Here is a 144179-nt window from a genome sequence, read left to right as displayed (position 1 = left end):
GGCTTGGATACAAGCATGATAGAGTCCTGAATAGGTAACAGTCTTTTGGCGTAGGGCCCGCCTCGATCCGTCCCAGCGATGAGCGGATCTTGTCTCCCTGCCGATGGATGAAGGCAGGGCGGGAGCCTACCCCCACGACAGGCAGACGGGATCAACTGGTGGCGGTGGCTGAAGGAAGATGATGTGGTAGGCAGACCATGCCCGATGGACGTGGACTGCTGGCAGAGGTGGCTGGAGGGGAGGTGGAGGGGACGTCAAAGTCGGCGTACTGAGAAGCAAAAGCAGTGTTAGGTGGAACATATTTAAAGAGCCCACTGAATTCCTATAGGCTAGCGCTGATTGAATGAGTGAATGATCAGATTGCAGGGCTTTCCCGAAAAGTAGGCAAAGCTAAGATTGGCTCCATGTAAGCATGGGAGGAGTAAAGGCTACACTACGAGTCTTCCTAGTAGAACTTTCGCTGAAGCTATCATACACTCTTTTGATCCCGTGAGGGAAATTTGGTCTCTGCATTTATCCCAATCCATCCTAACCAGTAGGCCACGGCTGCCCAAAATGAGCACCCTGTCCCTATTGTACACTTACTTGATTGTTGAGTAGTTTTCCATCTGACTGGAAGTGGAGTACCAGTAGGCTGGGTTTCGCCCTGAAGCTCAGGCTGGAAAACCTGCACATTTATCTCTCCTGCTTCTTGTCCACGTTTGCTGGAACCAATCACAAACTGGCTTATCCACCAGGCACACCCGGATTGTTGGTCTGATTGGTTGAAGGACTATCCAAATGTGTACAGAGTCATTTTGAACTACGCCCATTGATCATGCCTCTTGTGGAGTAGATATACAGCGCAGACTCACCAGACTAAAGTTCAATCTCAAAAGATTGAGCTTAGTGTGGTGATAGCCAGGCCAGAGTACCAGACAAATACACAAACTATATTGACAAAGATTGCTAACAAGCATTTATCAGCCACAACTGAGCCAATGTTGGGAAGGCTTTTGGTGAGCTTGTATTGTAAGAAAATAAGTTTTACCACAGTTTTGTGTTTTTTATAAAAAAGTTTCATTTAAAATGGCTAGAAGAGCAACAATCTCAGGGTGGTCTCTCTGGGGTTCCATAGTGAAGGCCAAGTGTATTGTGGGGAGAAGGTGTGAAATCCAAAGGCAGGATATGGGGAGCAGATTTGTTGGAATCAGCAGGAAGACCAACAAACAGTTACAAACACTGATATACATCAACTGCTGCTAGGAGATTACACATTTCACATAGAACAGCAAGAATCAACAGATGCTCACTGAACATCGAGATCTATTTCCTGTATCCTGAGGCGATATGCAGTCTCAGCACAGAAAGACATTAATGAAGGATGGATGTCAAGGATGGATGTAAGAAACCAACTGAATGTTTATCTTGTTTAGTCATATTTTTTAGTGATTTCGGTGGAGATATTAACAGGGATCCCACTGGTCATGGAATATCATGGAAAGTCAGGGAATTGTATAATATTTGAGGCAAAGTAATGGAATATCAGGTAAATTGTATGTACAAGTTCAAAATATGCTTACCAAAATAAATTAATTTAAACATATTTCCACACAGAAATTGTGTATATGGCTATCAGCTTTACTGTTTGCTTGAGTGGTTGTGATTAGCCTAACTTTGTTTAAGCCTAGTCAATGCCCTTTTATTCATCCATTTACTTAAAAAAAAAATCTTGAATGCTGCATCCAGCTTATATTTGAATAGATGGCTACAATATATTTAATAGATTTAGAGTAGAATAATGTATATGCACTGTATATGTGGAACCCAACATATATTTGGATATCTTGCATGGAAGTTTATGCTGAATATATTTAATTATATGCAGAAAATATAAGAAAGTGGCCAATATTGAATATTTACTCAAATTTTGAAATATATTGATAAATACATGGAAATATATTTATTTAACATACATGTGCTTATACTGGAATATGTTCAAGCTGCATACAGTATATGTGGAAATGTTATTTTTCTGCATGGCTTACGCGGCTGCTCAGCAATCTTTGGTTAGTATATTGTACCATTCATTATAAAGAAGATTTGACTAGGGGCTATCCCAGGGGCTGTGTTCTATATGACAGTAGCATGGTGTGTGTGTGTGTGTGCCTCAAGGCAATATCACATCCATGGACGGATTATGAACTTGCTGGCCCCTGGGCCCAGATGTATTAAGGGCCTTCCACTAATTGTTGCATATAGGGGGGGGGGTCACGCCTTCATCAAAGGCCAGGAGGAGTTTAAACATCAGTCCCTGTCCTACCACAACAGGACCAGGTGCCAGATGTTAAAGGTGCTCTAAGCGATGCCACACATTTTTTAGGCTAAAACATTTTATGTCACTTACTGCAAACATCACCTAACCAACCGCTAGCTGTCTGTGTCCTGAATACACTGAAAAAAATGTGATGTCTTTGGACAGCCCAGGCTCCAAAAATACACTGAAAAAATGTGGCAACAAAACAACCCTGGGCAAACCTAGCCCATAAAAACATAACAAACTGTTCCAGCAAATCACAGACGAGATGCACGTTTAGGAGAGTTTCAATTGCACGGGAGGGAGGGGGAGGAAGTAGCGAGCTAGCTCTCTGTTTTGTTTGAAAGTCAACAGAAGTGACGTTACCCAGCATAAACTTATAGCACCTTAAAGGCTTCTGTGAAAGACAGGAGAGCGGAGTGGCCACTTTTGAAGCCGCCCTTCCTATAGCGGACTGGGAGTGAGACCGGGCATTACCTGCAGCATGGGGAGCAGAGGCACGGCTAACCCCTAACAGACAAAGACTCTGTGTGCGTCATTTGGTTTTTACCTTCAAATTATTCACAAGGATACTTCCTGAAACCTTCCTGACGGTCGTGGAGTAATCCTTACATTTGCCTGTTGAGTTTTACTTCCTTTTAGAGTTCCATCAAAACTCATGCTAAAGTCTTCACCAGTGCTGTGTGATTGAGTGTGTGTGTGTGTGTGTGTGTGAAGGGACAGACCTTTATATGACTTGTTTTGTTTTATATTAGTTTCAAGATGTTTCGTAAGTGGAAGGCTGTGCTGCTGGTCACTATGCGAATGCTCTTGATGACCACACGCTGAGTCTCTTGATTTTCCGTCGGATTCTCAAATGGGTCACCATGGCAGCGTGTGACTGTGTGTGCACTTGGTGTGTGAAAGACGTGTAGGAGAGTGTTTATATTTGTGTTTGTTTGTTTGTATTTGTTTGAAATGTGTGTATATTATTTTTTGAGTGACATGCAGCATGCAACACTGGATGAGCTGTGATGTGTGTGCCTGTGTGTCTGTGTGCGTGCATGCAAATGTGAGTGCCTTTGTGTCTGTGTGTGCACATGCGAGTGTGAGTGTGTAAGTTTGTATTTGTTTTGGGTAGTGGAGGTTCAGAAAATTGCATGTGTTGTTTACAAAAAGTCCTTGAGCCAGTACCATCTGAGGAGAAGTCTCATAGTGATTTTTGGCATGGTATACCACCCTGAAGTTTGGGAATAAGTGATACTATTGCATTCGTTGCACTATTACTGTATGTCTATGCAGGGATATATTAGGCTACAGGTAAACAGTCGAAAAATCTTAATATTATCATGCAAAACTTGCCACAGCTGACACAAACAGCTTGATAAAACACAAAAAGCTACCTTCAAGGCAATGCTGTCACATAATCTATTTATAAGGTGTACATGACTATAATGAATACATTGCATTTGGCTGACACTTCTTAACCAAAGTGACTTCCAACAAGGGAAACCATTAATGTAAACCATCAACAAATTAGTGCAGCAGTGCTGCTTCCATACAAGTTTAGTCAGGTGGTATCATGTGCTACAAGTTTTATAGATAGCTCAAGGATGCAAAGGTCATGCCCTGCACTGGTAGGAACTGGTGTTCCACAACAGGGAACAAAAGATGAGAAGGAGGGGTGGCATGGTTCATTTGAGGAGCGCATTTGTTTGGGAGGTATGCAGTGCGTTAAAATGCCCATCAGACCCATGGTTCACCAACATAAAATGTTAATTTGAGCTCAGGATGCAAATCAGAGGTGGAGTCACCCATCAGACCCTGAGCACCAGCCTGCACCAGCCTGCAGCCAACGCTTCCACTGCCCTCCCAGCAGACCAGCCATCAGACAAGCCAGCCAACGGCTCCACTACCCTCCCAGACCAGCCATCAGACAAGCCAGGGGCGCCCCCTAGTGATAGCAGGCCGTGGTACATCACTGTCCTAATAGTCGTAGGCCTTCTGGTGCTACTGACGCTGGTCGTCACTGTTGTCCGTAAGGGTTTCTGGGTTGTTTTGCTGCTCTGCTTGAGTGATGAGGACGATTGACGTTTTATATGGCTGTACTTTAAGTAAAAAGAATTTCCCCTCTACCAAATGTACAAGAACGCTCATTTGACATTCATTACATACATATATATCAAATTCAAGTCTCTAACACTTGCCTACAAAGTAGTTTCTGGTTCTGCTCCCACCTACTAGAATGCCCTCATGCAGGCATATGCTACCTCCAGACCATTGCGCTCCTTAGACGAACGACATATATTAGAGCTGTCAAACAGGCTTGTGCAAAAATCAGAATTGAATTGAGAATGACTCCTTAATTCCAATTCAATTCTTGAATTTGATTCAAATTGAATTGAGGTCAAAAACAGGATCTAGAATTACAATTCAAATTTTAATTAAGGAAGTAGAATTTAAATTCAATGGAATTCGAAGAAATTCATGCACATAATTTAAGAGTAGTGTTTAACAATGAAGTCTCATAGTATATATCAGATTGCTCCAAACACACAACTTATAACTATAACAGTAACCAATTGCATTGCCAAAGTAACCTTCCCAACACTTAATGCACACTGATAAAAAGAATAGCTTGATTTACATGATTTTATTATGTACATCAGTTGCACATTCATGAAATGTCTAGGTTTATGTCTAAATTGATTTAAGCTGTGCTAACCCAATTTGTTGGTTGCATGGAAAATGTTAAAGAACTTAACTTTGATTTAAGACTTCAAGATGAGATCTGAAAATGAAACATGTTGAGCCACAGAATTCAGACAGAGATTTTGTTCCATAGTGAAGGCCCAGTGCATTGTCTGGTACTGTGGGTTATCAGTTAAACTTAAAAACCGACTGCAGGTGATGCACAATAATGTTATCCGCTACCTATAAATGCACCCCCCGGACCCACATTGGTAGAGATGCTTCCAAAAGGGTAGGACTGCTGCAGTACATGTTAGAGTTGAGCAGTTAAGTCTACTACATACTCACAGAGCCCGTCTACGGAGAGCCTCCCCACTCTCTGTTAATCCCATACAAACCCAATTTGGCTGCAGTTCACCAGAGTTCACCTAGATGGCGATCGCGGGCGAGTCCAAAATACATGGGGTCCTATGGCGCTACATAGATAAATTTATTGTTTTCACCTATTTAACAACTGAAACCCTCAGATTTTATTTTATTTTTCGCAAAATGGATATGGATTATCAATCAAAAGTGAAATAATCCGGGAGTCATGTCCTTTCGTTTTCTTACAGGTTGGGTCGTTGTTGGGTCGTTGTTGCTTTTATCCCGAGAAAAGTGGATTTTGAGGGGGCTCGCCTGCGACCTCGACAGAAGGAACTGCAACCAGTTCAGAAACCGGAAGTTTTCCGAGAGTGGAAGTTCTCCCCTTATTAGACATTCTCTGATATTCATATCCAGTAGGGGTTAAGTCATTGAGAGACCTCAGACCCATACAGACCAGCCTCAGACGAGTCCAGGAAGTGACGTCAATTCCGGAAATAAGTACATAATTTACTTTACTCTTTATGGAGAATACAGCGGGAAAAAACATGTTTTCTTTTACAGTTCATGGAAAAAATAGTCACATTAGGTAGAAGCTTTTAATTATTATTCGTAATTCACATTTATTTATTAAATAATTGATCGCGACTGACTGTCCACGTGATCTGCCAGAGTCAGCTGGGAGGAGCTCATGACTCATGCATAGGGACTCACGGCAGATATTGCATGAAATTTTGGTTTATGGCTATCTTTAGATGTCCTTCCTATTCATTAACATGAACATGATGACTGACTAAATAAATGACTATGATGTTTAATAAACAATTGTAGGCATACAAGTTATCATTATATCACATCAACAATAGGCTATCAACAAATTTGCAGTATCACTGTTGCAGAAATCACATACAAGAAGGCATCCTCTTGATTGTTTGTACATTTTTGCACATTCGACGCGGTCATTCGTCTCTAAATGACTTAACTCCCTCTCCGGTCGGGAGAGGCAAAGAGGGAGTTACAGTAAGTCATTTAGAGACGAATGACCACGTCGCAGGAAGCGCATCATAACAAAGGGACGCCAGACCCTCTTGTAACAGCTGTACTCAGTGATACTGCAGACTCGTAAAAGTAGTTAGAAAATAAGGCAGAAAAACGACAAGTTTCCTACTTGCTGCTTCCTTATGTTGGAATGTGGAAAAATGTACAAGCCTTTCTCTGCATCAACTGAATCAATGTTGGCAAGGCTTTTGGTGAGCTTGTGTTGTAGGTAAATATTTGGTTTACAATGATTTGATTTGAACAGCCAGAAAAGCACAAAGTTCAGAGTGGTCTCTCTGGGGTTCCATAGTGAAGGCCCAGTGCATTGTGGGGAAAAGGTGGGAAATCCAAAGACATCTGCAGGACGACCAACATACGGCTACAAACACTGAGGATAGGCATCCACTACTACACATCACACAGATACCACAGTTGGTTGTATTAAGAAAAGTGGAGTAGAAAGTGCTGCAAAGCCTAAATGTTATGTCCTCATAATGAGGTCTTTGGAGGTTAATTTTAAAGAATAGCCACCACAAAGTCAGATTTAATCTTGTTTTACTGTGCAATCAGTCACGTATAGATTTAAAATCATATCACAAATATGTCCGTAGTTAAGACTGCTTTTAAATCAGATTTTGACATTTAACATTCTACAGCAATCAATGGCATGTAAAAATGTATACACATTCCTTGATATAAAATAAAACTATTATTGAATAAGCAGGGGTTCTAGTCATGTAGGATCAAGCTCTCTGGGTTTGTTTACATGTGCATGTGTGTGTGTATGTGTGTGTTTGTGTGTGTAAACTATCTCTGTTTGGCAATAAGCAAACTTGAAATAGAACAATAGCATGCCCTCCTTTTGTTATATTTGCTCTATGTTCTATGATTTAACTTTAACTAATATGTTCTGCTTCATCATTCATTCTTGCATATGTCCTCCAGCAGATCGCTTGTGTTCTTGAAACTACTGACTGCCTTCTTTAACACATCTATGTCCTTGTTCATCTTCCCTGTGACCTGTTTGAGACGTTCATTCTGTGTTAAACTTTCTTCTCGTCTCTGCTTCAGTCTCATCCTCTCCATCTCTCTATTCTTCTCTTCCAGCATCTGTCTCAGTCTCTCCATCTCTCTGTCCTTGTCTCGGTGCTCTTGTGTGAGTCTCTCTACCTCCATACTTTTCTCTCCAGCACCTTTCCTCTGTTTTAGTCTCTCTACTGCCTTTTCTTTCTCTCTTAGCTCTTGAAGTATGATTTCAATCTTTCTGTTCTTCTCCTCCATCTGCCTGTTGAACTCTGCCTCCATCTTCTCCTTGCTGATGCTGATGTTTCTCTGTAGTTGAGGCAGGATGATCTTCATGAGGTTTCTCTCTGCTTCAGCCCTGGCATCTCTCTCATAGCTCTCTCTCATCTCCTCCATCTCCTCTCTGTGTCTCTCCTCCATCTCTCTCTCCTCCCTTTCTCTCTTTTCTCTCACTCTGTTCAGCTTTCTCTCCATCTCCTCTCTCTGTGTAATCTCTCTCTTTAACTCACTTTCTATCTCTCTCTTCTTCTCCTCATCTCTCTCTTCTTTCATCGTTCTCTCCAGTTCTGTTGTTTTCTCATTCAATGTCCTGATTTCTGTTTCATGCTGCTGAATCTCTCCCTCCATCTTCTTCAGAGACTCCTGCACATTTTTATCATGTTCCTCTCTTCTCTCTCTCTCCTCCCTCAGTTTCCTCTCCTCCACCTCTCGTTCTTTCCGCATCCTTCTCTCTATCTCTCTGAGCTGTCTCTCTGCCTCCTGGTAGGTCTCACTGCTGTAGAATCTCTCTCTGTTTTCTGACACCATCTCTTCTATCTTCTCTAGCAGCTGTGTGATCTTAGTGTCATCAGGCCTGTCCCCTGTCTGGGTAACTCCTCCAACATTGGGTGAGAAGGTGTGTCCCCCAGCCCTCCCATATCCTGTTCCCATCCTCCTCCCTCCCCCCTTCAGATCGCTCCATTTCTTAGCGCCCCCGTCCTGTCTCATGTCCTTCTCAGAGAGTCCACTACAGTCCAGTGTGAATGGTGTTTCCTAATGTAGAACTGAAGATGACCTCAACCAGATTCAGTACTGTTGTAACAAATGCTATCTAATAACTCCCAAAGAGAGGGCTACAAGATGCATGAAAAGGTCCGGGGCAACTATTTTGTTTACACTATGCAATCAAAGTAGTATAACAAAAATTAAACATGGTTCGTTTGCACAATAAACCCAGGAAATTATGTATCAACTAAAAGCACGATTATCCAAACAGTTTTGTTAAACCTCTGTACTTTATATAATTGTTGTACTGCGGGTTAAGAATCTAGGCCTGCTCCATTCATACAGTAAACAAAACAAAGTGCGCGCATCGCACCTTTAACCCCAAAATGGAACGAAAATGTGAGCCGGACTTTCACAACTCTGAATATAACTCAAATAATCACAAAGACGTGGTAAAATAGAACAAACAACTCTTTTTTTGTCATTTCATCTTGCAAACTTGTAAAATTCAGTTGACTCAAGTCTTTCCTTAAGTTACTTCAACTTATAAAAATCTGTAATACAATTTCTACTAAGTTTCAGGAGTTAGCACAACATAAAAATAAATCGTCTGATTTTACTAAGAAAGAACGTCAACATATTTCCCTGTTTTTTTTAGTAATTTCAACTTGACAGTGTTGAACTAAAGTCAACTCAATAACTTGTGGGCTGAACTTAAAATTGTAAGTTATGGTCCTAACTACAGCAGTTAGGGATTATGGGTAAATGTTACTGTCTTGTTAATAATATATTTTTTTCTCATTACTCTTTATTGTGGCTTTTTGGGATGTGTATGACATAGAACAACTGATGACGTTTTACTACTACTTTACTACTTTTCTATCCACTCTGTGAGTTGCAAAGTTTTGAAAATGAACGTTAAGGGTTGTTTTAAGGACATGTTTGTGCATGCCCATAGCCAGCCACTCTGAAACATTCAAAGGCGATTCAAAACGAGTCAGAAAGTCGAGACAGGACCTATCGTCAAAATGTTGGTGTCCACCACTCCGAGTCCCTTTTCTGGTTTGTTTTGGATGAACTAAAGTGCTAAGTACTGGCATTATCCTTTAAGTTACTTTAACTTATACAAAATAAGTAATGCAATTGAAGTAGTAAAGTCAATCTATTTCACTTTTTTTGTTATTTCAACTTGATAGTATTTCAACTTTGGTTTTGAAGTCAACTCAATAACATGTGGGCTGAACGTAAAATGGTAAATTATGGTCCTAACTACAGCAGTTAGGGATTATGAGTAAATGTTAATAATGTTTATTTTTTTTCCTCATTACTCTTTTGTGGGGATCTACACAAACAGGCACACATAGCTGCAACACATCCACACAACACCTAGGATCACATGATGTCTTGAAGTCACATGACTAATTAGGAAGTGATAAGTGTTTGCTGGCTGCAAGTCAGATTCTCTTTGTGTTGGTGCTGGACACTTGTGCGAGTTGGGCTCCCTTTTCATGCAGGGTAATTTCTAGAAGGTTGTGTCTACTCTTCACGGAGGACACAGGCTTCTGCATGGAGTTTTAACATTTGTGATCACCTCATTGTGACCTGAGCTGCTGGGCTGCATTGCAACGGAACATTCACCTTTTTGCCCTCATGTGTCAATGAGCTGTGGACAGTTGAGCATATTGAAAAGGACCAGGCCAGCCACTGTTTTCCTCTAATTAGTATGCATTTCTTTATTGTGTTTGTTTGTTTGTTTGGTTAGCTGACTTTGCCTCTGGGCCTACTACCCATGTGCCCCGATCATAGTAGCATTGTACATTAACAAGTGGTGCTATTGATGCTGGTGGTTCTCCTCCCTAACTATGTCCTCTGCTTAGGCTATCGCTGTACAAGGCCGGATCCACACTGATGCTTTGCCCCTTCTTGCCAAGGGACCACATTGGGAGACACTGTCTTGGTGTGTACTATAACTACGACACGGTGTGATATTTTGTAGTGGTATCGAAATACCTTAAGTGTGTAGTGCTTGCTGCAACAGGACACGTGTGACATTTTGTAGTGGTATCTGAAGATCTTGAGTGTAGTGCTTGCTGTGTTGCATGCTTTGTCTGGTGTTGGGTTGCTGTCTCCTGTTTTTCTGTCTCACCAGGGTCCTCCTGAGCAGGGGTTTTGCATTGGCTGATCCGACCTTCCTAGACTGAGGAAAATCCACCAGTTTATAGCAGTATTTTAAGATTTAGAACTTTTCTACTCCTTTTGTACTAAATTGTAATAAATTTGAAATACATTTACATATCTGCCTCTTGTCTACTGTCCCTTTGCGGGGAACATATAGAATTAGCCACACTACATTCAGGGAAAGATCTGTGGGTCCTCCTGCCCATCATCAGGGGGTGGCGTAGTCAGACTGTAAAGAAGGTATACCACTTGACGGGTACCACACTTTATTGTGGCTTTTTTGGATGTGTATGACATAGAACAACTGATGAGCAAAATTACTTGTGTTGTGGGCCTAGTTTAACGAAACATCGGTGAATTAGGGTGCCCAGTTGATAACCCCAATGACATGAGTGCCCAGAAGTTTGCATCATGCTGAACAAACTTCTGGGCCAAAACCTTCACAACCGGAAAACGGCTACTTTCAGAGACGCTCACTGATCTCACTTCCTTTGTGTTCATGGGCAAAAGTACCTACTGAAACCAGTACGAAATTACTTCTGATACAAATGTTATTGAAGCATGTTTAGCTGGTTTCACCCATCACCATCAGCGCAGCGATCCCCACAAAATTTCACCATTGGCAGCAGGTTGCACAGTGCATGCAACGAAAGGTGTCAACTGTCTGTACAACGAAGTAGTTAGTTTGACCAAAGTCGAAAAAGTCCATAATCAGTTAACCTGGCAACAACGTCACTGTTAGTCTACGTTATTATGACCGCCGCGCTGTGAAGCGGGCGAGTGCAGCGAGGTTTAGTCAGATTTTTTTTTTCTTTTTCGCATGGCCAAATTTCCGTCAAGGATTCCAGGGACACTGAAAGACCGGGGTGCAGAAAACTTGGTGGGCATGTAGCCCCACATGGATAGCATGGAACCATTATTTTTCATTTTGATCTGTAGCCCCCCGCTGGACTGGACCCCCCGAAAGGAGGGTAGGGCAGACACAGTTTTCTGTGAATATCTTGAGAAACGTAGGGTTTTTTTGTATGTTGATCTTAAGGGGCCATGTCAACCCATTCCATAACCACTCATTTAATTTATAGCGCCACCTAGTTAAAAATGAAGAAGGGGGGTCCAGTCCAGTAGGGGGCTACAGATCACATTTCATGGAATTCCGTTCATGGGGGGCCATACAATAAATTAATTTATGTTACTGTACACCACCTGGCCTGTAGGTGGCCGGACACAGTTTTCTGTGAATATCTCGAGAACCGTAGGGCCTAGGAGGACCACCTTTTTTTTGTATGTTGGTCTTAAAGGTGCCCTGCCAAACAAAACCATTTTTACTTGCATTTTTTTTTAACATGTTAGGTCTATGTGTTTGTGCTACTGTAGGTCCATATGTGTTTGTGCTACTGTATGTCATGAATGTGAAAATAAACCGCTACCTCCTCCGTGCAGCTCTAGCCACTGAAAAGAAATAAGCAGAGAAATTAGGCCAATTGCAAAAGCTCTTCAGATTGACGTGGAATTGATGAGCTCATTACTATTCATGAGCTCGCCCAGTTGAGACCGTGCCCACAAAATTCGTTTAGCTCTCTGACCGTTTTAGTAGGCCTATGCAAGGATGGCTGAATGCCAACAGACTTGTGCGCTATGCACAAATAGAACTTCAACAATGCATTTTGCCCAAGAACCCAGACTTGAGGATCAAAAGGCTTCAGTTTAATTTTTGGAACAATGCTACAGGCTTTGCAAAAAGGTTGCTGTTGAAGCCTGGAGCAGTAGGCTACCATCGCAGCAGTCTACGACCAGTGCCCGTAAGTAAAACGTTATTGTCAACTCAAGGAAGTGCTATGTTATACAGGTTTAATGAACTCGCTAGCCTAGCAGGTTTTATTTATGCACATTTGGACAATGCTAGCACTCGTTAGCCAAGCAAAGGTCATGCCATGAAGCTAAAATTAGTTGATAACAGCTACCATCGCGGCAGTCTACGACCAGTGCAGTCCGTAACTAAAACTGTCAACTCAAGATAGTCTTATGTTATACAGGTTTAATGCACTCGCTAGCCTAGCAGGTTTTATTTATGCACATTTGGACAATGCTAGCCAAGGTTCTAAATTAACTTTTTTGATCACCAGCCAATGTGGCTGGTAACTTTCTAAAGTTACTAGCCAATCGGAATTTCTATTAGCCAATTTTTTTCTCGTGAAAATAAGAGAATTATGAGTTTATGAGATGAGTGTCACTGAATGCATTTGATCATTGTTTGTTGAATGAATCACTCCACAAAATATACACAGAAAGTGCACTTCACTTCATTTCATGTTTGGGATCTCTATCTATCTATTTCTCTCTCAATATCCTCATCCCCTGCTTCATTCCTATTCTCGCCCCCATAAGTCTGTCCCAACCACTGCCGCATTTAGTTTAATCTTAACTTAATAAAAAGGAGATATCAATTATCATCAACAATGACAAGCCAGCTAGAACCTGCCACTCATTTTCTCTCCCTCTCCTGCACACTCAGACACGTTCTCAATTAAATGGAGTAGCATAGGGCCTATGTTCAAGTTGGATCTTTATAGAGAGGACCCGAAAAGTATCATCTTTATGTAACATGCTGTTGGTGCATGTTGACATTGTATACTTTCTCTAACAAGAGTGATAAACAGTTTGCAGTACAGCTACTATTTATTGGCTAAATGTTGGTCCCTCGATCCTCTGTCTCTTGGTGCCCTACGCACAGTGCGTGATGCGTGTGGTGGTGGTGATAACTGATCAGGCTACCTTTTTAAAACTGAAAATTTTCCCCTACAAGCTCCTCACGTTCCATATTCAGCTAACTCCATAGACAATAAAATAAACGATCTTGCTGCTTCAGCTTTTGCGGCCTCCGTTACATGACATCAGCCCCCCACAAAGGAAATAGGTCAACACAATGTGTTAATTGCGTTATATATTTTGTAATGCATTATGCATTTGTGTTATGTAAATGTGTTTTTACTTTACTTTACTGGCTAACAACCTCCTCTTTCAGTCTATGCTCCCTGCTCTGGCTCCGTTCGTTATTCTAATTCCTTGTGTTTTCTGGTAGACGCTCCGTTCGTTTCCATGGTCTCTCGTGTTGGTTTCACTGCAAACTGCGCGCAGCCGACGTAGCATTACGGCACAGTGGTCATGGGAAATGTAGGAAGTACTGCCGGGGGATATATGACCGAAAACAGAGCCTCATGCATCACTGGCCAAACTGGCTAGTAAGTTTGTATTAACACCCGCCAAAATGAATTTTAACCCGCAATTGGCGGGTTGGCGGGTGTTAATTTAGAACCCTGATGCTAGCACTCGCTAGCCAAACTAAGATTAGTTGATAATGGCTGTCATGTTATGGAAGAAACCTACTAGCTGTTAGCCAATCAAGTCAAGCAGCTTAGCTCATTGAATATTAATGAGAACTGGCGCAAATCGAGCTGAGTCTTCATGCAGGCTTTCAATACCACTCTAGAATGGCTTGAAACAAGGTAACCAAGGCATGTTTTCAACAAAAAAATGTTCCATGGTAGAACTTCAGACATTACCACAAAGTAATGAAATACGTGTGGCAGGGCATCTTTAAGGGGCCATGTCAACCCATCCCATTACGACTCATTTCATGTATAGCGCCATCTAGTTAAAAATTAAAAAGCAAAAAAGTAGGTGTTGTAATCACAATATCTCTGGCTGACATGGTCAAAACTGCACAAAATTGAAAGTGTATGATCATTATGACACCCTCCGAATGCATGCCAAGTTTCGTGGACTTTCATTCATGTGGGGCCATACAATAAATTAACTTATGTGTACATTTAGTGACCGTACACCAAAAGAGTTTTCTGTGAATATCTTCACTCTGCACACACTCAATTACAAACACACAAAAAATGAACACAATTTGACAAGCGTGACTTATTTTTCTGGAAAAAATGTGCTAGACTGGGCGGTGGTCATATTTTGTACTGCTCTGCGGTGCATCTAGTTTATGCACACATACATAAAGACACACACACACACACACACACACACAAAAAACACACACACATACAAAGACACGTAAACACACACACACTACACATGCACACACACAACACACACAAACACGCACATGCACACAAACACATAAACACACACACCCTCACACACATGCACCCACACATACATACACAAACACACACACACAAATACATATACACAAAAACAACCACACACTCTGCACACACTCAATTACAAACAAACAAAAAAGGAACAAAGTAGGAAATGAACACAATTTGACAAGCGTTATTTTTGTGGAAAAAATGTGCTGGACTGGGCGGCAGTCATATTTTGTACCGCTCTTCAGAGGCGTAAAAGTCCGGCTCACATTTTTGTTCCAACCATTCACTTGATTAGCTGATTCTTATTAGCACAACCTTTAAAGGAGAATTCCGGTGATATTGACCTAAAGTGTATTGAAACATGATACCGAGTGTGAACGTATGTCTCATAGCCCATCTCGGCTTGTCCCCTGCACTCCAAAATCTGGCGCTAGTTAGCCGATGCTACCAACAGCTTTTTCAATAGTGCTTCGGCATGGGCTAGCCATGCAAATAAATCACTGTTTTACACCCATTTACGAGGCTCAATGTATCTCCACACTTCATTGGTAGACTTCCGAGGGCCCTGACATTTAAAACGAGACATTGAGAACTTTGAAAAAGCACTGGTAGTTTACTTACAAGATGATTTATACAGACAGTATCTTCACAAAGTTTAGCGTTTGCAGCCATCTTGAATTTAGTCCGATAAGTCGAAAGCAACGAGTAAGAATGAACAGGTATGATAAGGGATCAGATTCCAAAAATAATTCAGTGGAAATGCATGGATTCCAGTTGCTGCTACTGGAAGAAACTGGAATCCATGCATTTCCACTAAGCTATTTATGGTTACTGATATACTCCGAGTCTCTGACCCTCTCTTAGAGCCAGGCATAGTGAGCTGGCCCTCGGAAGAAAAAGTTTGGGGACCACTGATCTAGTACGTAAAATGTTCCCTTGTGGTTCTGAAATTGACCTGCATGATGTATTTTGACAACTCAGACACATTTTGATTTCACACTTTTAGGAGGTTTCAGAAATGGTGCCTGAAGATACTTGATAGTGAAGACCTGCATTTCCATTTTCTTGAAATTTGACCCTCTAGCCGAGTGTTTCTCAAACTTTTTCAGACCAAGGACCACTTAACCAATAAAAAAAAAAATCATGGACCACCTAGCTAAAAAAAAAAAAACAGTATACTTACTTCAACAGTATATTACACAATAGACCTACTCACTGAACCACCTTGCTTATTGTCTTTGAATCCACCTTGCTTATTGTGTTAGAGGATTCATAGTTAAACTGGTGTAGCTTACAAAGGCAGTGTTGCAGAACTGTTTGGATTTACATACAAGTTGGTTCAATATTGCGAACAACTCATCTATATTATATTTTACCACGTCTGCTCGCGGACCACTTGGGATAGCTTGCGGACCACCAGTGGTCCCCGGACCACACTTTGAGAAACACTGCTCTGGCCCCCTGACACTTTGAAAGTCTCTGAAATGTATTTTTAAATGGTTCTGATGATGACGGAAAGGCTTTTGCCCTTGCCCTGTCTATTCTTAAAACATTATTTAACTCTAAATCATACACAAACATAGATGCTTTGAATTCATAAGTTACAAGTGAAGAATCAGGGAAACCAGAAAGTGGCTCTTAATAAACATGACCAAGAGGCAATGATGACACTTATAAGCAGATTCAGGTAAGGGGCGGAGACAGAGAGACAAGGAGCCAAAACACATGGCTATATAAACAAGACAGCACATGGTAAAAGTAAACAAATGTCCATAAGAAGCCAGGAAATATGCAGTTGTATTTTAAACCTACAACCAAGTTTGTAAGAAAATAGAAGTTGAAGACATAACTGTGTAGAATACAGTTGAATCGTTCAAAAGTATTGAGCCCAAGAAATTGATTATTTTAAAAAAGAACTGCATTTTATCAGACTCATTACCCTGAAAAATAAAGTAGATACAAGCTTAAACTTTTGCACAGTAGTTGGTGGGTAAAGTAACATTATTGACATAAAGTATGAGGCAAATCTAAGATGGTCGGGTGGGAACATTTTCTAAAACTAAGTCATATGCTAGCCCTTTCAAAAGAGTCAAGATACTTACAAGAGCCACTTGCCATCAGAGAACCTTTCTCTAGTGAAAACAAAAGCAGAGATCATGAAGTCAAGTGGAGAAATGCTTCACTTTCATTTGTCTCATGTAACAATCAAGAGAGCCTATGTAGTCATTGGACAAAAGGAGATTTTTATTGTGATTTATATTTAGTACTGAACCTGCATTTAGGCATATTTTTAAGTAAGTTCCCAGCATGTCCCACCACCACCACCACCACCAAAGACACAACAGATCATCTACTTTCGGTTACTTACCCGTCTCCTCCAGTTTTGCTATAAAAAGCAGAAGTACACATTAGACAATCATGCACTTCCTTGCTACAGTTCACATGTCATGAGCGTCTGCACTTCTGTGTACTTCTTATTCCATCTTATCTCATCCATTTCACACAGAGCATCAGATCACTGTCTTTTTATGCCTTTTATGACAACTTTTATGCCTGTTTGCCTTTTAACATCTTACTTTCACTTTTGTATGCCACATTACTTCCATTTGCCTGCTAGACTATTAAATCTGTCAATTTAATCTCATTAGTGCAACTTCCCCCTGAGTTCATTAGAGACAGTACACTTACGGCAGAACCACCGAACTTTTCTGGCTGCTTTGTTTTCTTCACTGATGACCTCACAAGTATATACCCCAATATCTCTCTCTTTTGCCTCTTTCAATCTCAGAGACACGTCTCCTTTCTTCAGCTCCAAGGTGTTCACACTCACTCTGCCCTCATAGCCACTTCCCTCGATCACTCGCCCATTCTCATACAGGTAGATACAGTCTGTCCCCTTAAACCACCTGATCTCCATGTATACAGCATTGACTTTAGGAGAGAGGTGACAGGAAAGTGTGACATCATCACCAACAGATAATGTTATAAGGTCTTCAGTGGTAACCAGGTTCAAATCTGTGGGGCAGAATGGAGTGTCCTTAGGCCCAAAAATACCCACGTACATATGCACACACACGCGCACGCACGCACACACACACACTCTCTCTCTTTCTCTCTCTCTCTCTCTCTCCACGGCACAAGAGCAGACATGTAAGAGGTCTCTTACCATCTCTTTTGTATCCAGCTGCCATTTTGGAATCCTGAAACAAACAGTGAAGATTACATGAATCCAGTTATCTATCTGTCTCATTGTGCAATTCAATATTTCTGCTGTACAGCATGGTACAGTATATTGTATTTAGACAGGAATAGATATCTGAAAATGAGTTTATACTGACCTAAATATGTATATATGCATTATCTGTCCTGTTTTGATCATTTGCATCCATAACTTCGTAGTCCTGGGTCATGAAGTATTCTTACCTTAAATTTGTGCTGCAACTGCCTTGAGGATGAAGTTGGGATTCCTCTCCTTAGTCTTAGCTTACCACAGGCCTGCAGACTAGACTCTCCTGTGAACAACCGCCCTTTGATGATACCAAATGTCAAAACAAGACATTTGTCAAAACAACAATAGTCTGTGCTTTTAAGGATTTTGGGGTGAAGCTTTGTTTTGGAATAACAAATCTAATTGGTCAAGACCTGCTGTGACAGCAAAAATAAGAGCTCCCTTTGCCACAAGGCTTCACTTCTTCATTTCTCACCTCAGGGCATCATATAAGGCCGTTTTGTCCCGTCCTTCTGCGTTTTCTATCCACGCATATAGAACCATTTTGTGTGTAGATGACACGCGCATGGCTTTCAACCAACTTCAGCATAAAACCACCTGCGATGATATTAGACGCTCTGGGCTTTACGCCTGTGATCCACTAGCATGCGATGCAAACTCCCCAAATCGCAACGCAACCCTCCATGAAGACGCTTTGATGGGCGCTCCCTTTTGTAGAGGTGTGGAAACGGGAGGGCAAGAGCAGGTAGCCTAGTAAACAACCAAACAAAATGTTTCCCTCCACCATTTTGAAATTACAGAGGGAAAGTCACATCTATAAATTAGTTTGCAAGTTGTGCGGTCATTTCATCATGAAGTTGTCCCTGTAGGATTCTAGCCACACATCATACAAACACGGGAATGTAGACACTGCTATGATTATTTTTTCTCACCTGACATGTTTCTGTACGTTGGTGGTAACCACACTACCGGAAAATTAGGTTTTGTTTAGGCTACGTGATGATGGACCTCCCCTGCGTATTGCTCTACTATTGGATACTCGCCTTGCGATGGACGGATTCATTTGCATAAAGTTGGGGATTGCTGAACTTTTTGACGCGCCGCAGCCACAGCATCGTCGCACCGCATACCCAGAAACCTATGCGGGTGCGGAATTCGCTTCTCATAGAAATGAATAGGGATACTGCGTCGCGTTGTTCGCATCGCATGCTAGTGGATCCCCGGCATCACTCGTCATTAATTCACCCCAATGTTGAACGACTGCACAGACGTAGGTTTTGAGCAACAACAAGTTATGTTTCCTCCATGATGATGGGCTAACCTGCACTAAAAACAGGAAGTCATTAATCGATATAGGAGATTATTGGCCATTTTAACACCTTTATTGTGTGAGAGAGATGCTCATGGCTTTCTCCAATGCAACCCTCAGGCGTTTCATATGACGCATTTAGATATGGCCTTTCCATGGCGACATATCAGACGCTTTCAGTAACAGTGCGCAATTTGCTTTTGTTTTAAATTATCCAGTAATGACGGAGTCATGTGGGACCTGCAAGCGCAATGGTCAGAGAATTCTAAGCTCTTCACAAAACCCCTAATTTCAATATTTTTACGGGCTCTTTATATTCGGAATTACTCAATTTTCGACATAGGCCGTCTTTAAGATGTCAAACAAGAAGAAATTGTTTTCGTCTCCAACTGCTTCTCCTACTGGAAAGCGTTTGAAATCAAATGTTAGTGCTGAAGCTTAGCCTGGCGGGCCATCCTATATCATTGACATGTATAGTCTGGCATCGAACCATTCACCTCGCTTTAATCCAAGGGCGGGCAGAGAATTGTCTTTCAAACTGCCTAGGCATGCAATAGGCCAGCTAACACGACCATATCCGTATCCGGGTCGGCAAACGGCAAATACATCCTTCTTCGAAAGGAATGACTTAAGTGCATTGTGTTGCTCAACTTTCAAATAAAGCACAAGTCCAACTTCTCCAAAGTTGACGCCAACGCCGATTCAAACAACCGCTCTTAGCTTCGCCATAGCCACCTTCCTTGTTGTTCACCGTCGCAGGGACTGTCGTTATCCTGTTAAGCCCGCCTTAAGACTCTCTAACAAAATAGAGCGCTGTGATTGGATGAGGTCCACGGCGTCAGCCAATCGAAATTCTATGGTTCGATACTAGACGTACAGGCTGAGCAAATTAATTTGCTGCCGCTAGGGTGCGTCTAGATTTCTAGGCTAGCTGAAGCTAACATGCCTGATGCTATCCTGCAAGCACCTGAACTACAGCAAGAACGATTTGAGGCGATGGTTGTGAAGGTGGTTAGCACAGCTTTGACTAGTGTAAAAAAAATCAGTAGAAGCCTTACAAAAAGACTTGGTGGAACATGGCTGCAGTCAAAGGCCTTGGTGATAAGTGGACCGTATTCAATCAGAAGCAAGGGGGCTAAAAAGAGATGTTGGAGTCGTGAGATCTGATGTGGAAATGCTACAGGAGAAACTAGCGGAATTAGATGACCATGGACAAGCTAACAAGCTACAGGTTGGTTAAGGTTAGAGTTGAAGTTGTCAACCAAAGACTGTAAAATAGCTTGTTTACAGTCTATGTTGTCAACATGATGAATAAGTGTTACGATATTTAAGGGGGTTTGGGGGGTTTCCCCCCAACTTATTTTTATAAATTCCCTACTGATAGGTAGCGCTAGCTACTAGCTAGTGGATCCTTTGTGCAGTGGTGGAGGAAGTACTGAAACTCAGTACTTAAGTAAAAGTACAAATACACAGAGAAATATTCACTTTAGTAAAAGTAAAAGTACCACAATGACAACCCTACTTAAGTAAAAAGTAAAAGTACCTGCTTTTAAATGTACTTTTTAAGTATTAAAAGTAAAAGTATTTGCATAATGATTTATTCTCTTAATATCTATATTCTAAAAGGAAAAATCAGTATGGGCTGTGGCATTTTAATTAAGCTAGTTTTAGGTTATACTCAACTAGATAGTTTTAAGCTAATGCAATTGTGCTTGCCATCTGTGGCCCAGTTTACATTCTGATCTACAAGACTAATTCTGGTTACTAGGGTGATCTGCTGAGTAATATCATTCAACAAAACACGAGAGCCTGAAGTTTAACGGGGTAGACAAGGGAAACATCGGGTGGATCGTAATGCCAATTATGCTGATTGAACAGAAAAGTTGCTGAGAAAGGTGTCTTTATGATTAGGTTCAGTTTCACTTGCGCAGACGCATAGACATTGAATGAGCACTCACATTACTACCCCCCAATTGTAGGCTATGCATCTTTATTTGATCACACACAGTTAAGGAATATTTCCTAATCTGGAATTTTTTTTTTACGTCTTTTCCGGCCACCGGTTCATTAATAGGCTACCATTAATTTGTGCCGCAAATGATCAGACGTGTGACAGAAGCATGGGCATAGACTGTAACTTCGCTGATCCGCGGATAGCAATCTCATCGGAGAGGAGGCCCTAACGCTGCAGATAACAGACAGAGAAAGGCACAGAACACAGTTGCATGTACAGTGTAGCCATGGGTCTGGTGAATATAGCCTACTGAATGCCGATGGCTACAAGCTCACGCTTTACCTGGTCTAGACTAAAAGCTTATGTTTCTAAGAATGCACGTAGCGCTCCAGAATCTTTGGTAGCAACCCCGCCCCCTGGTAAAACAAACGTGTTTGTCAGAGAGGAAAAAAAACTGATCATAAAATGTATCGTAAAAAGGAACGATGGTGTTGTAGAAATGTAGCGGAGTAAAAGTACAGATAATTGCTGTAAAATGTAACGAAGTAAAAGTCAAAAGTATGCACTATACATTTTACTTAAGTAAAGTACAAATACATGGAAAATTTACTTAAGTACAGTAACGAAGTATTTGTACTTCGTTACATTCCACCACTGCCTTTGTGAGCCAGAACAACTAGCATAGCAACCATATCATTAAGGTAACTAGGTTATCAGGGTAATATAAAATTGAACTGACATAATTTATTAATAGGAGTTTAGGACTGTATATTTGCTGCAGGCTTAAAACATGTCATAGTCAGACATTTAGGTATTTACATATTAGATATTTTATAATTTGGTGGACCGTATCATGCTGATAGTGATAGAAGCCCATCAGTTTTGTCTTTTGATTTTTTAACGTTCTCGTCCAAATTAGCCAGAGAGGCAGCAACTGTCAATCATGCCTAACCCCAGCCAATCACAGAAAGAGTAGGGCGTATTCTCATGCATATCCCAGCCAATCACAGACAGAGTAGGGCGGTATTGGCCAATCACAGACAGTCTTCTGCTACCATCCTACAAAAAAAAAATTTGCGGCCAGGCCTGATTTGAATATCCTTACTCAGTATTGGATGAAACCACTACTTTCAATCAAGAAAAATCACTCTTGATTGGCAGCGAAACCACACCTGGCCAGGCCAGGCTTGAATTTCCTTACCAGTATTGGATGAAACCACAATTTTCAAATAAGAAAAAACTACTCGCGATTGGTTGGCAGATCTGTCAGATCTGATCTGGCTCATAATAAATGTAAACCCCATATATATATATATACACATATATACATTTATCATTTATTCATTTATTCATATTATATGTTATTATGCTGTATATTCATGTCATTGTTATCCAGGGTCGGACTGAGAACAAAATTCGGCCCTGGCAATTTTCTCCTGGACCGGCCCACTGGACCGACAATGACCCCCAAAAAAAAAACACACACACACAAGCCCACACACCAAAATCACCCCGATTCCCCCCAAAATAAAAACACACAGTATTATGGTGTAGCAACACTTCATAAACTGAACCAAAACATTTAAATTTGGACCTATAGATTGTATTAAATTCAACTATTGTAATTTAGCAGAGTACAGGTACAGAGCCAATGACATGCAGTTGACATCCAACCAGAAGTACAAAGAAGCATTAAATACCAAGTGCAGGTAGAGTAGGCCTATGGTTGTATACAATAGCCTAATCACAATAACACGGGGGTCCTTTATTTGGTGCAAATCATCTACTTTGCTTTCTTTAGTTATAGTCCGCGATTCACATTAACTGTAGGCTATCACCACAAGTGTATAGGGCCTACTAATCGATTTTGCCCAAGTTTTTATGCTGTCGCCACATTTGCAAAATTACCTTCGTTACTACTACCAGTTGATAGCTTACTTTTTACCTGCATTGAATCGCGATTGATTGTGCACAACACACGTCAGACCCTTCAACACTTATATTGTTGTTAACATGCTCCCATGGGACCATCATTAGAGAGGCCAAAATCTCATGAATATGACACTAGCAAAATTGTATACAGTATGAACGAGGTGGCACTGTATCATTGTGATATGAACAAAAAAACCCTCATTATTATATTATATATCATATATAGATAGATAGATACTTTATTGATCCCCAAGGGGAAATATATATTCTATATATAAAAACTCATTATAAAGACATTATTATTCCGCTTAATTCCAGAGGATAACCTTTTCACAACCAAGGTTAAGAAAAACAACAGCAGTCCTATCTGTCCCAACTTTACTGTGCCATTGTATTGCCAAGCATGGAGGATCACCAATCCCCTCAATCTCCGGATTTAGGGGGTAGCAATAAGCATTTATTCATTTATTTAGGGGCAGCCGTGGCCTACTGGTTAGCACTTCGGACCTGTAACCGGAGGGTTGTCGGTTCGAACCCCGACCAGTAGGCACGGCTGAAGTGCCCTTGAGCAAGGCATCTAACCCCTCACTGCTCCCTGAGCGCCGCTGTTGTAGCAGGCAGCTCACTGTGCCAGGATTAGTGTGTGCTTCACCTCACTGTGTGTACACTGTGTGCTGTATGTGTTTCACTAATTCACGGATTGGGATAAATGCAGAGACCAAATTTCCCTCACAGGATCAAAAGAGTATATATACTTATACTTATTTATTTTTGGTCTAGGCCCTGGGAATAGTTCATGATATGAAATTAGCTACTGTCATCTGATTTCAATCTCGGAAACAACCAAGGGCGTCAGTTTGTTTTTAGAAGTGGTGGGGATAAGCTTGAGTGTGTTTTGAAAAGTGCGGGGTAGGCTACCCTTATGTAAGCTATTCATCCATTCAACGCTGCATTACAATATGCTCAATAGTAGTGTTGCGCTGGGTAAGATATTTTTTACCATCCGCATCCACCCGACCCGTCAAGAGAGTCAATCTGCACCCACTCGACCCTCAATATGCACTGATTAACTACCCGAACCTGACCCGACATAAAAAAACAATGAGACGTCTTTTTGCTGCAACGTGTGTCTGAAAACGAGGTGAAAATTTGCAGGCCTGCTGATCTGTTCACATGATGCAGAATTTTGGGGAGGCAGCATCAGCTATTAATGTGACGTGCAACAGGGACGTGCCTTGGCGTAGGGCCTTATTATGTGGGCCTTCAGATGCAGCAGGTGTGTGATTTCCAAAACCATGGCGGGAGAACCGACTGCACTTTGGTTAGCTTGCATTTGCTTTGCTGTTGCTTAGAATGTTAGATTCTTGCGATAGATGTCTTAAGACAATAAAAAGTAATTTGGAAGGGAAATTTAAGAGAAGAGTTGCCCCTGCTGGCCATTGATTCCCTTTTGAAAATCAGAGGTTCACAGGCTACTGTGGCCTTGGTCAGTGGCGCCGCCAGCCCTAATCCTGTAGCCTACGCACTGTGCGTAGGCCTACAATTCATTCATGAAATCATTCAACAATGCTTCACGCACAAATGATAGCCTAGGGCAAAGAGAATTGACATCTCAACATAAGGATAGGCCTACATTAGAAGATGATGGTTGGTGTAAACTTTGTAACACGACGTGATAAGCAGTTCTGGCTTTAAAAACTAAACGCTCCATTCAGTCATAAATCATTCAAATGCAGGCCTAGTGCTTTCGTCATGAAAAGAAAAACAGCAGCTTAATATTTTTCAGGTGTTTAACAGTAGGCCTAGGGCGACTGTATCAGTTATGCCGTAGGCAGTGAGATTATTAGGCATTGCATCCTGTCACTCTGTTTGGAACATCTCAGTTCGGGTTGATAAGATTCAGTTAATGCGAGTATGGGTCGTCTCAAAGTTTGGGACAATCAAACAGCAGAGTAGGCAAAGCAAGCATACTTGTTAGGTTACCAATAGCTGTCTTTTCTCCAGGCCTGGGCCTATCGGAAATCGCGACATGAGCTCATTGGTTTCTTTTTTTCTTTTCTTTCTTGTTCGCGTGTTGGGTAGTGAAGCGATGCATTTAAATCAATGTACATCAGAGCCGATATGGCCAGCCCTGATCTGCTGCTCTGTAAGGTAGCCTATTTCAGTCCCACCCAAATTTGCTGAACTACTTGCGAAGTAGCCTATTCATCACAGACATCACATGTATCTCGCACCCACCAATCAGTGACCTGTGTGGGAATGGGGTCACTGGAAACACCTCTCTCTCTCTGTGTGTGTGTGTGTGTGAGAGAGAGAGCATATACGCATATACACTCACACACTGTGTCCCTCCCTGATTAAAAAATGTTCCATGTGTTTGTGTTGATTCACGTTTGGTAAAGTTTTAAATCTTTGATGTGCACAGCTTTCTGTTGGTGTTGGTAGTTTAGCGGTTTGGCAGTTGTGTATTGTTTGGGTTTGCTGCAATTTAACACAACTTTCCTCATCACAATGTTAGCATAAACTGTCATTTATCCATTAGCAACATTAACATATAATCGCCCACAGTGTAATTCTTTTCCATTCATCATTTGTATCTCTGTAGACATTCATTATAGATTTCCATCCAGAGTGAACCATGGGGAGTAAATATCCATTCAAGGACACTGCATGGCATTTCTGCATAGAAGCAGAGGTAGCTTTATGCAGGCTGCTAAAGTTAAGATCTGGAATCATTGACTTTATTCTATGTCAAATATGTCAGTTGATCAGTCCAGTTCAAGTAATACGGTTGTTGTTATTGAACAGTACAATGTTCAAGATCAATTAATATAAAACATGTATTGCTATATATCAATCAGGCACAATACAAGAAACCAATCATGCATTATTGCAGGCCAAAGGGAAACCTTAACATGTGTGTGCAGCATGAAATTTAATTTAATTTATTAATCTAGCAACATGTATTTGTTTTTTTGATTAATGAATTAATTGATTGATTGATTAATTGATTGCTTGTTTGTTTGTGTGTTTGTTTTGTTTGGCAGTCAACCTCTGACCTGAGACAATGCCACATATGTAAACTAAAAGCGAAGAGAACAGAGACGTAGAGGAGGAGGCGTGAACAGCAGCTGAGGCGTGGAGCAAGAGTGGAGAACAACATAGAGGACAAGGATCGTCAGCGGAGACAAGAGGAACGACCAGAAATGCAAAGGAGAGGACAGTGGATGGTAGAGTATCACAGCACCACCCAACCTACACAGACACACTCCAAGTTAGCATCACAGCACCACCCGGTCTGCACAGAACACTCCAAGGTGGGAGTATCAGAGCACCACCTAATCTACAGACTCACTCCAAGGTGAGTATCAGAGCACCACCCAATCTACACAGACTCACTCCAAGGTGGAGTACCCCCGACCCAACTTGTAATGAGCTATATTCAACGTGCTTGTGTTTGTGTGTCCCTTCCCAGTTGTCTTAGATACTGATTGTTATCCGTCTCTTTTTATGACATAGCATTATATTTATATTGCTTTGACAACAGTGCATATGACGGTAGAGCTAATAAATGTATTTCTATTTGACCAGCAGAGAGTGAGAGCAAGAGTGTCAAGAACAGTTGAGACTGGACAAGAACTAAAACAAGGCTCTGTAAGGTAGCCTATTTCGTCCCACCCAAATTTGCTGAACTACTTGCGAAGTAGCCTATTCATCACAGACATCACATGTATCTCGCGACGCACCAATCAGTGACCTGTGTGGAAATGGGGGCTGCGCTGCGGATCGGTGATCAGAGAGAGACTCCAGCCACTGAGATCCAGGTTTAGATTTACACCCCAGATTCCCTTTCCTCTAACCATGTGACTTCTCAGCAGTCACTGCAGTTCAGGGAAACGCTTTATGTACTTCAGGGGCCTACTGTCACTGGAAACACCTCTCTCTCTCTCTCTGTGTGTGTGTGTGTGTGAGAGAGAGAGAGAGCATACACGCATATACACCTCTCACACACTGTGTCCCTCCCCTGATTAAAAAATGTTCCATGTGGTTTGTGTTGATTCACGCTTTGGTAAAAAGTTTTAAATCTTTGATGTGCACAGCTTGTTGGTGTTGGTAGTTTAGCCGGGTTTGGCAGTTGTAGATTGTTTGGTTTGCTGCACTTACCACAACTTTCACTCATCACAATGTTAGCATAAACTGTCATTTATCCATTAGCAACATTAACATATAATCGCCACAGTGTAATTTTCCATTCATCATTTGTATTCTCTGTATGACATTCATTATAGATTTCCCATCCAGAGGAACCATGGGGGAGTAAATATCCATTCAAGGACACTGTAGATGGCATTTCTGCATAGAAGCAGAGTGTAAGCGCTTATGCAGGCTACAGTTAAGATCTGGAATCATTGACTTATTCTCCTATGTCAAATATGTCAGTTGATCAGTCCAGTTCAAGTACACAGTTAAGTTGTGTGTGAAACAGTGTACAATGTTCAAGATCAATAATATAAAACATGTATTGCTATATCAATCAGGCACAATACAAGAAAACCAATCATGCATTATTGCAGGCCAAAGGGAACCTTAACATGTGTGCAGCATGAAATTTAATTTAATTTATTAATCTAGCAACATGTATTTGTTTTTTGATTAATGAATTAATTGATTGATTGATTAATTGATTGTTTGTTTGTTTGTGTGTTTGTTTGTTTGGCAGTCAACCTCTGACCTGAGACAATGCCACATATGTAAACTAAAACGAAGAGAACAGAGACGAGAGGAGGAGCGTGAACAGCAGCTGAGGCGTGAGCAAGAGTGGAGAGAACAACATAGAGGACAAGGGCGTCAGCGGAGACAAGAGGAACGACCAGAAATGCAAAGGAGAGGACAGTGATGGTAGAGTATCACAGCACCACCCAACCTACATGGACACACTCCAAGTTGGAGCATCACAGCACCACCCAAGTCTACACAGAGACACTCCAAGGTGGAGTATCAGAGCACCACCCAATCTACACAGACTCACTCCAAGGTGGAGTATCAGAGCACCACCCAATCTACACAGACTCACTCCAAGGTGGAGTACACCCGACCCAACTTGTAATGAGCTATATTCAACGTGCTTGTGTTTGTGTGTCCCTTCCCAGTTGTCTTAGATACTGATTGTTATCCGTCTCTTTTATATGACATAGCATTATATTTATATTGCTTTGACAACAGTGCATATGACGAGATATGCTAATAAATGTATTTCTATTTGACCAGCAGAGACGAGAGCAAGAGTGTCAAGAACAGTTGAGACATGGACAAGAACTAAGAAAACAAGGCTCTGTAAGGTAGCCTATTTCGGTCCCACCCAAATTTGCTGAACTACTTGCGAAGTAGCCTATTCATCACAGACATCACATGTATCACACGAACGAGCTTTTTCTCAGCTTTTAAACAATGTTGGTGGTTAGTTGTTGTGGTAAACAGTTCGCCAAGAGAAAAGTAGCCTAACTTTTATTTTAATCATAGCCTATTTTCTGCACCCGCCTCCCTAACCATTCATCTTGGCTTCCTAACTTTCCTCAACACATGACAAACCATATATCAGAATAAACAGCAGACCTTACCGAACACAAAGGTGTAATTAAAGTTTTAATGAAAGTTTAAAGCACTCCCCTGTACAGTTAGCCATTCCAGAGTAATCCGGGTTTTAAATTTGCAGCAATGTCTATATGCATGTCTCCAACTTTGGGGTTCACAATGTTTTAAATTGTTCAATAGGCCTATATGATTTTATAACAGGCCAAATACAAAATAAATGTTACAAATATCGCCTAGATAGCCTATCTGTAAACATTACAATCAGAGGATATACATATAGGCTAGGGCAGACCGACGCTCATGAGTTCATGCTTTGTTTTATCGCTGGATTTTGGGATAGCCTACTATGGCAACCGATTGCATTCCGAGCTACAGTCAACTCTAGCAGGCATTAGGCTACATGACTGGAGGGTCGGGTGGGTGCGGATGTTAAAAAACCTTAACTGCGCAACACTCGATCCATACATATCTAGGCAGGTGTGCATGCTGTGAGGATGTCATTGTGTGCGCCTATCGCATGGTTTAGACTCGATGATTTCAGTATGTGGGGATTTTTTCGGCAATTGGTTTGCACATTTTTAGAAGTGGTGGGGACAAAATTCAAATGATAAATAGTGGTGGGGACATATCCCACCCGTCCCCCCCATAATCTATGCGTATGGAAACAACTCTAGGTTCTTCTACATTTCAAAACACAGAACCCCTTTGTGCAAAAGGACATGCCCTAATCCTTCACTGAGGCAAGTTAGAGTTGGAGAGAATTAGAGTAACATGGATCAAGGGTTAGAGACACGCACACACACACACACTGAAGAGCACTCATACTCTACTCTCTCTCACACACACTGAAGAACACCCACACTCTCACACTCTTTCACACAGACACACACACACACAGAGACACACTCGCACACACACACATACTGAAGAACTCTCACACAGACACAGACACACGGAATAACACTCATACTCTACTTTCTCACGCACACTCACACACACTCAAGAACACCCACACTCTCACACTTTTTCACACAGACACACACATACACACACACTCACACACACTCAAGAACACTCATGCTCTACTTTCTCATGCACACTCATACACACACTGAAGAACACACTCTCACACTCTTTCACACACACAGACAGACACACACATACACATATATACACACACACACACACAAACTCATTCAAGAACACACTCTCTCTCTCTCACACACACACACAAAGAACACTCATACTCTACTCTCTCACACACACTCACACACATACTCTTTCTCTCTCTCTCTCTCTCTCTCACACACACACACACTCACACTCTACACACACACACACACACACAGAGAGAGAGAGGTGTTTCCAGTGACAGTAGGCCTAGTACATAAGCGTTTCCTGAACTGCAGTGACTGCTGAGAAGTCACATGGTTGGGAAAGGAATCTGGGGTGTAAATCTAAACACAGGATCTCCAGTGGCTGGAGTCTCTCTGAGTCACCCGTCCACGCGCAGCCCCCATTCCCACACAGGTCACTGATTGGTCGTGCACCTTCTTTTTTTCATCTGGAAAACACCGCCGGAAATGCATTAATGTCCTGTGTGATTCACTGCCTTGTTGGTGTTCTGGGCATGGCTAGGGCATGGTACAGCACAGCACAGTACAGCACCAGCGCCTCCAAGGACCCAGTGCTTCAGTTTAAACCCAAGAAACTACACTTGTGAGTATACTTCTATTTAAAAACACACAAAGACACAATATCAAAATACAAACACACTGCCGTCTCTATATTTTTTGGCTCAATGTTATAATGAGCAGTGCAGTATCCACAAAATACAGAAAATGCAGTTTTGTTCTGGTTCCAATCCCAGATAACTACTGGAATAGTTATTTGAACAGTGTTATAATGATCAACCTTGTGGGGAATAGTTATTTGAACAGTGTTATAATGATCAACCTTGTGGGAATAGTTATTTTAACAGTGTTATAATGATCAACCTTGTGGGGAATAGTTATTTTAACAGTGTTATAATGATCAACCTTGTGGGAATAGTTATTTGAACAGTGTTATAATGATCAACCTTGTGGGAATAGTTATTTGAACAGTGTTATAATGATCAACCTTGTGGGGAATAATTGTTTTAACAGTGTTATAATGATCAACCTTGTGGGAATAGTTATTTTAACAGTGTTATAATGATCAACCTTGTGGGGAATAGTTATTTTAACAGTGTTATAATGATCAACCTTGTGGGAATAGTTATTTGAACAGTGTTATAATGATCAACCTTGTGGGAATAGTTATTTGAACAGTGTTATAATGATCAACCTTGTGGGAATAGTTATTTTAACAGTGTTATAATGATCAACCTTGTGGGGAAGCTGTGATGAACCATTTCCCTTTTGCTATATTTAGGATAGGACTCACTACAGTAATTTCCTGTGTATTAGCCACATTGTGTAAAAGCCGCAGGACAGTGTTTCATGCCAGGTTAAAGAAACAAAAACATATTAACTGCCCCTGTGTATTAACCTCAAAGCTGAGGAAATTTTTCAAAATCAATGTACAGTATAAGCCATGGCTAATAGTTGGGAAATGACGGTACTCACTATATTACTAATGTTAAGGACTACTCTGTGCTGCAGGGTGAGAGACTTCACACACACAAACACAGATGCACCCATACGCATATACACTCACACACTGTGTCCCTCCCTGATTAAAAAATGTTCCATGTGTTTGTGTTGATTCACGTTTGGTAAAGTTTTAAATCTTTGATGTGCACAGCTTTCTGTTGGTGTTGGTAGTTTAGCCGGTTTGGCAGTTGTGTATTGTTTGGTTTGCTGCAATTTAACACAACTTTCACTCATCACAATGTTAGCATAAACTGTCATTTATCCCCGCAACATTAACATATAAGGCCACTAGGTAACCACAGTGTAATTTTCCATTCATCATTTGTATTATCTGTATGACATTCATTATAGATTTCCCATCCAGAGTGAACCATGGGGAGTAAATATCCATTCAAGGACACTGCATGGCATTTCTGCATAGAAGCAGAGGTAAGCGCTTATGCAGGCTACAGTTAAGATCTGGAATCATTGGACTTTATTCTATGTCAAATATGTCAGTTGATCAGTCCAGTTCAAGTACACAGTTCTTGTGTGTGAACAGTACAATGTTCAAGATCAATTAATATAAAACATGTATTGCTATATCAATCAGGCACACACAAGAAACCAATCATGCATTATTGCAGGCCAAAGGGAAACCTTAACATGTGTGCAGCATGAAATTTAATTTAATTTATTAATCTAGCAACATGTATTTGTTTTTTTTGATTAATTAATTAATTAATTGATTGATTGATTGATTAATTGATTGTTTGTTTGTTTGTGTGTTTGTTTGTTTGGCAGTCGACCTCTGACCTGAGACAATGCCACATATGTAAACTAAAACGAAGAGAACAGAGACGAGAGGAGGAGCGTGAACAGCAGCTGAGGCGTGAGCAAGAGTGGAGAGAACAACATGGAGGACAAGGACGTCAGCGGAGACAAGAGGAACGACCAGAAATGCAAAGGAGAGGACAGTGGATGGTAGAGTATCACAGCACCACCCAACCTACACAGACACACTCCAAGGTGGAGCATCACAGCACCACCCGGTCTACACAGAGACACTCCAAGGTGGAGTATCAGAGCACCACCCAATCTACACAGACTCACTCCAAGGTGGAGTATCAGAGCACCACCCAACCTACACAGACTCACTCCAAGGTGGAGTATACCCGACCCAACTTGTAATGAGCTATATTCAACGTGCTTGTGTTTGTGTGTCCCTTCCCAGTTGTCTTAGATACTGATTGTTATCCGTCTCTTTTATATGACATAGCATTATATTTATATTGCTTTGACAACAGTGCATATGACGAGATATGCTAATAAATGTATTTCTATTTGACCAGCAGAGACGAGAGCAAGAGTGTCAAGAACAGTTGAGCCATGGGCAAGAACTAAGAAAACAACAGAAACCAGAACACAAACTAAGAGAATCTCAAAGATTTGAACAAGAGCTAAGAGAATGCCAGAGACATGGACAAAAACCAAGAGAACGCCAGAGATGGGAGCAAGAACTGCATCGACAATCAAATGAACTAAGAGAACAACTAGAACACCTGAGACTGCATAGAAGAGCACAAGTACAACAGCTGCAACAAGAGCAACATGAACAACTGAGACATCAACATCACAGAGAACAGCAAAGAGAACAGCTGAGACGTCAACAGGAGTGGCCCACACAGGGAGCAGAACAGCTGAGACATCAACAGGAGTGGCCCACACAGGGAGCAGAACAGCTGAGAGATCAACATCACAGAGAACAGCAAAGAGAACAGCTGAGACGTCAACAGGAGTGGCCCACACAGGGAGCAGAACAGCAGAGACATCAACAGGAGTGGCCCACACAGGGAGCAGAACAGCTGAGACATCAACATCACAGAGAACAGCAAAGAGAACAGCTGAGACGTCAACAGGAGTGGCCCACACAGGGAGCAGAACAACAGCAGAGACTAACGCAAGAGCATCATGAGCAGCGTACAGGATCGGGAAAACAAAAAAAATCACTAAGACAAATGAAAGTACTAAGACATCCGATGAATCAAGACCAAGAGCATCAAGAACAGCTGAGATATGAGTCAGAACAACTGCATATAGGAGCACAAGGATTAAGCGAAGAGCTTAGACAAAGAGAAGAACTAATAGAACAGCAGAAATGTGAGCAAGACCTAAATGAGCGACAGAGAGGAGTGCAAGAATGGGAAGAACAGCTGATACGAGGACAAGATTGGGAAGAACAGCTGCTATTAGGGCAAGAGTGGGAAGAACAGCTGATGCAAGAGCAAACATGGGAACAACATTTAAGACAACACCAAGAGTGGGAAAAACATGTGAGACAACAAGAGTTGGATGAACAGCTAAGACGAGGGCAAGACTGGGAAGAACAGCTAAGACGAGTGCAAAAGTGGGATGAACAACAGGAACAACAGGTGTGTTCATTCACTTAATAGAAAGTAATAGTCCTATTACATCCTACATAAACAGACTGCTCGCTAGAGGCCATAGGAACAAAAATACATTGCAACTCATTACATTACACCAGTGGTCCCCAAACTTTTTCTTCCGAGGGCCAGCTCACTATGCCTGGCTCTAAGAGAGGGCCAGAGACTCGGAGTATATCAGTAACCATAAATAGCTTAGCGCTGTGAACAAAGGCAGTCTACCTTAGTTGAATATTCCATTACATTTAATCTATAGGCTATTGCAATTTAATACCATTGTTATCTGTGTTTATATTGCCATCATGCCATATCAGTGTAAAATGTAGCTCAAATGAAATAATACTAATAATAGCATTCTCAAAACTATAAGCAGGGAGTCCCAAAAGTATATTTTGAACTCTGAACTTTGCATACACAGCTCAAGTTGTGAACAAGCAATATCCTACAAATAATTTAAAGTCTCAAACTATGAGTTTTATGAAGTGGTGGCAGAAACATCTGAAATGACCACCATTCTAACTTTCACTCATCTGATGAGAACTTTGTGAACTCTGTATGAACATTTGAACGAGTGAATAAAAAATATAAATAATTATACCAGAAAGTTCCAGAATTATGACTTGAATAGAAGTTAGTTAGTTATTAACAATTAATTGATACATTTTTAGAATACTTTGAGCACTGATTCAGTCAGCAGGTAGGCCTACTATACATTTCATTCCGTTTTCGATGGCAAATGCGAAACAGCGCCAAAACAACCACCAGTGGACAAAAAGAGTATTACATGTGTACTGTTAAGACTCGCCATAGAGAATGAATGGGGGAAATTGCGGAGGTTATAGTTAGAAGATGTTGTACTCCCGTGCGGGCCGGATCCTATATACCACAGACATGTTTTGGGGGGCCACCTAAAATGAGGTGGCGGGCCGTAGTTTGGGGACCACTGCATTACACTGTTTATGTCTCCACATAATTCATACAGTTCATTTCATAATTTGAAATATTTTGAATGGGATTTTTATGTAAAGGAATACTTATTTTAAACATGATTGTATGACCAAATGATGTTAATTAGTATGTTTTCAATGTTATACAGCTTCTGGTGGGACAGATGTTTGATGTCCTCCTGTCAGAATTTGATGTCATTGAAAGTGAAGATGTTAAAGTTCAGAATCTGGAGAAGAGGATGAAGGTTCTTCAGAATGAGCTAATGATTCAGTATTTTGGAGGGGATCATCTCCCCTATTCCTCTCTGTTGGCAATAGACCAGACTATAGGCTCTGAAGACCTGACCCTTATTGAGCAACTGAATGTGGTCAAGGCCATGCTGCAGCTGACAGTGGATTCTGATGATGATGATGATGATGGCTTCTCCCAACTCTCATTAGGTAGGGAATGTGACTTTCTTCTCAGTTTACTGACATATTTATTAAAGGAAAACTCTGACCTGGCTGAGAAGATTTTCTACAGATTCACTGCATCTGAATCACCGCTTACATCAGAAAGCAGTGTTATTCTTGGCCACATCCTATTCAATAACATCTGGACACCAACTGAGATAATCACTTTTCTGCAAAATACTACAAAGAGCCCAAGGGACCAAGTCACAGCCATTTTGGAAACTGTGCTAACGTACAGACTGAGCTATGATTCTGCTGTAAGTGCTATCAATGAAGCAAAGCCAGTGTACTACCTACACCGGCAGGCGGGGAAAGAAATGGATAAAGACATTGAGACACTGATTAGTGAAATGAGAGAAGCAAAGTACCCAAAGGATGTGCTAACCATTATAGAGAATGTGCTTAGATATGTTAAAAGCGAGCTGCTCAAAGTGTCTGATAAAACAAGATTAAGTAAAGACCAAATTTGTGAAGTGAAAAGCATGATATGCTCAATGGATTTTCATAATCCTGACATTGCGTGTCTCTGGAAAATGTGTGTATCAATGTCCCTTGCTGTAAGGGAGTGCAGGACTAGAAGACATTGGTGGAATACAGGAGGACTCTGGCATCCTGATGCTGAGGTCCAAGGCTACGTCCCTAGACTTACTCAGCTGGCATCCGTCCTTCTACTGCTGTTGCCACGGGCGAGAGGAGAAAAGGGCTGTCTCTTAGAAATAGCCACAGGAGAAGGAAAGACATGCATTTTAGCCATGTTTGCTGCAATACAAGCCATCCGCGGACTTAAACCAGACATTGTGACAAGCTCTCCTGTCCTGGCTGTCCGTGACCACAAGGAATGGTGTGCCTTTTATTCAATGTTTGGTTTGACATCAGCTGTGTTGCGAAATCATGAGCATGCATACGAAAAGGACATAGTTTACGGAACAGTTGTTGACTTTGCTGCGGACATATTGAGACAAGAGTTTGATGATAAAAAAACCAGGAGAACTAGAAAGTTTGACATGGTAATTGTAGATGAAGTTGACCATATGACACTGGACAATGGAGATTCAACAACATATTTGTCTGATGACGATAGTGGTCTGATGCACATAGAGCAGGTGCTTGCGGGCATTTGGGCCATGGTGTCCGCATGTCGACAAATAGAAATGCAAGAGACTGGTGAGATCCATTGGATCACTGCACCCCAGCTCTTCTACAAGACTGCAATGTCTGCTTTGGGTGTCTCTGAATCTGAGGACTTTTCCACCCTGGATATACTCCAACTTGGAGTGAAACTTGGGTTCTACTCACAGAATGAGATTGATGAGTTGGTGCAGGCTGAGCATAATATGGGAGATGAGGATGCAAACCAGGACTTTAGGGATGCTAAGTGGAAAGCACTGGAGAACATCATGATCAAAATCGGACCAGACCAACAGTATGAAGTACTGAGGGAGTTTGCAAATGAAGTGGGCAAAGGTGACTCGATTGAATATTTCTCAGTAGTTGACAATAAAGCTGCTGTTTATGAAGACATTGTATGTCCAAACTTTTCAAAGGATGAAGTCAGACTGCTTCTCCTTGATAAGGGCTGCGCATGTCAAATAATACCTGAAAATGATTTAATTTCCTGGACTGTTGACAATGTGAAGTCAAAAATAAAGTATTCAGACCAATGTGATCCAAAGAACATTGATAAATTCAGAGATTTCATTGTGATTCCAGCTTTTCTGAAGGAATACACAGAGCAGCATTTGCGACTATTTATCCAAAAGGCGCTTACGGCCATTGTGATGGTGGAGGGCAGGGAGTACATGATCGAGAAATCCTGTGAGGGTGACAAAAAACAGGAGGGTGACCGTGACATTCATCAGTATGATGCCATCATACCTGTGGACATGTCTAATGGGGTGCTGGAGAAGAGCAGATCATGGCTGGAAGGCCTCCAGCAGTTTTTGGAGATGAAGCACCAACTGGCCATCTCACCTCTGACCACTATGACTAACTACATGTCAAACATCCACTACTTTCAAAGGTACCTAACAGGTGAAGGTGTATTTGGGGTCACAGGAACATTAGGAGGTGATGCTGAGAAAGGTTTTCTATACCGGCATTATGAGACGAAGAGCTATGTGATGCCAACCCACCGCCGAAAGAAGGTGGTTGAGATCCCAGCAGTCCAGGTGCCAGGAGGAAAGGAACTGTGGATTCAGAAAATCTGTGAAACTGCATGGAAAGTTGCAGACAGAGGACAGGTTGTTCTTGTTGTATGTGAGGATATCAATACAGCCAATGAACTACACAGTGCAATGAAAACCCAGGAGAAACATCCAATCATCATGTACACAATCAGCGGGAAGCATAAAATTGAGCAACAAGCATTCAGCGAAGGAGATATCATTATTGCTACAAACCTTGCTGGACGTGGGACAGACATACAAGTCCAACCAGAGGTCAACAGATGTGGGGGTCTCTTTGTGCTTCTGACATATTTTCCAAACAGCCAACGTGTAGAGAAGCAGGTCTTTGGACGCACTGCCCGCAAAGGAAACCCAGGCATGGTACATATGATCCTCAACCAAGAGCAGCTTCAGCCTGCGTACCAAGGCCAGTCTGTTGATGTCATGAGGCAGCTCAGAGAAGAGCGGGAGCTGCACCACATACACTATATGGAAGAAGATGAGCTCCGTGTCATTCACTTTAAAAGAGAACTGTTCTCAACATTTTGTGGATTTTTAGAGGATTTCCGCAAGAAGTACACACACACAGAGAGGCTGAGTTGTCATGACATGAACATAGATGATGTTCCTGAGTGTTTCAAGAGCTATCGTAATAAATTTGATTATCACCCTGCAGTCAGTGCACTGAAGCAATCATGGGCTTTATGGCTCAATCAACATAAAAAGAGCATCCGCAGGGCCAAAGTGGACGAAGACATTTATGAGTTAATGCAAGATCTTAGAGGACAGTTAGAACACAGGAGTAACTCACTTCTTCGGGGGAAAAGCACTAACCTCCATGATTATATCAAGCAGGCAGCAAGCAGAACTGACCTGCACCTCTTGAATAAGAGAGTAAGTTATGGAGCAAAGGCATACTGGCAGTGCACTGCTGAATGTGATCAATTTTACAGTGCTATAGCTCTTTATAACAAGGCATATGTTGCCATCAACCTCCGTGAAGACGGCTACAAAGCCGAGGCAGAACAGCTACTTAAGGAAGCACAGGGTTTAGTTGATGTGTTTCTGATGGAAACAACAAACACTATGATTTTCTGCAATCTCTCTAGACAAAATAGTTTTAGATCCCACCATGAAAATGCTAACTTCTTAACACAAATGCAAGTAAGGATGAATATCTTTCAATTTTGGAAAAATTACATTGAGAATGCGCTGGGCATGCTAACACAAGTTCTGGCCAAAGGAGAAGATGCCATCACAGAAGAATCCTCCGTATCCCGTCTCCTGGCAGAAACCGATTTTATCACAGAAAATGAGCTTGAGAAAATGCACCAATATGGTTTAAAAATTGTATTTACCATAGAAGAGAAGCCACAATTTTCCTATCAGGCTCTCATCTGTGTATTCATCGGTGTCCTGCAAGTGGTAGCTGGTGCACTGGTCCTAGCCTTTACATCTGGTGCGGCTACAAATTTCGGTTTGGGTTTAATCAGTGAGGGGGTGTCGGACATGATCAGCGGCATTATCGGAATGGTTACAGGGAATTTTAGTTGGTCCGAGTGGGCCGTCTCCAAGAGTATCAGCATTGGAATATCTCTGGTCTGTGGTGGAATTAATGTTCTGTCCTCAGCTCGCATTGGGGCCAAGGCCATAGCAAGTGGTGCCAAGTCAGCAACATCTATTGTAGTGAAGCAGGCAGCCAAGCAAGCAGCAAAGTATGCCATTCAGGAACTAGGGAAGCAAGGAGTACTTGCTGCTGTGAACTATGCTATGGATAAAGGGTTCAAGGCTGCCTTTAAAAAGATATTTAGGACGGCGTTCAAAAATAAAGTCTCCTCATTACTAAGAGCTAACAGAGGCCTGGATGAGGCTCTCGCTCATTTAATTTGCCAGGAGATTCCAAAGGAAGTGATCCAAACAAGGCCAGATGAATTTACAATTGACCCCCAATGTGAGAAGAGGCTTGAGGAATCAGTCACACATATGTCAACTCAGGTCATCCCAGAACTAGTGACCGATCTCACAAATGTACGTACAGTAATCAGTGTCCTCTCCCAAGTGAGCCATTCTGCCTTGCGTGTTCTGGAGAGACAAAAGGCATCAGGGGTATTGTTAACCGTCAGTAGAGTTTTGCTTGCAGCCGAGTACACCACATCAGTTATTGAGATGGTCAAAGCAATTCCAACAGAAGGCATCATAAACGACCAACTTGTTCCTCAATTACTGACACAGATGGACAATCAAAAGCACGAGCAGTATGTTCCAGATGGAAGACAGGAGTTAGAAGATGTGAAGCGTCTTAAACAAAAATTCATCCACACAATTGCCAACAGTGTGTCTGAAGCATTAGTTGATGCTTTTGTGGCACACATAACTTCCATTGCTTCTCGAACTACTGGTTCAATGGTGAACCACAAAATTGGTAGATGTGTTGAGAATGTCCTTGGTAGACATACAACAAAGCCATTTTTTGATGAACAGAAGAAAAATCACAAAATGAGAATGGCCTGCCAGGCACCAGCTAAGTCCTTATCCACCAATGAGAAAAGTGAATTGTCACACTATGCAAAGGGTCTGAGCAGCTCGGAGAAACCTGCCACTGGGCTTGATCTTCACATTCTCACAAAGAGTGACATGCTCGATGGCAAAGGCATCCGCATCATTATTACCGATGAACACGGAAAACCACTCTCTGAGGAGCGCTACCAAGGGAAAGATAAATCAGCTGGAGATGTGACACTTCGACTAGTTAAGGAAAAGGACACATCACAACAGTAAGCCCTTTTAACACCTTTTTGTTATCAGAAAATGTATGATCATAAGATATGCAGTATGAATGTATTTGATTATTTATGATCCCTGTTACAACATGTTGATGTTTTCCTACATTTTTACGCTCAAAAAATAAATACATGTTTTTGTATTTAATCCATCCCTAAACAAAATAAAATCTTTCCACAGGAGAAAGGGTGTTCTGCAATCTTTAAGTCGAAGGATCCGTGGTGAACATCAACCATATAGTGGCCATTTTGAGGTTCTGAATGCAGATGGCACATTTAGCCAAGTTCTTTCAGATGGACAGAACTGTTTATTCCATGCTGTTGCTCAGGCAACCAGTCATGGCCGAAAAGATGTCAATGATCTACGAAGAGACGCATCAAAGCTTCGTAGTGAGGTACACCAGGAGGTAAGATAGTGGGAGGTTGATGCCTGCCTCGTGAACAACTTGATATCAATACTGTTCAGGATTCTTGATGTTCATTTATACAATTTCATGTTCCCTTTTTGTGTTTGGTAAGAATTCCATGAGTAGTATATTACCTAAAAAGCACTGGCCAATTGTAGAAAGCTGTGGATTATGGAAAATGTTCTGTTCCAAAAATTTCTGTTCTACGGAGCCCAGGAGGTGTCATTGCAAGATATTCTTGTGTATCGATATAATGTGCGCTCATTTTAGGCCATTGTACACTCGTATTACTACATTGTGCTCTCAATTTAGTAAATCGTGCACACATTTTACTAAATTGTGCCAAATTGTGAGAGCACAATTTAGTAAAATGAGTACACTATTTAGTAAAACAAGCACACGATTTAGTAAAATGTGCATACAATTTAGTAAAATGTGCGCACATTTTCAGGATATATACCAAAAAATATCTTGCAATGACACCTCTAGGGTTCCGTGCTGTTCCAATAGTCCTATTCTGGTTTGTTCATGATATGGTATATGAGATACAATATGATTTTCATCCACTGGTGACAGGTGGAATGACATTGATACGACGGAGTATTAGGGCCACACATGAAGAAAAAAATATTTTTGCCATGACGAGATTAAACTCGACATGTCGACATTAAACTCAACATTTCGAGAATAAAGTTGAAATATCATGTCGACTTTAATCTCGACGTGTCGACATTAAACTCAACATTTTGAGACTAAAGTTAGAGAGAACGACCGCTCGGGACGATTGAAAGGGAGGACGAATGAAACATTCCAGTTTTCTTCAAGTGCAACAATGATTAGACATAGGCCTATATCATGTGGACAAAACATAGAACATACCCAGATAGCAAAGGGGCGTTGAATCCACGTTGAATCAACCTCCGCCGCTTCAAACAAACGTGGATTCAACACCCCTTTGCTATCTGGGTATTAACCTCCATTGCTCAGCCAAATACTTTCCTGTTAGGTCCTTATCACGGAGTTACAGGCGATAAATGCGATGGTCAAAAGTAAACGTCATTAGCGGTTTATTTATTGTAGGCTATTATTAGAGTGTTTTTCATCTAAAGGTTCAACTTCATGCTTGCACTAGACTAGGCATACTAAGTGCTCTCCCCAATCCTAGACTTTCACATTGCTTGTTTGTTTGTAATGGATGCAAAACAGCCTATTGCTGGAGGGACGAAGCTATCCTCCCGACCAGGCAACCCCATGTAGCCTATTCTACATGCACACGCACACATAGTGCATACATAAAGTACATGCACACATATTCCCTCACGGGATCAAAAGAGTATATATACTTAGGCCTATACATATCTGTGTTAGCCTATATTTATTGCAGGTGAGACATGGAAAAGCAGTTTTAGAAAAATTAGTTTTGCCATGTTAACCTGTGGAGAGTGATGGCTTGTGGGTCATGAAGGGAAGTTATTTGGATGTGCGGTGGCCTTACGTAAAACAGACTGAAATATCATTTTGTATAGAAACATTATATCATTGGATGTATTATTCTATATAAATGGCATAGTGCATGGTATTCCATAACAGCGAGATACAGCGCTTCACGATGACGGCAATGAGTACCTAGTTAACAGACAAATCTATCTGAATATCTGCAAGCTATCTGAAATAACACCTATTTGAAGCATATTATTCATGTCATATATTGTGTGTTAGTGTAGGCTACATAGCTTAAACTGTAGGCTATGTTTAAACTGTATTTCGAGTTTAATGTTGGCATGTTAAAGTAGATATGATATTTCAACTTTATTCTCGAAATGTCGAGTTTGATGTCGACATGGCGACTTTAAAGTCGACACATCGAGATTAAAATCGACATGACATTTAAACTTTATTCTCGAAATGTCGAGTTTAATGTCGACATGTCGACTTTAAAGTCAACATGTCGAGTTTAATCTCGCCATGGCAAAAATATTTTTTTTCTTCATGTGTGGCCCTAATACTCCGTCGTACATTGAGGCTGTGTGCACACAATGTAGTTTGTTTTGTATATAATTTGTTATGGTGTTTTATAGAAGTGTTCCAACATCATTTGTTCCTCCACTCAGATCCAACAGAACATGTCAAACTATGCTCCTCTTCTGAAGCTGCAAAGAGGATATGAGGAATCCTGCAGGAACCCAGGACTTTTCACCATCAGTGGAGGAACAAGGCAGACAAGAAGGGAAGGCAGACGCAACTTCATGGAGGCCATTAACTCTAGCCCCTTATCAAATGAACAACGAGAGGAGTGCAAAAACCTCCATCTCGGCCTGGTTGGAGAACACGGAGAGTAAGGCCTTTTTTTATCAATCAAACCGCTTTCTAGCCAGCAAAAAAAAAAAAAAAAAAAAAAAACTGGAACTGCTTACAAAAACAGGAATCGTTTATTACCAGAAATTTCACTCGTGTATCTCATCTTGGTAAAGTTTCTTTATCAATTATTAATCAAATCACATCAAATTAAATAATGATGGACAATCAACACATTTGCATATGTCATAATGCATATTTATTATAAGAAATATATTCAAACAAATTGAAGAATAAACTTTAAGTTCTTAACACCTCAAACAATAAACATTTACATTTAGCAAACACTTTTATCCAAAGTGACTTACGTAAATTATTACAAGGGCCATTGTCCCCAGAGCAACAAAGGCTTGCTAAAAGGGTTACAACGGTGTAAGCTGGGAAAAGAACCCATAAGTTTTCAGGCTACTGCATGCTAGCCCAGCTCCTTAGCCACTATGCTACTGCATGCTAGCCCAGCTCCTTAGCCACTATGCTACTGTATGCTAGCCCACCTCCTTAGCCACTATGCTACTGTATGCTAGCCCAGTGCCTTAGCCTTAGCTACCACCACCCAAATGGCCTCAACTTTAAGTTGCAACATGATTTGTGTTTAATGTGAAAAAGGCAGCAGTTTTATTACACAAAGAACCACTGTTACTACCTCTACTACTGCTACCAGGATTAGTATTGGTAATAGTAATAGTAGTAGTATTATTGGTAATAGTAATAGTATTAGTTGTAGTATTATTGGTAATAGTATTGACAATAATAATAGTATTAGTTGTAGTATTATTGGTGATAGTAATAGTATTAATTGTAGTATTATTGGTAATAGTAATAGTTGTAGTATTATCAGTTGCAGTAGCAAGAGTCATGTAAGAATTAGTATGGGTAGTAGTAGTAGTAGTAAAAGCAAATGTACGCATATGCTAACAAATACATGTGTGTTTAGTCTTACAGGACGTAATCAACAGCCTGGAGATAACCAACGCAAAAGGGAGGCAGACCACATACCACCCAAAGACTGCTACAAGAAAGTCTCAGAGATTTTGGCCAGAAACCCACAGTTATCGGAAGAATTGCAGAAAAACAACCCAAAACTTTTTGAAGAATTGAATAAGTCCCCATACTTTTTACTCTGCATGAAGGTCCGTAAAGAACATCATAGACAAGCCCTCACTACTGGCAATAGCACGGAGTCTCAGATATGCAGGTATGTAATGTGTGTGTGTATGTGTGTGTGTGAGAGAGAGAGTGTGTGTAAAATGCACCGCTCTTTCCTAGCTGAAAGAGTCTCTCCGAAATGTTATGTTTTTTGAGGAAACCTTGGAATTACTTTTACACTGTTAGATTTTACAGTACAGTTTAATGTTTTCACTAATTAAATGCTATATGAATATGGTAGTGTGTACATGGATGGTGTGACTATGACATGACAGGTTGCATCAGGCTGATATTCTGATAGCTTGGTTCAGGGAATACGAGGAACCATTTTCAAACATTAATTGGCCACCCATGACTTTCATCCCATTTATAACCTTTCAGATGTGCTTGAAAAGACATTGACATCGACTCTCCAATTATGAATGCAGGATCTCTGCAAAAAATAATACAATTAATGAGTGAATGAATTAATTAATTAATGGAGACATTTTTCAATAGATCTCTGTTTCTCGAGGTCACTGAGTACTGTTGGTACGGAAAAAAAGAAAAATGAAAACAGTCAGATTTCAAAAGGATTTCTCCTTTAATACAAAAATATTGTGAAGGGAACAATGCCATGTTAACTGCATGTTTTAATGTGAATCTAAATGCATGTCCAACAGCATGTTGTGTGTGGATAAGTATGTGATTGTCTTACTCCCTTCTCACCAGGGATTGTATGTATTGTAAATGAGTGTATATGTGTGTGCAGGAATGAGATGTCCCAGGCCCTCAGTAAAGGAGACGTGGAGACAACCCTGAAGATGTCATTCATAACGGCCCATCCAGAGACTTCACAGTGGCTCAGACAGGATGCAGGTAATGTAGATATATTTGCTCTCTGTTATAATATACGTATCTGATTCAAAATGTAATGACAAAATAACTGTGAAGGTTAAGGTGACTCATGTACAGAATTTTTCATGTACAGGGTTCGATTTGTGTTCCACACACCATTACACAATGGCACTCTCCGTTTACTTGTATCATGTTAATAGTAATTCAATGCCACGTGTCACATGAGAGACATCTAGAATCTGGCTACTTTGCGTCCTAACTTCAATGGCCAAAACACATTATGTTGCTATGTATAAGTGTTTTTTTTTTTTTCAAATAATAATAATAAAAAAATTAAATAATGTTAGGCATCCTTTACATAACTCCATTTTGAGATTATGTCATTCTAAACCGAAGTGGACCAAGATGCTGTGTGTATCATGATATTGGCTCATCACAAATGAAATGTGAAAGGTCAACTCTAATTTACTTATTTTGTCTCTTCAGGAATACAGCGGCAAACCCCTCACAACACCCAGCCCAGGGTTCACAGCGCAGACTACTATCAAGTGGGCTACAGGCTGATGATAGATAAATACTATGACAAAGGCCTCATTGACGGCACTGTAAAGGACAGACTTAACTCCTGGGTAAACAGTGGGGCATATAGGAGTCGAAACACACAGGAGTACAAGTCTTTAAAGACGGCCATTTCCAGGCCATGAATCCCACTGAAAATGTGAAAATTTTTTGAAATTAAATAGCACATGCTTGTACAGTATGAAATAGTGCAAATTTCCTCAGTGCTAATACTAATATATTACACAATGTGTGTTTTAACACGTTTTTGTTTTGTTTTGTTTTTTGCCTCAATGATGACTGAACTCAATGAATTTGATTGAAATGTCCCTTAAGTATTCTGCATTACTGAGTGTGGATTATATTTGATCTGCACGTTGTATGTGGGGGTTGTAGTGAAGTAGTTAAACAAGCTAAGCTTCCAAAATTAAAGCTTCAATTTGTTCAGTCACTAATAAATGATATAGAACTGGCCTGGAAATATTCCATTTGTATGATGCTTTAATCACAATACAAAATAAACATACTCGACTTTGTGAAGGGACAAAATAATCTTTGATTTCCCCCAGGAACCTAATAATGAGCACTAAAGAGGTGTGGGATGCTGCCCTCCTGTTTGGAAATGTTGAAGATCACGAAATGAAGAGAATATAAGAAGCTTGAAGATAAGAATGTTGTTTTGTTAGTTTACTTCAGGGTGTAATACAAAAAGGTGCAATTATAACTTGAACATTACAGTGTCAGCATAAGTCATACTGTGAGGTATAAAAAAAAAGAAAAGTTAAAGATGACACAATTTTCATTCAACTGGCTCTCTATGGTCCAGCAGTAAGCGTATCAGGCAGATGGCAAAAGCAGTGGGAAAAGCGATGTGGCACAGTAACGGGCTGCGACTTCTCACAGATCTGGCACACTATTGACTGATCATTGATCTGTGAGATCTGGCGCACTATTGACTGATCGTTGATCTGTGAGATCTGGCGCACTATTGACTGATCGTTGTTGACCTCCGGGTTGCAGAGCAGTGAACTTTAGCAATTGACAACCAACAGTCAACAGTCAAAAATGGCAAGAGAACAAAGTGCTTCCAAATTCACTCATATCTCATTTTTTATAGACATGCAGTATATCACCAGGTGATATGAATTTATGACTTGTGGCTTGATTTCTTCTCAGTAAGTCCATTGTCATGTTGATGCTCTGACTCTGAGGATTAACATCTTCATCCTGTACTCACCTCCTCATCCTCAGTCCCTCTCACACTCTTCTCTCAGCAGAGACTGGGTGTGGCTCAGATTGCTGACATCCTGCCTCAGCTTCTCCATCTCTCTGTTCAGCTTTACAGTAATCTGTTTCAGTCGCTCCTTCTCTGTCAGACTTCCCTCTCTTCTAGGTTTGAGAGTCATTCTCTCAATTTCTCTGTCCTTCTCCTCCAACATCTGTTTCATTCTCTCTATCTCTCTCTTTTGCTCTTGCAAAAGTATGTCAACCTCATTCATTCCTTTCTGCTCATCTTTTGCATGTGACAGTTTCTCCAACATTGCAACCCTCTCTCTGAGCTCCCAAAGCACAATCACATCATTCTTCTGCTCGTTTTGTCTGTTGAACTCTGCTTCCATCTTCAGCTGAGTGATGCTATTATGTCTTTGCCAGGCAGTTAGGATGATCTTCATGAGGTTTCTCTCTGCTTCAGCCCTGGCCTCTCTCTCATAGCTCTCTCTCATCTCCTCCATTTCCTCTCTGTGTCTCTCTTCCATCTCTCTCCTCTTTTCTGCCAAACTATTTAGTTTTCTCTCCATCTCCTCTCTCAGGGAAATCTCATGCTTTAATTTCCTCTCCACCTCTCCTTTCTTCTCCTCATCCCTCTCCTCTATCATTTTTCTCTCCAGTTCTGTTGCCCTTAGATTAATCGTTTTAATTTCTACTTCATGCTGCTGAATCTCTCCCTCCATCTTCCTCAGAGACTCCTGTATGCGTTTGTCAAGTTCCTCTCTCTTCTTTCTTTCCTCCCTCAGTTTCCTCTCCTCCACCTCTTGTTTGCTCTGCATCCTTAACTCTCTGAGTTGTCTCTCTGCCTCTTGGTAGGTCTCACTGCTATAGAATTGCTCTCTGTTTCTTGACACCATCTCTTCTATCTTCTCTAGCAGCTGTGTGATCTTAGTGTCATCAGGCCTGTCCTTAACGTTGAGAAGGTGACACCTGTTGCCACATTTCTCTACCAGCTGCTGGAGCTCCTGGCTCCCTGTCTGGAGCAACTCCTCCACACTCCTCTCTTTCAGCCCCTCAGCATGGGTGAAGAGGATCAGTGTGTGTCCCCAACAGCCCTCCCCAAAAATATCCTCCATTTTCTCCAGCATCCTCCTCTCCTCCCCTTCAGACGGCTCCACTGGAATCAGCAGGAGGAAGGCGTGAGGTCCTGGGGCAGACAGACGGACACAAAGCCCCACGTCCTGCCTCATGTCCTTCTCAGAGAGTCCACTGCAGAACCAGTCTGGAGTGTCCACCATGGTCACCCGTCTCCCAGCCACCTCCCCCTGTCTGCTCTCACTGTGCTGGGTCTCTGTGGATGTGTGTGTGAGTGTGTGTGTGCCCAGGATGGTGTTTCCTGCTGCCCTCTTCCCAGCGGTGCTCCCCCCCAGCAGCACCAGCCTCAGCTCAGACACAGCAGGAGACACTGGAGGGACTGGACTTTCTCGTCTAACTGAAACCACAGACAAATCTTAATAAGTCATATTTTCAGATAATTGTTAGTTATTTTGAGTTATTTGTTCTATGATTACCTAATTCATATGAAAACAAACCACAAACACACACACACACACACACATAAACTGATATTTTTTTGCCTTTTTAGCCTATAATTAGACAGCTGAGAGCACCAAGAGGTCAGTGTGTTTGAGATGGCGTGTGGGGGATGAGTAGGGTGACCTGCTAATATGCCCAAGGGGGGACAAGGGGTATGTTTCTGGAGGACAATGTGGGACACTGCCTGGCGCGGCGGTGCCCCCACCTCACAGGCAAACTCACTAGTGGTTTACCCATTTATAGCACATACCACCTTACATGGTAGGCCTATATTAATAATGCCCTATTCCCCTAAACATGTGTGATTGCTGATGTAGGCTATGCTCATGAATAGGCCAACCAATGTGTATTTTTTTCTAAATAAAGATTCATAATACTTTGAACATTCAATGATTTACTTTAGCTATTTAATTTATATTTATTTTTCATTACAATTTATTCACTTTAAATAAATTATAATGTAAAATTGTAGGATTAACAGGAGTCGTAGTTGCTCAACACCACAGGAACAGTTAAAAAAAAAAGTCTTAACTCACGACTCCAGAGGTTCACGAACGAGAAGGGGGAGGAAGGATGGTGAACTTGCATGTTAGTAAAGGCATGCGCGGGGAAAAAAAACTGTTCAGTTTTCTGGGTAACGTTAAAGGAGAATTCCGGTGTGATATTGACCTAAAGTGTATTGAAACATGATACCGAGTGTGAACGTATGTCTCATAGCCCATCTCGGCTTGTCCCCTGCACTCCAAAATCTGGCGCTAGTTAGCCGATGCTACCAACAGCTTTTTCAATAGTGGTGCTTCGGCATCGGGCTAGCCATGCAAATAAATCACTGTTTTACACCCATTTACGAGGCTCAATGTATCCCCACACTTCATTGGTAGACTTCCGAGGGCCCTGACATTTAAAACGAGACATTGAGAACTTAGAAAAAGCACTGGTAGTTTACTTACAAGATGATTTATACAGACAGTATCTTCACAAAGTTTAGCGTTTGCAGCCATCTTGAATTTAGTCACGATAAGTCGGCAAACGAGTAAGAATGAACAGGTATGATAAGGGATCAGATTCCAAAAATAATTCAGTGGAAATGCATGGATTCCAGTTGCTGCTACTGGAAGAAACTGGAATCCATGCATTTCCACTGAATTATTTTTGGAATGATGTCTGATGCCAGCAGTACCACTAATCTAAGTAAGTTTAAAAATTTCAACAAAAAAATACGTACAGATTAGAGGTTCAGCCATGCTCCACCTTTTCCAGATATGATCTTGATCATGGATCCCAGCACAAAGAGAGACTGGTTCGGAGCGCCATCCAGTTACTGCAGTAAATACACAGCACAGAGTGAGTCACTGTAGGATGAATAGCTGATGTGAACTAGAATAGTTTCCAAGGAACTGCAAAGTGTGCTTGCTCAGGAGCGGTTCACTAACGTGAGCAGACAGCGGAATATACAGCATTGAACTTGGCTTGATCCAAAGATTCTGACAGTGCCTTTCAGTGTTGGCACAGTGGCAATATCTCAAAAGCTCTGGGAGAGGGCTATTCACCTAGTGGCCTGCGGGGCGAATGCAGCCTGTTGGATTTTACCTGCGGCCTGCCTGCAAACTGCTTTCAAATCTAGCTTCCATTGCTAAGATACAATCAATAAAATAAAATGAAAGCAGTGATTGGCTGCAAAAATAAATAATGTTGCGCAGCTTGCGCCTCAGATAATCTAAAGAGGAATTGACCAATGGCAGCAGTTAACGTTTCACTGTGGTTTACAAATATGAAATATGACAGTAGTTTGATGTTAATGTTAGTTAGCCTATCATTCAGGGGCATAGATTTGCGTGAGGACGTGTCCACACCAATGTCAAATTACGACTGTCCCCACCAATATTCAGGTTGAAATGGGGGGAAAAAGCGCTCACATGCGCTGCACAAAGAGTTAAATCATTTCTCACTTCAGTGCTGCAGATCATGTCGTACAGATCTTGTAATGTGCAGTAGCCTATAAGGGTAAATCGCGCTGATTTGAAGTTACCTATAATAACTACCAGTGAGCTGCAGTCTCCTGTGCAGCATGGCGCAGCGCTTCAGCTTCACTTCACTACAAGGCATATGAAGTGCGTCCAAATTCACCCATTCCTCTCTGTTGAACTCCTCGAGAAGTAGGCTACTCATCACACGTGTCAAATGAAAGAGCCTTTTCTCAGCTTTTAAACGGTGCTAGTTAGCCACTATTTGCTGTGATAAACAGTTCGCGAGAAAAATAACTTCAAGAGATTTAATAATTATTCTCTGCGCCCATCTCCACATCCATTCGCTTTCTGAATATCGAGGCCTACACTCTTTCACGCAAACAAATGACAAACCATATATCAGAATAAACAGCAGACCTTACCGAACACAAAGGTGTAATGCATTCCCGTGTATAATTAGCTGTTCCAGAGTAATCCGGTTTTGAAATAAATTGTAGCAAAATTCAACATGGTCTTTCGGCATTTCTTAAAACTGAGCTGTGCTTACATCCAGAGCTAGTGAGCGGAGCGCGAGCGAGGAGTGGAGCGGATGGAATTTTGTTGGAGTGCGGAGCGCTTTTTAATTCAGAGCTCTGTTCCGCTCCAATTTCGCTCCGGCGCTGCTCACACCACGAGTCTGAGGCCCAAATTCACCCAGAACTCACGTCTTCATAATGAAACTAAGACCGTTACATTTCAAAATGAAGGCACTTGCCATAGTGATGTAACGGATTCGTTGCTGCATATAGGTGCAGAGGCCGCGGTCAGTGCCAAGTATTCAGAAACAGTAGCAGGGCCGCAGGCCACGAAAAGCGCACACTCTAGGCAGGTCAAACGCACACACACACTACAAATACAGGGGTGGACGCAGCCACCAACACAAAAAGGATCACACATGAGGAAGACCTAAAAGGGTAACACGCTACACTAAAACACGGACATTAAAACAGTAAATAAAGGCATTAACACACACAAACAACCCCCAGAGTTCTTCCCCGTATCCCAGAATGCATTGTCCCAGAGTCCGTAGCACATAGTCAAGTTTGCCGACGTTACAGTGAGTTGGTTGGGGATGAAGTCGCTAAATATTTTAGAAAGGAAACTGAAAGTCATAGGGCTTACAAGTGTACTATGTACAATGTAGAGCAAGAACAACTAGCCTATGCCATGACACTGTTCCAGTGAGATTTATTTTGGAATTTAAGAAGACACATCTTAAACATGAGTGTGCTGCGGAGAGCAAAGAAAAATGTGAAGAATTTGAATGGCCTGTGCTTTAAGTAAGGCTGAAGTAAAACTTGGATGCTAAACCTGTATTATTTAGGCAATTAATCCCACTGATCCCTTTAGTTTGAGGCTTATGTGTACATTGCCAAGCTTGTTCGTTGTTGCACGGTCGGTGTTGCATTAGGATACATGTTCTATGAGTGACATTGCCGTTTCTCTTAGTTCTTTGGGATTTAAGTTTTCTAAGGTGACAATTCGGCTTGTAGATTATTTCTCCCTCTTTTAAATTGGAGCGAGTGTGGAGCGATTTCACTGGAGCGGGAGGATTTTGAAGTGGAGCGGGGAGCGAAATTGAGCGGAGCGGCCTGACGTGAATTTGAACGGAGGAGCGGCTGAGTGAACAGCCACCTGAGCGGGGAGCGGGATATTCACACCACTCAGCTCCGCTCACTTAACCTGACTCTTGCCAGATGAATTTCGTTCCGCCTAGCTCCACTTATCCATCTGGGATCGCTCCATTGGAGAGGTGTTTCAGAAGGCTGAAGGCAAAACAGTCTCACAGTCGCTTCTACGCTACGTCTATGAAACTCCCGCCCTGCGTCCTGATTGGCTCTACCATAAAATCTGGTGCCGAAATCACTCCCAATGGAAGCGATCCCAGATGGATGTGAGTGGAGCTAGGCGGAACGAAATTCATCTGGCGAGAGTCAGGTTACCGCTCACTAGCTCTGCTTACATTGCCTAGATATCTGTAAATATTATAATCAGAGAATATACAGGCAGCTCACGGTTAAGTGTTTGTCAATGTAGCCTTAATGATTTCTTTTCACAAAATGCTAAGCATGCATGTATTTAAGTTTCTTAAAACTGAGCTGTGCTTAAATGGGTCAATGCATGATTTCATAACAGACCAAATAGAACATAAATATTAAATGTTAAATATAGCATATTAAAACCAGATCATGTAGGCTACACAGTATAGTTAGATCAAGTTGGACAGTAGCACACTTTAATCATGGATAGTAGTTGGACAGTAGCACATAATTTTAATCATTTTATATATCTATAGTGGCTATTGTGGCTTTTTCTTTTTTTTTTTTTTTTTTTGAGTGTTAGTGGGTGTCCCCACCAAAGCTCAGACCAAACCTACGCCCTTGCCCTTGCTATCATTTGATTGAGGCATTAAAATGCTGCTTATTTTTTTGTCAGGATACTGTTTCACTGATTTCTGATAAAAAAAAAAGCTGATTAAAAAGCTATGACAGAAATTGGGTGTGAATGTTATACATTCCATCCCCTAATGCTGGTTTTACTGGTTTATTTGACAAATAATCTATATGGACCTGGGGCCGGATTCACAAAGCATTTTATCTTACCGCTAGTAGTACTCCTAAATCGCACTAAAACATTTTAGCTAGGAGTTTTCTCTTAAAACCTATTTACAAAGCCGTAGAAAGCAATTGTTCCTCCGCGCTACTGTGATTAACTATCTGGAAGAAACAAGGTTCAATTCCTCATTGAGGCCATCAGGTCCCAGTGTGTTACTAAGAGTACATATCCAAAACGCCTCCCTACATAAGAGTTTTTCAAGAATGTCTCCGTCTCTGGAGGGTGTGGTGATTCTTTCTATCCCCCAAAATTTGAATGAAGCTGGAGATCCATGATTGGCCTGCATATAATGTCGTATGTAGTATTTTTAGTGCGTATTGCTGTTTTGTGTTCTGAAATTCTCATTTTTAATTGATGTTTTGTCTGTCCAATGTATACCAGCCCATATGGGCATTTTAATAAATAAACAACATGTGTGCAACATGCAATTAATAAAGGAATCAATAGAATTCTGTCTGGGGATGCGAGAAATCTTGCATTATATATATGAGTTGGTAGAATTGGAACACTGGGCACAGTTGCTGCATTTATAGAACCCTAATGGTGGATTAGAAAGCCAGGTGGTAGGGGGCAATATTTTTATGTCAGAATGGACCAAACGGTCTCGAATGTTGCGGGCACGTTTAAAACATGAATCGAGGTGGCTCCGCACTGATATCTTTCAAGGCCGGATCACTCCAGAGAATATGACAATGTCTTTTGACGATGTGTTTAATTCTCCCCACTGTTGGCGGATATCGAGTGGAGAAGCAAATTCTTGGATTTGATTTACTTTTTTTTTCTATTTAGAAGGGAAGAATGGTCAACACTCAACGCACTTTCAATGTTTTCTTGCGCTTATCCCAGTTGCGAAAAGCGCTGCGCCAGTTAAGACGCTTTGGACATAAAGTTTTGGGGGGACATGCAATTTCTTCTCACTCACTGAGAAATTGGCCCGTAGGGATATTGTGAATTAAATGCGTATGTTGGTTGCTGTCTGCTTGTATTTCTGTTCAGCGGTTTACAATAGATTGTCGTTTGCAGTGTATTGTTCACATCTTTCAAAATTGTCAGGTCTAAAAAGTCACTAGAGTGAGTCATGCTCCAGAGTAAAAGAAAGATAGTCTGTGATAGAGTTAGCATGAACCATTTTTTTTTTAATTCATCAATTGTGTCTGTCCATATAAAAAAAACATCATCAATATACCTGCGCCACAGCGTGATGTTTGAATGGAAAGGGTTAAGGCTATTAGAAGGTCTAGGGGCAGGAGCTGGCCAAAAATTAGCGTCCCGGGAATAATAATAAAAGGAAAACTTAAGAAGAACAATAGTGTGCTGCTTTCAGCAAGCAAACTAATAATATGGTGTATAATTTATGACTTGATGTCACATACTCACCAGCAGGGGGCAGTAGGTGGTTTCCTCTGACTGCCACCATTCACCAGATATGAGAACAAGACAGAGAAAGGGCAAAAAGCAGGAGTGGAGGCTACCCTGTCATCTCAAATTAATTATACTGGGTACTGTAATACCGTGGTAAGTATTTTAACAGACATGTTACATGTATGGAACACAATCACTGAAACAATGAATGTTCATTGAAAAAACTTGCAAATGGGCATACTGTTGTATATTTTCAAACTAACCTGAATGTTAATTTTAATAGTTTTTCATTCACAAAAAATCCCCAAAAGAAGTCATCATTATAAGTCTGGACTTACATTCTATTAATTGGTCTTTGCTCCGTGCTCTCCTGAGACCTGGATCAAAACACAAAGATAAACTGGATAAGGTCACAACCAGCTTCTGTAGTACATTTTGAGGAGTATTTAACACTCTGAACTGTACTACGTGTGATATAATGAACTAGAGATGATACAGGTCCCTAATTTGTTTTTAACACAATAAGCACTATAAATGGGTACCCAGTTTGCACTAAAGTATATATTATGGCATGCCGTTTAGGAAATTAATATTCAGAATCGGAATATTTAGATCAAAAACCTGAATATATATATATATATATATATATATATATATATATATATATATATATATATATATATATATATATATATCAAAACCTGTGAATATATGTCAAAATCTGAATATATATATATATCAAAACCTGAGAATATATATCAAAATCTGAATATATAAATCAAAACCCTGAATATATACTGTAGGTCAAAACCTGAGAATATATATCAAAATCATATCAAAGTCTGAATACATATATCAAAATCTGAATATATATATCAAAACCCTGAATATATAAGTCAAAACCTGAGAATATATATCAAAATCTGAGAATTTAAATCAAAGTCTGAATACATATATCAAAACCCTGAATATATAATACATAGGTCAAAACCTATATTGAACTTTAATTTAATTTGAATTTAACGGTTATTGCTACATTGTGTCAAAGCGTTATAGAATCTTCGCATTGTATTGCGGAGAGATTTATTATTAGCTGTGCAAAGTCTGAGTTGAAATGTCCAGGGATATTCCAACTCATATCGGCCAATCAGACACAAATAAATAGACCCCAATTGTTGTATAAGTATATATATTGCCCAGCACAAACTGCAAGCTATCCAGCTAATCTACCAAGGCCAACAGTACTGCTGGATCATTAGGGTTTACATGAGCAGGGAGTACATGTTAGGCAAAGAATCTACCCAGCATGCTTTAATATGTTGCCTACCTGATGCAAAGTCTGTAAATTATGGAATAATATGATCATTTGGTCTCATACTCACATGTCACATCCAGCATTTCTTCCCACTCCTCCAGCTGTTTATCTCTCTCCTCTAGCTGTTTATTTCTCTCCTCCAGCTGTTTGTTTCTCTCCTCCAATTGTTTGTTTCTCTCCTCCAGCTCCCTCTCCTGTTCCTGCAGTTGGGTTCTAAGGTCCTGTAGTTGCCTGTTCTTGTCCTCCAGCTCCCTCTCCTGTTCCTGCAGTTGGGTTCTAAGGTCCTGTAGTTCCCTCTCCATGTCCTCAGTTTCTTTCTCCCTCTCTTGTTTAGTCATGTGTTCTTTTGATTGTTGTTTGATTGTGTTCTTCCTCTTCTTCCTCTTCTTACTCCCAGAGTCCGCTCTTTTTTTGTCCCTCCCCTCTGGTTGTTCATTGCCCTCCATTTTTTTGCTGCTCAATCGTCTTCCCATTTCCTTCGCTGTCTGATTGACTTCAAAACAAAGATGTGTCAGTATAGCCATTTTCAGCACTCTGACCTTTGAGTTTTTGAAACATGTTATGAAAGCCAATTCATCACTTTCAATTAACTTGTGCCCCCTAGTGGTCAGTAATAAACCCGCATATACTTACAGATTGACTGGCCTTGCTTTCAAGCTGTGCATGAATTGGGATGTAAGTAGGTCTACAAGGCAATTCCATGGAAAATTACGTTTTTTGTAACATCGTTAACGCCAATAAAATGTGATGGTATGGTATGATGTGAATGATTACATGAAATGTGAGCATTTGCTATTTTTGGCTGAAGAATGTACATGAGAAAAAATGCACAAAAAAATGAATGTTATCATTCACATTCACTGGCGTTATGAATGTGACAAAAAGTCAATTTTCTGTGGAATTGCCCTACATATTTGCCTTCATGCTTTTCAGTATAAAAAGTAGCCTACTATAGATCTGCACAATCCTCTGTACTTACCAAGAGTTCTCACAGATTCTTCCATTTTCAACCTGACCAAATCAGTTGAGGTGCAATGCACTGCAACAATCACACACAGAGACACACAGACAGAGAGGCACACACACACACACATACACACACATTTTTGGTATTAAAATATGTTTTGATAACATTTCTTGCAAGAATGTATTTTATTTTCATAACCTTCACTCACTTAATGTATGCAGTCTTTATTTTGTTAGTTATTTAAAATAGCAAAATCACAAAACATAAAGTTGAGTCTGTGGTTGCTTAGCAATGGTAACAACAAAATGCAACAAACTGCTTTTGTTTCATTAGTCATCTTCAACAACAAAACAAGAGGGCTCTATCTTGCATGTGGCACAATTGACTTTATGCACTGGCACTTGTATCATTCCTATTTTGAATTGAACGCACAGCGCAATTTTCCCTCCACAGATGCAGGTCGTTAAATTAAGAAATGAACTTGCGCTCCTGGGGCCGATTCAGCGAAAAGAGGAGGCGTGTTCCGGCGCAAACCTTTGATAGGTAAATCGGCCCACAAAGCTACTTGCGTTTTGCACATTTCAGATCATTAAAATAGAGCCCAGATGTGTCTTAAGGGTTCTCGGGCACCACATCAGCCAGATAACACACCCATCTGGGGCCCGTGTGGGTTGGTTGTGGGCTGACAAATGGGCCCCATCTGGGCTACCTAGCTGGTCTGGCTAATTTTGCCCTCAGGTTCCATGGTGGCCCTACTTGGGTTAGCCCAGATGGGGTGATGATGGGAGCTTTAAAGGTGCCATGTAGGGCCCACATGGGTAACTCAGGTTTCACCTATTTAGGACCTACAGTAATCTGCCCAGGTGGAGAGTAGGTATGTAGGCCTACTTAGTAATGCAGCATAATATTAATATCAAGATAATTTTGAGATTAAAGACTTCAAGCAAAGTCCTTTTAGGCAAGTCCCTCCACTCAGCGGCCGTAATGCAATGCTTTTTGGGTACTCATTGGGCATCCTATTCGGCAGAAATGCGCACGTGCAAGGCTTTGCGACACCAACCGTGCTCCAGCGGCGAGTTCGCAACACATGATTGGCACGATGTCTGCACAACACAGCACATGATTGGCTCAATGTATACACGTGTCAACGTTTTGGCGAGGAAGGGGTGGGATGTTTGTAGACAACTAACCCCATGCATTTCTATGGCGGATTTTTTGAGTGCTGTGTCTCCTCATTAGAAAGTCTCTGCTTCAAGATGCAGTCTTGACATAAACATTTCTGAATATGTCGTTCCACAGTATTCAGAAGCATTCATTAGTTGGGGTCATCCCTATGTTCCCCGGGTCCAAAATGGGCAAAATGCACCATTGAGATCAATAGGTCTTGTATAGAGTTACCACAGGTTACTCTATACAACCACAGGTGGCACTGTGGTGACTCCACAGTATATAAAACATATTGATCTCATTGGTGCATTTTGCCCATGTTCAGGGTGGAAAATAAAAAAGAAAGATTTGCATAAGACAAGTCAAATTGGTGTCTTTAAAAAGAAGGGATCATGGAGAATAAAGAAACTAATATAAAAAAAAATATTTGTATATTCCCACAAGGTGTGAAAATGAGAACCAAAATGATTTTTCAAACTAGTGAGGTCTGCTGTTCAGACCCTGAAGGAATTTATTTTCTGTTCATTGCTTTTTGTGAGAGTGTTTCTACTTATCTCAGTAAGGAAAATAAATCAAGAGCCTATGTTGTACAAATATGTCTTCTGAAGGCCTAAACAGAGCCCAGCCAAAAACACCAATACAATTTTGATCAACTTTGAGGGACAGCTATGAACACACAGGATCATCCAGACCAAATGTGATGATTTTGCTACATACTATTGCTATTTATGTACCAGCATGCAAAATTTGAGCCTCCTACATGGTTTAGTTCTTGCGCTATGAGCTTGTGAAATTTGACAAAAAAAGAGGCCGAACAAAATTGACACACCCCTCCCCCCGTAAAACTGGCTGTATCTTGGAAAATATTGATATTACATAAAAGTAATTTTACAGTGTGTCTCCAGGGTAACATAGGTACACCTGGTAATTTTTTCAGAATTTTTTGAGACCTAAGTGCGTGGGCCCTGGTTGAATTGACGTGGAATGACCCTAATGTGGAATGACCATACTGTAGCTGTACATACTGTCCATATTTATTATTTTTATGTATTTTTTATGTTTTTCTCATATATTCTGTAATACACTGCATATTATTCATTGCACATATGTGTACATGTTGTGCATAAATTATTCATATTACATAGCCATATTATTATTATTCTGCATGCTCTTATAAGGTAACTGCTAATACACTGCACATATATAACTTATATTACTCTAAATCACAGACACAAAGACACAAACTGCATTTTGTTGTCTTCATATACAGTATGACAATAAAGTTGAATCTAATCTAATCTAATCTAAACACATTTACTTTGTAGATGATCTGTCATAAAATATGCCACTGTTTTGATTATGTTAAAAATATTTGTTCACTTCCATGTTTTGACTTCCATGTTTTGACCACATATACCTTGTGATTGACTTGTGTAAGAGAACCTGTCTAGACCTATGTGGTTTTGCTTATTCAAGTCTTTTTTTCTTATGGGAAGAGAAACTTCCTACATAAGAAAGCTCAGTGTAATTTTGAACTTGGTTTGTCATTGTTTATATCTCTAATTTTATTGCACATCACTAGCCTAACAATAACAGGTTGCAAAATGTACATAGCTACTCTGACAGCTTGTCCTCATCTTGTCCTCATCTCGGGCTCCTGCTTTGCTCGATTGTGTCGTCTTTTCTAATGGAACTTTTGTCATTTTCATTTCTTCTTTGCTCTTCTTCTTGTTCTTCTTTCGTTATGGTTGCATGCATTACAAGCCAAAAGCCACATCTCAGAATGCATGAAATGTTTTTCAAATTATTACCTGAAATATGTTAATTTTTACTGTAAGTTATACCTGTTGCATTGAAGAATGATGAGCTTTTGCGACCACATGCAATGCAATACATTGAAGTATATACAGCTGCTATACTGTACATTGTAGTTCAATCCTGGAACCAGTTATTGGATGGCATCAAAAAGGCCCTTCTAGAGTTACGACTAAACTGTTCTCAGATGATTGCAGATCAAATGCAACTCCTGTTAAAGGTGCAGTCTCCAATTGTACAAGATTTCAAACCCATAACATTTTCTTTTTCACATTACACAATCATAGCCTCATGATCTGCTAGCTGCCCATTCCGTGAGTACTCTGTAAACAAACTGGTTTCTGTAGGCAGCCCAGGCTCCGAAAACTGGAAAGAATCAAATTGGGGGCAGTCTGTGTGGAGATTCTCTGGGAATACTGAAGGGAGAGGTGAGCTATCTCTGGTGTGCTTTGTTTGGTTAAAAAATAAAGTATGTTCTTTTGGACAAAAGGGTCTGCTAATAATTTTAGGTATAAACATGCTACTTTTTTTAACGATTGCCCTTTTATGCTGTTATTGTCTAGCATTCTATTGTTTTTGCTAATAGAAAGCACATTGAAATACTCCTGTGTATAAAATGTGCTATATTAATACACTTCCCTTGTCTTAACTATAATAGCTACTACGAAGGCCAGATACATTTCAAAGTAGTACAATGTTTTAAACTGAGTTTTCTATCACATGCCTTTTTCATAAAAAAAAAAAACGAAGTCAATAAAATGGAATATAGTGCCCAAATGTCCTGTATTAGAGTCCCTGCACTTGTAGGAACATAAAAAGGCCTTTGATTTGTTAATGAAGACCTCTTTGAGAGTATGCTATTTAACACCTCAAATTTAAGTGGGCAAAAGTAAGGAAACTGTAAGGAAACTGACAGAGGGACAGGGATAAGTAGTAATGATATCACATTTCCTTTCAAAGTTACATATTGTATGTCTTAATGGCTATAGTGGCAATTTGCCACTGCTGATATTCTGTCAAAATTATTTAGTTTGTTTCAATCCTATATTATTATTAGTATTGTTTATGTTGTCTGACTATTCTGAACAGTTAATTAGTGATGATAATGTTTATTAGTATTTTGTGTGCCACTTTGGAAAAGAGAACCACATCCATAACCATAACCGTAATGTTATGTCTTTACTTACTTCTGTAGATTACCCCTCTTCCTCCTTAAAGAGACAAAAAGAGAAAGCCGAGAGAAATCATTAAACAGGCAACATTTCAATGAGCTTTATTGTTGCATCAAATGTACACATATAATTCTGCAAAAACAATTTTAATGAACAGTGTATGAAGGGGGGCAGCATTGAAAGAGGCCATCTCATTCACATGGATGACAGCACTAATCTCATAGCTCAGAGATAAATGAAAAACACTCACCATCATAGCGCAGTCCTATTCGTGTCCCCACCACGTGTTCACCACTGATGACCTGACACTGATATCGTCCAGTATCGGACTCTCTGCTCTCCCTCAGTCTGAGAGACACGTCTCCTCTCTGCAGTCTCTGAGTGTTCAGACTCACTCTGCCCTCATAGTCCTCACTCACTGTAACTTGGCCATTCTTATACAGGTAGATACAGTCTGTCCCCCTAAACCACCTGATCTCCATGGAAACAGCACTGGTTTCAGGAGAGAGGTGACAGGGCAGTGTGATGTCATCACCAGTGGAAAACTCCTTATTATCAACTGTGGCCAATTCCATCTCTGAGGGAAACACAAAGCAGCATTACTGTATTTAACCCTTTCCCTGCCTTTAGACACACATAAATGCATTCCAATACAAACCTCAATACACTTATCCACACATACATACAAACACACACACACACACACACACACACACACACACACACACACACACACACACACACACACACACAGATTAACCAATACTACAACAAACAAATCATATGTATGCCATAAAAGAAATGCATCAAACATTATGGTTAATTTATGTGATTCAGACAAGGCCTTGCTCCATTTCTAAGCAACAGCAACAGTTCACAGATCAAAAGCAGAACATGTAAAATGAAAGCAAAATAATTCATGGGTGTTTTAACTGCTATATGCTAAGGCTGTATTTCCTACATCACATAATTCTGGTAAAAGCCTCTTTTAAATCTGTTAAATAAACATTTCAGTTTACTTTACTGTTTTTCCTTACAGTACATACCTATAGTGTTGTCCATAGACTGTATGTAAAAGTGTTGTCACATCCCTGCACGGACTCCTCACTGCTGCAAACACAACCGTATGGTGCCTGCTGCCAAACACTATTCTCTGAACACCTCTCTACTCCAAGTGGAGATAATCTCACTATGAACACTCCAACAGGAGATAATCTCACTATGAACACTCCAACAGGAGATAATCTCACTATGAACGCTCCTCTACTGGACTTCCTCATCTAGTCAGCCTCCTATGGGGTGGATCTAAACAAAGTCGTTCAATTCCACTGGGCCCCAATGCATATTCAGATTATTCAGACTAATACCCACTGAGTTCTGCTGTAGGGACTAACCCTTATTCAGACTAATACTGAGTTCTGCTGTAGGGACTAACCCTTATTCAGACTAATACTGAGTTCTGCTGTGGGACTAACCCTTATTCAGACTAATACACACTGAGTTCTGCTGTAGGGACTAACCCTTATTCAGACTAATACTGAGTTCTGCTGTAGGGACTAACCCTTATTCAGACTAATACTGAGTTCTGCTGTGGGACTAACCCTTATTCAGACTAATACACACTGAGTTCTGCTGACTAACCCTTATTCAGGCTAATACCAACTGAGTTCTGCTGTAGAGACTAACCCTTATTCAGACTAATACACACTGAGTTCTGCTCTTATGCATCAACAGGCATGTCAAAACTCCATGTCCAAAACTCCTCTACATGTGCATTGTCAGACGAGGGCAGTCTTGCACTATGACACTCTCACTGCATAAAAAGTTGTCTCTGAATATTCCATAGATTTCATGCTTTTCTGTTGAAATGACTGAGCAGCTCTCAAGATTAATGCAATAGGGCCACCTGATCTTTATTTGCCGAGTAACTGTGTGTTCTGTTCCTTTACTCGGTTGGCCATTTCCTCTTGGCATCTTGCCACTGCTCTCTCACGTGCTCTCACAGCAACATTACTCCAGGGCGCCCCCTTCTGATCGCCACCGGTACTTACTTAGATGATCAACGTCATGATAACAGTCACACACAGTGGAGTCGCACAAGTATTTAACCCCTTGAAATCACCATTTTCACATTTAAAAAAGTAAGCACACAAGCGTAAACATATTTGCCCAATTAGTATCATTATTGTGATCAATAATATTTGTTTACATAGAGGACAAAAATATATTTTTAATAACAGAAACAAATTAAGACTAAAGAGACAGAGTGATTCAAAGTATAGTGGCATTATTATATGGGACATCAAGCCTGATGGATAATGTGGCATTATTATATGGGACATCAAGCCTGATGGATAATGTGGCATTATTATATGGGACATCAAGCCTGATGGATAATGTGGCATTATTATATGGGACATCAAGCCTGATGGACAGTGTGGCATTATTATATGGGACATCAAGCCTGATGGACAATGTGGCATTATTATATGGGACATCAAGCCTGATGGATAATGACTCCCTAAAAGGGAGCAATAGGCTAACTGGAACCCACCACCAAGAAATTCTGCTAAACTTGACTAACAGTGTCAGACTGGGTTATTGCACACACATGCAAGAGAAGACACTCTGCAGAGAACGGTATGTATCCTCTTATATAACACTTTTGGTAGCAAGTAACCTAATTTACCAAAGTATTTGCATGTTCCTTTAAGGTTTTGACAGCAGTTCACTGACACCATTCTCATCTTCACCTCTTAGTATATTGTCTGTATATACGTAATGTACATTTTTGTCATATGCATTTCATACACAGGGGAATTTCAATGTGATTTACATAAACAAAAGCAAAAGTAATGGAAAATAAATTGCTAAAATGGCAATAGTTTAAAATAGTTTAAACTGTAAAGTACATACAATAGAATAATTTCAGAAAAAAACATAAAAGATTTGAGGTAGAATAATTAAAAGCCAGATTCAAAATGTGGAACTCAGTGGTAACAGGAAGTGCAATTGATCAGTTAACAGAAAGCCTCTAAGTCTAGATTTAAAATGTGGGCCTTTTAGGGCCTTTTTGTTGTCATCTGAAAGTTGGCTCTAGAGCTGAACCGTATACAGTAGCAACCAAAAGCTGCCTCACCATGTTTAGTTGTAACATGCACAGCTTAATCCAACTGGATTTATTATGACCGCCGCGCAGCGAAGCGGCAGTCATATAGGTTTAGTCAGATTTTTTTCTTTTTCTTTTTCGTATGGCCAATTTTCCGTCAAGGATTCCTGTGACACTGAAAGACCGGGGTACACAAAACTTGGTGGGCATGTAGCCCCACATGGATAGCATGGAACTATCGTTTTTCGTTTTGATCTGTAGCCCCCCCGCTGGACTGGACCCCCCGAAAGGAGGGTAGGGCAGACACAGTTTTCTGTGAATATCTCGAGAACCGTAGGGTTTAGGAGGACCACCTTTTTTCTGTATGTTGATCTCAAGGGGCCATGTCAACCCATTCCATAACCACTCATTTCATGTATAGCGCCACCTAGTTAAACACAAAAAAGTAAAAATGACGCGCACACACATACATTCACAGTAATCATACGTATGACACATACTCACACAGTAGGCATATGTACGCATGCATGCACATGCACACACACAGGCACATACGCAGGCACACACACAAGCACGCACACACACACACACACCCACACACATAAACATAAACATGTACACGCACACATGCACACAATTCAAGAATTTCTCAGAATTATGAACAGGCAAGATGGTGGACAGGCATACAGACTGTGAATGTATGTGTGTGTGTGTGTATCTGTTTATGCACATGTGTGCATATGGAATGGGTTAACATGACCCCTGGAGGCAAACATACGCATACCCTTTCGGGGGGTCCAGTCCAGTGGGGGGACTACAGATCAAAACGAAAAACAATGGTTCCATGCTATCCATGTGGGGTTACATGCCCACCAAGTTTCGTGGACCCCGGTCTTTCAGTGTCCCGGGAATCCTTGACGGAAATTTGGCCATGTGAAAAAGAAAAGAAAAAATAAATAAATAAATAAATAAATCTGACTTTATTTAAATCTGGCTTTGCCGCGCGGCGGTCATAATAAAACACCAGCAATACATTGCACATGTATCTTAAAATATATGCTGAAACATCAATTCCAGTTATCCAATATTACAGCAAGAAATGAACAGACTATAATCCTATCTAACGTGGGATCCATTTTTCACTAAAACAAAATGTAAAAAAAGGAAAATATGAATATCAAAAGAAACCTTGCCTTGCATATATACAGGCACAATACATACTGTACGTTATATGCAGACAGAGGTGCTGACACTGTCAAGGGAAAATAAACAAGCTTTCATCACTGCATGTCTGAAATATGTTATGATTTCAGTTTGAACAAAAGAATAATCTACCCATACAATTCTCTCATCTTCTGCTTTATCGTTCATTATTGTACATGTCTTTCAGCAGAGAGTGTGTGTGTCACTATTGTACATGTCCCTCCAGCAGAGAGTGTGTGTGTCACTATTGTACATGTCCCTCCAGCAGAGAGTGTGTGTCACTATTGTACATGTCTTTCATTGTACATGTCTTTCAGCTTTCAGCACAGTGTGTCACTATTGTACATGTCCCTCCAGCAGAGAGTGTGTGTGTGTGTCACTATTGTACATGTCCCTCCAGCAGAGAGTGTGTGTCACTATTGTACATGTCTTTCAGCAGAGAGTGTGTGTGTCACTATTGTACATGTCCCTCCAGCAGAGAGTGTGTGTCACTATTGTACATGTCCCTCAGCAGAGTGTGTGTGTCACTATTGTACATGTCCCTCAGCAGAGAGTGTGTGTCACTATTGTACATGTCCCTCCAGCAGAGAGTGTGTGTGTGTCACTATTGTACATGTCTTTCAGCAGAGAGTGTGTGTGTCACTATTGTACATGTACTCCAGCAGAGAGTGTGTGTGTCACTATTGTCCATGTACTCCAGCAGAGAGTGTGTGTGTCACTATTGTACATGTCCCTCCAGCAGAGAGTGTGTGTGTCACTATTGTACATGTCCCTCCAGCAGAGAGTGTGTGTGTGTCACTATTGTACATGTCTTTCCAGCAGAGAGTGTGTGTGTCACTATTGTACATGTCCCTCCAGCAAAGTGTGTGTGTCACTATTGTCCATGTACTCCAGCAGAGAGTGTGTGTGTCACTATTGTCCATGTACTCCAGCAGAGAGTGTGTGTCATTGAAACTACTGACCGCTGCCCTCAACGCATCTGTCTCCCTGTTCATCTTCACTGTGACCTGTTTCAGATGGTCATGAAAGGAGGTCAAATCAACACACAAAGCACGCTCCTCACAAAGGAGGAGTTGCGTTGGCCGCTCACCTTTTCATGTGTATGAACAATGGACAAATAGGGTGAAGAGTTAATTGGTAATGTTATTACGAGAAAAAAACACGTTTTTAATCTGACTCCATTATTAGGGCCCGAGCACCGATGGTGCCGGCCTCGCGCACCGAGAGGTGCGAAGCCCTATTGTTTTTGAAAGGATTATTATTATTATTATTATTTGTTCACCTTTTTGCATATTTTCAGGTGATTAGCATGGATGAAAAGTCTTGGAATTTGGCACACACATCTGGTATCACAATGGCTACACAGGCATAAAGGCTTGGCCCCGGGCGTGGCCCAGGGACTCAGTAGCGCCCCCTTAGGTGATTGATCCAGTGGTTGGCATATACTTTCAGCTAGACACACCAAATTTCGTACTTCTCCTAGACGGTTCATCCGATTCATGTCAAAGTTGGTATACATGATGCCAATATGCTTCTGATTCTAAATTGTGAAGCTTTTTTTGATATGTTGTAAGTTGACGAAATGGCGAATCTATGAATTTTAATACCCTTCCACACAAACAGTAAATGTGTCATAATTCATCGTGCATGGCTTGAAATGTTTAAAATTTCAGAGGTCATTGAATACCATGTTAATGATAATATTCACATGCCCATAATGCATGTTTGGCATAGCGCCACCAACTGGCAACAGAAAGAATGGCAATTATGCTGATTTCACATGATCAATTTGAACATACTCCTCCTAGACGGTTTGTCAGATTCATGTGAAATTTGGCAAACATTATGCCAAGATGTCGCTGATGTTAAATTGTGAAGGGATTTTTGAAATGTTATATATTTGATATGATTTTAATATCTCACCACATAAAGAGGAACTGTGTCATAAATCACAGTGCATTGAATGAATGGTCTGAATCCAGCCACCCAATGGGCCTGCCTGGCATAGCGCCACCACCTGGCCAAGCAGGAAATGTGCCAGAAATGGACAATGCCTTAAGTGATTGATCTGAAACTTCATAAAATATTGGATATCATTATTGTGATGATATTCACATGCATAATTCACAGGCCTAGCATAGCGCCACCATCTGGCCAAGCAGGAAATGTGCCAGCAATGCTCTATGCTTTGAATAAATGGTCTGAAACTTCTCAGGTTAATAGATATTATGATTATGATGATATTCAGACACCCAATGGGCCTGTCTGGCATAGCGCCACCACCTGGTCAAGCAGGAAATGTGCCAGAAATGGACAATGCCTTAAGTGATTTATCTGAAAGTGTACAAACATTTTGGATATCATTATTGTGATGATATTCACATGTGTAATTTCAATGCCTAACATAGCGCCACCATCTGGCCAACCAAAAGTGTATCAGAAATGTTCTTTGCTTAAAATGAATGGTCTGAAATTTCTCAAAATGAATGATGACACCCAATGGGCCTGCTGAAATGGCCAAGCGAGTAAATGTGGCAGAAAATAAAATACAAAAAGCAAATAGCCCACGTTAAATATATATTTCATGATTCCGACATGTCTTGCGCCCGCAGGTGCTCGGGCCCGCCATTGCCGCTTGCGGCTATATTTATTATTATTATTATTTGTTCACCTTTTTGCTATGTTTGAGGTGGTTAGCATGGATGAAAAGTCTTGGAATTTGGCACACACATCTGGTATCACAATGGCTATACAGGCATAAAGGCTTGGCCCCGGGCGTGGCCCAGGGACTCAGTAGCGCCCCCTTAGGTGATTGATCCAGTGGTTGGCACATACTTTCAGCTAGACACACCAAATTTGGTAGGTGTGTGTATCTCCCCAAGATGAACAACTTTCGTATTTACAATGCATTAGCCACGCCCAACAGGAAGTGAAGTATTTGGGATTTTGTGTGGACTAAAATGTGATGAATTGTGATGACAAAAGAGGTGCTTCCCATCGGTGAAAACGCATGAAATTTGGCACACAGGTCAAGAGGTACCGTGAATATACAGGGGAAAAGCCTTGGCACCGGCGTTGCCAGGAACTCCATAAGCTCCTTTATGTCACTGTGACTTGTGGTTGGCATATAGTTTTAGATACACACACCAAATTTGGTGGGTGTATGTAAAACCCAAAAACAAACAACTTTTGTATTAACATGCCATTAGCCACGCCCACAGGAAGTGAGGTAATTGAGATTTTGTGTGTTGTGGACATGATCAATTTTAACATACTCCTCCTAGACGGTTGATCCGATTCATGTCAAAGTTGGTATACATGATGCCGAATGGCGAAATTATTAATTTTAATACCCTTCCACATAAACAATAAATGTGTCATAATTCACCATGCATGGCTTGAAATGTTTTATATTTCACAGGTCATTGAAGACCATAATGCATAATGCATAATGAAGTTAATAATGATATTCACATGCCCATAATGCATGTTTGGCATAGCGCCACCAACTGGAAACAGAAAGAATGACAATTACACTGATGTCACATGATCAATTTTAACATACTGCTCCTAGACGGTTTGTCAGATTCATGTGAAATTTGGCAAACATTATGCCAAGATGTCGCTGATGTTAAATTGTGAAGGGATTTTTGATATGTTGTAATATGTCATGATTTTAATATCTCACCATATAAACAGGAAATGTGTCATAAACTCACAGTGCATTAAATGAATGGTCTGAAACTTCTCAGGTTAATAGATATTATGATTATGATGATATTCAGAAACCCAATTGGCCTGCCTGGCATAGCGCCACCACCTGGCCAAGCAGGAAATGTGCCAGAAATGGACAATGCCTTAAGTGATTGATCTGAAACTTCATAAAATATTGGATATCATTATGGTGATGATATTCACACATATAATTCACATGCCTAGCATAGCGCCACCATCTGGCCAAACAGGAAACATGCCAGAAATGCTCTATGCTTTGAATGAATGGTCTGAAACTTCTCAGGTTAATAGATATTCTAATTATGATGATATCCAGAGACCCTATGGGCCTACCTGGCATAGCGCCACCACCTGGCCAAGCAGGAAAATGTGCCAGAAATTGGTAATGCCTATATTGGTTGATCTGAAACTTTGCAAAATATTGGATATCATTAGTGTGATCATGTTCACATGTGTAATTCAAATGCTTAATATACCGCCCCCATATGGCCAAAAAGTGTTTCAGAAATGTTCTTTGCTTAAAATGAATAATCTGAAATTTCTCAGGTTAATTTATATTATGATTATGATGACACACAATGGGTCTGCCTTGCATTGCGCCCCCACCTGGCCAAGCAAGTAAATGTGCCAGAAAATAACATGCAAAAACAAATAGCACACACATCAAATATGTACATTTTACAAATGCACCACGTCGGTGCTTTGTTGGATTCTGAAATGTCACGGGTTGCGGCCCGCAGGTGCTCGGGCCCGCCATTGCCGCTTGCGGCTATATTATTAACAACTTGTATATCGAATCAATTACCAAGTAAGTTTATCAGCTATGGCAGAACATGGCATGGCATACAAGGAGTTAGAGATGTACGACTGGTGGTTAAATGAACAATTTATTTGGCATTGGGCCTTAACGGTACAGTAAGTGTAACCAATATCACTTCAATTCAATGTAAAAGTAACTCAGGTAGGTAAAACATAACAACAATGTCACAAAAAGAAGCTTAACAAATACCACAAACTTAAACTTAATGAATTAACAAGTTCTCAGATCTCAGATACACCAGATAAAACAGTATATCAAATCATAAGATTGACACAATCCCAAAATAAAGGATAGAAAGAGAGAGGGAAAGAGAGGGAGAGAGAAAACAGACAGAGAGAGAAAGAAGAGCCAGCGAGGCTGAGGGCCAGAGAAAGGAAAAGAGTCAAGAGAGCCCGAGCTGAGAAGCATCTCCTCTTTTATCATTCATCCAAGCAAACCCCGAATCAACAGGACTTTTGTTATCTGAGAGCTGTGGGTGTGGTGTAGGTGTGATGCCTGCGAATCTCCCTCCCAAAGACTATAGCGTAGTTCTCAGTCCACAACTATGCACAGATATTGTACATTGCATTGTAATGAAACCATGATCAGACTATTACCCATATTACAAGTATTAATTTAAGACCAAACATGAATGTGTTATATTCACAACATACTGTACATTTACAGAGATTTCAGAGGTGATCATCACTGTATGATAATTAGTTCGGCCTGGCACCCTGGGCAGTTAAGAATGCCCTTTGTTTGCAATGGGGGTAGCCATGTGGCAGGCTTCTGCTCAAATATTGGTCTTGCAGTCATTCTGTCCTACATTTAGTTCAAGTCTCTTCCTGTCTCTCTCTCTCATTCAGTATCTGTCTCATCCTCTCCATCTCTCTGTCTTTCCCTTTCAGCACTTCTTTCATTCTCTCTATCTCTCTGTCCTTGTCTATTCGGTCTTGCAGGAGTATCGCTACCTCCATACGTTTGTCTCCATCACACTGCCTGAGTGTCAGTTCATCAATGGCCTTCCCTTTGTCTCTTAGTTCCTGAAGAATTATTCCAAACTCTCGACTCTTCTCCTCCATCTGTTGTTTTGTCTCCTCTAGCTCTCTCTTCTTCTCCGTAATCCCTCTATTCTTCTCCTCCATCTGTCTGTTGAGCTCTCCCTCCATCATCTCCTTGTTGAAGCTGATGTTTCTCTGTAGTTCAGAGAAGATGATCTTCATGAGCTTTCTCTCTGCTTCAGCCCTGGCCTCTCTCTCATAGCTCTCTCTCATCTCCTCCATCTCTCTCAACTCCTTTTCCTTTTTTTCCTTCATTTGATTCAGATTTGTCTCCATCTCCTCCTTCTGTACAATCTCTTTCTGCAATTCACGCTGCATCATTGCTCTTTGCTTCTCATCATTTGCTTCATTTATTTTTTTCTCTAGTTCAGTTGTTTTATCATGTACCGTTCTAATTTGTCTTTTATGCTTCTGAATCTCCCTGTCCATCTTCTTCAGATACTTCTGAACAATTTTATCAAGTTCAACTTTTCTCTCTCTCTCCTCCCTCTGTTTCCTCTCCTCCACCTCTCGTTCTTTCTGCATCCTTCTCTCTATCTCTCTGAGCTGTCTCTCTGCCTCCTGGTAGGTCTCAGTGCTGTAGAATCTCTCTCTGTTTCCTGACACCATCTCTTCTATCTTCTCGAGCAGCTGTGTGATCTTAGTGTCATCAGGTCTGTCCTTAACGTTGAGAAGGTGACACCTGTTCCCACATTTCTCTACCAGCTGCTGGAGCTCCTGGCTCCCTGTCTGGAGCAACTCCTCCACACTCCTCTCTCTCAGCCCCTCAGCATGGGTGAAGAGGATCAGTGTGTGTCCCCAACAGCCCTCCCCAAAAATATCCTCCATTTTCTCCAGCATCCTCCTCTCCTCCCCTTCAGACGGCTCCACTGGAATCACCAGGAGGAAGGCGTGAGGTCCTGGGGCAGACAGACGGACACAAAGCCCCACGTCCTTTCTCATGTCCTTCTCAGAGAGTCCACTACAGAACCAGTCCGGAGTTTCTACAGTGGTAACCCGTCTCCCAGCCACCCCCCCCTGTCTGCTCTTGCTGTGCTGGGTCTCTGTGAGTGTGTTTGTGCCCAGGATGGTGTTTCCTGCTGCCCTCTTCCCAGCTGTGCTCCCCCCCAGCAGCACCAGCCTCAGCTCAGACGCAGCAGGAGACACTGGGGGGGCTGGACCAGGACTCTCTCCTCCCACTGCAAACATAAACAAAACTTACGGTCAGGCAATTAATGACTGGAAAAACAATGGGCCCTAAATTGAAAGACGGGCAATGCTTAGAGATATTAAGGTTGTCTTGAATGTGTTATTACATATTTATTTAATATTTATTTATATTTGCTATGGCACTCTCCCATTGACTTGCTTTGTATGTGATTCAGTGTTTCAAGGGGTGAAGTTAGCAGGTTTACATACTAGCCTACAGATTGTTAGTGAATATATTTTCTCTGCAGGAGGAACACTGCGAACATATTCCACAACATCTAGAAAATGTTTTTGTCAGTAAAACAGGCAGCAATAAGCTTAGCTACTCAACAATAAGCTACAATAATGCTGTGTACAGACAGAGGCCGTAAAAACCTACGTATGCCACTTGCCACATAACTCAACCAGTTAGTCTATAAGTACCCATGCATGCACTGTGTGTGTGTGTGTGTGTGTGTGTGTGTGTGTGTGAGTGTGAGAGAGAGAGAGACTGGTTAACATGCCCTGTTTGTGTAACTCTTTTAAGATGCCATGTATGTGTGTAACTGTGTGTGTAACTGTATGTGTGTGTTTCCTGTGTGTGTAACTCTGTTAACGTGTCCTGTGTGTGACCTCACACTTACCATTCAGATGTTCTCTCCTCTCCCTCTGTTTGTGTCTCTCCACTTGATTATGTCGGTCTCCTCTCTCCTTGCCCTGCAGTTGGGTCCTCAGCTCCTGCACTTCACTATTCCTCATCTGTAGTTCAGTTTCCAGAGAGAGCACCTGTCGTAAGAGGCTGGTTACGTTGTCCTGTCGATTCTCTCTCTGCGTCTCTCCCACTTCCTCCTGTTGTTTCGAGTTTGTCGATTTTCTCTCTGCCTCTCTCCGTCTTCCCTCCTCATAGTCACACCTCAGCATCTCTTTACTGTTCGGCCATTTCCCCCTTCCCTCAGCTCTCTGGTATGCTTGAAAAGACAAACATCTCAGTATGCTTATTTTTATTTATTTTATTTTTGGTGTGTGTGTTTCTTTGAGAGCAGTATTTATCATTTTTAATCTGTGAGTGTCTCCTTGTGGTAAGTCATAGACATCACTGATTGTTTGGTCTTGTTTTATATGGTCATGGTTATGGTTATGGTATTTAGCAGACCCTTTTGTCCAAAGTCCAAAGTTAAAATTGTCCAAAGTTAAATTTAACAGTAAACAATTACTGTTGGTAACACTATATGAAGGAGAATAGCAATAATAAACAACAATGTCAATTCATAGCCTAAAGTAAATAAATTAATACTATACTATACAAACCATAACGGATAAGAAACGCTTAATGACCTAAGTGCATGTTGACCCCTCTTGAAAGACCCAAACTATCACAGGAATGGAGAGCACTGGGCAACTCATTCCACCAACATGGAACCACTGAGGAAAATACTCTTTTGACCTAGCCTTTATGGCTGGTCGCCGACACAACAGACGCTTATCAGAAGACTGCAGTGGGCGGTTGTGGATATATATCTTGATCATCGAATAGAGCAGATCCAGTCAGTGCTCTATAGGCCAAAGTGAGAGATTTACATATGTCCCCTTTGGCTGATTGAAGACCAGGCGTGCTGCAGCATTCTGAATCAGTTGTAACTACAAAAGCAGGTAGGCCAGCTAAGTGTGAATTACAATAGTCCAGCTTGAAGATAGCGATGTCCTGTAGGCTACAAGACGTTGTGTGGAATCTTGTGCCATATAAGGTGTGATCTTCCTAATGTTGTGGTAAAGCGACATGATTTTGCAATTGAGGCTTCATGCTCAGAGAAGTTAAGTCGGTCATCAATTATGATTTTCAAGCAGTATATTACTGTAACTGCAATGTCAGTGATGGGTCTATGCTGGTACCTTGCTCCAATACAACAAAAGGATGTGACTTTACTTACCAAGAGCTTTTGCCATCTTCTTGTTCAGCTTGGCCCCGTAGGCCAGTTTGTAAGCCTTCTGTGTCTCCTGGATCAACTGTCCCTCATGCTTCTTCCTCTCCTCACGCAGTTGTCTACTCACTTCCTCTGCATGTACAATTGAAAAATTCATTTTTTTTAAACTCACATACTCCATTTTAATGGATTTTCAAAAAAAATGGTTTTATTGTGAATTTCAAGTAATATGAAACTGTTGGATTGTTTTGTTAAGATTTGTCTCAAGTCAACACGTAAACAATAGAAAGACATGACAGAGTTCCTCATTAATAGTTTAGAATATTGTATGACAATGTGATTAAAAGACTGATCTAGTACTACATGTGTTCAACGTAATTGATTTACTGTTATTTTGAATAGCTGTCTATCTGCTCGGGTGAGACCTCCTATTGGTGCTCTGATCAGAATAGTACCAGCATTATCTTGTATTATTACACGGCTCTTCATAATGCTGCAGAATGCCTTCCCAACGTTCGGTGGTCTGATATTTCTCGATAACAGACCGTTGCTAAGTATAACAGACCGCTGGCAAGGACCGCAGACCGCTGTCACATCTTTCATTTCACTCCGCAATTAATCCCGTCACTTCTTGCATACATGGAACTTCATTCAAAAGTGAAAGCAGACATTTGATCAGTGTTCTAAAGAACGTTTGATTCAAAGTCAGCGTGTGTTGCTAACTATTTGTTTCTCAGCAAAAGCAACTATGAAACGGTAAGAAATAAATGCAGAGTCATATCATGTGAAGTAGGCTAGGTCTATATTTAGAAGCACTGACTGCGATAGCTTTGCACTGAGCAAATAGATGCCAAACACAAGCACTGACTGCGATAGCTTTGCACTGAGCAAATAGATGCCAAACACAAGCACTGACTGCGATAGCTTTGCACTGAACAAATAGATGCCAAACACAAGCACTGACTGCGATATCTTTGCACTGAGCAAATAGACGCCAAACACAAGCACTGACTGCGATATCTTTGCACTGAGCAAATAGACGCCAAACACAACACTGACTGCGATATCTTTGCACTGAGCAAATAGGCGTAAAACACAACACTGACTGCGATAGCTTTGCACTGAGCAAATAGGCGTAAACACAACACTGACTGCGATATCTTTGCACTGAGCAAATAGACGCCAAACACAACACTGACTGCGATAGCTTTGCACTGAGCAAATAGACGCCAAACACAACACTGACTGCGATATCTTTGCACTGAGCAAATAGACGCCAAACACAACACTGACTGCGATAGCTTTGCACTGGACAAATAGACAAAGAAGAGCTGCGTGTGACTACCACCAGCACAGAATTATGTGAGAAACGACTTTTGTTTGGTAATGTACCTGAATGTGTTTGGGTATTTTGCAGTGTCCCTGAATGTGTTTGGGTATTTTGCAGTGTCCCTGAATGTGTTTGGGTGTTTGGTAGTGTCCCCCTGTGTCTAACCCCCTCCTCATTCCCCAACACTCACCAATCGCTCGGACAGATTCCTCCATTTGCTTCTCGTGTCTATCAGTTATCTTCCGAAGGTCTGGAGAAACAGGAAGATACAACACACAAATAGTCATTTGGAAAACAAAAAATTATTGGATGTGTGTGTGTGTGTGTGTGTGTGTGAAGTGTTGGGAAGGATACTTTTGAAAATGTATTCCCACTACAGATTACTGAATATATGCACTAAAATGTATTTTGTAACATATTCCAATAGATTACTCAAAGTGAGTTAAGTATTTTGAATACTTTGGATTACATCAGCATTGTATTATATTTTGTCAGCAGTGGATGAAACAGTTATGTGAGGTTATGTGAAGTTGTAAGACCCACAGTGTCAACAACAACCTGCTTTACAGTGGGGATGGATTGTATAAGCCTTAGCCCATGTGCTATGAAACGCTGTTAAAGTCATTGTGTCAAAGAACTCTGGTGGAAAAAAACTACCCATTCACTCCAAGACCAATTGGCACTCTGGAAAGCCTCTATCCAAGGAGACATACTAAACCAACAAACTTTTTCCGTCATTCCCCTCTTCGGAGGTGGGGAATTTTCAAGGCCCACCCCGACAAACACGGGACGTCCCCCGGACCTTATGCCGACATTCACGACGTCCCCGATTGGTCCCGAACGTCATGTTCTCTAGCGGACGTTCCGGTGACCTTATTGACGTCCGGAGCAAGTTATCGTCTGGTTATTGTGTGATGTCCGGTGCAGGACTTTCTGGGGACGTCACCGTCAGGTCCCTCGGATGACATTTGCATTTGGTCATTTCAAATACCTCCTAAAGACCCGACAATAACGTTATATCGGGGACATGGGGGGGACGTTTGTTTATTCACACATGGAATCGGAGTTGAGAGCGCTCTGGCTACCGCCTGCAGGACGGAGACATCACATCCATGCACGACTTCACGTTACACGTCTGGGGATGACTAAAGTATATCTATCTAGTCTCTAGGAGTAGCTGCATTAGCCTACCGCAGTCTAAGGCAACATATCATACAGTTTATGAAGTTGTGCGTCTATGAGCAAAGTAGAACCTCTACTTTGCTCATATACGCACAACTTCATAAACTGGGAAAAGGGTTGTTAATGCAAAATGTGTGCTACATAATGCTGAATTATGTAGCACATACATTTTGAGTTTAACTTTAATGTATAACGTTACAAACTAGGGAAGGGATTTTATCAAATTCATGTTAGCTGATGTGATGCTTGGTGTAACGTTAGCAAAGTTGCTGTTCTTAGCTTCTAGCTTAGCCTACAATGTGCATTTCTTCAGATAACTGTCATTACGTGATGCATGTAGCCAACTTGCTCTAAATAGGCAGTGGTTTATTTAACATAGTCACGTACTTATTATGTGTTTTATTTTCATAAACACACACACGGCCAAATTGGGACTGAACCGACTTTTGGAGCTGATCCGATGCAATAAAACTAGAGAAATGTTAAAAACAGACGTAGCAGGGTACAACCGGGACGATTGAAACGGGGGACGAATGAAACATTCCGGTTTTCTCTGAGTGCAACGATGATAGACAGTCATCATTTGGACAAAACATAGAGCATATTAACCTCCGTTGCTCAGCCAAATGCCTTCCTGTTACATCCTGGTATCACAGAGTTACAGGCGATAAATGATTTTTGATGGTCACAAGTTTAGGCTATTATAAGAGTGTTTTTTATTTAAAGGTTTGACTTCATGCTTATTCAGTAGAGCATTTAGTGCTCTCCCCAATCCCAGACGTTCACATTGCATGTTTGTTTGTAATGGATGCAAAACAGCCTATAATGCTAGATGTCTATGGCGGGACGATTGAAACACCTGTTTCATTTGTCCCGACCAGGCAGTAAACCCCATTTATTCTAAGTCAATGCACACATATCTGTGTTTATACTATATTTTATGCAGGTGAGACATGGAAAAGCAGTTTTAGAAAGATGCAAATATATTTGGGGCTATCAGGTAGGGGGTCGAGTTTTGCCATGTTAACCTATGGAGACTGACGGCCTGTGGGTCATGAAGGACACTTATTTGGATGTGTGGTGACTTTAACCACGTAAAAACAGAGTGAAATAACATTTTGTACTATAGAAACATTATATAATTCCAAACATGCATTATTCTAGCTATATTAATGGCATAGTGCATGCTATTTCCATAACCGCGAGATAAGCGCTTTGCCATGACGTCAATGAGTTGTTAACAGACATGAACCAAGACATATAGCCCAGCAGCAATCTATCTAAAATAACACCTACTTGAAGTACTATTCATGATATGTTGTCAAATATTGAAATTGTGGGAAGTTTACATAATTTAAGCTGTATGTTTCATTCGTCCCTCATGCTGTTTCATTCGTCCCAGCCAGGAGGGACGAATGAAACATAACACACGTTCGACTTCTCCTTAAATAACTCTTGAACGGTTTTGTTCAGAGCTGTAAATGCAACTGTATTTGACAGAGGATAGATGTAGGTTGCTAGAGACAAAATATTAACTTTCAGTGTTTTACGATGTCTTTGTAAATTACATTTAAAGAAGTGTTTCATTCGTCCCGGTTCTCCCCCATTTGTTTAGGGTTGTCTAGCAACAGAAGTGACTACTTAATTTGTAAAGCAAAACGATCTAGCTCTACATTGCAGAAGAATTAAGGATACTGCTTCTTCATGACTTGTTTAAATGTCATTGTAATTTATTTGACGCATGCTCGTGTTTAAGTGTCACGCATAGCTGTCCCCGATGTTACAGCAGCTCCTTGTGGAAACAGCAAAGAATGCACATATCCGATGAGATTTCTGACGAGGAGCAAGCTCTCTGCCTCACCAGAGCCTTACTGTTTATTAATAAAACAATGATATAGAATAGAAACATCTGGAATCTATTTATTTCATCTTAAAGTTGGCTACAAAGAGCATTCATAGCCTAGAGAAAACGACCCAGACAGCATTTACATCTGTGCCAGATCCGTTTTTGAATCAGCAGATTCGCGCAGCAGTCGCACTCACTATGCAGATCTGCACCAACTTTGCGCCAGACTTGTCTGTAGCTTCTGACTGTGACAGTCCATCCAGCGGGTGCGGCGCCTATCCGGGGCAGCTTCGCAGACCAGACGCGCCACAACTGAATTGAGTCCGCCCGGCCGGTGTGGGCCAGATCCGCAGGAGCTGTGCAGACCTGACGCGCCACAACTAACGGAACACTTTTCCCCCACATAAACCTGCAACTCTGCGTTATGTGATTATGCAGAGTGGAAGACTACAGGCTGCACCGTCTTTGTGATTATTGGTAAGTACATTATACAAGTATCATTTTAAATGTAAACTGGTGTTGATGTCATTTTAGTCTGCTAAATATTTAGGCCTGTATTAAACATGAAAGTTTACAAACTTAGTTTACTCTGAAATTCTGACAACCTGAAACGTGCCAGACAAGCTGGGTAGTAGCTACGGTTAGCTTGTAGTCTAGGTTCTTTTAAACATGCAGCCACAACCATGTGAACATGAGCTTTAAGGCTAAATTGGTGAGCTTTGCTTATTATTCACCAAAATCGCTTAATATCGTGTCCTTTGTGTGTTAGCTGCAAATTCGTAGCCATTAGCGCTAACGTTACCCACTTTGTCTGTAGCTAGCCTTGCTGCTAGTAGCACTGCAGGTATTGCATAGACGGCCAGCGTTTTTTAAGCCTGTTTAAAATGGATTTAGAGTGGAAAAACTTGGCTGTAAACACTAGGCTTTTTATCGAAGATCCACAAGAATTGTCGCTGTCCTCCAGTTTATCCGGTTTGGGATGCAATGCGCTGTTGGCATACTATACTGTTATAAAATAAATAATCTTTGGATGTTGAATCTAATATTTACTCTTTGTTTCTTTGCTTTGTGTGCTTTTTGTACGTCTCACAGGAGCAGTGAGGAAGAAACGCAGGTTCATGCCTAACTTTAACGTTAGTCCATTGGGCTAGTTTTTGCCCTGGTCCTCTGACATCCATCCGTGAACGGCACTGCTATTCACCGTCTGCTCGAAAATATTTCTCAGGACAGCTACTAGCCTCTGTGAGAGATCTGCCGCTGCCGCGACCAAGGAACTGCTGCTGACCTGCGAGCTGCCATGATAGCAGCCTGCCCTGCAGTCTGGATTGAGTAGCCTAGCTAACGTCGAAGAACTCTCACGAAACAACAAACTGTCGCTGTCAAAGTCCACCGACCTGCCAACTGTTCTGTGCTTTCAGTGCTCCCCAGACTGCCAGTAATCTTCCTCCGACACAGCTGAGCGCCGTCGTCATCATCATCGGGACATCAGCCGGTTAGATGCAACGGACTATGTTAACATGACATTTTCTTTCAGTGCGTTTAGCGGAGTTTGTTTATCAAAATAAGCCTTCTATTTTACATATTGGTTTGTGTTATGTTGTAGGCCTAGGCCTAAGCTAACACTAACACAGTGTTCTCTTTTGCCTTTTTAAAATAAAAAACTATTTTGAAAATTACAAATTGTGTGGGTCTTAATTCTCTGATAGCTTAAATATGAATCACAGACCAGGGCCAGATGAGCCCCAGATGTAGAATATGAGTCTGGGCCAGATCCGCACCAAATGCCATGGCAATATTAACTGTACTGGGCCAGATCTGTCTCTGATCCGTAATTCCAACCTGTTCCGGTATTGGCCCGTTGGAAGAAATGACCCCGGGGCAGGTCCGTTTAGTGGATCTGCGCCAAATGCTAATGAAGATCTGGACCAAATCTGGCCCAAATATATTTTGCTGTCTGGGGATATATTTTTCTTTATCTGCAATGTTCCAGGAAGATAGGCTTACATTTATAGGCTGTCCCTGTTTGATCACAGGTCCAAGAAAACGAGTGGATATAACGTCAATGCATTCTAGTTATGTTTCATGTAGCCTACTTTATTTCATGTTGAGTTTTGCTTCATTTAGTATTTTTGGCTATTATTAGTTTTTAATATTTTGAAACAATATGGTTTGAACAATTTATCTTATAGCCTAGGCCTACTCTGATGATGTTTTGAACAATATGCTACGGGATATGCCCATTAAAACGTTGTATTAGTTTATTAAGAAAATGACACCGTAGATGTGAAAGTAGCCCGGTATAAATTTCCATGTCTACTCTTCAGTAGTGTAATGCATTCGGTGGACGTGATTTCATACATGCGTGAAAATATGAGGTGAATGAAGTTGATTGTGTAGGCTAGCTGTAGAACAAGTCATTAATGCGTGTTCATGTTCCGTCTACCTCTCTCCTAGCAACGCTGAGACTTACAGGATGTAATACCATACCATACCAAATCACGCTTCATGATTTTTTTTTTCTTACCATATCGCGGAAATATAAACGTTGCGCGCATAACGTCGTGGTGACCATTACAGGACGTCCTCTCAAAGTCTCGTGGACGTCTTTTAGACCTCCCGAACAGAGGTCCGCGGGACGTAAAGGGAACCCTACACAATGTCAAGGAGGTGACGTTCGCCAGGGGACCTTTAGGGGACGTCGCCAGGACTTGTTTACGCCATATGTTTACTGGGACCTGACCTCATCACCCCAGCAAAATGGTAACTAAAACATTATTTTCACATGTTGGTTCCATGTTACATTTCTCGTCCCCTGATTCTGATGTTGTTGAAAGGTCCCATATAATACTTTGTGTGTGTGTGTGTGTGTGTATGTGTGTGTGTGTGTGTGTGTGTGTGAGCTTCACTTTGTGTCAGTCATATTTACAAGATTTTTGGAACCGGCTAGATATAGCCTCCATGCAGCCGGCTGTCCCATTATTTCATTGACAAGTGATGGCGGGATGTCAAGGCCTCTGGCAAAGAAACAAATTTGAACACGGCAATCACCCGCAACCAGTATTGAGATGTGATTTATCGGTCGGTGTGAAATTAAATGTGTAAATAAATGTAAAGATTCCTTTTTTAGTGACAATGGAACTAATAGGCCTGGGCGGGAGGAGTGCACATTTTCACCACCAGGAGGCAGCGCTGCCAAGCTGGCAGCCCAAGTCTGTTTTATCCAAGATTGTATTATGTTTACAAAGAAACAACCTGTGTCAATATGTGTCAACTTTGTGTCAGTCGTGTTTACTTACTCCGAAACTTCCATCCGTCCTCATCATTTTAGGAGTTCTTTATTTGACATAATTATAAAACATGTATAGAAAATATGGACATGGTGTGCAATGGATGGCAGTTAGACTGCTGTTATTAACCTGTCACTTACCAGGGCATATGACTCCTGTCTCTCCTAAAAAGAAACCAGAAGCAGAGATGTAATCAGTAAAATATTAATTACAGAGGAACACACAGCTCTTTATACTATAGTAAATCATTGTGGCATTAGAAATACAATCACATGATCATTCACAATCATTCAACACATTTTAGGGACCGTTCGTTATTTATAAACGGGGTCACCGGAGGGATTTCGAGTGCTTCAATCAAAAGTTGCATGACCCTCCCCTGCCTGCAAGAAAAATTTCAACGACCCTCCAGCAGTCTTTTCAAAAAAGACATGACACTCCCCGGCCAGTTGTCAATACCTTCCACCCACGCTATAGAGCGCTATGAAAACACATCGACTTAAACAATCGTTCTAAACTCACCCTCTGCTTTCTGATCTTACACATCACACTTCACCAAGATGGTGGCCATTTCAGTAGATTTACTCACTAACATTGTTGTGGAAACACAATAATCATGGAAACTAAATGCACACTTCCTGCAACTGCATTAGCCTACTTGAAATAATTTACTCCTCGTAAACACATTTTTGTTGGCAGGAGAGAGAATGACAGCGACAAATTGCACTTGTTGCTGGTTACCAATAAATAGGGCCTACTATATATTTTTTTGCAAACAACAAAAACAGAAAGGATGGAGACAGCAAAGCTAGAGATGGGCAGGAACAAGGTCAATTGGTAGAAATGCTTGTCAAAACGTTAGGAGCTGGATGTGTGGATGAATGAAGCACAAGTATGCTTTATAAGCATGCACACTGTTTAAAGTTAGGCTAGGCTACACCGTAAACTACAAGTAAACCAAAGTTAGCTTTTTTAGGGCTGGATAAAGTTGACCAAATGGATATAGGCTGTTAAGCGTGAATAAAGTAGGCTACTTTGTTGCTCCAACCCTTCCAACATTAATGGGGACGGATGTTTTCCATTATTTTTGCGTGAGAAATCTCCCTTATTTTCATTGTTCAATGTTGACAGAGCTATGGAACGAAAGAGAACGTTATATGGCGACAGAAATCAACAATCAAACAAGCCACTTTGATTTTTTGCTGTTTATATTAATACAAAAGATGGGTGACCCCCCCTCCTAGACAAAAAAAATTAGGTGACCCTCCCCTCAACAAAGAATAAAAAGACATGACCCTCCCCTATTTTCCTCCGGTGACCCCGTTTATAAATAACGAACGGTCCCTTACTTCTTTATTTGTGTCCACAATTCAGAATAAATATTAGAACCAGAGACAAAGTTGACAGGTGCAATAATTGTTCTGACAAGATTCAGTCATGTGACCCTGTTGACAATGACAAAACTGCAGCACAACTAATGTTATGGATGCACACAACACCTTCTGCTCCAAATGTGTCAATGTCCAATACTGGATGAAATTGATGAGTAATAAGCAAGTTGTTTTGCTTCCACTTTTGTGATTCCAACTGTCATGAGACCCCTAATGACCAGCCTGTATGACGTATACATGTGAAACCCCCCACACACACACACATTTCAACCCATTATTTAACCCACATTACATAAAAGCTAATGCTACGTTGTAATAATTGGTCTGGCAGAGCATAACATTTTCAAACCTGAAAGTGAAGCAGTTGTTAACAAGGACAATGCGTAGTACTGTATGTTATATAACACTGACTAGCTGCTTGGCAACTTCGCCTCAACATCTAAATTCTAAATCAATCACTGGGATGTGACCAGTCTTTCAGTGGTCACTTTATCTGTTGGGACGTGTGAACTCACATTTCCATTAAAGTGACCAGAGGTACAACATAGTCCGGTGATTTGTGAAGTTAGTAGTTCTAGTGGGATTGTTGATTTGCAATATTCAGCGCCATGGTTAAAAGCAAGAGAAGTTAATAGTTCTAGTGGGATTGTTGATTTGCAATATTCAGCACCATCATTGAAAGCAAGAGAAGTAACACCTTGATCATCAAACTGCAGTGCTACAGTCTGTTCCTCCTTCTCTTCTCCATGGATGACCTGCAAGGCAAGGCTAGTTTATTTACTGTACATGGCACATTTCATACACAGCACTATTTAAATGTGCTTTAAATAAACAAAAGCAAAGAATAACAGCAAATAAAAGCAAAAAAAGGTCAATAGCTACAAAGTAGTTGAAAAGGTACGGTATATAAAATAGAGTAATTAAAAAATAAAATACAAAGACGTTTACTGGACCCGGAAGGAGCCTTCCCGACAGTTGGTGGCAGTGGTAGGATGGCCAACCGCAAAGCCCGAACAAAGGCCACTAACAAGGCCAAGAGAAGCCTCAGATCACAGACCGATCCAGAGCAAGAGAAAGCAATGGATACCACGGACGAAGATGAGGACAAGGGGAAAAGTAGAGTAAGGAAAGTAGTGAAAGAAAGACAGAAAGTAGAATAGTGAGTGTCTTATTTAGAGTGCAGGATGACCTGGCATGTGTACTGCCCCGCGTCTCCCCATGTGCTCTTCTTCATCGTCAGAGACACGTCTCCTTTCTTCAGCGTCTTGGTGGCCAGTCTGCCCTTGAAGCTCGTCTGCACGTGCACAAATGGTTTCCTATACAGGTAGATGCAGTCTGTCCCCTTAAACCACCTGATCTCCATGGCAACAGCACTGGCCTCAGGAGAGAGGTGACAGGGCAGTGTGATGTCATCACCAGGGTGGATCTGCACCTCTCTGCTGATGGAAACCAATGTGAATTCTGTGGATGAGAAAGATTAGTTTTAATGGCTTAAACATCACTGGTACACATAGTCATATGTACACATGCACTCCCCACACACACACACTCTCACATAAACTCTCTCTCTCTCTCTCTCTCTCTCTCTCACACACGCACACGTGCGCACCCAGGTACACTCACATACTGTAGATGCACACATGTGATTCCTGAAGAGTTTCTTGATATGAAGTGCTTAACTACACTCTCTAAACATCACCAACATGGGTGATGGATGGTGCTATTAAGTGCACACCATCTTGTGGTGGAATTGAGGGAGTTAGGATTTTTCTGGGGCAGCCGTGGCCTACTGGTTAGGGCTTCGGACTTGTAACCGGAGGGTTGCCGGTTCGAACCCTGACCAGTAGGAACTGCTGAAGTGCCCTTAAGCAAGGCATCTAACCCCTCACTGCTCCCCGAGCGCCGCTGTAGCAGGCAGCTAACTGCGTCGGGATTAGTGTGTGCTTCACCTCACTGTGTGTTCACTGTGTGCTGAGTGTGTTTCACTAATTCACGGATTGGGATAAATGCAGAGACCAATTTTCCTCACGGGATCAAAAGAGTATACTTATACTATACTTACTTATATTTCATAAAAAAGGTTGTTTTTTTCTGCATGAAACATTGGTGTAAATATGTTCTATGTATTTACAGTTTTTAAGTATATATATATTTATACTTATACTTACTTATACTCTTACTCTTATGTTTTGATGCAGTTGCCATTGTTGTTCTCCAGAAACAGACTGAACGCAAATGTGTGTATCTGTGAACAGATGCAGACACGTTTGACCTTGTTATTTCAAGAAGGAAAACCAAATAACAACCCTTCAGCCTGCTGCACTGTGCCTTGGCACTGGGCCTGCACAGACCGGTTAGAGTAAGCATAGCATGCCAACCACCTAGGCTAACTGGTTAGACATGCCCAACAGCTGAGAGCTCCACTAGGCCTGAATCTGCTGGCACTGACCTCAGATACAGGCCTATCAGAGCTCTGAGAGTGGGCGGTGACCTCAGATATAGGCCTATCAGAGCTCTGAGAGTGGGTGGTGACTACAGGCCCATCAGAGCTCTGAGGGCGAGTGGTTAGTGAGTATGACGATGGGAAAGGACAGGAGACAATGTGGAGGTAGTGTGTTTCTCTGTCTATGGAATCTGAGTGATTATTAACAATTCTTTAATGTTGTTTCTCTCAAAAGTCATTTGTGTAAAGGGTAAAACAAGGTCTTACCTGTTATTTGTTTCTACAGCTGAGTTGGTTTTAAGAGAAAGCAGTTCTCATTCCACTGTGTCTTATTGAGCCTCAGCGCCAAAACCACTGTGATGCCATGACAGCACAACAGGATCCAGCTTAAACAGGAGAACAGGATAAGGCCTGTAATGCCCAGTAAGTCTCTTAGAAGTGCAGGACAGCAGACAGGACACCTGTTGTTTAAGGTATTGGCTGTCCTAGGTTGTAAACAAACATTAAACAATTTATTCTGCATATTAAAGATAATTTATGCAGGTCACTTATTGGTCACTCAAAACCGAGGTAAATGGAGACAACACTGTTCTCTGTGCACATATCTTTTGATTGATTTGATTTCTCCAGAAAGAAACTGTAAATCTCACTGTCCATGTCACATGATGACTATCACATGACACCAGCTCTATTTGCAAACCATGCACAAAGGAGTTGTTTCACAGATCAAATGATAAAGGAAAGTCACAGCCTCACCTCTACCGCACCCACAAACAAACAAAAGTCAGCTTTATTGTCAATTTCTTCACATGTTCCAGACATACAAAGAGATCGAAATTACGTTTCTCACTATCCCACGGTGAAGACAAGACATATTTTGCCAATTTAGGTCCACAGACAAACATAACATTCAAGTAAACAAAAAAGTAAGTAAATAAGTAAATAAGAGGGCACATATAATAATGAAAAAATAAGAGCAGCAAAATTTGGTTGAAATTGTGCATAGACAGTCAATAAAATACTAGTGCAAAGTCAGGCCAATAAAAAAGGCTTGGGTAGTTCTGTTTGACCTAAGTAAGAAAAGAAAGTGGCATAGTGGTGCAAGTTATGTAAGAGCAGCAGAAGTGTTGTGTTTTCAGGACAACAACACCAAGTTGTAAAGTGTACAAGTGTGCAAGTGGAGTAGTGCAGGCCCATTTTGGGTCCAATGTCCAGGATGTTATGTAGCTGAGGGTGGAGGGGGGAGGAGGGAGAGAGTTCAGCATCCTTACAGCTTGGTGTATGAAGCTGTTGGTGAGTCTAGTAGTGGGAGCGCAGGCTTCTGTACCTCTTCCCAGAGGGCAGTAGATCATACAGATTGTGAGCGGGTGACTTGCATCACTCACAATTTTGGTCACCCTTGGGGGTGAGGTGGGTGGTGTAAATGTCCTTCAGGGAGGGGAGTGAAGCACCAATAATCCTTCCAGCTGTGTTCACTATGCGCTGCAGGGCTTTCCTGTTGTATTCAGTGCAGCTTCCGCCCCACACAGCGATACAGCTGGAGAGGATGCTCTCAATGGTGCATCGGTAGAATGTGGTCATGATGGCTGGTGGAGCACTTGCTCGCCTGAGTTTCCGCAGGAAGTACAGGCGGCGCTGAGCTCTCTTCGCCAGTGATGCAGTGTTGGTGGTCCAGGAGAGGTCTTCACTGATGTGCACCCCCAGGAATTTGGTGCTGCTCGCTCTCTCCACCACAGCACCGTCGATGGTCAGTGGCAGGTGTTGGGTGTGACCTCTCGAAGTCAACAACAATCTCTTTGGTCTTGCTGACGCTCAGCAGGAGGTTGTTGTCCCTGCACCACGTGGTCAGATGGTCGACCTCCAACCTGTATTGAGTCTCGCCGCCCTTAGTGATGAGACCCACCAGAGTTGTGTCGTCAGCAAATTTCATTATGTGATTGTTGCTGTAGGTTGCAGTGCAGTCATCGTCAGCAGGGTGAAGAGCAGCGGACTGAGCACGCCAGCCTTGGGGGGCCCTGTGCTCAGTGTGATGCTGCTTGAGGTATTGTTGCCAACACGCATTACTACTTGGGGCCTCTGACAGAGGAAGTCCAGTAGCCAGTTGCAGAGGTAGGTACTGAGTCCCAGTTTGTCAAGTTTGCAGATGAGTTGTTGTGGTATTATGGTGTTGAATGCAGAACTGAAGTCTATAAACAGCAATCTCACATATGAGTCTCTTTTTTTCCAGGTGGGTGAGGGCTGGGTGGAGGGCAGAGCAGATTGCATCCTCTGTAGACCGCTTGGCTCGGTATGCAAACTGGAAGGGGTCCAGGGTGGGGGGGAGAATGGCTTTGATATGTGACATGACAAGCCGCTCGAAGCACTTCATGATGATGGGTGTCAGTGCCACAGGGCGGTAGTCATTGAAGCAGGATGGAGCAGTTTTCTTCGGCACAGGTATGATGGTGGCAGCTTTGAAACATGATGGGACGATGGCTTGCTTCAGGGAAGTGTTAAAGATGTCTGTGAAGACATCCTTAAGCTCCCCAGTCCTTCAGCCGCCGCGACCTGGGATGTTGTCTGGACCTGTTGCCTTACGGGTGTTGATAGCAGCAAGTGTCCTCTTTACGCTGTCGGCAGAGAGGCACAGGGGCTGCTCATGTAGAGGGGGATGTGTCTTCTGTGGGCAGGTGCTGTTTTGTGCTTCAAAGCGAGCAAAGAAGCGGTTCAGGTTGTTGAGCAGAGGGATGTTGCTCTCACAGCTCTGTGGCGCGGGCTTGTAGTCCGTGAGGGCCTGAATGCTCTGCCATAGGCTTTGTGCGTTCCTGCTGTCTTTGAAGTGGGTGGTTATCTTATGAGTGTATTCCTTTTTTGCTTCCTTGATGCCACTTCCTTGATGCCACAGGTTGGCTCTCGCTGTTTTCATGCCAGCTTCATCCCCAGCTCTGTAGGCTTTGTCTCTGGCCCTCAGCAGCCTGAGGACATCCCCTGTCAGCCATGGCTTCCAGTTAGCCCGAGTGATGATGTCTTTTGTGTGGGTCACATCATCGATGCACTTGGTGATGTAAGAGGTTACAGTGTCTGTATACTCCTCTATGTCTGTCCGGTTGTTGTAGGTGGCTGCCTGCTTAAACATTTCCCAGTCTGTTGTGTCAAAGCAGTCTTCAGAAGTGAAACAACTTCACTTTGTGTCATTCACGTTTACAGACTCTGAAACTTCCATCCGTCATTACATTTTTTGAAGCATGTTAGAGGTTTATTAATGCAGAGTTCTTTATTTGAATTCTAAAACATGCATAGAAAATATGGACATGGTGTGCAATGGATGGCAGTTAGACGGCTGTTATTAACATGTCACTTACCAGAGCACATGACTCCTGTCTCTCCTAAAAGAAACCAGAAGCAGAGATGTAATCAGCAAAGGATCAATTATAGAGAAACAAATAGCTCTTTATATTATAATAAACCATTATGGCATTACAATATATCTGTAAACTGCCCACCTGTGGGTTAATTTTAGTGAGTCAAAAATGAAAAAACTTCAAGAGGCTTATAATGATGCACTGAGAATTGTGCTTCAAATCCCTAGGTGGAGTAGTGCCAGTGAAATGTTTGTGTCTAACAATGTGCCCACTTTTAACGCTGTTTTAAGAAATGTTATGTATAGATTCATGTGCAGACTGACAGGGTCTAAGAATATGATTATTGTGTCCATAGCTGATGTCTCTAAGAGTGACACAAGGTACACATCTTGCTTTTGGAAACATTGGACCCAAAGCCTGTATATGTTTTTTAAATGATGCCTCATCTGCATCATTCTTAAATGTTTTGTATTGTTTTATATTTATATATTTGTACTGTGTTGTCTCTATGGACCTTTGTGTCTTGAATAAAGTTGAAAATAAATAAAAAACATAAAATAACAATCACATGATCATTCACAATCATTCAACACATTTTACTTATATCAATCTCATAAGCAAGATAAGACAGGATAGCCTACATACATTCTCGTTACTAACCAAAACATCATAGTAACTCAAGATTCTTTTATGGCTAGTAACCTTTAGCATTTTAAACATTATACACTCCAGATTAGCCTAACATGCCAATAATACACTTAACAGACATATTTCTCTGTCTTTACATGTACTTACTGTATAACCAGACACCGCAGGTATTCACACAACCGGGCAATGTAGGCAACAAACTTGCTAACTAGTACTATTACCTGTAGCCTACGAACTTCACCCAAGTAACGTTACCACTATCAAAACAGAAACTTAACAGAGACAACAGATAAACGTCTGTCTGTGGAGTGCAAGCTGAGGACAAGGCAGGAAGTGGAACATGTCGGGGGGTGGAGTTTGTAGCAGGAGGCATGTGTTGTACCAGAGAATGACGAGCTCAGGGTGTATGTATCACTTTTGTCAAAAACAATGTACATTATATTTTAACCAAGAACACCTGCTGTTGTTTAAAGTACAGTATCTCCTTCCTTTGGCTGTCCTAGGTTGTAAACAAACATCACACAACAAGCAAGGTCACTGGCAATGCCCTGTTCTCAGAGCACAGCTCTATTTGCAAACCACAACGGAGTGTCACATTTCCGCCTGATGTGGTCTCTCTATCCCCACTGCAGCTCATCGCTAATGGGTCCCAATGTATTAAACTCAAGACAGGAGGGCAAACACACCTGCTCCCTGCTGGGAATTACACTTTTTGTCAGTTTCTTTTATTTCTTCTATCAACTCTGACATTATGTGAGAGAAACACATAGCACATTCCTGTGCATGCTGGCGTCATGCAGTACGTTTGCTCTCCTTAAATGACTGAGTTTGAACTACACAAGCAAAAATTTGCTTTAGCCACCCCAAATGTACAACAATTTAGCGCTGAACTTGAGTCCTTTCTTGAAATTGTTAAAAGATTGGATAGCAAAAAAGCTACAACATTGCTTAAACATTACAATAATGTTGTTAATTCCCCTTGTTAATTGTCTTTTTCCTTTTCTCTTTTTTTTTTACTTATTAATTGTTGTCTTTGTTTTGTGCATCTTGTAATTTTATTTTGTATAATTGTAACCGAACTGTTTCACTTTTGTATTATCTTCAGTTGTATATTTGTATTATGTCTTTAATAAAAAAAAAAAAATAAAAAAAAAAAAAATGACTGAGTTTGAACACACTCAGTAATATTCCTCACATGCCGAATCCAACACTGATCAGCTCAGGAGCTTTGCCACTAGGGGGCACCAGGAACATGAGATAAAACAAACAGAAATGGAGAAGCTGTCAGAAATACCCAATATATTGTTTGAAGCATGACACTGGCACAGGTTTAAGTTGGCAATTCCCAATAATGTTAGAGATGTAAAACATTCGAAAAAATATATAATGTCCGCAACACTGCTTTTGACTCCCATATATTTAATGCACAAAAGGCAACGTTTCGACCCTGCTGGGTCTTCTTCAGGCAAAAACATTTATGTAAATCTTTTATGTAAAACATTAACCATATTTTTTTGTAATTTAAAACAAATTATCTATAGATGATGACCCTTTTAACAAATAAAACAAGCAGACTGTGTGTATTTGTTTCCACCCAGAAGAACTTTCAGGCAATAAGAATTTGGCCAAAATATATATGTACGCTCCAAATATAGCCTTTGAAATACAGTGCAAGTTAACCTGGGGGAGGATTTTGAGATCCTGGCCTAACCATTAGAGCTCTTTACACTGCGGAGAGATGTGTCCAGTCTCTGAGAGGCCTGATACATAATCTTACCCTGAGACTCTCGTCTTATCATCCGTCTCATTCTCTCCATAGTCTTCTCCTCCATCTGTCTGTTGAACTCTGCCTCCATATTCACTTTAAAAACATTGATGTTTGTCATCAGATCTGTCCGGATGACCTTCATGAGGTTACTCACTTTTTTGTGTCTCACATTTCTCACATGTCTGGTCTCTCTCATTGCTCTGTCTCATCTCCTCCATCTCCTCTCTGTGTCTCTCCTCCATCTCTCTCTTCTCTTTCTGAAACTCCTCTTGCAGTCTCTCCATCTCCACCTCTTTTCTTTTCTCCCTCTCTTCCTTCAACTGTCTCCAGCTCTCACCTGTTCTCTCCATTCTTTTCCTCCTCTAGTTCTTTCTGCAGCTCTGCTATTCTTCCCTCTAGATACAAAAATATATTCTTCTTTCTCTTGAATTTCTCCCTTCAATTTGTTCAAAAGGTTTTTCATTTCCTTCTCATGCTTACTCTTCATCTGTCTTCCTCTTGTCTTTCCTTTCTCTTCATTCATTCAATTCCTCCTTCATTCTTCTCTCTATCTTTGTTGTCTCAGCCTCTCAGGTCTCACTGCTGTAGATTCTCTCTCTGTTTCCTGACACCATCTCTTCTATCTTCTCTAGCAGCTGAGTGATGTTAGTGTCATCAGGTCTGTCCTTAATGTTGAGAAGGTGACACCTGTTGCCACATTTCTCTACCAGCTGCTGGAGCTCCTGGCTCCCTGTCTGGAGCAACTCCTCCACACTCCTCTCTCTCAGCCCCTCAGCATGGGTGAAGAGGATCAGTGTGTGCCCCCAACAGCCCTCCCCAAAAATATCTTCCATTTTCTCCAGCATCCTCCTCTCCTCCCCTTCAGACGGCTCCACTGGAATCACCAGGAGGAAGGCGTGAGGTCCTGGGGCAGACAGACGGACACAAAGCCCCACGTCCTGTCTCATGTCCTTCTCAGAGAGTCCACTGCAGAACCAGTCTGGAGTGTCCACCACGGTCACCCGTCTCCCAGCCACCTCCCCCTGTCTGCTCTCACTGTGCTGGGTCTCTGTGGATGTGTGTGTGAGTGCCCAGGATGGTGTTTCCTGCTGCCCTCTTCCCAGCTGTGCTCCCCCCCAGCAGCACCAGCCTCAGCTCAGACACAGCAGGAGACACTGGGAGAAAAACATGTCAGAGACTGAGGAAGGAGAATGTCTGCAGACTATAGGCTCCAAAAATAGATTTTATTTATTGTTTTAATTAACAGCATTCACTGTAATCAACTATTTGGACCTAGTGCCTTGTATGTTTGCACTAATTGTGCTGTTCATCACTTATGTGTGTGACTGAAATGTTGCCTTTTCCCCTTCTCCCTTTTAACCAGATTGCTGCCACATCTACAACCTACTTTTCCTTCCATTGGCAGTAATATGGAATTAAATTGAATCATATGTTTTGTATGTGTGTATCACATTTTGAAACTGTAGAAATAATATGTAACTGTTAAAATGATTCATACAAGTAATTGTCAATATTACAAATATGCATTACACTTACAAATCTATTTTATGGGTATGGATTGGTTTTACAACTACAAATCATCCTACAGTTACATATTTTCTGCAGGTACACAGACTTTGGCACATCCTTGGGGATCAAAAGTGTCTCATATGTATCGTAAGTTGTGTGTGTCAGGACTTAATTGTAAAACTAGTTTTTGACTTTACAAAGAAAATGACACAAACAATTTTCAGTATTACCCAATTTATATACTGAATTGAATATATTCTACCGGTACAAACTGTTTCAATTTTCATCTTTTAATTTTGTGGATGGATTTGAGGGTACAAAAAGTTATTTGACAAAAAGGTACCACATATATCTATATAGACTTGTGTAGGGTAGACAGCTAAATCATGTGTAGGGTAGACAGCTAAACATGCTAATCATGGAACTCATTCACCCATCTGATGTTGTACTACTTCCAGCTGCTTGTCTCTCCTCCAGCTGCTTGTCTCTCTCCTCCAGCTGCTTGTCTCTCTCCTCCAGCTGTTTATCTCTCTCCTCCAGCTGCTTGTTTCTCTCCTCCAGCTGCTTGTCTCTCTCTTCTAACCGTTTATCTCTCTCTTCCAGCTGTTTCTCTCTCTCCTCCAGCCGTCTGTCTCTCTGTTCCAACCGTTTGTTTCTTTCCTCCAGCTGTTTCTCTCTCTCCTCCAGCTGTTTATTTATCTCCTCCAGCTGTTTATCTCTCTCCTCCAGCTGTTTATCCCTCTCCTCCAGCTGTTTATCTCTCTCCTCCAGCTGTTTATTTCTCTCCTCCAGCTGTTTGTTTATCTCCTCCAGCTGTTTATCCCTCTCCTCCAGCTGTTTATTTATCTCCTCCAGCTGTTTATCTCTCTCCTCCAGCTGTTTGTTTTTCTCCTCCAGCTGTTTATCTCTCTCCTCCAGCTGTTTCTCTCTCTCCTCCAGCTGTTTATCCCTCTCCTCCAGCTGTTTATCCCTCTCCTCCAGCTGTTTATTTCTCTCCTCCAGCTGTTTATCTCTCTCCTCCAGCTGTTTATTTTTCTCCTCCAGCTGTTTATCTCTCTCCTCCAGCTGTTTGTTTTTCTCCTCTAGCTGTTTATTTCTCTCCTCCAGCTGTTTGTTTTTCTCCTCCAGCTGTTTATCTCTCTCCTCCAGCTGTTTCTCTCTCTCTAGTTTCATCTCTTTTTTCAGTGATGGGGTTGCCAGCTCCTGTGGTTTCTTTTCCAGTGACCCCCGTAGCTTTTCTTTCACCTTTACTGTCTTGTCTTTCTCTTTTGCCAATTCAGTGACTTGACGAGAACCAGTGTAGCCTAATGAAATGTTGAAATTCAGTAGTTCCCTCACCAATGTGCAAACGTAAAATAACAATTTGTGTAGAAGTAACATGGAAACAGCAATGGCATACAGTAGTAGTGATATGAAATGCAAACTGACAATCCATTGGTTTGCTTAACTTTTTGTATTTGATGTATAATTCCATTAAGTGTCATTTAAAGACACACACGCACACACACAGTATATAATAATGGCAATAAAAATGTAAAAATGATCTGCTATGACATTTATATTTTTGGTACATACATACAGCTACAGACACCAACGACCGGATCATATTCCTTATGATAGTAAGCAATAAAACGTTTAATTCTGATTCTAAGGACAGTAAGCTAATTGAAACCACAAGGATATACAGTCAGACCTTATAGTGCTTAAAGGCAAATATATTATAGACAGCTGCCAGTCATATAGAGCCAAACATAAAGGGATCCATACTGACCTAAAGTTTGAACAGAGTTTTTCATTGCATACCTCTCTTCACGAGTTTCCTCCCTGATAACTGTTATAGCAGAATAGAGACATGCAGGAGATTAACAGTTAACATGGAAACAAAACCCATTCAGTTGTCTGTGATTATGTTCTGATGCACATACAGTATGTAGTGTGTGTGGGTGAATGTGTAGACACAAATACACATACTTATATTAGCAATCAAAATAAAGGCCCTGCTCCAGTGAAATCGGAAATGCTTTCCCAACTCTTAGCTGCCTTTCACAGTTTCTTCTGCTGAGAAAGTGAGGAGACTGTGAGAGTCAGATCAAGGGTCTGTGCCTTGTCTTTCTGTGCATATGTTGTGGAGTTGTAGTCTGGAAGCCAACCTAAATTCACTGTCAGGGAATTTAACCCCAACACATAGATACAAGAACCACAACACATAGTATGGCTTTGCCCACAAACTCTGGTACCAAGAGGAGAGCGTGCTAGTGTAAGGAAGGATTCCTTTTACCATCAGTCTCTGACTCTGCAGCCCAAAGCTGTGTCTTTTATTGTACAGATGCACACAGAAAATAGGCAGTGGTGGAATGTAACGAAGTACAAATACTTCGTTACTGTACTTAAGGCGAGACACTACAGGTGAATAGGGTAAATTTTTTAACAAGCAGATATCACTATGAAACTTCCCCAGTTGATTACTTACATTAATATGAGAAAAAAAAATGTATTACAAGTTTGCTGTAATTTATCAAAGCACATATGCAAATTAGGCATTATCTAATTAAATATGCTAATTTGCATACATTTTAAGGCACGAAACCTGAGCATTGATACAGCCAAGTTCAAAATTATGTTTTCATTGTGTTCAGATATTAGATGGGAAAAACATTTACAGAGGGATTTATGAATATCTACTTTTGTTATCCTGTAAATCAGAAAATTATGTCACTAGCCCTAAAAAATCGCTTTTTCCATGTTTTTAGGCATAAAATGTCATGTAAGTCAGGCTAGGAATAATATATCAACAAACCCCTCTGTAGAAATCTTCGACATATAGTTAGGCATAAGTCTAGAAAGTTTGGTGTATGTATGCTTCTGAAGTGGAGTTTTTGAGCTCAGAGTGTGAGTGGAAACTCATTTTGAGAAAAACAGCCTTGAAAGACAGCCAATGAGATTCCGCTTCTCAGCCTAGACTCGCCTTTGAACTTTCAAGCGATTGGTTACTGATACAAAGGAAGTGTCCATATATGGATCACATAGCGTGATACAGGAAAAACAGAGCTTTCCAACGGTAGTACACATGTTATGTTTTGGACCACGGTCATGAGTGCATGCAAGGTTAGAATGCTAACTTTTGCTGAATTTAGGAGAAATATACAGGCCGGTAGACACAATATAATGAAATAAACACCTAAATGTGTAAATCGGACTTTTTGTTGTAGTAGTGTGATAGAATACATGCTAAGGTAACATACTAGCTCAAAATCTCGAATTGACCAGTGCATGAAAAACGATGTTTTCACCTGCCGTGTCTCAGCCTTTTAAGTAAATTTTCCACGTATTTGTACTTTACTTAAGTAAAATGTATAGTGCATACTTTTGACTTTTTGCTTTTACATTTTACAGCAATTATCTGTACTTTTACTCCACTACATTTCTACAACACCATCGTTCCTTTTTACGATACATTTTATGATCAGTTTTTTTTTCTCTGACAAACACGCTTTTTTTTACCAGGGGCGGGTTGCTACCAAAGATTCTGGAGCCTTCACGCGAATTCTTAGAAACATAAGCTTCTAGTCTAGACCAGGCAAAGCGTGAGCTTGTAGCCATCTGCATTCGGTAGGCTGCTTTCACCAGACCCATGGCTACACTGTACATGCAACTGTGTTCTGTGCCTTTCTCTGTCTGTTATCTGCAGCGTTAGGGCCTCCTCTCCGATGAGATTGCTATCCGCGGATCAGCGAAGTTACAGGCTATGCCCATGCTTCTGTCACACGCCTGATCATTTGCGCACAAATGAATGGTAGACTATTAATGAACCGGTGGCGGGAAAAAAAACGTAACATTTTCCAGATTAGGAAATATTCTTTAATTGTGTGTGATTAAATAAAGATGCATAGCCTACAATTGGGGGTAGTAACGTGGCCATTCAATGTCTATCGCCTGCACAAGTGAAACTGAACTTAATCATAAAGACACCTTTCTCAGCAACTTTTCTGTTCAATCAGCATAATTGGCATTACGATCCACCCGACGTTTCCCTTGTCTACCCCGTTAAACTTCAGGCTCTCGTGTTTTGCTGAATGATATTACTCAGCAGATTACCCTAGTAACCAGAATTACAGTCTTGTAGGTCAGAATGTAAACTGGGCCACAGGTGGCAAGCACAATTGCATTAGCTTAAAACTATCTAGTCGAGTATAACCTAAAACTAGCTTAATTAAAATGCCACAGCCCATACTGATTTTTTCCTTTAGAATATAGATATTAAGAGAATAAATCATTATGCAAATACTTTTACTTTTAATACTTAAAAGTACATTTAAAAGCAGGTACTTTTTTACTTTTACTTAAGTAGGGTTGTCATTGTGGTACTTTTACTTTTACTAAAAGTAAATATTTCTCTGTGTATTTGTACTTTTACTTAAGTACTGAGTTTCAGTACTTCCTCCACCACTGGCGATAAACGATAGTCACAAGTTTACTTCATTAGAGATTAAAAGAGTGTTTTTCATTTAAAGGTTTGACTTCATGCTTATTCAGTAGAGCATTTAGTGCTCTTCCCAATCCCAGACGTTCACATTGCATGTTTGTTTTTAAAGGATGCAACCGCGAGATAGGCTACGTGTTTGACGGCAATGAGTTGTTAACAGACATGAACCAAGACATATAGCCCAGCAGCAATCTAGGGACTGTTCGTTATTTATTGAAGGGGCCACCGGAGGAATTTTGAGTGCAAAAGTCAAAAGTTGCATGACCCTCCCTTGCCTGCTAGAAATTGTTCAATGACCCTCCGACAGAATGCTACCAGTCCTTCCTTTTCAAATGTGTTGCGCCTGTTTACACAATTTCACAAATAATCATTTACATTACATTACATTTAGCAGACACTTCTTGACCAAAGTGACTTACATATGTCAGCTATATTACAAGGCAGTGGTCCCCAAACTACGGGTGGCCCCCCAAAACATGTCCGCGGTATATAGCATCTGGCCCGCATGGGAGTACGACATCGTCAAACTATAACTTCCGTAATTTCCCCCATTCATTCTCTATGGCGAGTCTTAACAGTACACATGTAATACTCTTTTTGTCCACTGGTGGTTGTTTTGGCGCTGTTTTGCGTTTGCCATTGAAAACGGAATGAAACGTAGGCCTACCTGCAAACAATGCAAGAGGCTGACTGCATTAGTGCTCAAAGTATTCTAGAAGTGTATCAATTGATTTTTAATAACTAACTAACTAACTTCTATTCAAGTCATATTTCTGGGACTTTCTGGGATAATTATTTCTATTTTTTATTCACTCATTCAAATGTTCACACAAATTCACAAGTTCTCATCAGGTGAGTGAAAGTGGTCATTTCAGATGTTTTTGCCTGCACTTCATAAAACTCTCATAGTTTGAGAACTTCAAATTATTTGTAGGATATTGCTTGTTCATTAACTTGAGCTGTGTATGCAAATACACAGAGTTCAGAGTTCACACATTTTGGATAAAATACACTTTTGGGACTCCCTGCTAATACTTTTGGGAATGTTAAAGTCTTTTTATTAGTATTGTTTCATTTGAGCTACATTTTACACTGATATGTAAATGATGGCAATATAAACACAGCTAATAATGGTATTAAATTGCAGTAGCCTATGATTAAATGTAATGGAATATTCAACTAAGGTAGACTGCTGTTGTTCACAGCACTAAGCTATTTATGTTTACTAATATACTCCGAATCTCTGGCCCTCTCTTAGAGCCAGGCATAGTGAGCTGGCCCTCGGAAGAAAACATTTGGGGACCACTGTTACAAGGGATTACATTGTCCCCGGGGCAACTTGGGGTTAAGTGCCTTGCTCAACGGGGAAGCCAGGATTTGAACTGACAACTTTCAGGCTACTGCACGCTAGCCCAGCTCCTTAACCACTACACTACCACTGCCCCTGTCATATGTGATTAATAATATGACAAATAATCCCTGTGCACAGGGACCGAAACAATGCATGCCAACTTTTTCCGTGTTTCTCATGTATTTTAACTTTCCCCTGCTGTCTTGCCGTTTTAATGTTTTCCCGTAGAATATCCCATATTTTAATACTCTCATAACAGCCCTGCCATCGGGCCTGTCTCTGTGTTGCCCTGTTGCTACCCCTTGCCCTTCCAACGAAACAGATGTCTTCAAATCACCGTTTTCCTTGCTTGAAGGCGAACTTAGAGTGATGTTAACCTATTTAAGTTTAACGGCATGATTGTTGTGAGAGCACGATTCATTGGCGCTTGCATGTTCGCCTTATGTCACGCGGCGCACCTGAGGCTACTCAGCTACTAGAGAAAGAATTTCCCCTGTTTGTATGTTCACTCCAAGTTGGCCTACCAACTCTGCACTGTAGACCTTAACTGGCTATTTATATTTTTCTGTGAAATAAGCAAATGTATTTGTTCAACTTTATGAAGCAGAATTACGCAATAGGCTACGTGGAACATAACACATTTGACAAAGGACAGATGTATGTTATAGTGACAAAATATTAACTTTCAGTGTTTTACGATGTCTTTGTCATGGGGAAGTTTTTTTCCCCATGCATTTATTCTAGGCTACTGTCAGTGACTGCCGTGAGAGAAGCGGGTTCTGTGTTTCGTTCATGTCAGTGACTGACGCGAGAGAAGCGGGGTCTGTGTTGTGTTGCATTGCGTTCATTTATTTTCAATTTGGCATGCCGTGTCGTCCATAGCTTAGTTCTGACAAAGCCGAAATTACTCCTTTTGAAACAATGAGTGTGCGCGTTTGTATGGTTATATTGCTTGACAGGGGGGGGATCCCAAGCAGCTTTCAGCCATAAGGCTACTTTGAGAACATTTCCTAATTCACCCGACACTAATATTCAAAACGTTGAAAACTATTTCGGCATAGCCTATAAAGCAGTTTAATTAAATGGAAACAAACGGGCTACTTGGTGAGGCTTGGCCTCACAGATGCGCTCGTGCCTTAGATGGCAGGAAAAATCTTCACGATAGGCCTATTAACTAACCACCCGATTCACATTGACTGGGGGGGCAGGGGGGGCCATCAGACATTTGTGCCCAGTTAATCCGGCCCTGTCCCCAACAAATTACACCTTCCCACCAGCTGTGACAGCTTAAAAGAAGTCGAGAGGACTCCTAACTCACAGACCTATTCACAAACCGGTTTTGTGGCATTTCGCCTGTTTTGAAATCCTATGCGGCTACAGGAGCTTCCAATCGTGAGGAAGCCATTTTGCATTGTAGGCATAACTAACATGCAATAACGCCACCAACAACAACCAAAACTAGGCTACTCTTTGTCAACATGTAAATTAAATGTAACATTATTGTGAATCAAATTAAAATGTTCTCTTTTGCAAACGTAGGCATAGGCATAGTAACAGATTAATTAAATTATGTTACAAAGATACTACATCAATCCGTATGTTTCATTAGGCTACTAGGCTATTTGTTTTGCATTTAGGCTAGGCCTTTTTATTCAGTTATTCATCATCTTCCGTCCTTGTGTAGCACACACATTCTCAGACCAGTCACCTGCCACTCATCGTAAGGGAGGTGTTTGGAATTATTCCCGCGTTACAATCATCAGCCAATCAAGGTGGTCACTTCAGTCAAGCTCGTGCATGAGTAATAACTTCATCCATAGCAACGAAGACTCATTCACTCTTAGACTGTTAGTCAAAGATTCTAGAGCGCTCAGCTCCAGAATCTGTTCAGGAGTTGTCATTTTCCCTTACTAAGAGTAGGTCTGAAAGGCTTTGTGAATAACTTAATAAGAGAAACTCCTATAGCTAAAATATTTTATTGCTATTTAGGAGTACCCTGCTCCTAGTGGTAAGATAAAAGACTTTGTGAATATGGCCCCTGGTGTCTAACCCAATGCATAGCCCATTTACACAAAATAATGGTCGAATATTAGGCTACTGATGATCATTGTTATTTAAGAACATGCAGGGCACCAAGAACATCTTGCTCGTAAAAAATCATCATACCGCACATTATGGTGGGTCTGTTATTTAACCTACTTACTGTAGGCTGCGCAAACCACAGGCCTTTATTTTGGGCAAGCCAGCATTCGAGGCAGGCCTTCTGTTGAAGAATTTTATATAAAGCCTGCGCTAACAGTAATCCTCCTGCCCCCGATACACAGCTGTGGATAGTGGGGAATGTTCAAGTAATAACACAATCCAATGTGTGTCTCAATTGTCCCCCGCTGCCCACCTCACACATTTCTAGATTTTGCAAGGACCTTACATGACACAATGCCATAAAATGCCAGTTTTTAGGACACAGAATAATGTTTGTAATGATACCAGTTAGGCCTACGTTCAACAGTAACATAAGTGTAATGAGCTATTCATTGTCGAAGGTGCATGGTGAAGTGAAATTCTTACTTTGGATAACAAACATTTGCCGATATCATTGGATAGGGAATAGGCCTACTTACTACTTTTCACGTAGCCTACAATGGCCAGTTCAGACAAAGCCGAAATTACTCATTTTGAAACATTTGTATGGTTATATTGCTTGACTTAAATCCCAGAGAGTAGGCTAGGCTACCGCACCCCACAGTGATGGGCCTAACGGTCTTACGCGTTCAGTATGGGGTTGAAGCTGATAATTTAGCGGTGTCACGTCTGCCTGTCACAGACGTGGGGAGCTGAAGCTTGTGTAACAGGGTGGTACATAGGAAGGGCCAAGGGGCCAATCACAGTAGCCTGACTACGCCACCCTGAGGCCTAGTGCATCAGGGAATCTAAGAGATTGTACCGCTTTCAGGTTCGTAACTACACAGTGGACATGAATTACAGGATTACAATTACAATTACAGGTGCTATGGGGGGAAAATAGCAGGCAGAGAAGGTCTACCTGCTACACTTGGGATACAGTTACTACAGTAACAGTATTTTATTTTACTTCTTATAGAATAACATTTTTTCACTTTTATAAAGGCTTTGTTTGAATGCTGTTGGAACAAATAGTAGTTGATTATAAAGGCAACTTTCTGTTGCAATATTCTGTGTGTTCTGGACTTCAGGTAACTTGTGTAGCCCAGGGTTACTTCACAACCCTCTAGCTACTAACTAACTGATTTTTCACAAAAGGCATTTTATAGTGGCATTACACTAGGCATTATTGTCTAACCTGCACGGTATAGCTAGTTATTCTCCCAAATGGACTGTTGTCATTTTGCTACTTTGTTTACTTTGTGGTTTGTGTGAGATGAACTGTAGTTTTCATGGTGGGGAAAACCTAGCTTGATAACAGAGACAAGGAATATCATAGGACCAGTTAAATGTCAGCTACCACTCTCCGCCTATCAGATTGCTCAGTGGGTGGGATCTGGTGGGGGGAGAGGGGTGGAACACACACACGCACACAGAAGAAGGAGAGGGAGAGAGTGAGAAATGACGAGACGCAAGAAGTTTGGGTTCCGACTATATAAGTAACTACCAAAAATAGTAAGTTACAGTGAAAGTAGGTAGTTAACCCCGTCTCAAGAAGCGAGTGGGGTATATGCCGGCACAGGTGTCTACCTTTTAGTTACGACGTTAACGTTATTAATTTTCAGCCCCTCAGTTTGGGGAGATTAATCTAGCATATTGCTGCTAGTTTCTAGCTAAGAGTGACGTTAGGCTAGCAGTCAGTTGCTCTGAGGTAAACATAACGTGTAATAAGAAACGTCTCGCTGAGATTTCTTTAGTTTAACTGCTGCTCAGTTAGCGCCACAGGATTCCAGGCACGCCTGTGGTTCCACTGAGTAGCTGTCGAGGGAGCACTGCCACCCGGATAAGCGCCACTGGTGACCAGGAGAAAGCCAGTGGTTCCTCCGCCTTCTGAGGAGATAAGCTACGAATCCACTTGTTGATCGGGATCGCCCTATTGTGCGGGAACGCAAGGAGAGCCACACTCTGCTGCGGTTTGTGACTAAAGGGACCGTGAGTACAACACGTCACCTGTCAACACGAACTGAAACAGGCCTGCAACGGGGGTTTTATTTTATTTTGCCGGCTTTTATATGTAATGTCTATTTGTTTACTGTATGTTGAGTGACCGGTCATCTCAGGGTAACGTTATTGCTATCCGTTTGCAAACGGAGAGTAGAGATTGTGAATCACTACTGTTTATTGTATAGTTTTACACGCACTTCCACACAGGGCTCTATCGTCAAATCTATTTACCTTTTGAATCATACTGTTTAGTGTATCGTTTTACACGTACTTCCACACCGGGCTTTATCGACTAATCTATATTTACCTTTTGAATCATACCGTTTAGTGTATGCTTTTACCGTACACGTACTTCCACACAGGGCTTTTATCACTAATCTATATTTACCTTTTGAATCATACTGTTTAGTGCATGGTTTTATAGTACATGTACTTCCACACAGGGCTTTATTGACTAATCTATACTTACCGTGTTAATCGCTACTTTTTGGTGTACAGTTTTAAAAACTTCTATCCACACAGAGAATTATATATATTTGAATCGTTACTTTTGATATCCTGTTTAAATATTTTCCGCAGAGACTGACCCTTAAGGTGGTCCAGTCTATTTGACTTTGGCCTAGTAGCTGGGCATACATAGTTGGATATTTTGTACATATAGTCTTATTAATTTGCATTGTCATAGTGTGATTTTATTGTGTTTTATAATACATTCTTGTTTGTTATACTGACTCCGTCTCCACTCACTGGTTAAATAGAGCAAAGTATAACCTTTATACCGTAGGGGTGCTTAAGCTACTCTGGTTAAACAGCAGGCTTAAAAGGTGAGAACCATACCCTAGGACCCAGGTTACACTAGCACACCCCTCTGAGGCAAAAGAGGGTTACACTTGTTAAGCCAGTGGTTCTCAAACTTTTTCTTTCATTCCCCACTTTGATCAAGGAGGCATTGACTGATGATAGTGGAGATAACGTGTTATCCCGAGGCCTTTGCAAGTCAGCATCTCCAACGGTAGTCTACCCTATTAAAAATATAAGTTTTCGATGTCCCAAACGGAGAGTCATACTTTATTGTTTTAATGATCTCTATGCTACTCACCAAAATGTAGGCATGGGAACATGATGAAGTATCCAACTGTCGTGTGTTAAATTATTGTGATTACGAGCCAGTGGTTTTCAAACATTATGCGTGCCTCGGACATCTATGCAACAGACTCATATCGTCCTCGCATTCGCAAAATGAGGACATACAGACTGCTCAGATAACAGGTGTACCTCCAGTTATGCACGGTTTTGGTCAAGTCATTTAAATGTGCTGGTGAAACAGTTGTGTACTCTATTGTTATTTATCCCTATTCACCCATGCCGTCAATTCTGTGGCGCAGTGCGTTAAGGCCGGCTGATGACAGTCGCTGTTACTCAGCAGTTATCAGTCCCCTGTTCAAGAGTTTGAATCTGGGTTAAGCCCATATTTTGAGAAATGCTGAATAGACCACAACCAATTTCAATTCTTCAACACGGTCACCGTTAGACTAGAGGGGAGAAAGAAATGATCTGGGCACAGTTCGTCCAGAGCTTCGTGCCAAGTAATAAGCATTGAGTCGAGATGTTTGTGTGAATGAAACGAAGCGTATAGGCCATAGTGTGACATGCATAAACCAATGGTGTAGAGATTTATTTAAGAGAGCCTACGTTTGTGTGTAGGCAATTTATATTCACAATACTTAGGCCTACTAAAATAAATAGTATTTTATTTGTATTGATGGTTTAGAGTAAAAAAAAATTCGGTCGGTCTTAACGCAAATTTACAACCAGCAAGTCGGTCGGACTAAAAGGGGGAAAAAATAAATATTTGGGATGGTTCTAAATTGACAGGGTCGGTCGGGTTACGGCAAACGAAAATATTTTTAAGGATGGCCTGGCAGTGTTTTTTTGCGTGTCTGCAGAAGTCAGCTAAATATGAATGTAATTCTGCGGCATAAAGCAGATGTATTTGTTTATTGTACAGAAAAATAAAATGACATGTCAAGCAGTCAATTGACTACATTGCAGTCAAGAAGTAGGGCAAATTAATTTACAAAACCAAAACGTGGGTCATAGTTGTCTAAGCCTCTATTGAGAACGTCGCCAGATAGTATTAAATTGGCAACAACATTGTTTTCTGCAGAAACCTACCCAAGGCTACAGATTCATTCTGAACAGTTCTTTCTCTACTGGCTTAATTATCACACCACTGTTTTAATTTGTGTAGTTGCGTTACCCCCAACACTGACAATAATGTAGACAGCAAATTTCGATTTCGATTTTCGTTACCACCGTGTAGTCAAGCCTTAAGCCATACCCAAGTAGCCTAAATCGAGGTAATGTTTAATTATGCATGATTTATTTTGTTATTGAATTCAGGGCTGGGATTACTCTTGGCAAGTCTCCTGCTTTTTCAGAAGGGGCTGCAGGCAGAGCGATGTACAGTGGCAGAGCGACGCACAGTGGCTGAAAGTGGTACTAAAGCTTCACGCAGCGTAATGCGCGACTGAAGTGGTCATTTGAAAGCGATGCCCACTGTATCTGATTAAAAATGTATGACAAAATAACTGTGCATGTTAAGGTGACTCTTATTAAAATAACTATGCATGTTAAGGTGTACTCTTATTTCACCCACACACACACACACACACAGGGTGCAGCTCCCGTCTGTCTGGGTGCACACTTAACTTGAACTTCTCTGTTCTTAAAACTCAGCACAACAATATTTCTGCTTACACAAATGGTTATACAATGATAATAATAATTTCCTTACATTCACCCTGTCCACAAGTTTATATGCCCAGTCATGGTGCGTTTGGGCCAATCAAATAGTTTTGGGCGGACTTTATATAAGGACAGACATAATTAGCAACAGTGACATAAGCATCCACCACAACCTGAAGCTTAGTTGATTTGTTTTTAAGGCATTGTTTCCCTGTATCGGTTGAAACACCAGTGTTTCCCACAGAATTGAATTCTATTTGTGGTGGTAGGTTTGCAAAATTATGCAACAGTTTTTAACAAATTAGCGCAGCGTGGTTATGATGCTAACCAGATTTAAGTACAATTTAGTACAACCTGGAAAAATCATTGTGTGGTGGTCAATGTTGATATTGTGGTGGGTCGCCACAAATAAGTCAATGTATGGGAAACACTGAACACAATCAAATCAACTACTGTATCAAATCCAAAATCCAAGTTAAGACATCTAAGGCTACACCACATATATGATACTCACAGGGGTTGATGAACATCTCGGAAGAATTCCCTAGAGAAACCAGAGTCAGATATAAAAACTTGTGATACATTTGCGTAACAAAGAAAACTGTTTGAGGGGCAGATATTTGGACATTAAAGGTGCAATCAGGGATTTTAGACGATTTCAAGCCCATAACATTTGTTTGTTACATTTACCAACCACCTCCTCACGATCGCTAGCTGGCCGCTCCATGAGTACACTGTAGGCAGCCTAGGCTACAAAAACTGTAAAGTGCAGCCTGTCCCCCAAACAAGAACGAAACCCTGTGTGGATCTTCTCTGTGAATTCTGAAGGTAGGGGTGAGCTACCTCTGGTGTTCTTCATTTGGTCCTTCGTTAAAATACAATGCAAGTATTTTTTGCACAAAAGTGTCTCGTTATAAATTTAAATATAACATGAACATAAACACAACGTAATGTGACTTCATGTGTCATCCCTGTCTGCACCTTTAATAATACATAATGTAATTGATTGAATATGGTACATATTTTGCTCATACAGCAAACATGGAACTCTCCTCATTAAAATATCCTATGCAACCTAAATTAATTACAGCACAGAGACAGACACTTACGGTAAACCAACTGTACTCTTGCCGAGGCCTTGTGTTCTCCGCTGATGACCTGGCATGTGTATGGTCCCATATCAGTCTCTCGTGTCCTTTTCATCTTGAGAGACACGTCTCCTACCAGCAGCGCCTTGGTGTTCACGCTCACTTTGCCCTTATAGCCTGGCCCCTCTGTCTCCTGACCATTACTGTACAGGAAAATACATTGTGTCCCTTTAAACCACCTGATCTCCATATGGAGAGCATTGGCCTTAGGAGAGAGGTGACAGGGCAGTGTGGCAACATCACCAGGAGACAAGGTGATAATTTCATCTGTGCTCTTTAGTTCAAAACCTGTGAGAGGAAAGACCATGGTCTTAATGTTTTGAACACACATTCACATGCACACACGCACACACACACATACACATTCATGCATGCACACACGTAGAGCACACACATACAGACTTGCATACAAACACACACACATGCAAAGAAACATATATGCAATTAAACACACACACACACACATAAACAATCATGCACGCACACACGTAGAGCACACACATACAGACTTGCATACAAACACACACACATGCAAAGAAACATATATGCAATTAAACACACACACACACACACATAAACAATCATGCACGCACACACGTAGAGCACACACATATACACACACACACACGCAAAGAAACATTATGCAATTAAACACACACACACACACATAAACAATCATGCACGCACACGTAGAGCACACACATATACACACACTTACATACACACACGCAAAGAAACATTATGCAATTAAACACCCACACACACAACACATAAACAATCATGCACGCACACACGTAGAGCACACACATATACACACACTTGCATACACACACACACACACACAAAAAAATACCATTGTTCACACCTTCATGTGTGTTCCCAGATGCCATTTTGCACTCTGAGCGAACAGAAACAGAGCACGCTATAGTGATCGTCAAGACAACCACAGATTTCCTCCACACACTTCCTCTCTCTTTTCTCTTCACTTCCTTTTGCTTGCTTGCAATTATATGCAACACCGTTTGGTAAATGTTGTCTATATATATGTGCAATGTAGTAGCAGTGACAATATATAGTAATAGTCGTGTATTAACAGAATATATTAAGAGAAAAACAGAATAAATATGGATATTCAGTATGAACCATATAGACAGATATGTGCAGTTTGTACAGCTATGTGCAGTGTGGTAACAGTGCCATTGTAGTGCAGATACACTAACATTATAAGAGTAGTAAGAATATGTATATTTGCAGGATGGATAGCAGTAGAAGCCCATAGCAGTGAAGAGCAGTAGAATATGGCTATATATAAGTGTAATTACTGTATGTACATTTCTTTTAAATATATATATTTATAATTTGTAAATAATTCCAAAACTGATAGTTCCAGTCCTTGATTGTGATTGGCTGAATCACGTTAGATGCCGTTGTCTCGACGTGGCTTGGCAACCATTCAGATAGAGGAAATATATTTCTTGGTGGAAGAATGACCATGAATGAATGACTATGAATAAATCTTTACATTTCTTGTTACTTTGCCTTTACTTTATGAAACTTTGCCAGGTATTTATAGCAGCAGATTTAGAAAAGCAATAAGCCACTTGAAGCCTGTTGGTACGGATGCAGATAGACCTGTAATGAGTGGGGTGAACAGTCTGTGGATGGGGTGAGAACAGTCTTTGATGATGCCTTACGCAAGCATCACTTGCCCTGGATGGCCTCGATGGAGGGGAGTGAGAAAGCGGTGATGCGTTGGGCAGTTTTCACCACCCTCTGCAGTGCTTTTCGGTCATGTACCTCCTCCCTATAGGCCGTCTCATCGTTGTTGCTAATGAGACCAATGGCCACAGTGTCGTTTGCAAACTTGACAATGGTGTTAGAGCCTCAGTCTAAGTAGCCCCTTAAATAAATAATGAACAGTCCCTTAGTTTAGGCTATACAATGGCCTATATGTGATGGCAAGTGACACAACTGGCATTTACAAGCATTGCTACTTACCCATATCCTCTTCATCACATTTTAAGATCAATAATGGTTGCCAGTAAAGAAAAAATATTATCAGGATTTTGTGTCAGGCAGGTAGTAGACTCTAGCATGACATGTAGTCATGTTTTTGGCCTCATCAGTGTAAAATAAACTACTGTATGATCCCTTATCCCATATGTTTTAATTGACTAACTTTGCTGGACTCCCTCTTATGAGGTCATCATTGTGTCTGGAATGTTTCCTGGAATGTTCATAAATGCAGCTATTAAAATAACTGTAAATTTGTCCTATTGTATTTAAAGTTGACATTTTCAAGATAAATCACTACTCACTACTTTCTTGCTTCATTTCCCTTCATTTATCTGAAAAGTTGGTTAACCTGCAATTTACACTTTAACTCTCACAAAAAAACATTTTTAGTACATCAGGTGATGTTAGTCTATGAGCCAAATTCATGGAGGAAATAAATCTGTAGGTGTCCAGGCAACAGTGAATCTGCATGCGCCCTCTGCTGGTAACGGTAAATAATGACTGTTTTTGTTTTCACTGCATATAGGCTCTTAATAAGGTTACTGTAAATCAAGAGTGCTTTATTTACATGACATTAAACAACATTTTTTTTTTGTCTAAATTCAAATCAATAATAATACATTGGACAAAAACATATAAATGGAAAGACATAATACAACAAATAATAATAATAATAATAATAAAAATAATAAAACAATACGCTGAATAAGGTATTAAATAGGAAAATATCCGTATCCAGCCCGCAGGCCATAGTTAGGGGACCACTGCATTAGGCAATAAATTGATCATACATGTAGCGCCTCTCTAGCGTGTTTGGCTATAGTGAGAGGTGGCTATCCTGAATTCTTTAACTATACTATCAATCAAATAAGTGGGGTTTCACTAATAAACGTCATCAGTGTGCAATCAGTGTTTAACTTGTGTGTGTGTGTAATTACTAACTTATTATATGAATTACTCTTTCCCTTTAAATCACTATTTAAGCCTTAATATGTACACTTTAACATACAATTAAATGTCTTGGACTTACCTTTATCCTTTAAACACTTTCACTTTTTAACCAAAATTACTCTTTTTCTTAATTGACTTAAAATACCAAAATAGTCATTCACCACAACTGTTTTATAAAAAGTATAAAAGATTTACTTAGAAAAAGTAGGTAAGTATTTAAATGTGTCTTTTCAAAATCACTTTTCAAATCATAAATGCAAACACTTTCACATTGAAAACCTAAGGGCCCAAGAAAATAAAATAGCCGGAAATAACCTAGTCTAATTACCCACGGTCACACCCAACACCTGCCACTGACCATCGACGGTGCTGTGGTGGAGAGAGCGAGCAGCACCAAATTCCTGGGGGTGCACATCAGTGAAGACCTCTCCTGGACCACCAACACTGAATCACTGGCGAAGAGAGCTCAGCGCCGCCTGTACTTCCTGCGGAAACTCATCATGACCACATTCTACCGAGGCACCATTGAGAGCATCCTCTCCAGCTGTATCGCTGTGTGGGGCGGAAGCTGCACTGAATACAACAGGAAAGCCCTGCAGCGCATAGTGAACACAGCTGGAAGGATTATTGGTGCTTCACTCCCCTCCCTGAAGGACATTTACACCACCCACCTCACCCGCAAGGCGACCAAAATTGTGAGTGATGCAAGTCACCCTGCTCACAATCTGTTTGATCTACTGCCCTCTGGGAAGAGGTACAGAAGCCTGCGCTCCCGCAATACCAGACTCACCAACAGCTTCATACACCAAGCTGTAAGGATGCTGAACTCTCTCCCTCCTCTCCCCCCTCCACCCTCAGCTACATAACATCCTGGACATTGGACCCACAATGGCCGACTGCACTACTCCACTTGCACACTTTACAACTTGGTGTTGTTGTCCTGAAAACACAACACTTCTGCTGCTCTTACATAACTTTCACCACTATGCCACTTTCTTTATTACTTAGGTCAAACAGAACTACCCAAGCCTTTTATTGGCCTGACTTTGCACTAGTATTTTATTGACTGTCTATGCACAATTTCAACCAAATTTTGCTGCTCTTATTTTTTCATTATTATATGTGCCCTCTTATTTACTTACTTTTTTGTTTACTTGAATGTTATGTTTGTCTGTGGACTTAAATTGGTAAAATATGTCTTGTCTTCACCGTGGGATAGTGAGAAACGTAATTTCGATCTCTTTGTATGTCTGGAACATGTGAAGAAATTGACAATAAAGCTGACTTTGACTTTGACTAATTGTAAATACCCTTCAAATGTTCAAGTGATGCAGGCCTGAATGCAGCTCGGGTGCGTTGTAGCCCTAAACAAAATGGCTGCTTCACCACGAAGGCAAAACAAAAAGAAAAATGGTACCTTTACTCAATGGGAATGTAGCCTCACGCGCAAGAGGATCAGCAGTAGCAGCAGGAGATATGGCGAAGATTCACAATGAAGATGAGACAGTTGAAGAGAAGATTCATGCAGCTGACGACCTCGCAAAGTCCACCACTTTCGGCAACGCTATCCGGCTCCGTTCGGGTCTTTGTCGTTCTTCTTGCAGTTTCACACAGGCTTTACTAGTCAAGGTCACTGGTTGCTAGCTTGTTAGCAAAGTCCATGCAAAGCACTAGCCACTAAGTCAGCAGCTAGCTTAAACTTCTTTCTGTCTGTGTGTGCTGAGTCGCCCACTCAACCGACATAAACTATCACCATTTACGCTTTGTATAAGAGTTCTGGTTGAACACTTACTAAACTGGTGCATTACATAAACAGTTCTCTATCCACAAACATGCTTCTCGACTAGTACTCTCTCGTGCTTTCTCCCAACTCCATTTCACTTTGTCTTCACGTTTCTCTCCCGCACCACTCACTTCCTTGTCCTTTGAACTTGAATGTGATTGGCTCATTCTAAAACTTTCAGAAATAAAATAAATTCACAAAACATTTGTGTAACTCTCTATTCTTACAGGCATTTTTAAAGCATTTTAACATATTATTAAACAACAAATATTTAACATTTTAAATGCTATTTTCAGTAAACATGAACATTACCCAATATGCATTTCTCTTAATGAGCAAACTCATAACATCATTGCTGGTCAATGAATCTTAACTTTCCAACCTTACATACTATTTATTAACTATGAAATTATGTATTTAAATCTTATATTAATGTATACATTTTCAACAGGGTTACATACACATGCATGTATTAGCAAAGTTACACCCATGAATAGAACAGAGACTATTGTGTGGAGGCTCATCTCTACTATGTCTCCTCCTGATACGAAGAGGATCTGGATCTGGGAGCCCAACAACATAGATAGACAATGAATCAGTAACTACAGCAGTGTTTCTCAACCGGGTGCGGAGTTCCGTCTGGCATCCTCAGGGGTACCGCAGAAACGTGGCTGACACTAGGTTAACAAAATTAAATTGAAATAAATGTATGCATCATCTTGGAATCTTTCTTCTGGCTTTATCACACAGTTAAGTAAATGGAGGCCACACATCATAGAAAATAGTTCAGATGAAGCTGCAATCAGTGTTTTGAACGTAGCATGTATAACGTCTCCAAATAGCGTGCAATATTGGAGGAGTTGCCGAGAATGTCTATGTTGTCTCACGGTTAATTAGCCAGCAACATGGACACCCAGATAGCAAACATACACTGGGACGGAACTGGGCCACACCTACCACAACGCCCGGCACGGATCTGCATAATGGACCTGATCCGGCATCCAAACGCACATCGGTCCAAAATTGGTCTGGATCCGTTTGACGGATCTGGTGCCAATAAGGGCTAAGACTGTCCCAGTTCCGTATGATAGTCTGTGTTACTGACGTGTTCCAGATCTGCTTATCATATGCAATACGGGTCCGCTTATTGTGTGTGGTACGGACCCGTTTATCATATATCAGCTGGCTTTATTTGACATGTGAAATGTGATTGGTAATTAATTATCCTGAAAAAGCTGTTTGCTACACATTTGCTAACAGGCTCGTTATAGGTTCACCCAGGCTAAAGTTCGTAACATTTTCCCAACAGCTCAACTGATAAACATAAGCTAGGCTACAAACACAATAGGGGGTAAAAAACTTTACACATAAGTGCCTTATTATTTTTTTTATTCAACAACCTGGCTGTAGAAGTGCAATCCCAGACAAAGTTTAAGTTGTGTTAATTCCACTGTTCCCATCGATATTCAGGCTGATCTTCCTCAGTCATCTCCATGGTCAATCTGAAACAACACATAAAATAAACATTAGCCATTTATTTTGAAAATAGGTTAAGTCACAATTACACTCGTTTTTTATAATCAGTGATCCTGTTAGCGCTATCACTGTTTTTTCCAAAATAGTTATTGTGATGGCTGTTTTGCTCAAGCTAAGCTAGTAGCCCATATTGCTGGAAAATAATAGTATAACCTTACAGTAAAGTTATCAATCGCTCGGCTGCTCTCTGAATAAACCAACAGAGATAAAAAGCAGATAGCCTACCTTGAAAAGTTGGGCTGTCCTAGTCCAACCCCAGGCTGGCAAATAATGTCAAAAGATTGATAGTGAGCAAACCAAAGATCCTTGATTAAAGTTACTGCTTGAACTTCTGCATGCGTGGCAAAAATATGGGGTTGTCTCATAGCACTGTTAGATCTGACACAAACATCAATTGACTACTTTTACCACTGCTAGGTAATAATGAAAATAATGAAACAAGCATATGATCAATATTGAGCCAACTATATCTTCTTTTCCAGCCTTACTGTAGAAATGAAGTGGCCTTTGGAACATAGTGCACCCCCATGGTTTCTAAATTTGTGCCATTCCAAAATACCTTTTTTTTCTTTAGCAGCCAGTTGACAATTAAGTAGGGAAAGGACAGTCAATTTAGCAGAATCAGCACCTTAATTAATATCATTACATACTGTACCACCTGGGTCTGCTGTGAAAAAATGGTCCTTTGGCTCATATCCGTATCACAGGTTTGGGCCAAATCAGTGTTTTGTATTTTAAACGCAACTCCTGACTTCCAGTTGAGTTGTGGAAATTGGACCTGGGACAAATCTGTAAACCGGTGATAAAACAGCATTGCTAGCAGAGCTGAAACCTGTATCAGGAGCAGACCTGGCCCACAGTCAGATACCGTATGTCCGCTACAGGCGGATCTAAAGGCTTTTATGCGGATCCGGCCTAAAGGAAATTGCTATCTGGGCATGGTTTTTGAAAAGAAAAGCTGTATGTATCTGATGATACATCTGAATATGAGCCCTCAACATCATCATCTTCATCCTGTGGTCATTCAGTTCAGGTAGAGACCTCCAGCAAGATTAAGAAAAGACAGTATGATGACAAGTACCTCACGTTCGGATTCATCTTCACTGGCGAGCCGTCAGGCCCTCTCCCCCTGAGCCTGTAATGTGGTATGCAATTGTCCAGGCAATGGTACCCAGCAAGTTGAAAAGACATCTGACAACCAATGGTACCCAGCAAGTTGAAAAGACATCTGACAACCAATCACAAGCAGCTAAAGGCCCACAAGCAGCTAAAGAGATCGCAAAGGTACCACTTTCGAACTCTGCTTGTAGCGTGTGTGTGTGTGTGTGTGTGGGGTATGTGTGCATGTTCATTTGCTGTAGTTCTGTGAAATACAGGACAGAAATTATGCGTATTAATGACATACTTTAATACGTATTAAAGAATATCAGGCTATGTGGGACATTCTCTTTGCAATTTCACGAATCAACCGACGTGAGTGGCTACGCACAACTTTTGGGATTTGTGTGATTTATCGATGGAGGAGAAATTTGATAGAATTTTTTATTTTGCCGCACAAAACATCGGAAGAGTACCGTGTAACAACAGAGTACCTTGAAAAGGGAGGTCTAAGTTGGAAAAGTGGTATCAGTGTCTGCACCGATGGCGCTGATGCGATGACCGGCAATGCCAAATGTTTCATCAGCAGGATCAGAGCGCAAAACCAAAATGTTCGCACAACGCATTGTTCCCTTCACAGAGAGGCACTAGTTGCCAAGACTTTGCCAAACGATCTTTCAGATGTACTGGACGTGGCTTTCCAACGAGACTACGCACTTGTCTGTATGATCAAGTATGAAAATTACAAAAAATTATGAAATTAAATCAAATTGCATCATATTTACAGTCTATACTTCTCTGCGTTCACCTGCGCAACCATTAGGCCTACTCTCGTTTGAATTACTCGCAAACCCATGATCGCATAGATATGGCAAGCATATCAGATGAAAGAGGCTGTCCATTGGTGCCAAGTATTTTGATCCTTCTGGTTTATAAAAACAGACGAAGTGACTGCAAAATAATAACGTCATGTACTAAAACCAACGCTGCATCCATTACTCTTATTAAAAATGTTACAAATATCGCCTAGATATCGGTAAATATTAAAATCAGATGAGAGCTGACTAAGAGTTTGTTGCTGTGAGTTGGCTAAATACAACTTTGAATATGTTTAATAGCCGACTACTGTATGGTTAACTTTGGCCTTAGTGCCCCAACATGTGGCCTTTGTGCCCCCACCAAATATGCCCAACTGAAGGCCATGTGGTGAATGGTGAAATTCCAATCGTGCGTGAACCTGATTTTTTTTTCTCGCAGACACGTCGGTACACCGGAAATCCGGCGTGGCGCCGGAACGCTATCAGGCCTGCAGTCATTTACACATATTCCGTCCCTTCGGCCGCCAAAAGTTGACATGTGCATACATTGTGCCAATCATGTGGTATATCGTGAATACATCGTGCCAATCGTGTTGTGATCTCGCAGCTGGAGCGAGGTTGGTGTGTCATGATTTGTGCATGAGCAGTTCTGCCCGAAATAGAAGCCCGATAAGTGCCAAAAAAGTGTTGCAATATGGCCACCGAGTGGAGGGACTTGCCTAAAAGGACTTTGAGGAGGTTGCCAGTGACAGCAAAAAAATTCACCATTTCGGTGAATAAAATGCCCATATTTAAAGGTAACAACAAGATGTATGAAATTTCCCTCTGGCTTTCATGCCATGTTAAACAGGCTCACAGCAGGGGAACAGCCCATATTTAAATGGAAATGCCAGTGAGCCAGTAAAAGGCAGTGCAGTGAGGATAACAGTTCAACAGATTGAGCAAATAACACACAAAATAAGTGAAAGAAAATTCAGGACAGCTAGCAATACAAGAAGAGGGAAAATAGCAAGGGCTGTATACAGAAGTAAGCCAACTCTAATACAGAACACAGAAAAATCCCTTTGGCAGAAATGATGGCAGGATATATCACCAGGTGTCTCAACAGAAATGTCCTCAAAACCATCAAATCAGAGACAGGCAAAGGAAAGCGATTACATGATGGTATGTTTATGGAAATGTACCTCACACAAAACATCATGAAAGAAAGCGATGTCAGATTTCATAAGATGCCAGGATACATTCAACATTTCCAAGTGGGGGGACCAGAGTTAACATTCTTGTTCTGCACCTAAGAAGAAAGGCACCTCTGACATTACACCTTGAGCAAAATGCTGCCAAATGAGCATTCTATTCCACCAGTAACCTTTTGCCTTTTGGTTGATGCAATTTGTTCGAAACGTGTCCAAATTGAGGGTGCACCAAATAGACAGAGTACACCTGGGCTCTTCTCCAGAGTGTTCTGATGGCCTTTAACAGAGAAAGTATTGTCAGCTACCTTGACAGTGTTTTCTCTATCTGCCGGAATCAGAAGACCTGGAGAGAAATTGGAAACACCACTGTTCTCCACATATGTGCTGCACAAATCCTGAAGGCTATCAGACAGCTAATTGGTAAAAAAAAAAAAATCTGACCAAGGGTTAAAGGATTTTGCAACTTATGCCTTTGCAAGGTTGCAAAACACAACCACAATGGCAACTGCACTGGGTTTCTTCTAGTTCTTCTGTATAATGCTGACTGGCAAATATAATTCCAGCCTGGTCAAGGAAAACCTGAAGGCCTTGCATGAGGAAGACAGGGCCAAAGAACCAAGGGATGTGGAGGACGACAGAAGAAATGGGAAAACAATTATTCAGAGATCTCCCTTCTCGGCCAAATTTCTTAAGGTGTTCGAGAACAACTGGCAGAAAACGATGCCGATTCCGAGACCTCAGAAGAGAATCCCTATCATTGCCCAGCAATAATGAGGCCAGGAATGATTGTTAGGAAAATGTATGCCTCTTTCCAGGGCCATTAGAGAGAGTATGTGCCATAACTTGTCTAATGAGGTACTATTTGAACCAATAAAAGAAGACATCTGCCTATAGTGGTTAGGAGTTATAGCAACCAACATCTCAAGCGCTGCCTCGTTTAGAACTACGGTAGCCGTCACACATCAAAACTGGCACTAGTTCCGGACTCCAAGGCGCGTCAAAACATAAACTTCTCTCTGAATAAGCAATAACAACATATTGATATAATTTTGTGTACTATTTTATTGCCATTGCTTGTGTGTGATGCCAATGAAACACTCGGACACAGAATAAATAGTTTTCCCTGTTAAGCTAGCTAGCAGCTAAGGACTCCCCAGTAAACAAAATAACGTCCCCCCCGAACATCCCCTCCTCGACAATGTGTAGGGTTCCCGTTACAACCCGCAAACATTTAAGACTTTGAGGGAACGTACTTCTAGTTGTCACCGTGACGTTATGCACGGGACGTTTATATTCCAGCAAAAAAAAAAACATGAGATGTGACTACCCGTTTCACGTCCTCCTTTATAATATGAAGTTATGTAGTCATGGAACTTTATACCGGATTAGATGTGATACTTTCACATCTACAGTGTCTTTTTCATAATAAACTAATAAGATTTTTTTTAATGGCCATATTCCATAATTGTAGCCTAATGTAGTAAATGAATTGCAATACATGCTGGGAAGCCAACCTAAACATGAAATAAAGGGCCAATCTCAATTCTCTATTTTACCCCTTCCCCTTAGTTTTGCGCGTGCACGTGAGATGAAGGGCTATCTCAATTCTCATTTTGATCGAGACAACAAACAAACAAACAACAAACAAAAATACAAAGTATGTGATGTTCCATTAAAGAAAAAAACCTTACATCTTCAATGTAAATGCAAGGCAATGAATACATAATGTATTTGTTATTATTTACTTTTGTGTGTGCTGTGTGTCCTTCCAGGAGCTAAGAACTCCTAAAACAGTGTCAGGTACTGACAGGGGGGAAGTGACCGCTGCGACCTGGCAGTATTATGAGGAGATGCATGAGGTGTGACATATATATATATATATATATATAGCAACAGATTTGTGACAAGATATCTTGTTCCTTTAAGAGATTGAGCCCTCATCTGCTGCCAGCACCTCAGTCTCAACCCTCTACCTCTGCAGCCATGCCTCAACCCTCTACCTCTGCCATGGAAAGCCCCCCAACTCCCTCACCCCCCCAAAAAGAGAAGATACAACCCTATCCTGGATTACCTCATTGAGGAGTTGCATAAAGAGTAGGGCTGTCACGATTCTCCAAATCCTCGATTCGATGTAATTTTCGATTTTAAAGTCACGTTTCGATTTTCAATCTTTTTTTTTAAATATTACTATTAATGTGCATTTTAAGCTTTAAAGTAACTTTGGACTGTAAATACAGTAGATCACCTTTTCACTTGCTAAGTTGAGTAGGCTAACTTAGTTTAGTTTAACTTTTAAGTTCGAGATTGAGATGTAATTTCGATTGATTTCGATATAAAATCGAAATTTTGCGTGACATTGAGGGTGGGACTGCATCGGGCGATTCTACTTTTAATAAAGAGCAGATTTCATATAAAATCGGAAATCGCCATGAGGAGAGTGAGGCCCAAACCGACGAGTTTCTAGAACCTCTTTGAGAAAATGGTCAATAAACTGTATTTTTTGTTTATGTTTGCTATTTGCACTTTCTCAGTTTTATACATTTCAGTGCCTTGTTTTTTATACTTTTCAGTGCCTTTTTTATATATGTGTTTTTTTGTAATGGTTCTGTGTTATAATATATTTTTTATATAATGTGTTTGTCCGTTATGTTTATTTTATTGGGCAATAAAGAGAAATGTTGGTTAACAAAGACATTGTTTCTGAACATCAATGAAATTCAAAATAGTAATAACTGAAAAAGATATACAAAACACCATGCAATGTGTATGAAAAATATAGTACGCAGATTAGAACATCTGCATTCATATCCACCACCACCACCATCAAAGAGAACATAAAACAACTACAACATATTTACATGCATATAAAACCTGTCATGTTCACGGGGCTTGCACATTGCCTGAAACTAGAGCAGCTAGTCTGTTTCTTGTGTTTTTCCAGAGGTTTCATTGTATGCAATTGGTTCACGGGGAGGGTGGGGGTCATACCTATCCCTTTAAATGTCTTCATCTGGAATCAGTGTCACCATTGTTCATACACACATTGTGCAAAAAGGCACAGGAAGCAATTACCTGTGGTGTAAATGTGGGCTTCACATCCAAAGCTCTGAAAACCTGGTCCACCTGGTCTTCATCATGCCAAACGCCCTTTCAAATTATGTACCCTTTGAGTGATGGTGGTTAAAGGACAAATTCGGTATTTTACACTTACACACACTTACACACTCGTTTACAAACACGTGAAACTCACCGAGTGGTCAGGGGTGTTCACTGATATGCTCACACAAAAATTGCTGCAAAAGATGCTTTCCAACAGGTTGTATCGTAGTTTTTGTGCAACTCCATTGACTTGTATTGGATGTGCTGTGAGGTACGGTATTACTCCACCGCAGGAAACGGAAATGGGGTTGTTTGTAATCTTTCTGTAGTCTTATGCAGTCGCGGTATCGTATAGGCTATGCTATCCAAACATTTTTAAAAGATCAAAGTTAGCGCTACGATGTATGTACAAAGCATATGCTATTCTGGGCTAACACATCAGATCTGACTTCATATGACATAATAGAGTATGGCAATTCCTTAGTCACGTCCATGGCTAATGCTAAAATGTCTTGGAACTTACACGATGTGAATGATAGCAGAGGACAAATGTGTGTTGCATTTCAGACTTTTTAATTCCCGCGAGGGTCTAACAGGTGCGATAATTCAAAATCCCCATGTTATTTTCCCATTGGAAAAATTGCCAGATACCGGATGTCAAAGATGGCAGCTTTTTTGTAGGCGAACTTCAGAGGTCTATGCCAGTGGTTTGCTTGTAATTGGCAAGTGTACGCAAAGCTGCATTATCGCCACCAACTGGTCTGGAGTGTCTATTATTCAAGCTCTCAACGGAAGAATGTACGGTTGTGAGGCATTTAGAAAAATAGCTCCACAGTTTTACAACGAATGGTAAAACACCTGTTGGACAGCATCTTTTGCAGCGATTTTTGTGTGAGCATGTCAGTGAACACCCCTGACCACTCAGTGAGTTTCACGTCTTTGTAAACAATAGTTTAATGCATTTTAGGAAGGATTGTTCGGGCACTATGACAGAAACCGAACATTCTCAGACCAGGAGCATATGTCCAAATTTTAACCGCTCTATTGGGGTTCACCCGTTATTACGACAACCCTCTATTACGACATACCGTTATTACGACATGCCTCTATTTAGACATGCCCCTACTCCGATTTTTTTTAGTACCGCTATTGCGACATGACCAATCCTCATTTTCAATTTAGCTCTGCAGTTTCTGTATCCTATCAAATTCCAACATCCTAGATGCATGGATGAGCTGTAGTCATGTCATCTGCACCTGCAGCTACATCAACAATCTGCCCGATCCATCCGATGTTAATCCACTCCAAACAATGTTTATCCTAATAATTGATATCGGCACACATTTCAGTCAAAACCTGGTGTGATTTTTAGGTGATTTTGAACTGGCCATGTGAATAAATGTTACACATTATGTAAAACACAGGTAGCTCTCCACTTTATTCTCTAAGCTCTCAGGGGAAAACGGTCGGAAACTCCATGCATAACTCTATGCGTGCAGGCCAGTAGTCCTATATTAATTGATTAGGCTAATTAATGACCTTCAATCAATAGCCAATTGCATGCACGCATGCATTATCATGGCCCTATAATGGGGCAAAGACAGGCGGGATATCCAACGCTCCTTTTGCAGTAAACCACTTCACAACGAACGTTCAAATAACCCCCAGAGAAAAAAAAAATTGTCGCAGTAGTGGCCCGCTTGAAAATTAATGTTAATGCCGCCACTTCGACAATTAGATGCCAATGTCTAAGTAGCGGCATGTCGGAATAGCAGCATGTAACCGTTCTTTCATCAGAAACAAGAATGATGTAGCCCGTTGGAGGATACCGTCTCGCGGTATAAAAACTGCTGTTTTTCATAATGCGTGTGTCATGAACAGACCCCGGATACCCCACATAAATGTCCAGAAACCTGCCATTCACATATTGCCTGCATGTTGACGGAGTAAAAACCTTTATAATTCAAATAATCTAATCTGTGAGGCTGTGGGGGTTTTATCCGTATGTGGCTGCCATCAATTGCTCCAACCACATTGTGGAATGCAGGGGTTTGTGAAATGTCTGCAAATCCCTGACCAACTGCAGGCAGGTCCACTGTTGCAGGGAAGCGGATTGCTCTACCCAGATTGTCCCATATGTTCTGGGCCACTTTGTGGATGAGGCGACGAACTGTAGGCTTTGGAACATTAGACACGGCACACCACCCTATAAGAGAGTCCATGTCCCAGCCAAAAGGTGTATATGAGCACTTCCATCTCATTACCCCAGCCATAGTCCTGTTCCCTTTGCAAAAGCCTGAGGCGGAAATGCTGTCCTTTTCCATGTAATCTCCAACGGTCCCCTATTTCTCAAAAAGTATAAACTTTTAAAAAATCTGAATAATAGCTCTATTGCCCCACTCCAGACCTTCAGAACGGTTATTTCAACATGTCTGTACGTTAAGCGGTTAGAGTCGCATTCATTCTTGAAAAGGTAAAAAGAAAAGGTGGAAAAAGAAAGCCAGGGGCCTCATGTACAAAGACTTGCGTGGATTTCATACTAAAACATTGCGTACGCCTAAACCTGAAAAGTAGCGTACGCACAAAAAAATCCTGATGTATAAAACTGTGCGTACGCAGCACTCCACGCAGCTTTTCTTTGTACATCCCAATTAACGTGAAAGCGCACATGCACGAGCATTACACTCCACCCTCTCTCCTCCCTCAATCACACTCATTTTAATATGCTAACTAGGACATTCCAGAGCGCAGACCTCTGTGAAGACAAAATGGCCTATCCCGCAATATTAATAACAATGAAAACTCATCTGTGGATCCATTCATACTCAAACCTGTTGCAAAGTTTAATAATTGAAATCATCAAATGAATAAAAAAGTTTATTTCCAGCGAATGCGAGGTAGAAGTGCTTATCTGACGAAATGGCAAAAATCTTCCGTCTTTATCATCTGTAATTAATAACAAAAAAAAACAGTAGTGGCAGAGCATGGCAGTGGCTAGGCTGAGACCGTGGCAGAATTATTGGTCAGTCTGCAAGTAGGTAACAGGGTTCGCATAACTGGGTTTGAATGCATTTGGACCATGACAACATAACTGCATTTATTAAAAAATCATTCAATCAATTGTGTCCAAGTACCACGCATCGTGCACCCGAATGGAATAAACTCAGTTGATCCAGGCCACCTCGCCACAACATTACGATTTCTGGATCATATCCCTATATTTGCACACAAGTGTGATAATAATGCGAATGCTTACTCGAGGAAAGTCAAAGTAGCCATGCAGTCAATCAGGGAAATATCTTATATTCGCACGTATTAGCCATCCTATCTATTCACATGCATGATCCTGTCCCATTTGTATTTCTCAACCTGGTCTCATTAGGGAAACGTTCCCCTGGGACCGTTTTGGCAAACCCAGCCAAACGTTCCACCAGATACGTTTCTGAGGTGCTAAAGAGAGACGTTTAGACGTTGTTTACTACACTTAGGTCTGGTCAAACTAAATTGTAGCTTACACAAGCTCAGCAGTATTCTTTGGTTACCAAACCAAAGTTTTGGATTAATAGTGCCTATATATACGTTTTACAAAATATAAGGGCACAAACCCTGAACTGCTGTCTATGCCACATCTTGGTGGGTTTTTTCTTTCGCGAGCAACCCGGGGGATTTTAGCTCAATTGTCAACACGCTCGACTTCCGCTCCAAGGTGCAGCTGTTCGCAGGTTCAAATCCGACTGTGTGCAGGGCCGAGCTGTGCAATTCAACCCAACGCACGAGAACCAGAATCAGCACACAGCCGGATTCAAACCTGCGAACAGCTGCACCTCGGAGCGGAAGTTGAGCAAAGTAACAAATCGATTGCTATGAGTGAGAAAACGATTGGAAACAATGTTTTGCAGTTATGTTCTATCTCCAGCACGTCAAGCCCATAGAAATCCATTTGTTTTCACTCACATCCTTTTGCCATTTTCAGTAATTTTAGCAAACATTATAGCATTGCTGGTTAAAAGCATGCATTTCCTTTCCTTAGTAACCATTGTCATGGTACAAAAATCTGCTAGCGCGATATAGCTGAACTACCTGGTATTTGGTTGATTCCAACGTCCATTTAAAGGTACCATGTGTAATGTCCGCCAAAAAATCAATTCATACTCCACATTCCATAAAAGATGTGGGCAGTACACCTCCAGAAAGTGAGTTGGTCTACCCTAGAGTAACAACCGAGACACGTGTATTGCAGTTTGATATGAAAACTCTTGTGCAGCCAGGCTCATGACAAGTGAGCCTTTCCTTGTCAGCGGATTGTGTCCTTGCTGCATTGGTGATATTAGATGACAGTTCAGTAATGTCTGTAGACATTACAAACTTGATGACCTCTGCCACGGTGTCATGGACCCAGGATAGCTCTAATACATGTATGAGAAACAGGCCCAGTTGATCCCAAAGCAATTGTACATATCGTCTGATATTTACTCCTTTTGAAGCTGCTGGAGAACGTCCACTTAGTCACCAGTTTGATTCTCATTTTTGAAGAGAAGTCCCAGTGGGTGCTGTATTTGTAGAAATGAAATACATTAGCAAAAAAATCTAAGAAAAACGTGAAGCATATCACTACGAATTCCATGTCAAACTTGCATTATGATATTAAAAATCGTTTATTAACAGCAACTTACATGAGTTGAGGGCTGGGCAGAGTATTGGTGGGGGATGTGGTGAACAACCACACTTGAATGTGCGGTGACTTCCCAAGATCATAATTGGACAAGCAATTTGCTGGTTTCAGCTTTTCAAGGAGTGATGGGATCCTGTCGATGACACACATGTGGTGGATCCAGTGTATTGATTTGTTTGTCAGGTTGGTAGACTGATGGTGTGTGCATAAAAAAGTCCAGGTTATCAAATATTATTGAATATGTGGGAGGTACAGATGAGTGTGTAAGGTTCGGAACAGACAATGGTGCAACACCCAAATCAACCATCTCCTCATCTGAGAGTGTGCTAAATGTGAAAACATCAAGGGCATCCACCGTCTTGCTTGGCTGTTCAGTGGGCTCTGTGGTGCTGGTATGTACTGTGCCACTTGTTATGGAACTGCTTGTTGTGATGTCTTAAAAGAAACAGAAACAGAAAAATGTAAAGGTAAAACCATTGTCTGAAAAAAAAAGAGTAGACAAACAACACAGACATACTTACCCGATATGATTAGCTCCTCTAGACTTCTTTGTAGGTTCCTGTCCTGTTCGTCTATGCCGCCACTTGCATTAGTGACTTATGACTGGGAGCTGAAGAAAGACTCCAGGGGCCTGTACTATGAAGGGAGCTTAACCTACCCAGATGTAACCCAGGGTTACTTTGTTAAACCGGGGTTGACAAAACCTGGTTATCATAAGTGGTGTTAATCGGTACTCCGACGCTGATTAAGAAGTTGATTTGTTGAACCGGGGTTAACCTAATTGGAGTTTGTGCGTGTTCACATAAAAGGGGCGGGTTGCAGCGCAAGTCACCACTCTCAATGATGACACAATCACCTTATTTTACGGACGAGGTATGCATAATTATTGTGACAAATTACGAGGAATTAACTCTACGACAAAAATCAAATACGTCTGCAGCAAACAAATCGCAAATAATAGTGGAAGGCCGATTATGGAGGGGGTTGAGGGAGGCATTCGGTCGGATTCTGGTGCTGTGGAAATGTGCAGCCTTTATGTGCAGGGTAACATGATATTCAATTCAACAAGTTTATGTTAAAATGGTGATTTTAATTTATTAGGCCAACTGTATGTTCGATTTATTTTCGGACATACAGTAGGCTTTTCTTGCTCAGATGTTCAGCATAGGCTACTGTAGGCTTTATTTTTGGACATACAGTTTTCTTGCTCAGATGTTCAGCATCACAGATGGAATATGAATTGTCCATGTATAAGGGCATTGCTACGACGGGTGACATTAGTTAGAGACTTCTGCCTAGATCAGCTGACAAAGATAACAAATTCCCTCAGCTGACAATCTATATCTTCATAGAGAATATCGTCCGGGTATATCAGCAGATTGTTAGGGAGGTCTCTAAAACCCTAACCAAGCCCTGACAAAACTGAAGAGAACCCCTTTTGTTTGCAAGATTTGGTGAACTGTGGTTATGTCCAGTTTGGCCAGTCAAATGCCCCACCATACAACAGCACAGTGTCAACATAGTATGGATCATCAAACGGGGTCTCTTCCCTCAAAGCTACTGAAGCCGTCATTGTCTGAATAGAAAGGGGACAGAAAAATTGTTAGTGGATAGATAGATAGATAAATACTCAAAGTCAAAGTCAAAGTCAAAGTCAGCTTTATTGTCAATTCCTTCACATGTTCCAGACATACAAAGAAAAAAAAAAAAACATCTTAAAGGAGAATTCGGAATATTGAACGTGACGGCTTTTCTCACTATCCCAACAGTTTTTCGATGGGGGTGCCATTCAGGTGAAGACAAGACATATTTGACCAATTTTAAGTCCACAGACAACATAACATTCAAGTAAACAAAAATTGAACACATGACCAGGAGGAAAAAATAAGTAAATAAGTGAATAAGAGGGCACATATAATAATTGAAAAAAAAAAAGATAAATAAATAAATAAATAAATACTTTATTGATCCCCAGGGGAAATTCAAGAATTCATTCAATTTGGGTGTTTTTTTAAAATAAATACTTTGAGTGTAGACATGGAAATTGCTTTGAATGGAAAAATAGACTGTTACTGCTGTAAGATCCAGAATTAGATATGAACAGAGGAAACCAGTAATCAGCTATTAATGAAAAACCTGAAGAGTTCTAGATAGCGGCCGTCTCCAAAGCCACTAGGGTGTCTAGAGTCAAAATATTTCATTATCCTCAGTCTTGGTTTGAGAACCTGTTAAAAGTTTTATTTTATGGCATACAAGTTATTGCTCTCGTTGACCCGTTCTTTGGGGCTGATATCAACTAACATTTTAAATTCATGTTTAGTATGGCCAAAACCATTAATTTCATTGGTAGGTAGGGGTGCATGGTAAGCTTCAGCGCACAACCCAAAACAGGGGGCAAGGAGAGGTTGGAGTTGATCCAGAAAAGGGCAGGTTAGATTCTTTGACCTAAAATCATCATTACACATATTTAAAATGTTATGATGTAATGCATGAAATGCATAAAAACACCACATGGATGTGTGAATATGATTATCTAAACTGAGGTTTATTTCATATACTGTATTGAAATAATAGAATAGTCTACATTTCAGTCAAACACAGCAGCCAAATACAACATAAAAATATTTTTTTATAGACTTTATAGATCTTTCACAGATTTTATAGAGTTATATCAGATTGTTTTCATGGAGCTGTAGCCTTGTTGAGGTAAGACAATACCAAAATAAAAGTGCTTAAGAAACTCTTGGCTTTTTCTCATATAGCCTAGCCTACCCTACAAGAATAAAATAGGCCTACAAATCAATGAACTCTCTGGGCTTATTTTGTTCCAACAGTAGACCTAATGCAGAAACCTATAATGCCACAAGTCTGAGTGAATATGAACAAAATCATTGGCTAATAATTTGTGCATCATTTTAGCAGCAAGGGCCAAATTATTATTTAACATTAAATCCCTTCATCAAAGGTAAGGCTACTCTACAGACTATCGTTGCGGTTTAGGAATGCTATAAGTGTTTAATTTTGCGCTGGATTTCGAAAAACAAAAGCCGACCGATTGCAAGTTGTCACATGCTTAAATTGCAGTAGATGTATGGGTAATGAGGTCATTTGACAACTTTTGGCAATGAATGTAACCAAAAACGAACTGCATTACCCACAATTCCGTACCACGTATAGTTTCAAAACCGTAAGTGGGATGAACGCGCTGCTTGGAACGTAAATGAGGGTCTGAGCGAGCAGAAAATGTTGTTAACTGATTCATAACAAGTAAATCGATATAACGACCGGTTCATTTCAGTTTTTTTCCGATACGGGGCTTCACGTATCGATGTAGCCGTATCTTACATGTTAAAGGGAAACTTGGCAGGATTCCCCCTCTGCTGGAGAAATTGTGCATTATGCTATTTCAAACTGTGGAAAAAGGTAATGATAAAGCACATGGATTTGTTTACAAGCTAGCAAAACGGTTAGCATAAGTTCGGTAGACAATGTGGATGTTGCAAGGTAAGAAACAAGATTTAAAACAAGTTTCTTGTTTCTCACTTCTCTTTCCGGGACGGTAGTCTCAATGTTGCAAGGTTGGTTTTCCGTCTGGGGACGCTAGGAGCAGCGGGAAAAGTCACCATTTTCACCGGAACAGGTCATTTAACCATCCAAATGATTTCTAAACGGGTTTATTACGTTGAAATAGTTGCCAAGTTCCCCTTTAAAAACGGATACCGATACGTATCGGTTAATCTTTACACCCCTACATTTCAGCCGTGGAAGAAGCCTCATATGGAGGGATTCAGGTTACCACCTCATGCATCCACAGCCACAGTTGCAATACCCTTAATTTGAAAATAGATGCACTATTTGTGTAGGATTCCACAGATGATGTGACATGATTCCACAGATTATGTAAATTGTAATATATGTAACTTACATGTGCATTTGCAGTCTTGACAATAATGTTGAAACAACAATTTGCTACCTAAAAGGAAACAGTAATCAGACAATAAGCCCATACCATGAGGGAAAAGAGTTTTAAAACACACACGCACGCATGCAAGCTTACCCTTACGTCAAATTCTTGTTCTAAGCCCAGAGTGCAAAAGTCAGATCTTGTGATTGAAGAGTTGTGGACTCTGATTATTTCCTCCTCTGGGTCACCCTCAGTGTCCAATACATAGTCCAGCTATGTGAAAATAGCCAGAACATTATGAATGTATGAATATTTAAAATATCCAATTGAGAAAAAACAATCTTGAACTTACCAATTCTTGAGTCTTGCATTTGGTTCTTGTTTCCAGAGACTAAATTGGGATTAATACACTCAACAGCTGAGGAGAGTAGCTGTAAATTTGCACCTTATTTAAAACGAAGATGAGACAAAAATGTGTGGGAAATGTGTTAATGGACACATACACAATCACTTATACAATGCACAAGATACAGAAAATGATTAGCTTACATTTAGAAGGTGGTGAATGATCTGGGTCCGAGCTACACTCCATGGAGGCAACAACTGGGTCAGGGCAAAGCTCTGTTGGCTGAAAGACAGAATTCTGCTTGACCATACTGACTGAGACACATCGGAACATCAGGACTCTCAAGTTTTCTCAATTCCTCCTTGATCTTCTTGTTTTTCCGCTGATTGTAATTGTGATTCACATTACATATCATGACAACATGAGCCGATGGTGAGAGCATATTCATGTAGTAGTTGTTGTTCTTCATGGTTGTAAAGAGTTGTTCTGCAACCTGGCTGTTAATTCTCCCTGCCAGTTCAGGAACTATCTTTATCCTTCGGAGGACATCTTTTGGGTCTTTGGTGTTTCCTTCATGAAATGTGTAGAGACAGGTTAGAGACTAAAATGCGCTGCCGACCCAGTCAGTGGATGGCCACCCTCGCCCAGCACAGCTTTTTTAGTGCTGAGCCATCATGCCGTGTGTGCACAGAAAAGTTTCTCCTCATTCAATGAGAGATGTCAGTAAGTTGATTATTGTTTGTTTTGACAACATTGACTGGGAAGTATTCCCATTTACCCTACATCACTAATATAGCTGTTGTTTTGTCAAAATTGTATCAGAATCTGATAGTAAAAGCAACAAGTGTGGTTCGGTAATCTCATGCCATCTTGTTCATATTTAACAGCTAGCCAGAAGAGCAACGTGTAAAACTGTTTGTAGTTAGATTAATATTGTTACGTGTTTTTTTGTAACAGAGTTTAGCTTCATCACGTGAGGATTCTTTGTATTTAAGGCAGCAGGTAGTAGATAGTGCTAGGAGGATAAGGAAAGAATACGTTGAGCTTTGCTAATGTTTTTCATAGAATAATCTATAGTTACATCTGTCAATTTTGCCAAGCAGCCATTGAGGAAAAGGAAGAAGAAATTACATCATACCCAGGGTCAATTGAGAAGCTCTTCGTGATTGGTTGATGCTGCCCAATGGGCGTTCTTGTTTAATGACTGACACGCCCATGCCGCAGACGGACCCTTCTCCCTGTATTGGAGAAGAAATGGCTAGCCAAATGGATGACACGTTGCCATATCAACCTGCACTCCCCCTCACCCACAGCATATACAGCAAACATGACTCCAGAGTCAGCATCTGTAGGTGATGTTGCAAATAGTTCTACAGCTTCATATGATGTGAACATTACCATAAAACTTCCTAGGGTCAATCTTCTGGAGGAGATGATAGGCCAAGGATTCAAGGATCCAGCACTTCTCAAACACCACCTGAGATACACTTACATAGATGATGATGAAATAGGAGCTGACATAGATGGTGTCTCAAGGGATGTGTCTGATGTGTATGGCCTTCTGGACAGAGCTTATGGACCACACAGCTGAAGGGGAGGACCTGAGGGTTCCATCTCTGTGTCCTAAGTGGCTAGAAAAAGAGTGGAAATCCTTTGGACGAATTCTACTGAAAGGATTTCAAGACCATGGCTATTTTCCCTGTCGCCTTTCCCATGCTTACGCAGTGGCACTTATTTTTAATGAATATGAAGTGTCAGATTATGTGCTTTTTGACAGTCTTCTTTTGTATGTAAGTAACTCAGACAAGAATCTGATCACCATACATATCTGCAAACTAGTCACCTTTCGGCGAAATTCTAATCAAAATGTCATTCACGTGAATCGTGTAGATCCAAAGAGTTTTTTTTCGGGGGGGCGGGGTCAACTTCCCATAGTCTGGAGTGAGACTATCATCGGTTTCATGCGAGATTGATAGGCAAGTGATAGGCCTCTGTGCTATTTTTGAAGACCTACCTATCAGTTGTTTCTGAGGGCAGGCTTTATTTCTCTCACTTTCTGTTACGCATAGTCTGCCTGCTATGGCCTGCAGCAGCGATATGACCAAGGAAAAAAGAAAATGTTAGCTAACAAACACGGGCCACATGCTACACTCTCTCTGACTATAAACTCAAGGTAAAACATCATATTGTTAGGCTACTTTTCTCTTGCTCTTGGTGGGTTAAAGGAAAGACTTGCTGAGGTGAGGTTAACAAGTGTTTACTCGCAAATTCACGTTCCCGCAGCTGGCCGCTTTGAATTGCTTTGCGAAACAAAACGACTCTGCACTGAGTGCGATTGTGAATTTAGCTCAGCTTAATAGGTTTAATATTGTCTTGGAAAGTTACTGCTTGTTCACAGGTTATTTCATTTAGCATTATATTTTCCATGTGTCGATGATGGTTAGACATGACGTTCTCAGGGAGTACAGACCTTTCCAAGGCCAAATGTAGTTATTTGCAACAAATCTGAAAGTGGACCTAGCAAAATAGTTTGACTTGAGACAGTAGGTGATAGGTGTAATTTGCTTGTTTTCTGTGTAGCATTTGTAACGGATACCAGCTAGCTTAGCTGTGCTTGTGGAACGTTGGTAAACCTCACTCCCCGACGCCTCAAGAGTGCTGCTGGCATGCGAGCCAGTAACCTGGGCTATTGGCTCAATTGTTAGCGCGCTCGCCTCCCGATCCGAGGTGCTGCTGTTCGCGGGTTCGAGTCCGGGCGTGTGCAGGGCTGCAGGTTCAACACAACGCAGGTTACACATATAGATCATAATTCTTGATAATTAGCGCGCAAACAAGCGAGACCTAGGCTTCTAGAGTAGACTGACATAACGCACCTATTGCTGAGACCCGCCCCTTTAGTTGGAATTTGATCATTGCAGCCTCAGTAGACACGAGAGGAGCAGAAAGACACCAACATAACATGAGGGATAGATGTATACAAAAAAATATCAAATAATAATGGACTGAAAAGAGGTACTAATAAACCAGACATGCTAGAATAGAGACCAGAAAATGGATATCCACAGTCCCTTTCTATCAACACCAGTGATTTTTATATATAAGGATTAGGTTTTAAAACAGATTGTCATTTATGTTGTTTGGTCTGTTTTTGGCTGCATACATGAAGGCCAAGGAAGGCAATGTGTTTTCCCTGGTTTGAGGTAATACTGACATTTCTTCAAGGATGGCAGGTCTGAAAATATCTTCTCCATCATTAAGTTATTCAATTAGGCTAAACATGGCCTTAACTCAAAACAGCTGGTAGGCCTACTGTTAGGACTATGTCATTTTAAAATGTGTCAAATGCAGCCATATTTAAATTCTGCTTACTGCATGTTTATTATAATATAATATGGTAATATTCAATATTCATTATTGCAGGTCTAACTATGTGCATGTAATGGAAATGTTGGTTATTCCCGATATCCCTTTATTTACGTGTTAAAAAAATGAAAAATCTTTTTCAAATCTTCTGTGGAGGGGGGGTCTTTCAGAAATATGTCACCTTTTTCAGCCCTTCTGAGTTTGCAGGTATGACCATAAAATAAGGTATTTTAGAGGAGGACAGGGAGGAGCTGATTGACCTTTTGGACTGTTTGGACATAATAGCATATCCAACACAAGATAATGTAAAAAGCCTCCTATGTACCATGAACAAACCATTTATAACTGTGAACAAATGCTTTACTGATGATAGATGATGTATGAACAATAAATTACTAATGATGAACAAACCATTAACTAATAAGTAACAAAGGCTTAAAAAAGTTATGAATCGTATGTAGTTATTATAAAGTGTTACCGCATCCTGCTAAAAGGTTGCACACAAACAGATGATCCAGAAGCCAAGATATGCATTCGAAAAGATGTCCTTAATTGCTTGTTCCTCCCTAAAAGAAGCTTTCGCAAGCTCACAAGATGTTTTGCACATGTATGAGGACATAAAGCCAACAACTAAACAGCTTTTGAAGTTACTCGATGTCTCTCCTTCAACTCAAGCAGAGAACCAGAGCTTTCATTTCCTGCAACTTTACATTAGAGGATTACAGGTCTCAGAAGGATGTTAAGATTTATCACAGGGTCAAATATCGTCTGTGTTAACAAGATTGAGATCATGATCACTGCAGTAGATGGACTGGCACAATGACCTGTAGAGCATACACATGGTGCCGTTTTGGAACTGCCATGGACATATGCTTCCTATCCTGAACTACGCACTGAATTTGACAGTATACTGATTGATAAGAGCACCTATACATTCACCATAGTTTATTGTGGTGTGTCTCATCTGAATGTAACAGAAGCAGAAGGCTAACTTCAATACAGATGGTTAAGTACAAGGCTGATATTTTTGGACATCTGAACAAAAATGAGGTGAAAATAATCAGTTAAATCAGCATTTATCTCTCTTTTGTTTTGGGGCATACTGTGGGATGTTTTACCTGCAATATCAGCACAATATTGCATATTGTGTATAATACTTTGGGTGACAACATATCCAGCTTGGATGCAGTTCAAATGGTGGATCTTGTACCCATGAAGCCTTCCGTGCCCCTCCAGTTGATCAATGAGTACCGGTACAGTCCCAGGTGTTTTAAAATCCTCGTAAGTGTGTGCATTCTTATAACAATGTCATCCACCGTGTTCAACTGGTGAATCTTACCATGTCTTAAACCGAGTTTAAAATAGAATGTGATTGACTCGTGTAAAGGAGCCATAGTACCAGCCTATTCTTGCCTCTGAATATGTGAATGATAAAATATCATAGCCTATCTTGAAATAACATGATAATTTCATGTTATAACGTGAAAATATCATTATCTTGAAATAACGTGATAATTTCATGTAATAATGTGATAAATATCTTGTAAAAACATGAAAATATCATATCTTGAAATAACATGGTATTTTCATGTTATAACGGGATAATTTCATGTATTAACTTGATACATAGCTTGTTAAAACGTGAAAAAGAAACTTAACATAATTCACATAATACTGAGCCTTTTGTTTTAGTGTGGGAGCAATACGCTCACGCACACTTTGACAGAGTACTGTAACAAGGATTTTCTATTTTCTTTTTTCTATATTAAGTGTAATAATATGTACACATAATTCAATTATGTATGTATAAATTACACTGTACATCAAGCATTCTTGATGGAATTAACAGAGTTGACAAACACAATGGAATGGATAATATATATATGTATATATATATATATATATATATATATATATAAATATAAATAGATAGTTAAACTTAATAGAATTTTTGAAGAAGATGAATATATGAATCAGTAGTCAAAACAGATAGTTAATGAGTCATTTATTTCAATGTTTCAATACATGTAAATATACATGTAATTGGTGAAAGTTTGTCAAAATATATAACATTCGGTTTAAGGTGAGACACTACAGGTGAATAGGGTAACATTTTTAACAAGCAGATGACGCACTATGCACTAAGAAGCACTATGAAACTTTCCCCAGTTGATTACTTACATTAATATGAGAAAAAAATGGATTAAAAGTTTTCTGTAATTTAATTTTTACATATGCAAATTAGGCATTATCTAGTTAAATATGTGCTAATTTGCATACATTTTAAAACACAAAAGCTGAGCATTGGCTTCAGCCAGGTATGTTTTAATTGTGTTCAGATATTAGATGGGGGAAAAATTACAGAGGGATTTATGGATATCTACTTTTGTTATCCTGTACATCAGAATATGCTGTCAATAGCATTAAAAAATCGAGTTTTGCCATGTTTTTAGGCATAAAATGTCATGTAAGTCAGGCTAGGAATAATATATCAACAAACCCCTCTGTAAAAATCCTCTAAATATACTGGTAGTTAGGCATATGTCTAGAAAGTTTGGTGTATGTAAGTACTTCTGAAGTGGAGTTTTTGTGCTCAGAGTGGGAGAGGAAACTCATTTTGAGAAAACAGCCTTGAAAGACAGCCAATGAGATTCTGTTCTCAGCCTAGACTTGCTTTTGAACTTTTGTGATTGGTTGCTGATACAAAGGAAGTGTCCATATATGGATCACATAGCGTGATACAGGAAAGCTTTCCAATGGTACTACACATGATATGTTTTGGATCACGTTCAGTGCATGCAAGGTTAGAATGCTAACTTTTGCTGAATTTAGGAGAAATATACAGTCGCGAGTAGACACAATATAATGAAATAAACACCTAAATGTGTAAATCAGACTTTTTGGTTGTAGCAGTGTGATAGAATACATGTTTACCGTTTGCCGCCATCTTGAATTTAGTCACAATAAGTCGAGTGACGAGTACGAATGTAAAGATATGATAAGGGATCAGATCCAAAAAATAATTCCGTAGAAATGCATGGATTCCAGTTGCTGCTACTGGAAGCAACTGGAATCCATGCATTTCCACAGAATTATTTTTGGAGATGAGCTATGAGACAAAAGTTCACACTCGGTATCATGTTTCAACACACTTTAGGTCAATATCACACAGAACTTCTCCTTTAATGTTTCATTTGAAATCATGTTGTGCTGATGCCTGATTCCTTCAGTTTCAGTCTCATCCTCTCGATCTCTCTGTCTTTCTCATACAGCATGTCCTCCATCCTCCCGTTCTCTCTCTCTAGCTCTCGTTGTTCTAGCAGGAGCTTCTCTAGCTCTGTACTTTTCTCTCCAACACCTCTACTCTGTTTCAGATCATTAATAATCATTCCTTTCACTCTGATATCCTGATGTAGATTTTCAATTTCTCTGCCCTTCTGCCTGATGAAGTCCTTTTTTAAAATGTTAAATTCTTCCTGTACTTCAGGCAGAATGACCTTCATGAGGATTCTCTGTGCTTCATCCCTGGCATCTCTCTCATACCTCTCTGTCATCTCCTCCATCTCCTCTATGTGTTTCTTCTCTATCTCACTCTTCTGTCTCTCAAACTCATCTTTTAGTCTCTCTTTCTCCATCTCTGCCACTCTCATTTTCTCCCTCTCCTCCTCCAGCTGCCTCTCCAGCTCTTTCCTCTTCTCCTCCTCCTTTTCCTTCCTCAGTTCTTTCTCCAGCTGTGTTATTCTTCCCTCTAGTTCACTGATCTTTAACTCTTTTTCTTGTATTTCTCCCTTCATCTTGTTTAAAGATCTTTCCATTTCCTTCTCATGTTCACTCTTCATCTCTTTCTCCTTTCTCTCCATCAGTACCCTCCATTCCTTCTCTATCCTTCTCTCTATGTCTGTGCGCTGTCTCTCTGCGTCCTCATAGGTCTCACTGCTGTAGAATTTCTTTCTGTTTCCGGACACCATCTTGTCTATCTTCTCTAGCAGCTGTGTGATCTCAGTGTCATCAGGCCTGTCCTTTATGTTGAGTAGGTGATACCTGTTCTCACATTTCTCTACCAGCTGTCGGAGCTCCTTGCTCCCTGTCTGGAGCAACTCCTCCACTCTCTTCTCGCTCAGTCTCCCAGTATGGGTGAAGAGGATCAGTGTGTGTCCCCAACAGCCCTCCCGAAAAATGTCCTCCATTTTCTTCCGCATCCTCTTCTCCTCCCCTTCAGATGGCTTCATTGGCATCACCAGGAGGAAGGCGTGAGGTCCTGGGGCGGACAGACGGACACAACGCCCCACGTCCTGTCTCATGTCCTTCTCAGAGAGTCCACTGCAGAACCAGTCTGGAGTGTCCACCACGGTCACCCGCCTCCCAGCCACCTCCTCCTGTCTCTTCTCACTGTGCTGGGTCTCTGTGGATGTGTCTGTGCCCAGGATGAGGTCTCCTGCTGCCCTCTTCCCAGATGTGCTCCCTCCCAGCAGCACCAGCCTCAGCTCAGACACAGCAGCAGACACTGGAAGGGCTGGGCCAGGACTCTCTCTTCTAACTGTAAACACATCACAGTAAGCCATCACATAGTTACATCATACAGTCACAGTTAAGTCATTGCGCAGACAGTGTGATCATAACCAGTGATGCCAGTAACGCATTACTTTTCGGTAACCAGTAATCTAATGCGCTACTATTTCCAAACCAGTAATCAGTTTAAAGGTACTTCTACTACAGATTCAAGTCACTGTCCGTTACTATTTTTGTCATTTTCCTTAGTAACAAGATATATTCTTTGCTTTCTTCTTGTCTCTGGGATTAATGTCATGTATGCTCAAGTTTTCAGCATGAGGACAACTCACGTGTAATACCACGCAGCAACACAAGCGTAAACAACAATGGAGGGAGGAGAGAGATGCGCATTTTAGCTATACAGTCACTATTTTGAGTTTGTGTCAGCTAAACATGACAACATTAAGGTACGTTGTACACTCTGTGCTGGCGACAAAGTGCTGTCTAGCTAGACACCCCAAGTCTCCTGAAGTTCTGGGAGTCTCCCGTATATTGATAGCAGCTTCCTGATGCCCGCAAATTAGATAAAATCTCCCGGAATCTAGAGCGAACGAGAGCGAGCAAGCCAGACCGAGACTTCAAATTGTGTGCATATGAGTTTAGCGCGCACACGATGGAGAGGGAGAGAGTGAGGGGTGGTGCGTGTGTGCCTGAAGCACATCCAAGACAGAGAGCACCCTGGCCTGTTTTGCTAAATCAACCAATCAGTTTTCAGTGTAGGTGGGATTGCATTTTCACATCTTTCTACAAAAGTGTACCCTTGTCTCATAAGAGTAAAACATAATGATAGTCTTGCACACTGCACTGTTTGTAACAGTGACTTTAGCATTGCCCATGACGGGTTAAATGATTGCAAAAGACTTGTTGAGGTGAGTTTTACAAGTGTCATTTCATTTGCATATTATTCAGACCTATACTAGATTGCTACCCAGATAGCAAGAGGTTGGCAGACCACTGTCGGTCCATTGGGGGCATAGCTGGCAGTCCGCTGGCATTTTGCTCGTCGGTTCTCTGGCGTTCCGCTGGTTGCAAACAAATTGCCCAATATTTTGCCACTATTGGTCTAAAATATTTTTCATTTGTTCAGTTATGCTCCATATATCATTTTAATAACTTTTCTTAATATTCATGACAGGTTCAATTTAAAGAGATGGTGGTCCAACGGCAGACCACAAGTGGAACACCACCGGCGGCATACCACCAGCGGTCCACTATCTACCAATCTGATTTTGCTATCTGGGTAGTTGCCAAGGCTACATGAAAAGCCCAAACTACAAAATCTACATATTTTAGTATCACAATTTCTATCTATAGGCCTTCCTTATTTGGTGTACTGACTAGACATTATTGAACAAACCGAATTTCAGTATCTAAGTAGAATAGAGATACCCTGAAATTACTTTTTTCAGGTTGGGATGTCTGCTATACATTGTTGAGATTACTGTTAAAATGCACTTCCAATAAAGTGAGTATTGGCAAAATCTGTTGTCATTTTTATGTTGAGGCGACGGGGGTGTTGTCGGCAGCTGCTGAAAAGTGACTAATAAAGTAATTTGTAGTTACTCTTCTAATCAAGTAATCAGTAAAGTAACTAAGTTACTTTTTAAAGGAGTAATCAGATTACTTTTTCAAGGTAATTGGAAAAACTGATCATAACATTACACCACAGTTCCATCAAACTCAGATATAACATCATGACAACCACAGCCAGCGAACTTTAACCTACATGTAAGTCTGTCATTTGCTTCTGACCGGTATTTTAGCAACTAGTGCCCTGAATGAGTCTGACTCCGTAGATAATGGCAGCATATCCTCCACAACAAAATTTGTTTTCGCCAGTGATCATGTGTTTTAGAATGTCCTGATCGGGCCCTATATGTGATATCTCCCTATATGTGATATCTAACAATATGTTGACTGGGGCTGTTGCATTCTGGGAAAAATGTAATGTAATGTAGTTGTACCAACCTAAGTGTGCCTTATTGCCAATTTTTAATTTGTGCTAGTTGTGCCTACTTAAGTCCTCCTTACTTAATCCTTACATTAGTTGGTAGTTGGCATTTGATGATTTAACTTGAATATTTGAGTTCTTCACTGTCAAGTTGTCAGTCAAATGAAATTCACAGTCAGTCAGTCAGTTGACCAGACCAATCTTATTATATACCAGTTTTATGTCAGCGTCATGAGGAATGGCAAAAACAGTTGTAAATTCCTATTTATTTCTAGATTCAATTTTCATTTCATGTTTTAATATAGCAATGTGAACAATAACAACTGAATTGAGGAAAAGTGACTCGAGGAAAAACATATGAGAAAGTAGAGCAGAGACCACTGATGACTTACAGTCTAGAGGCTCCTGGGCACTCCAATCTTCTCCTGATGCGAGGAAGATCTGGATCTGGGAGCCCAACACAGAAACACAGACAGAGTAAGCTGTTGAACTACAGCAGTACAGCTATCTAGATTCACAAACTGGATACACTACTTTACGTAACAAAACCCCTTAATTTCACCCCTTCTACATGCCTTACTTACCTAAAAACATTCTATAATTAAATATGTTTTCAGTAGAATTGTGCATAGATTAAGGTTGATTGAGGAGAAAAGGCTACTAAAGTTACCCCTTACTTTTTTGATTTCCCCCCTTAATCAGGGAATCTCTGAATTAACTAAAAGAAGTTGTCCGCACACTGCAATCTCCCAGAATAACTAAATTTATTGAGTTAAAAACATAACGCACCGTTTCGACCCACCAGGGTCTTCATCGGGCATGAGTCGTTATGTTTTTAACTCAATACATTTTGTTATTCTAGAAGATTGCAGTGTGCGGACAACTACTCTTCTTTTCCTTGATAAGCCTTTTTTGTCCTGCACCTGGCCTCATGCACCTGGGATGTGCATACAATCACTTTGAAAATAATGCTTGAATTAACACCTTGAAATAAAAATAGGATATACTTATATTGTCCTTAATTACCCCTTAATCACAACTAATGAAGGGAACCCCTGGCTTGGCACCTTAAATGTAAGATTAAGGGGGTTCACACTCACACTTTGAAGTGTCGTTTTAAGCTCAAATTAAGGGCCTGTTTTACAAAGGAAGGACCACTTAATATTATTGAAGTGGTTTTGGCATGTGTTCAGGGGTAATCTAAGGTACATTTAAGTACATACATTTTTGTAGTGATAATGGGACCATTTCATACTTTTCACAGGAATAGTTGTCTTATCTAGTACTCACCATCTCCATATATTTCATTCAGCTCCAGCTGTGTGTCGCTTTCCTCCAGCTGTTTGTTTCTCTCCTCCAGCTGTTTGTTTTTCTCCTCCAGCTGCCTCACTCTTTCCTGCAGTTGGGTTGTCAGGTCTTTATCTTCCAGTTGTTCATCTCTCTCTTCCAGCTGTTTATCTCTCTCCTCCAGCTGTTTATTTCTCTCCTCCAGATGTTTATCTCTCTCCTCCAGCTGTTTATTTCTCTCCTCCTCCAGATGTTTATCTCTCTCCTCCAGCTGTTTATTTCTCTCCTCCTCCAGATGTTTATCTCTCTCCTCCAGCTGTTTATTTCTCTCCTCCTCCAGTTGTTCATCTCTCTCCTCCAGCTGTTTATCTCTCTCCTCCAGCTGTTTGTTTCTCTCCTCCAGCTCCCTCTCTTCTTCCTGCAGTTGAGTTGTCAGGTCTTCATCTTCCAGCTGTTCATCTTCCTCCTGAAGTGTATTCTTGCCCTCTTCTAGTTGTTTCTCCTCTATTGGCTTCTTGCTCTTCTCCAATTGTCTGTTTCTCTTCATTAGCTCTTCAGTTGCCTTCCACCATGCAGGGGGAGCTGGTAGAAACATGATGTAACATTTGTGTAATATTTTCAGTAGTATTGACGTGTTTATTTTGATAAGACACACACTATATATATATATTATTGGCACCTTGGGTAAAGTTGACTAAAAACAGTTTTAGTTGACTAAAAAATAATCTTTTGATGATTCATTGTACTCTCACAATGAAAACAATGAGGAAAAATCTAACCTTGAAGGGAAGAAAAATTATTCTGAGAAAAAGGAAAATCTCATAAAGAAATAAATATTTTTTTTAACGAAAACACGTTGCTCACAATTATTGGCACCCCTAGAAAAATTGGTTACACTTTACTTGACAGTTTCAACATTTTTTGTCATAACAAGTTAGGGCTAGGATTGGGGTTAGGGTTAGGTTTAGAGTTAGGGTTAGGGTTGGGGTTATAGGATTAGGGTTAGAGGTTAGGATTAGGATAGTTAGAGTGTCATGTCACTCTAATATGTGATATGTGAATATGAATAGACCTCTGAAGTTCGCCTACAAAAAAGTTGCTATCTTTGAGATATGGGGCCTCATTTATAAAACTATGCATAGATTCCTCCCTGAGACATTGCGTACGCCCAAAACTCAGAATCTACATACGCACAAAGTTATTCTGATTTCTAAAACTGTGCGGCACACAACTTTACGCAGGTGGCTGCTTATAAATACCCACCTGCGTTGAATTGTGCGTGTGTGCACGAGCGCCATGCTCCTCCCACCATTGTCGTCCCACAATATCCCATAAAAAAATCAATGCAAAACAAATTTCATGAATATTCATGATACAAGGATACAAGGAAGTTTATTGTCACATGCATATAGTTACTGAAAGTAAGAAAGGCTAGGCAATCAAATGATGGAGGAGAAATCAAAAATAAAAATCTGGAAAAGGAAAAGTCAAATGTGTGTGTGTGTGTGTGTGTGTGTGTGTGTGTGTGTTTTGACAGCGATATAAGTATGACATTTGGCAAGTGTACCTATGTGAAACAAGTAGGCCTACCGACTGACATAGTTCTGTATTAAAATAAGTTAATAACTGTATCATATGTTTTGCCATGTGTTTGGGATCATCATATACAGTGCACCATAAGGTGCGTAGTATTAATATTTGTACTGAAACAAATAATCAAATGGCTAATAATGCGTAGGGCATTATTTTATATCAGCTGGGTTTCTGGTTGTCTCGGAATACCTTGCAGTCTAGTAATCTGTGTCCCAAATTAGAGAAAAGACGTAAGGTGAGTGTAGCGATGTTCAACGGTGTGCGTTTTAATAGAATACATGTTCTAGGAGACTTAGGGAAAAGGTTTTATGGCTTTTTATTATAGGCCTATATTTTGTTCACGAAAGCATTATCTCCTTACACATCCGTGGGCATCAATGTCAGCAGAAGTCAACATGAAATAATTTGCATTAATTTGAATGAATTTCGCATGAAGTTACAATGTAAACATGAACTCTATTAAGGCTAGTAGTCACCACAAATAGCCTAGTATATTGGTAGATTGATTTAGGCTATATTAATACGATTAAGTAACATCAATATCAACATTTTACTAAATTAATTTACTGAAAACGTTTGCAGATTAGTGTAGACTTATTTGGCTGCAGCCTTGGCTACAAACCTCATAGCCTGCGATATGAATGAATGAGAGTGATCACAAAGGAAGTAACGTAATGAAATGTTGAAGTGTTGATCTTTTTTTATGCCCTTTGAACTTAATTTTGTGATTTCCCCATTAGATGTTGCTGATTTACATGCCTGAAAAACTTTGCATAAAATTAACGGATGGTCGGATGCGTAGAAATGCGCATCTTTTCCTGGATAGATTTTTTTAATAAATCCCGACTCTGGCGGGGAAAGGTGTGAATGCACATTTCAGCCTCGTTCATGCAACTTTTATGTGCGTAGTAGCCTTTATAAATGAGGCCCCTGGTATCATGTCATTTTTACTATATGGGAAAATAACATGGTTTTTTTGAATTATCACATTAAACTCTAAAGTAAGTGTGAAATGTAGACGTTTTGTTCAACACACACTTTTGCCCTCTGCCTTTGAGGGGCTCCTGTGATCTTCGGTACATTAAGACAGCAAACTTAGATTTTTGCTACCCCAGAGCTAACTTGCAATGCAACTTGCCATAGGTAGTTAGCTTCAATTAACACCCGGATCTTCTTACATGGGCAAAGATGGCAGCTTTGGTTCTTTTTTGTAGGCAAACTTCAGAGGTCTATTGAACGTCCACTTGTAACCGGAGGGTTGCCGGTTCGAACCCCGACCAGTAGGCATGGCTGCCCCAAATAATTGGATGTAAGGCACCCAACCCCTCCTGCTCCCCGAGCGCCGCTGTTGTTGCAGGCAGCTCACTGCGCCGGGATTAGTGTGTGCTTCACCTCACTGGTGTGTTCACTGTGTGCTGAGTGTGTTTCACTAATTCACGGATTGGGATAAATGCAGTTCTCAATCCCCCCCATAGTAGATCTCAACCAATCATCTACAGTCCGCATGGCAGATCTCAATCGTCTCTATTTGTTGCTCATGACTCAGCAGAACTCCACCAAGCATATGTACTCCTCACTCAAAGGGCTAAGATGCACCAATCATATCCTCTCCACTATCTCACTCAGCAATCTTTTTTTTTATTATCTCATCTGTTCCACTCACCCACAGACCGGACAGATTCATTCATTTTCTCCAATTCGTCAACAGTTATCTCCCTCCGCACTGTAATACCAGAGTAGAAAATATGGTTAAAAGAGATGATCACAAACACAGAGTTATGAGCATATATCAACCATTCTTACAAACACACACAAAGTTATGAGCATATATATTAACCATTCTAACGAAGAAATCTATTCTTAAAATCCATCTTTTAGTGTGTGTGTGTGTGTCAAACACAAACTCCGGCCTGGTACTTACATGTACGCTCCATACGGTCCTTCTCTAAAGAAACCACAAGCAGAGATGAGAGTGTGAATGAGGCCCAATAGAAACACATTAACACTAGCATGACATTCTTTTACACATTAGGGCTGTGACACACAAACCTGATGGCTGACCGTCGGCAGAAAAGCAGTCGGACTGATCAGTCGGCTCCCATCTCCCCGAGTCGGTCAAAAAAGCGCCGTGGAACACACCGACGTGACCGAAGTTATGAAGTGACGAAGACGCCAAACGTACGTTCTGTGTGTGCGCAAGACGTAATACACAGCAGCCAATGGACTGAAATGGCACTAGTTTCGGACTTCTCTAATTAAGCAATAAGAACATATAAATGTAAATATATAATGTGTACTATTTTATTGTCATTGCTTGTGTGTGATGCCAATGAAACACTCTTTCGGACACGGAATAAATAATTTATTTTTGCCCGTTAACTGAGCTAGCTAACATTAGCAGTAAAGGAAAAGTGGTAACACTTTACTTGACGGGTGAGTTCATAACACATTCATAGCACCTGTCATAAACTGCACATAAGGCATTCATGACTGTTTCATGAGAGATGACTCAACATTCATACCAAACCTTTCATGAATGTGGAAGACAGACCAAACAACTTGTCAAAATAAAAGTCCAACAATTGCAAAGCGGCATTGCCGTTTTTGTTCCAAACCTCTTACCTGATCACGTCCCATCTGAGTCAGTGGGCTACTCCAGTGCCAAAAAGACAGAACATGGTCAAGCAAATCATTTTTGTTTCATAAAAATGTATTTGTTTTATGATGTAACCTTTGCAGATGATTTCTCATCTTTTGCTACTGGATACACAAATACGGGTCAGCTAAATGTAGGCTAGTTTACCTCCCAGTGTTAAACTCAGTGATTACGAATACTCCCAACTTGTATAGTAAAGTTCGACATTCGATGTAGACTCCATAAGATATTCATGAAATATTTACAAAGGCTGGAGAGAAGAACGGCAATGCTGCTTTGCGATTGTTGGACTTTTATTTTGACAAGTTGTCGTCATTCTGTCTTCCACATTCATGAAAGGTTTGGTATGAATTTTGAGTCATGTCTCATGAAACAGTCATGAATGCTTTATGTGCAGTTTATGACAGCTGTAATGAATGTGTTATGAACTCACACGTCAAGTAAAGTGTTACAGGAAAAGTGAATGGGAATGTTCGCTAGCTGGGTAGCAAATAAGGACTTTGGTTAAACTTGTATATTGTTGCAAACTAACCTGAAATAACATATGTTCAGCAACTGTGTGGTAGTCCACTAGTTCAAGCAAAAATATGTTAGGATAGTTTATCAAAATGGGTTCATACTGTAACTTACTTCGTTGAATATAGGGCTAATGGTCATAGACCTACAAATCTGAGATAATGGGCTAGCTAGTCAAGAGGTCTAGCACTCCACCAATCAGACTGGTCATTGAGGCTGACTGCTTTTGGCCGATAAGACATGTCAAATCAGCCAAAATGAACACTGATGCCGACTGACGACAGCACGGGACACACCGAACCGACTCGAGTCACCGACCTCGCCCGACTGTCCGACGACGTCCAACGGCCGATAATCGGGTTGGTGTGTCCGGGCCCTTACACCAACAGACAGGACCATAAGTGTCCATATCCAGTGTGTAGGTGGGTGTGTGCGTACATGTGTGTGTGTGAGATAGAGATGAGATCAGTAACAGACATGAGCACATCTGGAACACACACAGAGTATTGTGCATAGCATATTGTGTGTGTGTGTGTGTGTGTGTGTGTGTGTGTGTGTGTGTGTGGAGGGACACTGTTAAGGGGCTGAAGCTAGGCTACTTTGCACTTCTAAAGCACACTAGAATTTAATCAGGT

The 144179-nt window shown here is 40.9% G+C and overlaps 7 protein-coding genes across 10 annotated transcripts in view; 1 reads left to right on the top strand and 6 right to left on the bottom strand.

Annotated features, from left to right (window-relative positions):
- Nucleotides 1–16599: 16599 nt before the first annotated feature.
- Nucleotides 16600–17874, bottom strand: LOC125292257 (butyrophilin subfamily 1 member A1-like). Its single transcript, XM_048239471.1, has 5 exons — nt 17831–17874; nt 17353–17679; nt 17033–17050; nt 16767–16796; nt 16600–16604 (listed from the first exon to the last, which is right to left on the bottom strand). Exons 1-5 carry the CDS (start codon nt 17853–17855, stop codon nt 16600–16602), a joined length of 405 nt encoding a protein of 134 aa, XP_048095428.1. The 5' UTR covers nt 17856–17874.
- A 12409-nt stretch (nt 17875–30283) lies between these two features.
- LOC125291690 lies at nt 30284–45923 on the top strand. Of its 2 annotated transcripts, none has more exons than XM_048238522.1 (10): nt 30284–30399; nt 31668–31745; nt 32100–32459; nt 32651–33727; nt 34836–40078; nt 40266–40491; nt 42603–42826; nt 43781–44041; nt 44744–44850; nt 45316–45923. In XM_048238522.1, exons 2-10 carry the CDS (start codon nt 31689–31691, stop codon nt 45531–45533), a joined length of 7773 nt encoding a protein of 2590 aa, XP_048094479.1. In that variant the 5' UTR covers nt 30284–30399; nt 31668–31688; the 3' UTR covers nt 45534–45923. The 2 variants fall into 2 exon arrangements, with proteins under 2 accessions (XP_048094479.1, XP_048094480.1); XM_048238523.1 differs by having other exon boundaries at nt 30285–30399; nt 32100–32279.
- A 711-nt stretch (nt 45924–46634) lies between these two features.
- On the bottom strand, nt 46635–61735 carry LOC125292256 (trichohyalin-like). The gene is made up of 9 exons (XM_048239470.1): nt 61659–61735; nt 60863–61189; nt 60628–60651; nt 56471–56530; nt 55559–55984; nt 54515–54553; nt 54192–54221; nt 49418–49513; nt 46635–48088 (listed from the first exon to the last, which is right to left on the bottom strand). The coding sequence occupies exons 1-9, from the start codon at nt 61672–61674 to the stop codon at nt 46635–46637; spliced, it is 2472 nt and encodes an 823-aa protein (XP_048095427.1). The 5' UTR covers nt 61675–61735.
- A 7792-nt stretch (nt 61736–69527) lies between these two features.
- LOC125291696 (trichohyalin-like) lies at nt 69528–89731 on the bottom strand. 3 transcript variants are annotated; one of them, XM_048238532.1, is made up of 11 exons: nt 89227–89731; nt 88432–88455; nt 85358–85575; nt 84816–84892; nt 83837–84108; nt 83345–83402; nt 81397–81420; nt 75132–75191; nt 73618–73743; nt 72334–72657; nt 69528–71700 (listed from the first exon to the last, which is right to left on the bottom strand). In XM_048238532.1, exons 4-11 carry the CDS (start codon nt 84850–84852, stop codon nt 70295–70297), a joined length of 2307 nt encoding a protein of 768 aa, XP_048094489.1. In that variant the 5' UTR covers nt 84853–84892; nt 85358–85575; nt 88432–88455; nt 89227–89731; the 3' UTR covers nt 69528–70294. The 3 variants fall into 3 exon arrangements, with proteins under 3 accessions (XP_048094489.1, XP_048094490.1, XP_048094492.1); XM_048238533.1 differs by having other exon boundaries at nt 85358–85501; XM_048238535.1 differs by lacking the exons at nt 81397–81420; nt 83345–83402; nt 83837–84108; ... (2 more) ...; nt 88432–88455; nt 89227–89731 and adding an exon at nt 80896–81362.
- Nucleotides 89732–91879: 2148 nt separating this feature from the next.
- Nucleotides 91880–107372, bottom strand: LOC125292255. Its single transcript, XM_048239468.1, has 6 exons — nt 107065–107372; nt 106173–106499; nt 105578–105607; nt 94128–94187; nt 93430–93660; nt 91880–92001 (listed from the first exon to the last, which is right to left on the bottom strand). The coding sequence occupies exons 1-6, from the start codon at nt 107099–107101 to the stop codon at nt 91880–91882; spliced, it is 807 nt and encodes a 268-aa protein (XP_048095425.1). The 5' UTR covers nt 107102–107372.
- A 26818-nt stretch (nt 107373–134190) lies between these two features.
- LOC125292253 (GTPase IMAP family member 4-like) lies at nt 134191–135552 on the bottom strand. The gene is made up of 2 exons (XM_048239466.1): nt 134857–135552; nt 134191–134355 (listed from the first exon to the last, which is right to left on the bottom strand). The coding sequence occupies exons 1-2, from the start codon at nt 135550–135552 to the stop codon at nt 134191–134193; spliced, it is 861 nt and encodes a 286-aa protein (XP_048095423.1).
- Nucleotides 135553–137887: 2335 nt separating this feature from the next.
- The window catches only part of LOC125292251 (vicilin-like seed storage protein At2g18540), a 14647-nt gene continuing 8355 nt past the window's right edge, over nt 137888–144179 (bottom strand). The window contains exons 7-10 of the mRNA XM_048239465.1: nt 142294–142317; nt 142036–142095; nt 139127–139361; nt 137888–137939 (exon numbers count right to left, since the gene is read on the bottom strand). Coding sequence (XP_048095422.1) covers nt 137888–137939; nt 139127–139361; nt 142036–142095; nt 142294–142317 — 371 coding nt within the window. The remainder of the gene's footprint in view (nt 137940–139126; nt 139362–142035; nt 142096–142293; nt 142318–144179) is intronic.

The sequence above is a fragment of the Alosa alosa genome, chromosome 3 (genome assembly GCF_017589495.1).
Source record: "Alosa alosa isolate M-15738 ecotype Scorff River chromosome 3, AALO_Geno_1.1, whole genome shotgun sequence".
NCBI lineage: Eukaryota > Metazoa > Chordata > Actinopteri > Clupeiformes > Clupeidae > Alosa > Alosa alosa.
The sequence above is the reverse complement of the archived record's forward strand: the minus strand, read 5'-3'. Positions and strand labels throughout refer to the sequence as shown.

Bases quoted from the DNA above. Each gene is read 5' to 3' on its own strand.
- LOC125292257 (XM_048239471.1), bottom strand. From the start codon at position 17,855: ATGGCAGCTGGATACAAAAGAGATG. The intron at 17,680-17,830 runs GTAAGAGACCTC...TCTGCCCCACAG, and splicing joins AGCTGGATACAAAAGAGATG to ATTTGAACCTGGTTACCACT.
- LOC125291696 (XM_048238532.1), bottom strand. From the start codon at position 84,852: ATGGCAACTGCATCAAAACATAAGAGTAAGAGTATAA. The intron at 72,658-73,617 runs GTAAGTAAAGTC...TGTCTTTTCAAG, and splicing joins GAAGATGGCAAAAGCTCTTG to CATACCAGAGAGCTGAGGGA. The intron at 71,701-72,333 runs GTAAGTGTGAGG...TTATGTTTGCAG, and splicing joins GAGGAGAGAACATCTGAATG to TGGGAGGAGAGAGTCCTGGT.
- LOC125292253 (XM_048239466.1), bottom strand. From the start codon at position 135,552: ATGGCTTACTGTGATGTGTTTACAGTTAGAAGAGAGAGTCCTGGCCCA. The intron at 134,356-134,856 runs GTACTGATGGAG...GATCTGAAACAG, and splicing joins GGATAGAGAAGGAATGGAGG to AGTAGAGGTGTTGGAGAGAA.
- LOC125292255 (XM_048239468.1), bottom strand. From the start codon at position 107,101: ATGGCATCTGGGAACACACATGAAGGTGTGAACAATG. The intron at 105,608-106,172 runs GTAAGTGTCTGT...TGGTTTCTCTAG, and splicing joins AAGAGTACAGTTGGTTTACC to GGAATTCTTCCGAGATGTTC. The intron at 94,188-105,577 runs GTGAGTATCATA...CTGCTATAACAG, and splicing joins CGAGATGTTCATCAACCCCT to TTATCAGGGAGGAAACTCGT.
- LOC125291690 (XM_048238522.1), top strand. From the start codon at position 31,689: ATGGGGAGTAAATATCCATTCAAGGACACTGCATGGCATTTCTGCATA. The intron at 31,746-32,099 runs GTAAGCGCTTAT...TTTGTTTGGCAG, and splicing joins ATTTCTGCATAGAAGCAGAG to TCGACCTCTGACCTGAGACA. The intron at 32,460-32,650 runs GTGGAGTATACC...TTTGACCAGCAG, and splicing joins CTACACAGACTCACTCCAAG to AGACGAGAGCAAGAGTGTCA.
- LOC125292256 (XM_048239470.1), bottom strand. The intron at 55,985-56,470 runs GTAAGTACAGAG...TTTGTTTTGAAG, and splicing joins AGAATCTGTGAGAACTCTTG to TCAATCAGACAGCGAAGGAA. The intron at 49,514-54,191 runs GTGAGTATGTGA...TATTTACTGCAG, and splicing joins CCACCTACTGCCCCCTGCTG to TAACTGGATGGCGCTCCGAA.